General features: G+C 39.2%; 5 protein-coding genes and 3 long non-coding RNA genes across 14 annotated transcripts in view; 5 read left to right on the forward strand and 3 right to left on the reverse strand.

Annotated features, from left to right (window-relative positions):
- The first annotated feature begins 3,607 nt into the window (after nt 1-3,607).
- Nucleotides 3,608-17,974, forward strand: LOC135482153 (cornifelin homolog A-like). 3 transcript variants are annotated; one of them, XM_064762009.1, is made up of 5 exons: nt 3,608-3,708; nt 8,168-8,246; nt 10,316-10,424; nt 10,960-11,099; nt 16,796-17,974. In XM_064762009.1, exons 2-5 carry the CDS (start codon nt 8,184-8,186, stop codon nt 16,895-16,897), a joined length of 414 nt encoding a protein of 137 aa, XP_064618079.1. In that variant the 5' UTR covers nt 3,608-3,708; nt 8,168-8,183; the 3' UTR covers nt 16,898-17,974. The 3 variants fall into 3 exon arrangements, with proteins under 3 accessions (XP_064618079.1, XP_064618077.1, XP_064618078.1); XM_064762007.1 differs by lacking the exon at nt 3,608-3,708 and adding an exon at nt 6,847-6,988; XM_064762008.1 differs by lacking the exon at nt 3,608-3,708 and adding an exon at nt 7,111-7,476.
- Nucleotides 17,975-24,477: 6,503 nt separating this feature from the next.
- LOC135482097 (cornifelin homolog) lies at nt 24,478-33,607 on the forward strand. Its single transcript, XM_064761936.1, has 5 exons — nt 24,478-24,930; nt 28,996-29,113; nt 31,099-31,207; nt 31,951-32,090; nt 32,744-33,607. The coding sequence occupies exons 1-5, from the start codon at nt 24,926-24,928 to the stop codon at nt 32,843-32,845; spliced, it is 474 nt and encodes a 157-aa protein (XP_064618006.1). The 5' UTR covers nt 24,478-24,925; the 3' UTR covers nt 32,846-33,607.
- A 7,175-nt stretch (nt 33,608-40,782) lies between these two features.
- LOC135472141 (DNA excision repair protein ERCC-6-like) lies at nt 40,783-83,432 on the reverse strand. 2 transcript variants are annotated; one of them, XM_064751506.1, is made up of 21 exons: nt 83,296-83,432; nt 51,893-52,328; nt 51,457-51,556; nt 50,682-50,808; nt 50,329-50,419; nt 49,486-50,070; nt 48,660-48,843; nt 48,333-48,464; nt 47,825-47,977; nt 47,484-47,619; nt 47,055-47,225; nt 46,548-46,724; nt 46,184-46,300; nt 45,889-45,984; nt 45,380-45,595; nt 45,005-45,115; nt 43,842-44,511; nt 43,456-43,590; nt 43,016-43,211; nt 42,349-42,421; nt 40,783-41,823 (listed from the first exon to the last, which is right to left on the reverse strand). In XM_064751506.1, the coding sequence occupies exons 2-21, from the start codon at nt 52,296-52,298 to the stop codon at nt 41,401-41,403; spliced, it is 4,299 nt and encodes a 1,432-aa protein (XP_064607576.1). In that variant the 5' UTR covers nt 52,299-52,328; nt 83,296-83,432; the 3' UTR covers nt 40,783-41,400. The 2 variants fall into 2 exon arrangements, with proteins under 2 accessions (XP_064607576.1, XP_064607583.1); XM_064751513.1 differs by lacking the exon at nt 83,296-83,432 and adding an exon at nt 53,486-53,564.
- Nucleotides 59,795-61,339, forward strand: LOC135461835 (uncharacterized). 2 transcript variants are annotated; one of them, XR_010443401.1, is made up of 2 exons: nt 59,795-59,813; nt 61,031-61,339. It is a non-coding gene; the product is annotated as an uncharacterized LOC135461835 (long non-coding RNA). The 2 variants fall into 2 exon arrangements; XR_010443400.1 differs by having other exon boundaries at nt 59,795-59,809.
- LOC135461532 (uncharacterized) lies at nt 72,054-74,072 on the reverse strand. Its single transcript, XR_010443367.1, has 3 exons — nt 74,049-74,072; nt 73,618-73,680; nt 72,054-72,600 (listed from the first exon to the last, which is right to left on the reverse strand). It is a non-coding gene; the product is annotated as an uncharacterized LOC135461532 (long non-coding RNA).
- LOC135482210 (uncharacterized) lies at nt 79,027-82,741 on the reverse strand. Its single transcript, XR_010446209.1, has 5 exons — nt 82,459-82,741; nt 81,561-81,798; nt 81,050-81,157; nt 80,449-80,571; nt 79,027-79,213 (listed from the first exon to the last, which is right to left on the reverse strand). It is a non-coding gene; the product is annotated as an uncharacterized LOC135482210 (long non-coding RNA).
- Nucleotides 83,433-87,002: 3,570 nt separating the features above from the next.
- Nucleotides 87,003-94,707, forward strand: LOC135471918 (PDZ and LIM domain protein 7-like). The gene is made up of 4 exons (XM_064751361.1): nt 87,003-87,225; nt 90,677-90,828; nt 92,446-92,605; nt 93,454-94,707. Exons 1-4 carry the CDS (start codon nt 87,118-87,120, stop codon nt 93,454-93,456), a joined length of 423 nt encoding a protein of 140 aa, XP_064607431.1. The 5' UTR covers nt 87,003-87,117; the 3' UTR covers nt 93,457-94,707.
- An 8,836-nt stretch (nt 94,708-103,543) lies between these two features.
- LOC135480907 (PDZ and LIM domain protein 1-like) overlaps nt 103,544-109,741 on the forward strand; it is a 16,180-nt gene continuing 9,982 nt past the window's right edge. For all 3 annotated transcript variants that reach the window (XM_064760839.1, XM_064760855.1, XM_064760848.1), the window contains exons 1-2: nt 103,544-103,832; nt 108,119-108,270. In XM_064760839.1, coding sequence (XP_064616909.1) covers nt 103,707-103,832; nt 108,119-108,270 — 278 coding nt within the window. In that variant the 5' untranslated portion in view covers nt 103,544-103,706. The remainder of the gene's footprint in view (nt 103,833-108,118; nt 108,271-109,741) is intronic.

The raw sequence follows: 109,741 nt of genomic DNA on the forward strand, positions 1-109,741 counted from the left end.
GTTGTCCTTTATTTATTAAGCATTTTATTTAAACCCCGCTTGCGCCGCCTATGAGTTAATCGTGGGTTGTTTTTTTTACAGCAATAGGCCTATACATATATATCAACAACAACAATACAAATAACAGCTACTTCTCTATATAATCTGCTTTACCACTGGATATGATAAAGCGTATACAGAAATTCTGCATGCTGGCCGATGCTGGTTCATTTTTCCTAAAAATGTGCAACAGTTTTTCACTGTCTACACTGGTGCCGTTCAACGTATCAAACAAAAAAATTGAAGGATATCTTTCAAATAAGCTGAAATAACGAAAACCTTGGTAAAATTCGAAAATCAAATTTATATCTTTGAAATATGTAATAGCTTCAACTTATCAACATGCTGGCAAAAAAGACACCAGAACTAGTCATGACTTTCAATACGAGAATGATAGCATGTAAAACCAGAACAATTTAAAGGAAAACATATGCTTTTGTAAGACGTTTAACAAAACAGAACACATTTATACATGTTATTCGTAAATCACAAAGTATACAATATCCTAATGTGTTTAAGAATCTATTTCAAATCAGCCTATAGCATCGCTAGCGAAGCTAAAGGGCATATTCTGTTCACTGGGACCCAACGGGAGGGCTATAGGTTATTCATCTTTTACGTCGATCAATATTACCTGTCAACCCGAACCTGGCTACAAGCGCTTGTTAAACCATCCCGATGCAGAGCTTGCAATGGCTTAAAAGTAGTTGAAAGTTTCAGCACAAGTCTACTAAATCCTAAATGTTGAAGGGCTGAAGACAAAGGGATCGTTTCCATGAATGTAAATGTTCGTGTGTTGCCTGACCCAACAATCTGTAACGCACGCATCACCAATTTTCTTTCGTATTTGATAGATTCAGTCTTCAGTGAATCTCTTTTTCCCCACTCAACTTTGTTTTAATTCATGGTCAATGGTTTAAGCATAAAAAATAAATCTCAAATGACATCCATGTAATCATTATATTTAAGGTATGAATTGCGACCAACTTCACGAAACTTGGCTATTAATTCGGTTAGAAGTTTCCAGAGAAAGGAGCACATGCTTGGATATTGCTATATGGACTTACATAATGACAAGCACTTTACCCTTTGCACCTAAGCCTTTTTTGTTACTTTTTCCATAAGCATGCTTAACACACACTTTCGTTTCCTTCCCCATTTTCTATGAAATAAGTTTCTCTTGATATCCCCTAAGTGTTTACCAGCAACCTTATTTAATTGCACACGCTACTGCTTGTATAGTTACACCCTTATTAGACTTCATATTGATATACATTAGTACATTTTCATGTAACTCAAAGCATTTTGAAAACCATGTGTCATAAAGACGCAGACCTGGGGTAATATTGCGCGCAAAGCATGTAGTATGATCCGCATATAAAGAAACTTTCGAATATAAAGAAAGTCAAGATCACCGTTTTTGATAGGAGAAAAGACTGGGTTAAAACCATTGTTGATAACACAGGAAAGTGTGTCTTTCTGGATAATCTGTACCCAATCAACAAAAACTTCTCTAAAACCAACCTACACGGATAATTTCGGTTAGTTTGCCAAATGCCCTCTAACAATTAACCACCGACCACTATGGCTTAGTTGGTAGAGCGTCCGCTCCAAGGGGCGGTAGATCCAGGATCAATCCTGGTCGGGTCACACCTATAAGACCTTAAAAGAAGAAATTGTAAGGGGATAGTGCAACGACTGGTTGACCCGTATCAGTACAATGGCTCGGATGGGGCGCCTTACTTGCCTTAGGTAAGTCGTCTCAGCAGGACTAGATAAAAGAGTTGTGGAAATCCGTCCTGCAACGAGGCACATTACATATATATGCACTTCAATGGCCTCTTCGTCATCATATGACTGAAAAATCGCTAAGTACGACGTTAAACCCTATAAGCACTCACTCACTCTAACAATTACCCCACCCCCATGCGCCCCCACCCATTCCACCCACGTCCAAAGGATATAAGACCTTTGATTTCTTTGGTTGGCAATGTTCAAGAATGTCATAATTCAATCTAATGTTCTCTCCAATGTTCAGTTGAAGTGCCAGGAAGAGCTTCTTTGAAATCTTTCCGACTGATTTTGTAGAGCTCAACGTGGAGATCACACGCGCAGCACTTGTTATGTATCAGCTGTTTTATAGCATTTTGCATTCTCAGAATATGAGAATTCATACAATTTCAATTTCCAATCTCAGAGCACATCGTGTGTGTGTGACAAAGGCGTGCATCATCTGATAATTTGTAGGCCTATGTATGCATGCTTGAGGTTTATGTGGTACGTAACATTTTTTCATATGGCGATCAGGAATCAATTAAACAGCAGGGGAGTCCATGCTGCCAAAGTGCTGCCACCAGTGAACTATCATGCCGAAGACACCAGACACTCCATGCACTCAATCACATTATACACATGCCCACCCAGTCCGGTTTCCTTGCTCCAAGCTCTCAGTGCTGAGCCGGTCACCAGATAATTTGTTATAAAAGTTTTATTTGCAAAACATCTAGAGCATTTTTCTCTTTTCATATCACCAAGCTGTACTTCCAAATAATACTTTTCCTTTTCATCATTATCTAGGTTTTATAACCAAGCCCTTAACTGTATCTTTTTTCTCTTAGTTTTGTTTCTGTACTTTTAAGTCTTCTCAATAATTTCTTCGAATTATTCTGTTGCTGATTATTTCCCTTTCGGAAAATGTTGCAGTGAAATATCCTATTTCACATTTTATTAATTCCCATCCCAATTAATTCCCATTAATTCCGATAATAAATGATCATATACTATCCATCAACCAAGACGATATACGTGCTGCCTACCAAAGGTCTCATCTGTCTCCATGTAATCCAATGGAAATGAGATATCGAATAAAAAATGTCTCCATGCATCCACATTCCACATAGATCTGTTTTTCGGATTTTCCTCCTCACAGACTCAAGGGAGTCTAGCGAATCTTTTGTACACAATCTTCAACAAGTTGAGAATTTTAGAACTGTAATGAAGTCTCCACAACGACAATGATGTTTATCGTACTTTGGCTTTGTCCTTCCATGGCTTCTATATAGTCGATGTAAGTAACAGCATGGAAGACGACCACATGTAGGCCTAATCGCGTGAGTGGCATAGTTGTTAGGCTACAGGGTCCGCCTCGAAGTCGGGTTATATACCAAAGACTTTAAAAATGGTACTTGTTGCTGCCTTGCTAGGCGCTCAGCATTGAGAACTTAGAGCAAGGAAACATGACTGGCTGACCCGGTGTCAATATAATGTGACTGGGTGGGGTGTCATGTCAGGTGTCTTCGGCATGATACTTCAGTGACGGCAGCACTTTGGCGGCATGGGCTCGCCCTGTCACAAGAAGACACAGTATATGTACACACACGCCTAATGACTCCTCGTTGTTATATGACTGAAAAATTGTTAACTACAACGTTAAACCTCAGGCATACATATATACATACAGACGATCACATGTGCGTCTTGGGCATCGTCAAAGTGTTTTTGCACTGGAAGGGGCATAACTCTCAAAGGCAAATGCTGCACAGGGGCGTACTGTCTGCAAAATCTATATTATTGACCGTGTCCTGGCTTGGGTCTTAAGATGTCTTGATAGATGAATCGTCCATGAAAACTTGAAAACCTCTGGCTTTAACTAGACGAAAAATCTTCACAGTAAGTGCAAATAGCATAAGTGATGGCACTGTGGTGCATTTAATAAGAGCCATATGTTGTTAAGAGCCAAAGATGTGGTGGTCCAGTTTTTTGTTGAAGAATTGAATACTTATCTATACTTATGTTGACGTTCGTTTAGTTTTCATTTACAAATTATCATCTGAAACTTCAGAAAAATAACATGATCCCAGCGTCGAAAATGGTACCCAAAGGTCGATTCTCTTGTTGCCTTCAGTTTATGGTTTTAGCTGGGCTTTTGAACAAAGTTAGATAGGCTCCGTTCACGTCATCATGATGGTGTTGTTAAGATTTGAACAGTAAGAATTAATATTGGACTTCCATGCAGTATGTCCGACCAGGTTTATATGGTATTAGGTATGAAAAGTCATAGTGACGCTTACAAACCATAGCGTCACTTGTTTATAATTATATTTATTCTGTAGCGTCATTTTCTATTCAGACACATGTCTAGTAGAAAATGTACTACAGCGTCATGTACATAATAATCAAGAAACGTTCTAATCAGTTTGTATTCAATATGGTTTGCTGTAATGGCCGTGGTTGTGACGTGACAACTGGGTTCAAGCTTGTTAGGGCAGTAACCTGTTCTCAGTGTGGATGGGTAATGGGGGTCGTAGTAGGTGATTGGAGTTACTTTCTCAGTCAGTTATATAGGTTACGATCCAGGGACCGCCTTAGACCAGGAAGCTCTGAGGTTTCAAACGTTATAAACCCTTAAAAACAATATGTAAACATATGTGAACGCAATCTAATAATTGAAAACTTGTGTGAGCGAGGGCGAATCTCAAGCCCCTTTCGTCTGTTAATAAATAAATAAGTAAAAATAAACTTGAGATTATACTGGAAATTCTACTGCCGCGTCAAGTACACAATAATCAAGGAACGTTCTACCGGTAATAAGTTGGCATTGCATGTGGTTTACTGTAATGGCCATGGTTGTCAAGTCAAATTATGATGGCGATTTTTTACCGCGAACATGCATCGCGGCTTTAACAAAACCGCGACCTTCGTGTCTCCACGGAAGACACAGAGGGCGAGGAACGCTCAAAGGTCGCGGAAAGAGCAGTTCTGTGACCTTCACGTCAGCTGTGATGGCACGAAGGTCGCGGTTTTGTTTAAGGTCGCGATCTAGGTGGCCGCTATTAGCCACCATATCAAGTAGAAATTGTGTTCAAACATTAGATTGTCACGCCAATAGACATTCTTCAGAGTGTGTGTGCTTAAGAGATGGTGGGGAGAGAGGCAGGCGAAGGACTATCCCAGCCTATTACAAATAGCCCAGAATACAGGGGTTGCCTTGGGCCAGGAAGTTCTGAAATTACAGACGCCCAGGGGCTCGTTCTAAAAACGTTTTCACCACAAAAAATATATACATACAGATGTGAAGGGAATCAGATATCTGAAAATCAATGTTAAGTATGGTGAAACTCAAACCGTTTTCGTCTGAATGGGAGGGAGCTTTCCCACGACCGCCCTCCCCCCCCCCCCCCACTTTATCCAGTCTATATGGCAAAGGTGTCTTCTTAGCTCATGTGTTTATAAATTACTTCAGTACTAAATGTCGTCCGTGTTCTTTGTATAATTGGCGAATAAAGCTAAACTTTGTCGTAAATCATACTGCCGTATAGAATAATTTAGGGCTAACATTAGGAGTCTGACTAGACTGTTAAGGTTAGCCCTCGAATTGTGCTGTCCGCCTTCGGGCTTTATTAGTTTCCTCCCACCACAATGCTGGTCGCCATCCTATGGTTCATGTAGATTAAACTCTTGACTAATTGTCTGATGACAAAAGTTTGAAGAATGATGACAAATTTTACTTGTGATCAGATTTAAGCCTTGAGTTTCTGTGTTACGCGAACAGACGTTATTAATAGATAGACATTAGAGGGTATACGTCCAATTGCCTCTGTACATAAAAATTCAACTATATCCTTGGCTAACTGTCGATCGCATGCAGCATGATACAGTGGCCCGTTAGTGCCATGCGGAATTTTTAACAGTTTCTATTGATTTACAGGGATCAAGTGATCAAGGATCAAATGATCTAGTAAAAACTTAGCATTTGCAGCAAAGAACTTAAAATATGTGCAAAGGAAAATAAACGCAAAAACAAAAACATTTTACACACAATTGTTAATTTAGCAATAAACTGCGAAATACAGCGAAAAATGTTTTCTCCACAGTAGTAAAGGTTAAACATTTCGAAAATATAAGAGTATGCAAAAATGAACTGATCCTGAACGTAAATGTTTTCTCTGCTGTGTGAAGGTTTTGTCCACGAGTAAAGGTTTTCTCCAAGTTAACGTTTGGCACGCGGTGTAAAGTGGTTTTCACCTTTTCACCGCGGAGAAAACTTTTTGTGCTGTTTTTCGAAGTTTATTGCTTGAATTTATTAATTTTGTTTGAAATGTTTTTGCTTCTGTATTAATTTCCTTTTGCATATAGTTTGATCATGATTCTTTGTTTATAAATAATGATAAGTTTCATAACAAAATCATCTGAATCATTGTAGATCAGTAGAAAATTTCAAAAATTTCGAATGGCACTAACAGTCCACCGTAGCATGCATAGCGACTTTCTCGCAGAAAACTTTCTGGGTCGCTGAGTACCTTACTTTCAGCACTGTATTGCTCTGACCTTTGAAGGGCAAGCTGCACAAGAACTATAACCTTTGTGTGGACCTTAGTTATACCTGTTTCACATTAGGTATGGAGCTTTCGTAAACACTGCCGTCACTGTAGTTCACAGACTGTATATAGCAGATAACCGATATGACATATTGCTGACTGATGGGAAGGCTGATACCGCGACTTTCGTCACCCCGCGGAAGGTGCTGCTTTAACAAAACCCCGACCGTCGTGCCCCCACGGAACAAGGATAACGCGGTTCCTCTCCCTCCGCGTCTTTGGCGCGGCCACGAAGGTCGCCGACTTTTTTGTGTGTAATTAGAATATTGAGGAGTGAGGAATCAGAATGAAAACCTTTGAAGCATGGCCTGTACACATGCTTACTTTTTCTAGCACTCACTCATTCACAATAGGGCGTTGCCTATAATAAATGGCTTGTATTATCCCTCACCTAACCACCAATCAGAGGCCTCTGGTAGAAGAGCGCCGAGGTATGCAGAGGATGTGCAGACAGGCCCATCGCTGATCTCTATAGCTCGCAGATCACACTATAGATTATTACTGGATATCAAATCATTACCCACCACAAAGTCGTCAGATATTGCGTGAGAATCCTAGAGGCTAAATATCAGGTATGGTTGTTCCTGTCGTTTTTAGATTTTTATCTTGTTTATTTCACTCCCACCACCCCAGGAAAAATCATGAAAAGGTGTACTGGTGTACTCACGGGGACCATATGGTGGGAGGAAATCGGGCAGAGACCGGGGGTAATCCCACGATCGCTCTGTGTTCGCAGGTATATAGGGAAGTATTGTACAGTCCACCTCACCCCACTTAGAAAGGGTAGAGGAGCAAATCTCTGCACAAAATGCGGATAGGGTGTAATGAGCCGTTTCTCGTTATGTCGGGCCTCCGGGTACGTAAACGGAAATGTTAAGGCCTGGCAGCGACGGAAGGCGACGTTCGAGGAGTTCCAGCGTTTAGCGGCAAAATAGCTTCTAATTTCCTGTTAGAGAAACATTTATCGTTGTGTATACCCAGCGCCATAGCTGCCGTGGATGGATACCTTGGCCAATTTCTGACAAACCTTCTTGGTCTTACCGAATACAGTCAAAGGAAAGTAAGTAGATGTTATATGCTTCCGGACAAATTAAATCATGAATAAATGATGCGGTACATACATAATTTTCGATTCAGCCAGTAAGGCTTTTGAATACCCTTATATATTTCCGTGAAAGATGATTAATTCGAGGCTTTCATGGATATGTTACACCTGGATTCTTTGGCTGATGAACATCAGAAAGATATGGATACCTTTTCGCCAAGAAAGCACGGGCACTATCCCAACATGAAGCTATTGCTACGGGTAATATCCCAAGACGGAAACTTTGCCAACACTGTGCCATCGTAATACAGACGGAGACTGTCCCAAAATGTGTACTGGCTTAGAATAATATTATCCTTAGACGTGATGTGTCGAGGAGGTAGTTCTACACAGCACAGGAAATTGACAAGTTTGGGGATTGTCAAACCGTAATTCACTTGGAGTGAAGTTTTATACTCAAGGGTACAATTACATAGAAGCAAGTAAGGTAATACAAACGTTCCTGTCATCAACAGCTGAGACGTGTTACAGACCTGTCAACGTTATGGCGCACTATAGGAAAACTAGAGCCATTAGTGTTGGAGCCTTATTTTTGGCAACATTATGGCAAGGCCTGGAGTTAAAAACATCTGATATGTACACCTGTGTATAGAAACCATAAAAATGTGACACATTTTAATTTTAAGTTATATTCCTGTTTGTTCAGCATCGCCCCATTAGCAATGGAACAGACACCGCAATACGGTCAGCAGGCACAGCCCTATCAACAGGGCTACAACCATACCGTAAGTACACGCATAATACATACGGCTACATTTGGTCATTGGATGAACACGTATAACAACTTTGAGAATATAGTCTGTGTTCCACGTTAATATCGGATCGCTTACTCATTCGTGGGGTTATTCATGGAGGAATACATTGGTCTTTTTAAACCTGCATGATGTTTGAGTGAAAAAAAGACTTTCATTCATTTTGGTTCTATTTTGAACCATCTAGCATCAACGTACAGGGTAAAAAGGAGAACAGAGATGCGCAAATATCTCCGAGCAAAAGCATTTAGTCTTGTTGAAGAGGGTGTGGCAGTGTGTTATTTGATCTCGATAGGCCAATAGTACATTAGCTTCTTTCAGTGGGACACATCAGAACACGCAGAAGTATGTACGAATGACATACTTTCTACGTTTATATGAATAAAGAGGGCTAGAGTGTAATTCATGTATTCCTCTATTATTCTGATATAGCCCATCGACTGAAAAGGCGACCCTATCGAATCATCAGGTTTTTAGAGGTTTTACCAGTCGTCTTAAGTGTAAACGTATTAGCTATAGTTTGGCACGCTGCGTTCCGAAATTCTTTTCTTTCAATACATGCATGTGCATGAGTCATATGTTGTCAAGGAAATGAATGACATTTAACCGTTACAAACTTAAAATGCAAACAAGTTTCTTAACGGAAAGTAATCTATATCAATAGCTTTCTGACATTCGTTTCTTTTTGACGGCGACAAATGGTGAAGTCACTTGAGGAAGACAAGTTTGAGTACATAACTTAACCACACCTCTTACTGACTTGACTACGGTTCGTGCTTTAGCCTTTCACATCTCCATTGCTTTGGTCACTTACGTCAGAAATCCACAGGGAAACGACCTTATCTAATGTAAATAAAAACCACTTTCGTAACACGCTGTACTGATAATTATTCTACCCGCATTATTCTCTATAAATTTTATTGTTTACACTACTTTTTTTATGGAATTACGTTCTCTACTGACTATAATATGAATCTTACTTACAAAGTAAGAAAATAAATAACCAAGACAGAGTGGAAATACTTTCGTCCCTGTAAGCAGTACTTTAGGTTTAAAACCTCCGATATTGAATGCATCTGCCATGTTCTCCCAGGAAAAGGCGTTCAGTTTCCAACAGTCACTGCGCGCATAACATCTTCCGTTAAAATAGCTCTTTTAAATCTAGCGAATATAGCACAACTATAGGGCTCGTCTTAACAGTCCAGCCTTACCAACTCGATATGCTTGCACCAAGCGGGAAGGCGAGACCGCACCGAAGGGCTCGCAGCGTTCCATTAAAGTTATACTCTACATTATTGTTCCTACATGTATTTTTAGTAAAGCCCATATATTGTTTGGTCGTTGGCCTACCTTGTTAGAAAGAAACCCGAAAACAAACGAAAACTACTACTCGACGTTTTCCTCCGATCTTCGCGAGTTTAAAGGATAGCGAGTTGATAAGGCTAGACTGTTATGGCCAGTCCTAGAACTGTGCTCTGCATACTGAGAGGTAGTCTGCCTTGATAGGTTTTCTTCTCTCAGTTATTGACTATCTTTTTTCTGATTTGTGGACAGATTTGTAAGTATCAATGATCACTTGATGTATGATTGTCTCTCCAGCTCCTACCTGTATTCCGAATGAAATGCAATGTCTTTCAACGTTTCCGGGGCAAAATGTATGAAGGAAGCCTTATTCTGTGTAAGAGTAAATCTTCAAAACTATTTCCCTGTGAGTTCGAGTCCAGCTCAAGCTGGTTTTCTCAACGGCCGAACGAGAGAACGTCTGACAGCAACCTGCGGATGGTGGTTGGATTCTTCCGGGGTCTGTCCGATCCCCCCCCCCCCCACCTCCCCCACACAATGCTGGCCGCCGTTGTATAAGTGAAAAAATCTTGATAAAATAAGAAATTCAAGTAAATAAATAAGTCAAAACTCTGTCTCCGATGAATACCTAATGTATTATTTAAATAGGACTTCCATGAATTTGGATGCTGTTTTGAAACGCAAAACATAAACGTTTCTGCTAAAGTTTCTTCTCTACCTATACTGTTAAATTTCTGTAGAGTCAGACGACGGTGATAGTCCAACAGCCCCAAGGCGCAGGCCCGCGTTTTAAGAATGTGCGAGCTTGGAGCTCCCCTGTGTGTGGATGTTTTGAGGACATAACAAGCTGTACGTATTATTCCATACACGTCTGCTATGTACATATAACTGTTTTGTAACCCTTAAAGGTAAGTGGGTAAAGTCTTGAGTATATCGTTAAACAACAACCAGTCAGTTCCATTTAAATATTTTCTTTCAGGGACGTAAATTACAATGTGGATGGATCATGTCACGAGAACAAGCAATAGTTGTATCAAATGTAATAGTAATTCTGGTGCCGTTAATAGGTGTCCTGTAGCCGGTCGTGTCCCAGTGGTTAAATGATGCACCAGGTGCGGCTTGACACCCATCCTTGACACTATTCGTGAGGCCCTGGTGAGAGCAATTATAAGCGGACGCAACAGTTCAGCGCCCTTTAAAAGCCTCTGGTCTTACAATGTGCAGTGATCCAGTGGTTTACCCCGGGCATTCCAATTTCCTTCACCCTTCAAACTCACTGTACCATTATATAGGTCAAAAATTCTTGAGTGTGACGTTTACTAACAACCAAAGGAAATAAGTATGTGAGCCTAGATGAAAGGAGTTTTAATTGGGTCGGCTACAGGTCTTCTCGGCTGGTTCTGCCTACCATGTTACGAGTGTCATTTGTCAATGAGGATGGGTGAGTCCTGCTGTGTCCCAGTCTGTGTCCCCGGCGCTATGATTGCACTGAGGGCCAAACTCAGAGGAGAACAAGGCATACAGGTGAGTTTTGAATTAAAACTAGATCCAGTTACTCGTGCTGATTCACTTTTCTATACAGATATAACTATACAGAAATCTGAAGTGGCATTTCTCTCATATACTTCACACACTGCCCAACTTATACACACATCTGGCGTGATATTCCTATTATGTACTTTTCATACTGTGTAACCATACTTACTGTCTAACACAGTATAGAGACGCCTGGCGTGACATATGTTATATGCTTGCCCTATTGCCTAACTAAATATACAGATATCTAACGAGAAGTTTCCGTTATATACTTCTGTTATATCCTGCCTAACATATTATATACATCTGGCTGTTTGTGCTATATACTTCTCATACTTTGGAACTAAAAACACATCTGAGGTCACGTTTGTATACTTCTCATACTGCCTACCTATGCATATATCTGGCGTGACATTTTTCTGAGATGACATATGCTTGGTGAGGAGCGATAATTAGTGAACGACTGTATTAACAAAAAAACAAATTTACTTGGAAAAAAACACACAGAAGTGTAACACTATGAACACGTAAGTTAACTATACAATGGTGTGAATAATATTTCGTGTGACACCTTCTGTCTCGTAGATTGTATGACTAATGTGGATTAAATATTAATAATTAAGAAATCTTATAACCTGGATTTGAATAAAGACGTGATATTGATTACTTTGGAGCTTGGGGGAAGTCTATTCCACTCCCTTGGGGATGATGATCTAATTGAATGTGTTGATAGATTTTAAGTTAGGAAAGGCACATGGAGATTAAAGAATAGGATCTGGCTGGGTAATTGTGAACATCAGATTGTCTTTTGAACAGCTGTATAAATTTGTGAGAAAGAGAGAGTGATTGGTGAATGAATTTATGTGCCAGTAGCAAGGATCCAGTTTTTGTTAGAAAGTGATGAGGCGGATGATGCGTTTCGGAGGAATTACTCAGAGATGGAGATTACCCCATAAAACATTTGCATAAGAAAGATAAGAGAATATTAAAGAGAAATACAAAATACGTAGTGTTTTGTTGTTGTTGTTAACATTCGCTCGAATGTCTTTGATGCTGCCAATATTTCTAGATACTTTCTTACTAATAAAGTTAATGTGAGATGTCCAAGATAACACTGAATTAAAATAAACTCACACGAACATATGTTCTTGCAGGCTGGCTATTTCAACGCCATGCAAATATAACGGTGGCGGAAGTGCCTTATTTTTGGATACATTTATATGCATGCATTTTGTTTCATTAATATTAGGGACACGCGGTTAGCTGTCATCCAATCGAATATTTTTTTATGCAACTCTACAGATATAGTGGATACAGCCTCGGCGGTTGTAGGCGCATAAGTGCAGACACTGGTATCATCAGCAAATAATGTAAAGTCCAGAATATCTGATGATGGTGTGATATCATTAATGTACAATAAAAATAATATAGGACCGAGAATGGAGCCCTGGGGAACATCACAATCTACCTTACGGTCTTTTGACATATTTTCTTCAAAGTGAACTGACTGGGATCGCCCAGATTGTCAGGTCTCGAACCATTGAGCCCTGCTAGCTCGAAACCCAAAGTGTTTGAGTTTTTGTAGAGAGATTTTGTGGTTGACAGTGTCAAAAGCTTTTGACAGGTCAAGGAAAGACACGACAGAATGTTGTTTTGGCGTCTTTGGCAGGTACGAGGTAGTTGTATGGAGTAGGTAGTAGAGTGCCCAGTTCTAAAACCAAATTGGTTGGGCGAAATGATGTCAATGGCTGTCGAAAATCATTTGTCATGTTTACAACTATTTTTTTTCCATTATTTTGCTCAGACTAGTAAAGTTTGTTCTTCTCGAATATAGACTGTAAAATACCTCGTGTGACCCAAGGTTTGCGAGTATGTTTCAATTGGCTGTCTCTGGTCACAAGAGAAAAGCATGTCTTAAACTATTGATAACTTCCGAGTAAAACAGGATAAAGCATCATTAACACTATCCGATGATACAACGTCATGCCAGTCTATATTCTGAACATTTTCTTTAAACAGATTGACTTGTTCTGGAGTCTTTTTTCGAAAAGAGTAAGTTGATGTTTCTTTCGAAAAATCATTAGTCGAGAAGATATTGAATATAGGGAAGTGGTCAGATATATCTGTTAAAAATTATACCGGAGAAATTGCGTTGAGCACGCAAGTTTGTGAAGATGTTATCTATAAGGGTAGCAGAGCGAGAATACACTCGAGTAGGTTTTGTAATGGAAGGGAAAAGGTAATCATACTTCATTGGTTCAAAAAAATCTTTTGATGGTAAATGGCTATCACACTTGAATAAGTCTATATAGAAGTCACCTAAGATGATACATTTTTTGTTTGCGGGTATATTACGAAGGGATGTAGCTTTGTTTTCATTAAAAAGACACACGTTTTTGCCTGGAGGGCGATCAATAATTCCAACAACACAGACATCTGATGGAGTAGCGATCTCCACAAATAAAGACTCATATCCACAATCTTCATCGAAAAAAGAAAGATCATCGCGTATCTTGCAAGACTAAAAAGAGCTATTAACATAGAGTGTAACACCTCCTCCCTTCCGTTTATCTCTGGAGGCAGAATATAAAGTGTAGCCTGGCATGGAATATAAGCGTTCGGTTAACGGGCTGAGCCACCTTTCCGAAAATCCAAGGGAAATGAAATGTTGAAAACTGATTTTGATTGTCATAATCGAGGGTTTCTAGGTGTTGAATGAAACTTTTAGGGCTGTAGTAGTTGGACAGGTGAGAGTCTAAATTACCCCAGTAGGCAATTTCATGCTCATTGTCATCAGTATGTGTTTTAGATACCTCAAAGTCATTCAGTTCAATTAGACTGAAGCACATGTGGTCAATAATATCAAGATTATATGTTGGGACGGTGGACGAGGTAATGGTAGGTGGGAGAATGTATTTTGAGGTGGAACAGATATAGAAGAGTCTGTGTCATTATCCATGTGTAGATGAGTAATATGTGAATGATTCTGTAGAATTATTCCACATAAAAAAGCCAGGGTGAGGATTAATTATGGGTGTAAGGTACACACACAAAATTAATACATTTGAAAAAATACATAACGAATACAAAGAAAGTGAGAAGCCGATTTTTAAAAGAGAACAATATTTACACAAAAAACTAAAATTAACCATACGGTTGTGTAGTATTTTCTAAAAGTCACACGACAAGGTAAGTAGATGTAATTAGCATGATATGTCGACATAGAATCGAATGCATATAGTCTGTGCACTGTGGGTGGATATAATGATAAGCGTGCACGCACCGTGGCTACGACGCGGGGGTCACGAGCAGTGTCATGACACAATTCCTAAAGGGTCACGCCGTTTTTCACTGTACAGAGTCTTTCAGTAAGAACTTGTGGAATAACTACGAAAGCAGCGTGCATGCAAACTAGTTTTAGGAAAGTATGGTGTGCTGTACTGAGGGAGCTACCGACAGCTACCCTATACCACCAGGCAATGCAACAGACTTTCATGGGTACTCATACACTTGCTTACATCAGAGTAGTTCTGAATGTATGTACATCTATTACATAAACATATACAGTGTATATACAGTTAAGATAAAATATACAGAGAAAATATAGCGTTTGAGGCAAGTGTTAAAATTAAAACATGGTATATACATGTAAGATGCAGCTGTGCGTTATCCAATATATGCTGATTAACATGCAGCTGCACATTGACCAAAGTTACCAACTGGGAAACGTGGGGAGGGGCCATATGTTTGGATACTCATGTCACCATTCTTTTATATACTTCTCTTACTTCTAACCTATACAGACATCTGGCTCGATGTTCCTGTTTTATACACTTCTCCCATATTCTAACTATACACGTGCACATCCAAGGTGTCGTTTCTATTATATATTCTTCCCACACACTGTCTAAGTATACAGACATGTTTTTTGAGGTTTTTGTTATGTATACTTTTTTACAGTGTAATTATAAGGACGTATATGATGCTTATTCTATGTACTTCTCACACTGTTTAACTACCTCCACAGATATCTGATGTGACGTCTGTGTTATAAACTCTGTCAAAAAAGAAACGCAACCCCTGTCCTCGGATAACAAAAATTCGTTCGAATAAAGTTATTGCTTCCAAACTAAATTTTAGCCAAATGTAATGAAATTATACACGTTTTTAATGAAGATTACCATCCAAACAACTGCCTTTTCTCTCCTAAGTGTATTTTATTGCTTATTACGTCACAACGCATGGACTGACCCTGTTGACGTCGCACACAGAACCATTCACATGCAAATCATCTCAGTGGCAGTTATAGTGTGGGGGTGTATAAAAGCCCATGTGCTTTCGTATTTTATTCATTCATTCGTCGACGAAAGGCAGTCGGTAAAATGCCGCGACTGAGTGCTGCCGACCGAAATATCGCCATTGGTTGTCTTCAAGCCGGAGAAAGTTTTGGTACTATTGCACGACACCTAAATGTTCACAAAACAACGATATCCCGACTTTGGAGCAGTTACAACAACTTTAATTCGACCAACGATCGCCCGAGAAGTGGAAGGCCAAGAATCACGACCCCGCTTCAAGATCGGTACATCCGGGTCCTTCACCTGCGTAATCGGCATGCCCTACCAACGGTGACTGCCACATAAATACCAGGTTTGAGGAGAGTGTCGGCTCAAACGGTTAGGAACTGCCTGAAAGAAACGGGTTTACGTGCCTGTAGACCCGATTATTGACCGACAGACACAGCTTTTTCAACAGGACAACGCCAGGCCTCATACTGCACATGCAACAATGAATTTTCTGCAGGATTCCAACGTCAATGTCTTGCCGTGACCCTCTAAATCACCAGACCTCAACCCTATTGAACACCTGTGGGATACTCTGGATCGACACGTGCGTCAACGTCAGCCACCGCCACAGACGCTTCAACAGCTCGCCGTTGCGTTACAGGAGGAGTGGAGGGCCATTCCCCAGGAGAGAATTTGGCGTCTTATCCGTTCTTGTCCAAGGAGATGCCGTGCAGTGATTGCAGCTCGTGGTGGTCATACGAGATACTGAGAAAGAGGCCCCCTGGTGAGCAACTGGTGTCTGTGAGATGACTTTTGAAAAGACAGTTTTAAACATGACCATCTTGATTTATTATTCTGCCAAATTTCTGACTTCTGTCTTCAATAAGAAAAAAGTTGTGCCGTCCTAAAACTAAATATTAAAATCTCTAAAATACGGGGGTTGCGTTTCTTTTTTGACAGAGTTTATATTTCTGATATCGCCTTGCTATACAGATGTGCGACGAATCGTTTCTGTAATATTCTGTTACATGCTTCTCATCCTGTCTATCTATCTCTACATACATCTGGTGTGACGTCTCTGTTATATACTTCCCATAACGCCCAGCTTTACAGACATCTAACGTTATGTTTCTGTACTATACTTTTCATACTGCCTGCCAACAAGCCCAAGACAGCTTTGTTATCTACTTAACTGACTATATACAACTATATATTCTTCTCATACAGTTTTGTTACAGTAACTATACGTGGATTCGGCATGACGTTTCTGTTAAGTGCTTCTCACACTGTACAAACATCTGACGTGACACGTAAGTTCTGACGACGAAAAATACATCGTAAAACACAAATCGAATATGTAAGAAGTTTTGTTTTATTGCGGGTTTCTATAATTTACAGGGCTCTGTGTGTGACGACTGTATCACCATGTCCTGTTGCGGACCGTGTGCCACATGTCAACTGGCCAGAGAGCTTAACTACATAGAACAGGCAGGCCTCTAAACTAACGCATCTCTTCCCAGATGCATTTTCAGAATGGATCAAGGAAAATGCTGTCAAAGTTTGGCTTAAAGATTCCTACACAATTATTTACGCATTAGCTGCTTTGAATATTATTCCCTCCTGTAACAAGTTCAAGAGGCCGAATATTACGGAATAGTTAAAGTGACATGGTTACAAAAAAAAATGTAAACAGAAAAAAAAAAAATAACAACACAACTTTTAAAGTTTCAGTTTTTTTTAAATAAGTCGTTCGCTTATAAAAATCTGGTGCGCACGACTTAATAAATCAAGATATCAAGATAGAACGAGATAAATGACCGACAAAAATGCACAATTATGTCGTCCTCACGAGATCTTTGTTGTTGATCTTTGGTAAGTCGTGCGCACATAATTGCGCATTTTTGTTGGTCAATTAAAAAAAACAACATAACTGACACTTTGAATGTTGTGTGTGTGTTTTTTTTCTATTTTTTTCCCCAACCATTTCACATTTAGGGCTCAGTACAATATATTGTTATATAGCAACTCTTAATTAAATATATTACCTCTGTTGACATAAGAACAGTATACCTAAATGTAAATGTTTCTGACGACGTCAAACAATTCATTAGTCACCAGTCCAAACCTGTGTATGACTATAGTTCTTGCACTGTACTGTTATTGCTGAGCGTCATATCGAGAAGTCACAGTCAGTGTTTTGTAAATCTTGACTATACCGCGGACAAGGGATAGATTGTGTGCTGTATATTTCTATGGACGTGTTCAACAATTATGGCTTCCCTGCTGGTGCCTCTTTGAAATACTTTCGTTGAAGTTCTAGGTTGTATTTTCATCCAACGGTTATCACAGGTTGTCATGGATATCAACAATGGAAATAACACAGATTTGTTGGGATGTTGTGTGAATAATAAACTTTCAAACAGTTGTTAATATGTGCTGCAGCATGCAGTCAGAAGTCTATTTTTACATATACCGAAACTCCATATTTTGAAATGCTAAATAAACGCATGCCATATACTGCATGCTTTAAAATCTTTTGCATGCGTTCGTTTTCATTCTTTACAGAACTATCATGTAAATGAGTATGGATATTGTGACGAATCTACTGCCAAAAATTGAACTGTTTCATTTGCCATTTCCTTTTTCCTTTTTTGTAGTTTAATGTAATACCGAACGAAGAGAGGCCTATAGATATAGTGTAAGTTAAATCCATTTACCCGTAGTATTCGTGAGAAACGGTGAATATGGCCGCCGAACTTCGGGTTTTTTATGATAGCCGCCATGTTGAATGCATTATGGAAAAAATATCAGGAATTCCACCGACCCAGCATTAGATTTTCACTGTCTTATGACACACAATCATGAATATTTTGAAAAGCGTTTTTTCTTCTCTGTAACTCTAACCGTGAGAAGACGTGACGGCGTTAAGCGCCGACGTGTCCTAGCAATCACTCGCAAATCCGCGATCGGCTCATAATGCTGATTGCTATAGCTTCAACAGACTTTCAGTTTCACATGACTTAGGCCTAGTTCAAAGTAATTTCATGTTTTTTTTTTTTTTGGGGCATGAAACTTGACACTTGCCAGATAACTATTAGTCAAAAACATTGTTTTTTGATTTGCTAAGGTAAAAACAGCACACACCATAAATAGGCTGTTCATCTCATAGCCATGTATATTTTATTTAGGTGCATGCAAGTAAAGGACACCAATCTATCGCACCCACCGCACCGCGACCACATGTCCCTACTCGATTTAGAATCGATTTATTATAGCCATGAAGGCTTCCATGGAATATACTCTTCGGTGAGCGGATTGGGAAGATGGCGGTAAGTTACGGAAGAGTGTGTGCCATGGAAGCCTTCATAGATGTGACAAATGGACATAATAAATATATTTTAAAGCGAGTACGGACATATATTGGCGGAGCGGTGGTCGAGGAAAGCAGGTCTTTTGGTTAGTGTCTTTTTATTTCCACGAGTTCGATAACAGACAATCGACCTGAACCTTCGCTGAGTACGAAATTAACACTGTTAGCGTCGAGACTCCAACGACGCTAGGCCAATATAGTAAAACGAGTTGGAGCCTTTCGGGGCTAGGGACTGGTTGGCCGGGTGTCAGTATACGCTCTAATGTTACTTGGTGGGGTGTCACGTCTGGTGTCTTCAGTATGATACTTCAGTGTCGACAGCACTTTGTATATCTACACACATTTAATGACTCCTCGTCGTCATGTGATTAAAAATTGTTATGTACGACTTAAAGCCGCAAGCATACACACATACATATACGTCAGAATATCCTATATCCACTGTCAGCCAGTCCTTGCTGCTTCTGCATTCCATAAATGAGGAACCTGAGAGCAAATCGACATCCACTTTCAGCGAAATGTAACAGAGTAGTGAATTCAGGGGTTTTTTTTCTTTCTTCTTTTCCCTGAGACAGAAAGATTTCCTTATTCACTCATCCTCTATGACCAGGTATTTAAATACTTTCTACAACCGCTTCAGCTTTCACAAATATTGATGTTCTGGATAAACGTGATCTTGAAAAACCTAATTTACCAGTTTCTATTTCATGGTCATGGTTCATAGAGGTTAACTCCATTAAGTGTTCATATACTGCACTAGCAACGCCCTTAAGTGTTTTCTGTCGGACAATATTGACATACAGTTACAGTAAAGCTCTCTCCCCGGCACTAACAGTAATTTCAAAACACACATTTAAATAAATGATTTACAGAAACTTTACATTTTGAACCGGAAGCAATCGTTCAAACCTTGTGAAAAATTAACTTACAATGAGAAGAAAATGGAAGTTAAACATCAGACAAAGTGTCCATCGCTCAAAAATCTAAAATTTATCAGCACCGAACGCTTTTGAGTTTGACTCCCTTATGACACACATTCATCGTTAATCATTTGAGGAGCGTTTTCTTTCACTACCTAGCCGTAGCTGGTGTAGGCTAAGAAGCGACGTTATTCATTATAGAGGTATCCTGGCGATCACACGTATATCAGCGGTCGGCTCCGTCTGTATGGCATCTTCAACGGGCTTTCAGTCTCACGTGACTTTGTCGAAAGTAAATTGCTGTTTTCAGAATGGAAAGTTTTACTTGATTCATGCCAAATACTTTTTACGGGAAAACAGCACACATTATATGGTACTTTTGGAAACGTCTGATCTCGGGACTTGGCGGCCCTGTTAGAATTTATGCAAAACGGAAAAAATCTTGTTCTCCAAAAAGGCTGATACTATTGAGTTGACATTGAAACAGCAGTTGCACAAAGCCTAACCATGTTCGATTTGTTCATGAGGACTCCCTCGGTTGAGAATTGTCAAAAATCGCCATTGGGTAAAGGTGTCATGTGACCAAAATGAAAAACTTGTTTCTTGCCAGTAATTTCTACACTGTTTAAAATCTTACAGTGGTAAAAAGTCCATCGGATGCAGATTTTTTGCGAATATGCAGTTTTTGCAAAACCAAAAGTGACATCCTCGAAAACGGAAGTGGACATTTCTTCTTAAGAAATGAAGTAAGTGTGTAAGCAAATCAGGTTTTAGCTGATACAGCAGAAGCGATGTTACAAATTTATTTGGACATATTGTAACGAAGTTTTTAATAAATAGTGTAGAGAATGAAAATGACTTAAGTCTGCAGATTTTTCCTTTTTTTTACAAATCTTTGAAACTTAAATGGTTACAAAGAGACATTTCAAGAAAAGTAGTTTTTTGATATTTATCCCTACCTACATTTGTAATAAATTATACTTTGCTCTGTAAAAACTGAGAATACGTATACCAGATTGTTACAAAGATATACTAAAGTACTGGAAAGAAATCTTCGAAGAAAGAGCAAGCTTTTCGCAACAAATAATTTGGAATAATGGCTTTATTTTTTCTACAGACAAATCAACACATTTCCCATACTGGCATCGCACTGGAATGCTATTTGTTAAAGATATAATTGACGTTAACAATATTATTATGGAGTTGAATTCTGTTTGTTACAAGTTTGGCGTTCCACTTGACGATGACAACTATATACCTATATATATGAAAAGTATTGAAAACGGCTTTGTTGAGATCAAAGACACTCAAAACTTCCACTAACTTGGGAACAACGACAACTGCACGTACAACACACACATAAGATCTCCCAGAGGTTCAAGGAGTATCAATATCCAGCCCCTAGATTCAATATTTTATAATACCTTTATTAAAAAAATGCCATTGAACCTGCCATTAATAATCACCTAGAATCCTTAACTTCTAGAACTGCCAAGCACGTTTGGATGTACCATATTTTTTGAAAGCGATAATAAATTGATATTTTTACAGTTTAGAATAGTGCATTCGATATTGCCATGTAATAAGTACTTATGCCAAATTAGAGTACTGGACAATCCAGTGTATAATCTATATGATGCAATAGATACTATATGTCACAATATCTGTGAATGCCCAGGCAAATCAGATTCTTTTCAGTAAATGAGTTGGGAGATGTGAATTTAAATAATTTTCATATAATATATGCATATTTTGGTGATTGTAAAAACATAACTCGACGAGTGAGTAAGTCAGTGAATTTGAATATTTGTCGTTTTCCAAGCCAAAACACGGATGATGCACGCCACACTGTAAAATGACAAAAGAAACTACTTTATATAGCTATAACAAATAAAATCAAAATCTTCTCCAGATCACTAAGAACTTTGCAGAAACTTCTGTCGGGGACAAAATATAGTTTTTAAAGTGTACTGAAAATGCCGAAAAGACTAAGTTTTACATACATTTGAGTCCTAGCAACGTGATACCGTGCGCATCTTAAAACAAAACACTGTTCAGTTTAATCCACATCACTGACATCACATCTTTTAGTAGGATATTTATTGATTCTGCAAAGGTGGCAGTCTAACGGTAAAACACCCGACATCAATCTAACAAACAAAACATCACATCGTTGTGGATCTAAACACTACCCATTTAATTTATACTCCAGTTCACTTTGTCAATTTCAGATCCTATTTCCAAAATGTTGCCACAATGTAACAACACAGCCGAAAAAAGTTTGAATTTGGATTTGTGACTAATAAGCTATGATATATTCTTTGTCGGATACATGTTGTTGCCTCCTCTGGTTAATGCCGGATACATGCTGTTGCCTCCTCTGGTTAATGCCGGATACATGCTGTTGTCTCCTCTGGTAAATGCCGGATACATGCTGTTGCCTCCTCTGGTAAAAGTCGGATACATGCTGTTTCCTCCTCTGGTAAATGCCGGATACATGCTGTTTCCTTCTCTGGTAAATGCCGGATACATGCTGTTGTCTCCTCTGGTAAATGCCGGATACATGCTGTTGCCTCCTCTGGTAAAAGTCGGATACATGCTGTTTCCTCCTCTGGTAAATGCCGGATACATGCTGTTTCCTTCTCTGATAAATGTCGGATACATGCTGTTGCCTCCTCTGATAAATGTCGGATACATGCTGTTGCCTCCTCTGATAAATGTCGGATACATGCTGTTGCCTCCTCTGATAAATGTCGGATACATGCTGTTGCCTCCTCTGATAAATGTTGGATACATGCTGTTGCCTCCTCTGATAAATGGGCTTTTCAATATAGCATTCAGAAATTTTCGTGTGTGGAATTTCTGTCCACAAATTCAAGTATAAAATATTCTCATGGGCCACAAATTATATCGCCTGGACTTCATGTTGTAACCGCTTTTGTACTTTGGATCATAATGAGGACTTAATGGCTATATGTATATTGCTCCTAAAACCCTGTAGCTATGTATATTGTTTTGTGTTCCATCACTTGGCACTTCATTACTAAGTCATTCTTAATTCACAAAGCAGAAATGTATAACACTCAACATTTAGAGATATATTCTTCTGTATGTGTGTAGAAGTGCAATTTGGTGCACGAGTTATTTGTAAATTTACGATTCTAAATTTTGCCCTGGAGTTAACATTACCGATACATTATTACGTCAAGCTGATTTGAAGGGAATTGTTTTCTCAGCAGATGATACATATATGACAGCCTCTCCATTGGCCATTTCCAAGTGGCATTATAAGGGGTCTTAAAAAAAGCAAAAAAAAAACAAAAAAAAAAAACACGTCAACAACAGAACAAAAAATCATTGCAATAAAATTCAGATTGTGGCTGTCCTGTGTTTTGTTGGAGAAATGAAAAGGCGGACCAGTCTACACTTTTACAGACGTGGTTATAGTTTTTCGTTTATAAATAATCATCTGGGGCCTCCGCGGCTCAGTTGGTTAGCGCGCTAGCGCAGCGTAGTGACCCGTAATACTAATCAAGGAATGCTCTAATAAGCTGGGATCGAATGTGTTTTGTTTCGTTGCGAATTCGCTAGACTACAGACCTTCAACATTCCCCTTGAAGGCTATCGATGAAGGGTTGTCGTCGTGTGAATCACGATACCGGTTTATTATGTAACCGCGGATACAGCACGCCTGTCATTGTGTGCCCTGAACATGTCTGGTTTAGAATGCCTCGTGATATTTCACAAATTTCATGGATCTTGGGCCTGCGATATTGGCCTAATTTGATAGTTTCAGTTTCAGCATGTAAACGCGAAGTTCATCAAGGCAAAGGCGATACGTGAATTACTCGCCTGTGCGGATTAGTATATGTTGGTATTGGTATATAGTAAATTGGTATGTAGCAAATATAGCAATTCATCCAAAGTTCTATCACATTCAGATTCTTTTCTGAGTTTGTGGAACGTTTTATATTCGTTTTTGTTTTATGGCCTTCTTGGTTTTGTCCATCGTTATACGTTATACTAGTACACAACGAAGGTGTCTTCTTATAGCTCATGTGTTTATCTTTTTCAGTTTACAGCACTTTTATTACATGCTATATAAATGAAATAGTCCCGCAACATAAAGAAGAATGGAAATAAATTAATTAAGTACTTGTTTCGTCTTGTCGTCCATGTTCTTATATAATTTTTGATTCTTAACTTTGTTGTAGATCATGCCGCCTTCTAGCAGAATTCTAGAGCTAACCTTAACAGTGTAGCTGGAGCTAGAATTGTGCTATCCACCTTTGGGCATTGTTACATGGTCAGTCAAAAGTAACGGAAAGATGGATATACAAAGGATTGGGAAAATGGTTCATGTAGATTAAACTCTGGACTTCAGTTCTGATGACAGATTTGACGAATGATGACGAATTTAACTGAGTCAAGCCTGGAGTTTCTGCATGTGTTACGCGAACATATGTAGTTAATAGAAAGACATCCCAGGGAATATCAGTTCAATTGCCTCTATGCATAAAAAATCAATAATATTTTCATGGCTGACGATCGACCACATTGTATACATACATCTGCGTGTAGAATGCAGAGCTACATTTCCCGTAAGTTACCTTTTCGAGGCACTGAGTACCCTACTTTTCAGCACCATATGGCTCTGACCTACGAAGGGAAAACTGCGTTCGCAGCACTAAAATCTTTGTATTGACCTTAGTTATAGGCCCACCCCTTTAACATTAGCTATTGTGGTTCGTAAACACTGCCGTCGCTATAGGTAACATACTATGTAGCAGATAATCCATACGGCTAAACGTTGACTGATGAGAAGAACTCGACAGTGCGATTGGTGGCTCAAATATCGAAACCAAGCACGGTTTAAACGGACGATAGACTTCGCAAACTTTGGAGGCTGATAGCGTCCATTTTTATATTGATCTTTGCGTCCCCACGCAGGGCGCGGTTTTAACAAAACAGCGTCACAGTGTAGAGTAGCCTGTATATGTATTATGTATATATGACCTGTTTAAACATCCGTCACGTGACCACCAATCGAAGAGCTCTGGCAAAAGAGTTGTGAGGTGTGCATACATGTCTAACATCGTATGTAACAGCATACGTTAACATAGCGAATTTTTGCGGATACACCCACCGTTTAATATTGTAGGTGCGGGAGACACAACCATTACCCAGCCACTCAGCCGAAAATCTTCTTGTATTGCGCGAGGATTTCAAACGATAAATATGAGGTAAGGTTGTTTCTATCCTTTTAGATTTTTATCACTCAATCTCCGATTGAGTTCAAGCTGAACTCAAATTGTTGACGCTTTTGCCTGGAGAACCACGGGTCAACAAAGAACATTGTAACAATTTATCTAGAATTCAACATTAAATTCATGCATGTCGGAGAAAGGTTGGTGTAGATTGACTAATGCAAGCATTTAACTTGTATGGGGGAGAATCGGTGGAAAGAAACATCCATGTTTTTACTGGACCATGGTGGTAAACTTGCCGGCCTATTCGCGCTGGCTTGCTTTCGATTGAAATCAATGTCATTCACATGCATACATACACTTTTTGATAAGGTCTTTGGCTCAGAAAAAAAGCGTGGGTCTGATTTAGGGGAATCGTCAGTAACGCGCCAAAGTCGGTGGTTACAACGGTTACTTATCTTTCCTTCACTGATGAATCTTGCAACCCGTCCTAAGTGAAATGATCTTGGAAACGAACGATAAACCATAATGAAATAAAACTCAACACCGATGAGTGCTGTTACGACCCAAACTGTCTGTATTATAAAGAGATGGCTTGTTCGAAATACACGACAGTTTAGCCGCACAAAAAAGTAACCAAAACCAGCAGATTTTATTTTACAACAATTTATTAGCTTAACAAGAACAGATAATAAGACTTAAACAAATACTAAAGTACTTAAGTTTAACAAGAAGGGATAGCAGTATCTATACAAATACTAAAGTACTTACGGTGTCAAGTCCAAACGGACGCATATATTCCACAATATATACCACACAGGCATAAATGCTCAGAGGCAAATTCACAAGAGGGAAAATCCACAGTATAACTGAGTGTATGACGAAATATACAAAATTCCACAGACAGGGTCCGTGTACTAATAGGCACTGTGTATACAGGAGCACAAATTAAACATACAAGTTCAGACTGAACAAGTGCTCGGTGGAGATAGGATATAACAAAGCCAGAGGCAATAGAGACACCAAACTTCAGCACAAAAGGCCTACTAAAGTAATACACAGCGAAAGCACCCAAAACTCTCAATAATTCTACGTTCTCTCCGTTCTATGTTCTCTCCCGTCTTATATAGCCTGGTGGAATTGTCCAGAATAAGAAAATTCCTGAGCACTTGATGTAAACAAACAGGCACCGAACTGAGCGTATTCTGGAACATTCTAAGGTAGAGGCAGACATCACTCCCTGAACTTAGCATGTGTAAACAGTGGCAAGCTATATTTAGAAACCGACGGCAGTCGTGCACATAACAGTGCATATACTGTACAGATATATTAATTATTCTGCTTTTTGGGCTGAATAGAACTGCAACGTCATCGCATTGAAACACAGTCACTAAATTAGAAAAAAGATTGTGTTTGGAGATAAATGAGTCTCAAATTACACTTTAGATGATTTGCCCTTAAAAAAACAAGCAAACCTACAAAAACCTATGTAATTTTGGCACATTATCAGTTCACTGCCACATGGTATTGGTGCCTGACTTTGTTCGCCTGTGGAGGGGCTTGTATTGCTAGGGGACGAAGTTCGATTTGTAGATTAGCCCCCCCCCCTCTCCACTTCATACGCACCTGGTAAAAACATGCCGTCAAACTCAATGCAGCTCAGTTAAGTTATACAATGTCCTGCGAATGTTAATTTTATCGATGCTGATAGAGCTAAGTATCCGCATTGCATGGCAACTGTCGTCATAATAAACAGGAGTTTACAATAGAATATCTTGTGAACGAATACGTCCATAAATTATTATAGGCCTACTGACAGTATCATTTTTTACTCATGACCGACATAACCCATATTTCATTGTTAATGTGGTAGTTCCATGAAGACACATATTTTCAGCGAAACCCAAAATAGTTTGACAAATATTCAAGCGATATTTTTATGACTACTTTTTTCTTCACAACTCTACCACCTACAACATATTTTCCTAAATAAAGTAAATAAATTTCTTAAATAGTTCAATCGGCCGTAATGATGGTGCGCTAGACTCTCTGCTGAAGTGTATAAAATTACATTACGTTTCTGTTCATGCATACAGAAGGTGAGACAGAAAATCATGGTTTGGGTGTATTTTTTTCCCAAACCTTGCTTGGATCTAGCTTTACTCGACTTTGACAAAACAACCCAATAGCGATTGACTTTTATTCATGTCTTACTTTTATTCATGTCTTACTTTTATTCACGTCTTACTTTTATTCATGTCTTACTTTTATTCATGTCTTACTCAGTGAGGTAATAACAAAATGAAGTTTAGTTACTAATAAAATATTATTCATTTATTGGATTGGTCATTCACACCGTAGAATATTTCACATATATACGGCGGCGGTCTGCTTTATGAGGGGAGGAAACCGAGCAGACCCCGGGGGAAACCCACGACAGGTTGTTAGCTGATCTTCTCACGAACGACCGAAGAGAAAGCCACCATGAGCTAGACGAACTCACAACGATCGCATTGGTCAGAGGCTTCTGTAATTGCGCTGCGTTAGCACTCTAACGACTAGGCCACGGAGACCCTCATAAAACACTACTGGAGTGAGAGATGAAGGATAACCCTCGAGGAGAGCAGCGTGGAATGGTTTATCCTTTTCAATCGTCACGAGAACAACATTTTTGTAATTCAGTACTTTCTGCGCATTATTCTGGTTACGTGACAGAATACGTAAAATGAATGATGACAATGGAGACAGAACAACGGCGACATATGTAAAATTACCTTTATATAGAGGACGATATAGAATGAAGCGTGTTATAAAACTGGCCCATCGTGTATATAAGTGAATACTTCTTGAATATATCATTAAAAAACAATCAAACAAATAATTAGGAAACTAACGAATAGGGTCACGGTTGACTTGAGTTGTATAAACCTCTGCCTCCTATGAGTTTAGGAAAAGAAGCCAGTATCAAACACAATCACATCTGTAGGCTGAGAGGATACAGCATTACGAAATGGTTTCTGACTTTGCGAAGACGGTCCTTGTCAGAAAGTAAGTAGATGTTATATGCTTTCGAAAAAATTAAATCATAAACACGTAAAGCGCTGCATGCATAATTTTAGATACAGCCAGTAAGACACCAGAGGAAAACATGGTGTCATTTCTTCATTGTGAAATTATCGGCAATCTTTTGAATACCTTATATATTTCATTTAAGGATGATTAATTCGAGGCTGTCATGGATATGTTACACGTGACTTCTTTGATTAATAAACATTTAGAAAGGCATGGTTACCTCTTAGCCAACAATGCACAGACTATCCCAACATGAAGGCTATTCCAACATGGGTAATAACCCAAGACGGATGCTGTGCCAGTTCTTTGGCATCGTAACACAGATAACATCATAATATGGAGATTGTCCCAAAACGCTTACTTTCTTACACTAATATCATCCATAGCCGTGTTTTGTCGAGTGGGAAGTTATATAGAAATTGACCAAATCGCAATGTCCTCGGAGTGAAATTTCATATTCAAACTACAATTATATAAAAAAGCGAGTAAGGAAATAAAAACACCCCTGTCGTCAACATTTCGGACGTGTTACAGATGCGTCAATGTTAAGCAGCACTATGATAAAAGTAAACCATTAGTGTTGGAGCTTTGTTTTGGGGTTTGTTATGGAATTAGAAATATCTGATACTTACAGGCGTATATTCTCATTATTCAGAAGTCCATGACTATAGGTCTTGTATTGTCTGTCGTGGAAAGAGTAACCTGTGTAGAAAGTCATATATGAAAACACAGAGGTAACTGTGTCGCCACGGATTGACTTGGGAAGCGAAATATGTATTTTAAACATGGACGTCTTACACCTAGATTGTACGTGATACATCCATGGTGGAGCATAATCTTTCCTACCATATTGGCTGCCGTAGTATACCTGTAGATGAAATATTTTCTTGAATACATGGTACACCAAGCGAATAAATAAATAATTATTATTGATAAATAAATCGAAAACAATTGCTGCAAAACGAAAATTTCTCGTAAGAACCAGTGTAATGCATTTTGACTGTTAAATTTATATTCATGTCCGTCTAGTGTCGCACCAGTAATGGACCTAAAAGAGCAGCCACCGCAATACAATCAACAGCCACACCCCATTCAACAGGGCTACGACCAGCCTATGCAACCACAGTTCCAGCCAGTACAACATACCGTAAGTTTCCGCTACTCTACTACTCCAGTTCATGTTAGAAGATTGTGTGTCAGTGTGTTATTTAATCTCAATAAGCAAATAGCGTATTAACTTTTTTCAGTGGCATTTGGATCAAGCCGGATAACGCAGAAATATATGAATGACATACTTTTTTTTAGTTTATATGAACTAAGGTGGATAGTGTGCAATTCATATATTTCCTCGAATACAGAAACAGCACATCGACTATAAAGAAACTTTATCAAATCATCAGGTGTTAACAGAATAAAACCAATGGTCTTCATGATAACGAGGACAGCTGTGTGTCAAGAAAATGAGTGACATTTTTCTTTCATAAAATTAACCTGCAAGCAGACGGAAAGTCGTCTGTGTCAATAGCTTATTGACATTCGGAGAGTTTGACCAGCCCCGATAGTTCAGTTGGAAGAGCGTCCTCTTCAGGACCGGTAGATCTAGGGTCAGTCCTGGGTCGGATCTCACACCCAAGATATTAAAAGAGGAAGTTGTAACTTACGTCGAAAGTCCACTGGGGAAGGGCCCTTTCTATTTTCTCCCCCCCCCCCCCTCTCTCTCTCTCTCTAACATCCATAATATGCTGACTTGCTGTACTTATTCTTTCAGCATTACTCTCTGTAAATTTATTTTGTTCTGTTACTTTTTATACAGAATTACGTCCTCTACTCACTACACTATGGATCTTACTTAAAAAATAAGTGGGCCTGTATACCAAGACTGACTGGATATACTTTCGTGTCTCTGGACAGTTTTTCAACTTTAAGATCTATATAGATTTATATTTTCGTTGTTTACACGTCCGATTTTCTTGGGATCTCTATCTTCTCCGTAGGCTTTTAATTTCCAATAGTGACTGCATGTGTAAACTATGTTCAGTTAACACAGATTTTTGTCCAGTGCCGACTGAGATTGAGATCGTCTGTCGTGTATGTTAAATGCGATGCAAAGCCAGCAGTTAAAACGAATGAATGAATGTTTGGGATTTAACGTCGTAGTTAACAATTTTTCAGTCATATGAAGTCGAGGCGTCACACGGTGTGTGTAGACATACTTTGTCGTCTTGTGGTAGGGCGAGTTCATGTCGCCAAAGTACTGCCGCCACTGAAGTATCATGCTGAAGGCAACATACATGACACCCCACCCAGTCACATTATAATGACACTGGGATAACCAGACCTGTTTCCTTGCTCTAACCTCTCAGTGCTGAGCGTCATGCAAGCGAGGCAGCAACAAGTAACATTTTTAGTCTTTGGTATCACCCGACCCGGGTTTGATCCCTCCCGACTTCGAGGCGGGCGTTCTAATTTTATAGAGTAATTCTTGACCAGTGACGTCTAATAAATTGCAATTAAGATCACTGCATGTTTTCTTTTACGTATAATTCTACTAAAGCTATGGAGTTATGGTGCGTGTAAATTGCTACTGTTTATGCATTTACATAAATAGTTAGAGTAAAATTATGAAAAAATCTGTAAACTGACGAGAGGCCGTATTTCACCAGTTACGTGTGACCATTTGCCAGCAATCACTGTCATCGCTGCTCTGTATTTACCCTTTACTCTGTACGTCATTAATTATATTGATAGGTTTTCTTCTCTCAGTTATTGACTGCATTTATATAAGATCTATATTATTCTATGTAAGAGTAAATCTTCAAAATTATTTCTCTGTGAGTTCGAGTCCAGCTCATGCTGGTTTCGTCTCGTATGAAGATCTGACAGACACCTACGGATGGTCGTTGGTTTCCTCCGGGGTCTGTCCGATTTCCTCCCACCATAAAGCTAGCCGCCGCTGTATAAGTGAAAAATTCTTGAGAAAATAAGAAATTCAAGTAAATAAATAAGTCAAAACTATTTGGGACTTCCATAAATTTGGATGCTGTTTTGAAACACAAAACATAAAAGAAACATCCGGTAACTTGCTTACGCTTCTGCTAAGTTTCTTCTCTACCTACTGTTAAATTTCTGTAGAGTCAGACGACGGTGATAGTCCAACAGCCCCAGAGCACTGGTCCGCGTTTTAAGAATGTGCGAACTTGGAGTTCCCCTCTGTGTGGATGTTTTGAGGACATCACAAGCTGTATGTATTACTCTGTGCCATACACGTCTGCTATGTACATATAACTGTTTTGTAACGCTTTATCTGGGTTAAGGGTAAGTGGACAAAATTTTGAGTATGAATAAGTTAAACAATCGATCAGTTTCATGGAAATATTTCCTGTCAGGAGCGTAAATCAGCGATTTCAGCTAACTGAAATCGTTTTTGTGTTACAGCGTAAAATTTTTCTACTGTCGGGAATAAGTTCCCTTGTTCTGATAGGACGGTTATGAATGGTTGTGATCTATTCACCACTGAAATTGGAATATTTTGATATTTTGTCAGGAACGTAAAGTACACTGTAGGATCATGCCACAAGAACAGGCTATAGATGTAGCAACTGTACCAGTAACTCCGGTGCCGTTAATAGGTGTTCGGTAACCGGTCGTGGCTCAATGGTTAAAATTATTGTTTTCATTCGCAATAAGACACTAAATGAGGATTGAAACCCATTCTTGACAGTGTTCGTGGGGCCTTGGTGACTGTAAGCGGCCGACGAAGCTCATGTGACTGTTTGCGCAGTCCTCTGCGCAGTCTATTGAAGGCCACTTGTATCATAGTATGAGTGTCCACTGGCTTACCCCGGGCATTGTGATTTCTTTCAACCTTGAAACACACTACCGTTATAAAATGGAAAAAAATTCTTCAGTATGACCTTAGATAACAAACAAAGAAAATAAACATGTGGGTGTAGATGAAGGGTTTCTTCCTTGGGCTTGCTGCAGGCCTGCTTGGTTGGTGTTGCCTGCCATGTTACGAGTGTCATTTGTCAATGAGGATGGGTGAGTCCTGCTGTGTCCCAATCTGTGTCCCCGGCGCTATGATTGCACTGAGGGCCAAACTCAGAGGAGAACAAGGCATACAGGTGAGCTTTGAATTAAAAAGACACCAGTGCTAACCCACCAGTTACTCATATTGTTTACTTTTCGTGCCACTCACAAGGCTAACACTACAAACATCTGATATGAAGGTTCTCTTATATTCTTCTCATAATGTTGAACTGTATATACAAATATCTGACGTGACGTTTTTGTTATATATGCTTTTCATACTGTCTAAATATATATACAGACACATGATGTGACATTTCTGTTATATACTTCTCATACAGCATGCCTTTTCAGTCTGGTCTTTCTGTCATGTACTTTTCATGCTGCGTATAGTGCATATACATGTATACATACGTATCAGCAATAGACGTGACTCGACTTGACGTTTCTGTTAACTGCTTGTCACAATAACATCTTATTAACCATACATACATTTGACGTAACATTTTAGTTATGCTAGTTATATATACTTCTCATAAAGTCTTCCTATGCCTATAGAGAGATTTGGCGTGACACTTCTCTTATCCTCTTCTCATACAATCATCTTACTAACTGCATATTCCATTCGTCATATGCAGGATATAAGTAATCGAAAAATACCTCGTAAAACACAAATCGAGGAAATAAAGAAATGGAGGTATGATTGGTTGAAATGTTTTGTTTTATTGCGGGTTTCAATAATTTACAGGGCTCTGTGTGTGACGACTGTGTCACCCAAAGCTGCTGCGGACCATGTGCTACATGTCAGCTGGCGAGAGAGCTCAACTACATACAATACAACGGCCTCTAATTTGACGCACCTCTTCCCTGCTCCAGGAAAATGCTGTCAAAGTTTGGCTTCAAGATTCCTACATGATAATCATCAATTGCTTGTTTGAATGTTTGTGTTTACATTATACACGCATGCTTTTATTGTTATTTCTTTCACATTTCACGCTAGCTGCTTCGAAAAATAGTCAGTCATATTCAGGTAAGAGGTTGAGTATAGTGCTGTGTTGAAACTTTTAATGAAATAAATTACCTCTGTTGCCATAACAAGTGCATGCGAAAAATATTTCTGAAAACGTTAAATGATTCGATTAGTTACTAACACGTACCTATGTTTGTTCTTGTGCTCTACTGTTATTGCTGAGCGTTGTATCGAAAAGTCATGAGTACAGTCAGTGTTTCGTAAATCTTGACTATACGGCTGAGATGGGATAGATTGTGTGCTATACTCTTGTGTTTACGTCATAATAAACCTACGGAAATATGCCATTTTTAAAGGCTAACTGCACCTGTGCCATATGTTGTGTGCTTTAAAGTCTTTTGAGTTTTTTATTTTCAATTCTTTTGAATAATATAACATGCAAATAAGTATTGATATGTTCTTTGGCTATGTACTGCATATAAAATTATCTTCGTGATGCATTAGTTACTTCTTCAGTTTTCTATGTACCTGTAAGTAAAATAATGATGTTGAAGATATCCAAAGCTGACTTGTGATACAATGAGACGTTCTAGCTATATTTTATTTTCCTTTTTTTTTGGAATAAAAAATATTTAAGTTACATATTGCAGAATTTAGTTGGTTTACTTGATTAAATAATACTCAACAGACACAGCGCCATTCCTTCCACTAGTAAACCCTGATGATTGCAGTAGGTATCTCTAAACTCTTTTGAAATAAATTTGTCTCTAAAAATAAAGAAACGACCACGCCAGAAGTTATTTATGAAATATCATAAATATCGTTCTCGTGCAAGGTTAAAAGAGTAACCAAATTTATGCGTAATATTTATTGAGCTAATTCTTCACAGGAACAAGTATGGATCTCTGTCCATGGCCTATCATAGGCTTTTCTGAGAGGTTCTATAGCTCAGATATCGCGTGTTCAAAGCCCTACCTCTGATTCCATATTACTGATTAAAAAACGGTCAATGTTGATGTTTTACCACAACAAAGTTTTAACGGTTTTTGTGTTGTCTAAAAAGTTGTATGTTTCGTTGAAAACAACAGGCTCTTGTTTCATACAGTTGCATGCTCAAGAGCCTTTCGTAAATACGCACCGTCGTGGTCAAGGTTTACTTGTGGGTAGAATAGAGCTTCGCGTGTTTATAAACCTTTTGTCATACGCAATGCAGTCATCAGGATATACCGTTCGAAGGAATGTCACTGTGTCTACTCAGGAGCCTTTCGTCAATATACGTACTGCGGTGATCAGGGTATAGCGACAGAAGGAATGGCGTTGTGTCTGCTGAGGAACCTTTTGTCAATACGTATTGCTGTGATCAGGGTATATTGCCAGAGGGAATGCCATTTTGTCTGCTGAGGAACCTTTCGTCAATACGTACTGCTTTGGTCGGGGTATACTGCCAGAGGGAATGGCGCTGTGTGGGCTGAGGAGCCTGTCGTCAATATACGTATTGCGATGGTCAGGGCATACTGTCAGAGGGAATGGCGCTGTGTTTGCTTAGGAAACATTCGTCAATACGTCCTACAGTGGTCAGGGTATACTGCCAGAGGGAATGGCGCTGTGTTTGCTTAGGAAACATTCGTCAATACGTCCTACAGTGGTCAGGGTATACTGCCAGAGGGAATGGCGCTGTGTTTGCTTAGGAAACATTCGTCAATACGTCCTACAGTGGTCAGGGTATACTGCCAGAGGGAATGGCGCTGTGTTTGCTTAGGAAACATTCGTCAATACGTCCTACAGTGGTCAGGGTATACTGCCAGAGGGAATGGCGCTGTGTCTGCTGAGGAACCAAAGCGCCATTCTACCCACCTGTAAACCTTGACCCCCGCAATACGTATTTGCGAACGGTTCTTGAACATGCAACTGTACTAGTCAAGAACCCATTTTTTTTTTTCAACGAGACAAATAAAACACCATTAGACCTTGAATGTGGTCAAACATACCTATTTGCTCTTATCCATACCCTTATTTTTATTCTATAATCCACAATCTTAAATAAGTAGCAGCAAGTACTAAATATTTTTGTATAATAGAAAGGGAAGGTTATCTCCAAATTATGAATGAATAATATTTCGGATCAATATAAATATATATTTATTTGATTGGTGTTTTACGCCGTATTTAAGGACATTTCACTTCAGTATGAATATTTCGACATCTTATTAATGCCATCGTCAGGAATGGTACCACAGGTACAACTAGTGATATTGAGGTTATATACCTCATGACCGTATTTCAGTCACATCATCTGAACAATGTCAATTCACCAGAAGCCTCGATACTACACTATACAGTTTAGGACTTCCCCCACCTAATGGCTAAAGCTTTGACTTGTTACTAGTGTGTTGCCGTGGTACACTTTGTCTATAACTTTCTTATTACTCACGCTGATGTGGAAACGAAAGTCGCTTTTTGGAAAGCCCTCCAACCACTGGACGAGTTGAGCAAGTATTGATGACTGAAGCAATTCGCAGTTGTGTAAGTGATCGAGGCTCTCACTACTACCTGTTGGGTGTTCACTTTAGCCGACTAAATAGCTATCTTTGAGTTTTGTTAATGTGCAAGTTACTTTAAGCACGACTTTATCACCGACAATGGCGAATGGTAGCCATTCATATGACACTAGTAAACCATGAAGGGTGTTCTAAGTCGAGCATAGCAAAACAACCAATAACACCAGTCCCCAAAGGAATATATAAGAAATAAAATATATTAATTGTACGCGAAGCTGGTAATAATTACGAGAAAAGCGGTCATCAGTGTTCAGTGATGCAGTAAAAACAGTCCAGTTTCTAGGCATTATATTTTAGTCAAATTTTAAAAGCAAAGTGAATAATTTCCACGTCAAAATACAAACATATGTATTTTACAGACGCACTTTGCTTCATGAAAGCATCATGTCGACATAATAAACAGACCAAGCTGATTGTTCTGCCTACATTTGCTAACAAGAGTGTTGAACCGACTGTAAGATTTTATAAACTTACGGTGAAGGCTTTTGATGAGATCCTTGACATACGAGGTTTTGAAACAAAATACTTGTGACCTAGACGGAAATAATCAGAGTTTACATCTGTTCATCTTTATACAGAAATAGGCCCAAATAAGATGTAGGCCTACTTACTGTCTCTTTCAAATCCAACGAAGTTGGACAGATTTTTTCACCGCCTCGGTAATATGGGGATCATTAATTGATAAAAGGTCAATAATACGTCTGGAAAATGAAAGTGATCGAGAGTTTGGGGCCAACTACCTACGTTGGCCCCAAATAACCGAGTCTTCAATTAACCGTAAAGTACGCCCTGAACAGTAATCGAGGTCATTGATTACGAAAAAAGATCGGTTTTGACTTGGAAGTCTACCTAAACCCTATCAGCTCGAAGTGAACAATCAGCTAAACATGTCAACGTTATCAAATATCAAAAGGACAAGATCAAGACTTGAACAGGGATTTTAAAAAAAAAATAGCTGACATGAACACCATTACTCAATCTACGTTTCTAATTAAATTACACGATTGGGTTGGCTTTTTTACTGTAGGGATGCACACTGGATGCTTTCATAGGCACTTTCTTGGTAGATTTTGGAGACGGCCGTCAAAGGTCTCTTGTTGTTAAAGCGCTTGCTTTTCATCTTTTAGGACACACGACAGGCAGATTCAAACCAGTGAGTTTGTAGATTCCACCGGTGTCGCTGTTCACGTGGCCTTTGATACAATAAGTACAATAATGACGCTCCTTTGGATATTAGCACAGTTTATCATTCGTTAAAGTCCAACTGATATTGTACTCATATCTACGTCACATATGGGAATGTTCGTCAGTAACTGGCCAAAGATCAGTGGCGTACCCAGGGCAGTACGGAAAATAATCCAGTCAGAGGCGTTAAACAACACTTAAATACTAAAAAATAAACTTTTAGTCGTGAAGTAATTGACCATGGTTAGAGGACTAGGGGAAATCGCTGCTTCTACTAGGGGTCAGGGTAGTAGCATGGCCCTAAGAAACTGTTTGTGAAAATGGAATGAGTGAGTGGAAGAATTCCTAACCAATAATGTTTTTTTCTTCTCACCATATCTTGACATCTGTATGTTCTCATAATCGAATATGTTTACTCAGGATTGCATAATATAGGGTTACGCTAACAATGTCTTTCGTCAACGAAACACACGTCCCTATTACTACTACTTTGGTAATTATTAGCCCTACATGGCTCCGCCTCTGCTGACACACCAGAGTATTAGCAGATGTGGAGCCATATATAAGTCTAAGTTATACCAAAATGCAATATATCAAGGACTGGTACATGTTTACCGATGAAATAAATAAATGTGGTTTAAAGGAAGAGAGCATTAGGTACGTTATACTTTTTATTTCCTTAATTCCTTAAGATTTGAATAATCTAACAATGTAGTATATTAATACCATAATCAGGTAGCAGTATAAAAAAATAATTTGTATGGGTCGAGCGTTTTCCCGGTTATCCAAAGTTAACAGTACCGTTATTATTTTATCTCATGATTATTGTCCTCGGTAAAGATGTGGCACACTAACACAAGATTAGTGTGCCGTGTGTGGGGAAACAGACCTCCTTACCGTCCTGACAATATATGTGTACACGGACTTATCAAATTGATAATGCTCTAATCGACACTATCAGAGTCGCCTTCAGATAACTCGTACAATTTATGAACAGCGATTGAAGTCATATTACAACAGTTCAGAAACAAATCAGAGTACCATTTGGTGATATATGACCATCTCTGGACTGAGAGGTTGGCTAGGTCTAGGCAGTGTTAATGGTGGATTTGTTCCAGCTCACACTATTAAGGGCTTTTCTAGTTGGACAGTATTGCTATCACCAGAAGTCATTTAACAGATTAAAAGACTTGTGATATATCACATGCTAGGTATAATGGGGTTGTCATAGTGTGATACATTTCTCTGTTCAGTTAATAGGACAGCAGCTTTAGACTCACGTGAGTCACTCAGGCTCAGTTAAAGCTAGGGTTGTTTGCAATGATAAAATACCGAATTTTGATTTTCTCTTATCTGACAGCCAATCAAATCCATAGCTAGACGCAACACTACGCTGCACCGCACCTTCATACCCGAAGCCCCAAAAACAGCATGCAGCAAATCACCAGAAAGCCCGAAATTCTGCTGTAAACCCTCAGAACTCAACCTCCATACTGTAAACTCTCCGAAAGCCACACTCACATCAACATCAACAACCTCCATGCTGTACAACAACGGAAATCTACCAAACCCTCATGCTATAACTTACAGAATTCCGACAAACCCTTATGCTGTAAACTTCCCACATCCCACATGCTATAAACCATAAAAACCCAACAACCCTCACGCTGCAAAGCTTGAGAAACCCAACAATTCTCACGCTGCAAAGCTTGAGAAACCCAACAACCCTCACGAAAATCTAACAACCCTCATGCTGCAAAGCCTGAGAAACCCAAAAATCCTCATGAAAGCCTAACATCCCTCATGCTGTAAACTTAAAAAAACCCAACAACCCTCATGCTATTAACCTAGACAATCCCTTATGCTGTAAACCCAGAGAAACCCACCAATCTTCATGCTGTAAACCCAGAGAAACCCACCAACACTCATGCTGTAAACTCAGAGAAACCTGACAATCCCTTATGCAATAAACCCAGAGAAACCCAACAACCCTCATGTTGTAAACCCAGAGAAACCCACAAACGCTCATGCTGTAAACGCAGAGAAACCCACCACCCCTCATGCTGTAAACCCAGAGAAACCTGACAAATCTTCATGCTGTAAATCCAGAGAAACCCATCAACACTCATGCTGTAAACCCAGAGAAACCTGACAGCCCCTCATGCTGTAAACCAAGAGAAACCAACCAGCCCTCATGCTGTAAACCAAGAGAAACCTGACAAATCTTCATGCTGTAAACCCAGAGAAACCCACCAACACTCATGCTGTGAACTCAGAGAAACCTGACAATCCCTTATGCAATAAACCCAGAGAAACCCACAAACGCTCATGCCGTAAACTCACAGAAACCTGACAACCCTCACGCTGAAAACCCAGAGAAACCCACCCACATTCATGCTGTAAACCCATAGAAACCTGACAATCCCTTATGCAATAAACCCAGAGAAACCCACAAACGCTCATGCCGTAAACTCACAGAAACCTGACAACCCTCATGCTGAAAACCCAGAGAAACCCACCAACACTCATGCTGTAAACCCAGAGAAACCTGACAACCCCTCACGCTGTAAACCCAGAGAAACCCACCAGCCCTCATGCTGTAAACCCTGAGAAACCTGACAAATCTTCATGCTGTAAATCCAAAAAAACCTGACAACCCCTCATGCTATAAACCAAGAGAAACCCACCGACACCCTTGCTGTAAACCCAGAAAAACCTGACAGCCCCTCATGCTGTAAACCCAAAGAAACCCACCAATCTTCATGCTGTAAGCCCAGAGAAACCCACCAACCCTCATGCTGTAAACCCAGAGAAACCCAACAACCTTCATGCTGTAAACCCAGAGAAACCTACCAATCCTCATGCTGTAAACCCAGAGAAACCTGACAACCCTCAAGCTGTAAACAAAGAGAAGCCCACCAACCCTCATGCTGTAAACCCAGTGAAACCCACCAACTCTCATGCTGTAAACCAAGAGAAAGCCACCAACCCTCATGCTGTAAACCAAGAGAAACCCACCAACCCTCCGGCTTTAAACCCCTCAGAGAAACCTGATAAATCTGTATGCTGTAAACCAACAGAAATCTGACAACCCCTCATGCTGTAAACCCAAAGAAACCTGACAACCCTCATGCTGTAAACCCAGAAAAAACCTGATAAATCTTCATGCTCTAAACCCAGAGAGCCTGATAAATCTTCATGCTGTAAACCCAGAGAAACCTGACAACCCCTCATGCTGTAAACCCAGAGAAACCCACCAACACTCATGCTGTAAACCCAGAGAAACCAACCAACCCTCGTGCTGTAAACCAAGAGAAACCCACCAACTCTCATGCTGTAAAACCTGAGACCTGATAAATCTGTATGCTGTAACCCAGAGAAACCCACCAATCCTCATGCTGTAAACCCAAAGAAACCTGACAACCCTCATGCTGTAAACCCAGAAAAAACCTAATAAATCTTCATGCTGTAAACCCAGAGAAACCTGACAACCCCTCATGCTGTAAACCCAGAGAAACCCACCAACACTCATGCTGTAAACCCAGAGAAACCCACCAACCCTCATGCTGTAAACCAAGAGAAACCCACCAACACTAATGCTGAAAACCCAGAGAAACCCACCAACTCTCATGCTGTAAAACCAGAGAAACCTGACAACCCTATGCTGTAACCCAGAGAAACCCACCAATCCTCATGCTGTAAACCCAGTGAAACCCACCAACCCTCATGCTGTAAACCAAGAGAAACCTGACAACCCTCATGCTGTAACCCAGAGAAACCTACCCACGTTCATGCTGTAAACCCAGTGAAACCCACCAACCCTCAGGCTGTAAACCAAGAGAAACCTGACAAACCTTCATGCTGTAAACCCAGAGAAACCTGACAAACCTTCATGCTGTAAACCCAGAGTAACCTGACAACCCCTTATGCCACAATTTCATGGCTATGTCATGGATTTGACGCTCTTTGATATAAAATTATCTATAAAATTTATTTTAAATTATGTTTTGTTACTTCAGTTCTGTGTTTCCAGTACAAAACTTTTGGAGAAGTAAATCATCGCCTTCGCCTGGTACCTGACAAACCTCAAGCAGAGCTAGATTTAAATACAAGACATTGGGAGTAAAGGGTCAGACAGTGGCAGAGCACTGCAATGCATTATCTACACCTATCTGATGCGACAAATCAAACTGTGTAAGGGTTGCTTCTTTACATGGGGAAACAAACTGTGCAAGGGTTGTCAAATTCTTTGTCACAGGGTTATGTCAATATAACACACAAACTTTTTAGACACGTTTTCCATTCATCAGGTACTAACATGTCTATTTCTAAGGCAGAAAAAGTGTACATGACATACAAATTGTTTGGAAAATTTTCTTTATTCGATCAGTTGTGCCATACTGCAGACATGCAAATGAACCCTCTGTGATACCTGTCAATGAACTTTAAGATTTGGCAGTGAAAGCTGGATTGCTGGAATGTATGCACTGACCCCAAAGTCACTCTGAGATTCACTAACAAATCTGAAGAGCTTGTGTATATTCAGAAAATGAGATGGGTGCCACTCATTATACACTGACCCGCAGTGTCTTACTCATGTTGATACTCTCCACAACGCAACACTAAGCCGCCAGTAATAACTTACTTGACGTTCACTAGATACTTCAAAAGCTAAATCTGTATTACACAGTATTATCTATATGCTGCTTTGAGGCGCCAAATTCCAACATCACTTGAGCGATCAAAGTCACAGATCTGTCTAAGCATGGCCTTGAACTTGGCTGAATCACCAGGTGGGAGTTTCACACCGAATTCATCCAGCAGTTCCTGAGTGGAAGCCTGCCCATCTATGTGACACTGAAATGCTATAAAGTTTCTGATATCTGTGATGAGTTCCATGTGTTTATCATCTGCAGCATCACTGGGTGGGGCTGTTCTGTCCTCCTCCCCATCATCTTGACAGCTACTGACATTCCGCGCCCTCATACGTGACAGCAGCTCCCCTGACGACATCACATTCTGTTTGGAAGAACTGAACAAACCCGTGCTCTTCTTATTCCCAGCAAAAGTTCCATCAAAGGCCTTGGAAGCTTCTGACTTGTCCTTATGCCCATTCTGAAAAAAAAAAAATGTCAACATGTTAACAATCAGCATTAATACAAGAGAGCACACTGTTAATATGCATGACAATAAAGTCTGAGTCAAATCACTCACTTTCATGATTATGCTTGCCATATAGTACAAGAATCTTTGAATACATACTTGTTAAGGCTAGCTTGCACTGGTCATACAGCGTTTCTTATCAACCTATGAGATCAAAAACATTATACTGCTTAATACAGAGCATCTCAGGGAAGGGCTTTAAACCACTGGGACATCCCATAAACACTGTGAGCCAATCAATGGCCAGCTCTGCTCTACAATGACTTATATCTAAACCAGTTTCAATATTAACCTGGTCACACAACAGTTGACTGATATCAGTTTCATGGTAAACTTACATGAACATGGTTTAAGCTTTTCACATCAGTACCCGATTGACTGAAGATGACACGTATGTTTTGCATTCAAACTGTAAAGTTAATTCACCTTACAATTACAAGCACACCGAAACCAGCATAAAACTGACATCATGATTACCTGAAATTCTGAAGATGAGGGTTTTGGGCTAGGCTCAGCAATCAAGCTGTTTTTCTTCCGGCCAAATCTTGGTCTACATGCAAAACAGAACAGATATTGTTCAGCCAAAGTACACACAAACAATGGACATGGAAAACATTGTGTAAATACACATACAGAAAACTGACTAAATGTTCTAACCTAATGTCTTTATCAATGAATATCGAATATATAATATTAATCTGGGATAACATACATTGATCTACATTGGGAAGGAAACTCTTGTACATGAATAAAGCCTCCCAGTGACTTTCTCCACAACCACCTCATCTACTTGACACTTGCGAAGTATAATGCTCATGACTCACGATTAAAGGAAGTTCAGTGCTGAGTACTGAAAAATTAAGTGTGCAAAATCGACAATGACAAACATTTTTTTCAACTGGCATTACCTTCAACATGCTGGGTCAAAAAGCTATATGTGCTTTCTTGCGAATTTCAAAGGGTTTTATGACTGTAAAGCAAGGTCTTTAACAGACATGATTCTTTTCAATGGGCACTGCAATAATTCTATCAAATAAGAATATGGACTGTACTATGGTACCTACACAATAAAAGTATATAACACAAAACATTTATATGACAACCACCCAAATGTAAGCATCAAGCAACAGGTAAGTGTACTGACCGTGAGTTGGTCATCCCACCTCCTTGCTGGCCAGTCCAATTAGGAACTCCACTGAGTGCATTCATACAATGTCGGCGGGACTTCTTTAAAGCAGCTGCGGCTTCCCGAGCAACTTTTTCCGCTTCCCCCTCCACTAAGGCATAGTCCATCTTACTAGCCTCCTCAATCACATCGTGCTTTAAGGCACCTTGAATACCTGGAATCAGAAACATACCCCGTATACTGACAGTACGTCCCACACTTGATATTATAATACCACAGGTAAAGCTTTCAAGATTCAAAACGGCCAGCCAGCATGATTTTCTTCATTAGAATATTCACATATGTCAGAGGGATAACATTATACTATAACTGCAAGCAAAAATTATACTTACATAAAACATGAAATAAACGAGGAACATCTGACAAAATTCTTTATATCTGTCTGATAACACACTTACCCGTTTTCTTGAAGAGTTTTTTCAGCACATAATCATCTTGATGTGAGGAGATATTTTCTGTTGTGTCCTCAGCTTTCTTATTGGGCTGATATTCACTAAGTTTAGACAGGTGAGAAATCCTTTCACCCTCAAACTCTATAACAACAATGGAAACAGACATTTTAAAGCCAAGTCTATTGTTTAATATATGTCGTTGCAAACAGGAATCTATAATATACATAGACAGCCAACACACTAGCTAAATTGTGGTCCTGGACTCCTGGTGGTTTATTTTAGGAAATTAGCCAACGGCCTTATAATATGTTAATCCTTAATAATACATGTTTCAGCACAAACAAGTCTCATATATACTGTTTCATATTTGTATCCAAAACCAAAACACAAACCTGCATCTTTGTTCCTCTTTGATTTCTTCTTTTTCTTTCTCCTCTGACTGCAGCTGTCTGATGATGTCAGCTCAGCATTGTCCTTCGTCACCCCATTGGAGGGTGAATGAGAGCCCAGACTTCCTTGCCCAATCTTTAGGCTCAATTTTCTTGCTAGAGCTCGCAGTTTATCTGTCTTGTCATTGGAAGTTTCTGTGTCTGCATCATTTACTTTGTTCTTGGTCTCCTTTCTTTTGACAGGTAGAGCTTCATTCTTCATTGCATCAAAACGATTTACCTTTTGGCTCACTGTGATCTCTGACCCAGTCCCAGCGAATATAGCACTGGTTTCTGTGCCCTCCTTGTTGTCATTTGTTCCCAGGGTAAACAGTTCATACAAGTCATTGGTTTTGAAAAAGCGTCTTTGCTTCGGATCTTTCAATACTCTGTTTGTCAGGAACTGTTTAAATATTTGTCTGTGGTATATTTTCTCCTCTATTGTACCTGTGGTGAGTAACCTGTAGATGGTGACTTGTCTGCTCTGACCAATTCTCCAAGCCCTCTCACGAGCCTGCATATCTGTACTGGGGTTCCAATCAGGGTCAAAAATAACAACACGATTTGCCCCAGTTAGATTTACACCCAGCCCTCCAACACGGGTCGTCAGTAGAAACACAAAGATGTCAGGGTTCTGAAATTAAAGTAGAAATCTATTTCATCTTGTATATACACATAAGATCTATGGCAGGGAAATAACTCTGTTCAAATCAAAAATTCAGGAAACTATTCAAAACAGGTAATTTCCAGAAGCAATTCAATAATGGAAGTTTATGACTATAAACAGAGATGTTAAAACAATTTGCCAGGAATACAGTGAATATCTTGGTCTGGAAAGGGGGAGCCTTTTGCACTTGTAAGGCAGTAAATCACCTGTGTTTAGTTAAAGTCAAAACCTGAATTACTGTACTAATGATAATGAGGTTTGTTTGCTGATTTACATTTTCTGGGTTCTACCTTCCACTTCTGCTCTCAGAAAATAGTGCTCCCCTTGTTTTGTCCACTTCATGAGGTATGAATAAAAAAGGTTAACCAATTGGATTACACTTTCTTACACCTGGATGATCACAATAAAATTAAATACCACATGTTAAACAACTGTAGCTTTGAAAGGGTACGATACATACACTATTATATTTATTAATGAGTGGTTGGCGGGCTGATATACTTGTTCCCCCATCCATTCTTAAGTAACTGTAACCAACGTCCTTAACAAAACTTTCCAAGATATCCAACATCTGAAATCAGAGAACAAACATAAAAAAATCAAGTGGGCAGGTCCATTATCATGAGGATGTAAATTGAACTAAGGCTTTACACATCAAGTGTTTTAAAAGCATAACCTATATGCCCAGAAATGGTTAACAATGCTTCTTGTGGAATGAGTGTGCAACCACTATTCTTGCATAAAAGCTAGGTAATGCATGTGCCGTACGTCTAATGATTCAAGGAAGACAACTCTGATGACAGTTTGTCATTCTCACTGCAGAATCCTCTTTCACCTGTTTACTCTGAGTGAAGAGCAACACCTTCTGGCTCTGTTTATGCCACAATTTTAACAGTGACTCCACCACAATTAGCTTTCCGGAGCGTCGCCAGTAGCCATACTCCAGACTTTCATCCCCCTCTGTGGACTGGCCGACGAGAACCCGAGGGCCTCCTGTGGAGATGTCTGGGTGGTTACAGATCTTCCTCAGTGTAATCAAACCTGCAAACACCTGCAAGCAGACATAGAAATGACTCCATTAACCTCAAAGGAATGATACCGCACTTCATAAAACCAAAGATTTATTTTCAAATTTGTGTATTTACAACATGCACCTGAGCTTGCCCTGCATCTGTAAGGATACACAGCATGTAATCATCAATTACAATACAACCACAATCAAGAGTTCAGTAAAGGTGAACACATACAAGAGGTGAGAAATCTGTAATTTATTTGACAGAAATCTCAACTCACTCAATGAGACAAAATACGAGTAAGATCAGAACAGAGCCTAACATGCCTCACCTTATATCGACCAGCCAGAATTGCACTGCACTCCTTGGAATCTAAATATTCCTGATAAATGTCTCTCTGCTCATCAGTCAGCCGGCAAAACAGAACCTGTCGATCACACAACATATTTTTATATACCATTATTATTATCGTTATTAAAAATGGTGACAAACCAGCTGAAAATATAGCCATTTGTACATTCATAGTGAGAAAATTGTTCACATTTTACACATAGGATAAAAACATTACGGTTTGTCAAATCAACACAACACTGGTAAGGAGAATCAAGGGAGACACCCTTGCCTACCTGTTCACTTTTGCCTGGCAGCTGCACAGATGATTTTACGTCTGCCTTCATTCTGCGCAACAAGTATGGAGCAATTGTATCCCTTAGGATGCAGGCACACTTGTATGCTGTCTGAACCTGTCACAAATAAGTCACATGTGCTTACTAACAGACAGTCCTGTTGTCAGACAAAAAGCAGTGAAAGTCTTTTGCTTCATAACTGTTTTAGCAACAATACACAGCATTTACAATAGACACATTTTACTCCAATTTTAAACACAGTTAAAAACATATTCTAACTCATACAGTTGACCCCCAAACTGCTCGAATTTTACCTTTTCATCCAATAAACTGATATTTATTTCTTCAAAACTGATCCACATACCTGGACTTGTGAAGCATTTGCATATCCTCCCTGGACAATGGGCACTGAGAAGTGGGTCATAAAGTCGGGTAATGTGCCCAATTTACCTGGGAAGACAAAGTCAAAGAGCGACCACAACTCCTTCAGGTTGTTCTGTATGGGTGACCCAGACAGGATGATGCGGTGGGGAGTGCGGAACTGAAGATAGAATGTCATACTTGTCCCAAACAGAGTCCACAGCTCAACATTTATATCATAGTTTGAACTTGGAAAACAGAAAAATATCAAAGATGATGTATATATATACATACATGTATCCAACACAGCAATGGTTCTAATATTTAGTACTCTACCAACTTTATTTAGAGTTGAAAGAAATATAGGGTGAAGTTTCTTGTTTGGGTTGTTCTCACCCTAAGACAGGAAATTTACAAGCTTTTCCTCTTCTCAGTTTATTTTGATAGTCTTGGTCCAAACGTAGACATGACATTACAAAGAGGTACTTGGAAGTTTGTTCTAAGGCCTCACTTGTTTACAGGCCAGAGTGACCTGAGCATCGGGATTTCTGATCTTGTGACCCTCATCCAGGATGATGTAGTGCCAGTCATGCTGGATTAACGCATCCTGCTTGTGAACCAGGCTGGTGTAAGACGTTATCAAAATGCCATGCTGATTCACGATGTTATGGATAAGAGCGTCCTAGATAATACAATATAACACAAATATCAAAAAATATATTTAACATTTACAAAATGATCATAAAATCTGTTTTTTCCTATCGATAAAATTACAGAAATTCAAACCTTTACGTTACCTATGGAACAAGGATGGCTTCCTTTCATACACGTATAATATGCGTATGTGAAATGGAAATAATCTGACCATTAAAATTAGAAAAGAAATAGTATTAGATGCGTTATGTATTAACATGATCCCAGTCCTAACTAGACATCATACCTCTGTGCCAGTGAAAGAGCCTGAAGAGTGGAGGATTGCCACCCTAAATTCCGGCCACCACTTGTGGAATTCCCGAACCCACTGGTGAAGGACGGTAGCTGGACACACAATGATACAAGGCCCCAGTCCCACATATCTGTTCACACAGAGGCAAAAGCATTGGGCAGTCACAAAAATGATACCACTTAACTAATTACCACTGAAGAAAACCTGTGAGTAGCTTCCATATCTCTCGTATCTTGACAGGGTTTGCTAATCAGGAAACTCTTACCCTCTGTTAACCTGTTTAGTTTCACATCTATCGTCAAAGTTGCTGAAAGGTAAATGTACATTCAGCTCACCTAAATGGCCTCTGTTTAATCTTGCTAGTTTTGATTGATGCTAGGAAGCTGATAGTTTGTATGGTTTTGCCTAGTCCCATCTCATCACCTACAATGCCCCCAGCCTGCTGGCAGTGTAGCTCCCAGAGCCACTTGACACCTGTTCTCTGATAGCTGCAATACAAAACAGGAGAGATGCAGGCCTGAATAGGTGTATGTTTGTTGAAACAAATTAGGTTTGCTAGGTTTTAAACCACTAGCCATGGGCAGAGTATGTATCACGTTGGCACCGGAATCATGCTGAAATAGGATGTTGATAATACATTACACAGAAGAACATTAGGTCATACTGAAGGCATATATTTGTATCTCATAAAACCAAATCATTTGGGGGCATACACCACTTAAAATTCTTACATTTGTTCATTTTTAGAAAGGGCATGAACCAGAAATTTAAAACTTATGTCTGATTATTTCAATATATGTATGTACTTTAGCTTTGACAGGCATGCTCACAGTTCTATCTCACCCAAACAGTTTGCTCCAGAGCTTCCCAGGGACTTTCAGGCCTCCCTCAAACTCTGTCTCTTCATCATCAGAATCTGACAAACCTTCCTCTTGTTGTTTCCTTTTCCGAGCAGCCTCTGTCTTTTTGTACGTCCTGAAAATAGGGAAAACAGGCAGTCATCAAACAGTACATGTTAGATATTACTTGCTTTTCTTTATGCGTGCATTTTTGTCCAAATGTTTCCAAAACCTTCTAAAATTGTGTGAAATGTTGGATGAGATATGATTCATGGGAGACACATAAGAGTCAGAAAACTTACACAAAACATCTTTCCTATTTTTATCTTACTTTAATCTCTTCTGGTAATAGTTATAGTTCCCATCATCCCTTGTCCTTGACAGGTAGTTGTCCTTCTCCGTCTTGCATTTTCCCTTTATAACACCTAGTCCACTGTCTTCATCTGAACAGCTCTGGCCTAATGGTTTCTTTCTCTTTAGACCTGCCTTTATCTTCTTCCTAGGAGAGGGCTGACCTTCCAATGTAAGGTGTACAATGCAGACATGTCAACATGGGGGAAGTAATCACTGAACATTCAATTACACTTCAATGAAACTAACACTCATACAGTGATAATGAATGTACACAATACTAAGTAATGATTGTGTAACACCAAATTTCAAAAGGGTTTAACCCATTTGATCAAATAATTCCCAAACATTAAGTTGAGATAATAAAAATCTGAAAAGTTATATGAGCACATCACACAACTGATGTGTTACCTAAAATGCTTTGAATGAGTAAATGACGACTGAAGTTTAATTTATTTATTTACTGGATGTTTTATGCCATACTCCAGAATATTTCACTTATACGACAGCTAGATACACAGCGACTGCATTGGTTAGAACCTCCTAGCTCATTGTGACGTGCTGGCACGCTAACCACTTAGGCCGCAATGCCCCCAACTGAGGTTTAACGCCACATCAGCAATTTGCAGACACATACCATGTTCAAATAAATCTCATACCTACTAGAACTTACATGATATGCAGATTCTTGCTATCATTTTTTCTTTTTAGCTTGACATGCTTTTGTTTGTAGATTATTATAAAGTAAAATGTGCTCCCCTGGAGGCGTAGTGTATATGCTATAGCTATTATATTATCTGTAATACCTTCATAGTCACTATCCTCCTCCCCCCAGTCCCTGTCTGGACGATATTCTTCTTCACTGTCATCCTCCTGATCTTCCCAATCCTCCTCACCATCACTGGGAGGATCACTTAACTCAGGGTCACCACTAAAGTTATGCTTCAGTTTTGGTAACTTCCTCTTAATACCAGCACTTGAGAAGTCCCTGTCAGTCCTGTACACTTTTTTATCGTGCTCATCAAACCAGTTGGATTTGTTAGATTTTGAAGTACTGGCCATGGGCTGACCATAAGTCACTTTGGCACCTGAATCGTGGGGTTTACGATGACTTGATTTGGAACAACCCAGAGGTTTGTGTTTCAACGCCTTTCCTTTTTTACTCGAGTATGTGTCATCTTTCTTCTGTAGGAACACCTCAAAGTCAGACACAACCGGGGCTTTATTCTTCACTGCTACCTTTACTACAGCAGCACTCTGCTTCTTGGCATCAGTTGTTTTCATTACAGTTCCAAAAGGTGTCATCTCACCTAACTTGATCATGCGTTCTTCTTCTGTTTCCACATTGCCTCCCTTAGTAAGGGCTTGGTCAAAGAACTGAAGATCTTCATCTAAGAAAAACATCAAATGGAAAAGTGAAAATATACATGTAAATGATTGGATATACCCAACCAAAAAGGCATTAAGAAGAAAAGCATATAAAGTTATAAACCAGAGCTGAAAGACAGGAGGAATTCAACTGTCAAAGTTGAGCAGACAAAATTAAGCACAGTCAGAAAGAAACAAACAGTTTATACAGTGAATATCTCTACTGCATTATAAGCACTTTTCTGTTTCCACCAGGCTTTAGTTTGTTCTGTAAGACTTACCATTATCCATAAGACTAGCATCCATTTCTTTGCCATCCAACTTAGACAAAAGAGCTCTCTTCTTTGCTTTAAGTTTTTTCATCTGGCTTAGCTGTGAACAGTATAAAGAGATAGTGTTTCCAATGGACATTTCAATTTTTTTAAGCTTTTTATTTTTTTCTTTCAACGTAAGGCATACTAAGTTGCCTAATTTAATCGAAATTTCACATTTGTAAGCTTGACTTGTCACAAACAAACAAGACTTATGATATATAAATGCATTACACACACTCATATACATGTAATCATTTAAAAATATTTATCTTCATTATCCCTTAAATTTGTGTAGATTATTAGTTGCAATAATGAAGAACCTTGTTTTCTCTCTGCCTTTTAGCAGCCTCCAAGTGTTTTTTTGCCTCTTTGTTGGTCTCTGCCTGTTTTGAGCTGGTTACAGTCCGAATTACTCTGCCAATCCTCCCTAACTCCTCACAAGTGGCTCTGAAAATTTTTAAATTATTTATTTATATGATGGGGGTTTAATGCCATATTTGAGAATATTTCACTTTAATATACACTGACAGTCAGGTTTTTGCAGGCTTTGCAAACTGGACTTAGTCGAAAGAAAACCACTGCACTTCATCAGGTGTGCAAGAAAAATCCTGACTTCGGATACAGAATCGATTCCAATCGGTTGGTGTGAGATATTGGTATGTAAACGCTATCCCTAGCTTAAGAGGATTTTTAGGTATGGAAGACCACGGCTTTAGAGATTAACCCATGAAACCCTTTCTCCACAGTCAGCCAATCAGCTTTGATTATGTATCGATTTAAAGCCAAAGCCAAACCAGTGAGAGCCATCAACAGGGTTGAGTTGATAAGAACAGCGAGAGCTGGATTAAACAATACAATCTTGTTGGGCAGGGGCTGATTGATCATTCAGTCATTTGAGCCCGGAGTTGCCATGTTTTGTGATATTGTGAACTCCAATTTAGTAAAATGGCATTCAAGTGGATCTTTTACCATCTGCATTAAAGATCACATTGTTCACCAACCACATGCTGTAGCATGTGTAATGAAGTATAAGAGAATTCAGAGTAATGTACAGTAGCCATACCACTATAGAGACAAAAGGTGAATCCTCAGTACCTTAGATCCTCCTGTACACTGGTTAACTGTCTCTCAATCAACTTCTTAAGCCTCTCTTCTTCTTCCTTAGCCATTGCTTGATCTACCTGGGCCATTATACCTGGGAGAAAATGATAATACACGCTGTACGGTTCCAATTTTCAGATATTATCAAAAAACTAATCATTAGAATCTACTAATCCATCATTATAAATCAGTCAGAATGTAAATTTTGTTCAGCGTACAGGGAAAAGCTACAACTGGTGAAATCAACTTCATATCTTATTACCTTGTTCCTTTAACCTCAGAAAAAAATGTCTCACATATACAATGCTACACCTCTTATGTTACTACAAAATCAATCTGAAATTTGAATAAATGGTTATGCTTTGAATGAATAAATGTACAAACAAACAAACAAATAGTGAAATTGCATAAAATCACAGCACCATCTTACCCTGTTCTAAATCATCCTGATTGTAGACTTCCAACCCCAGCCCTACCAACTCTGAATTCTGTTCCTCCACTGACGCCTTGGGTATAAGGTTAGTCTGAATGTGGAACTGATTCTGGATCTTGGGTGTGCTGTGGTTGTCATTTAGAAGAACACTGGCACTGGGTGCAGGCTGAGTTGCACCGTCACTCCCCAGTCCTTCCTCAACAAGGTGGTCATGTTCACTGTCATGACCATCTGGCACCTCAGACGACTGGCTGGTTTCCTCATTTACTAACAAACTTTCTTCCCTCTCCATCATTCCATCCATGGACTCTGCACTTATTCCACTCTCTTTCGATACTAGCTGAATACATGTAGGTTCCATTGCTTTCTTGCTCTTTACCAGTATACCAGTATCATCAGGCATATACAGATATGATCTACAGAGTATTCATACCTGTAAAAAAAAATGTGAAAATTAAGAAGTAGCACAAATGCAAATCAACATCCCTGAAATGAATGAATCGATGATGCTTATGATTATATCAGAGATGTAATCTCAATAAAGGCAGTAGGTCAATTTCTATTTTAGAATGGTAAAACCACTTCTACAGCCAATTTATACACTGGAGGCGATTATGCTTTCTTCCAACAATTTATAAACTACTACGTCATTAGCTTGTTTGAGCATCACAATATATTCAATAGGATATAGGCGATATTGTACAGTGTAGGTTGAATACCATAAACACCTGTGCAATATTCTATTCACTTTTTACAGCTAAACAATAGCATGATTTTGAGTTTAAAACAAGTTTAAGCAATGTTTATAGCGGTAGACCTTCACAGACCTGTACATATACACTGACACAGTACATGACATCCTCAACAACCCTGTGTCTTGATGCGTGACGTATACAGAAATGTTAAAGTTGACTAAACTTGTATTATAATGCGGTCCCACTGAGCTCGGATTGGACGTCATGGCATTTTCGTTTGAAATATCAAAATTTAATAAAAAAAGTGATACTTAACCGAGTGAAATATCACTTTTATCAGTTAAGGAAATCATGCCATTTCACCAGTATATAAATATTAAATAGCACGTACATTATACTCGGCTGAAAAACACAAAATAAGTTAGTACTCTTTACCAACCTTAATCCTTTGTAAAAAGAGAGCTCAATGTTTTATTTAACATAACTTATAATAAATAAAAATCGACGTAAGATGCCTTAAGACAACATGACGTGAATAACTGGACTAGAGTAGTCTCCCTTTGTTAGATTGCACTTTCCAACGCAAGAATTGGTCTCTTGATTCCGCTGGAATTTGCTGTCATCAACAATAATTTGATGACCACCACTGAATTATCACAGTCACAAATGTTCATATAAATTTCAGATACCATTTATTTGTGCCAACTGTGAAACAAAGGATTCTACACCGACACATTCGATCTTCTTCACACGTTGTTGTTGTAACAAAGCCAATGCTTTTACCTTGCGTGACTTCAATTTAAGTACAATCTACTCAAAACAGGGCACCTTTCCCAATTACGCAAGTCATAGAAATGTAAAAGCACATGTGGATTCAAAATTAAACAAAACTCACGTTCAAACTTGTGCCATTTTGGTCTGTATTTAATTTTATCAAGCCGCTCTGATCAAACTCGTGTGATCTCACGTCAAGTCGGCCATCTTTGTGTTTCACAACAACACCATGGCTTGACCGCAAATTGTTGGACTCAATCAGATCGTATCTTACAAACCTGGCTGTTTCGTCCAATCACAGCAGTTCTTACTCAGGCACTCGGGTCGATCATTGGCACATGTAACTTCAGTTCAATGGAAGGTGTTGCTACCTCAGCTGATGTAAGCTCACTTATTTTTACTATTTTTTAGGTAAAATTTTATACGCATCATAATTAATCCAAACAGTGCTCGCCAATCTATGAATTACGCTTGCCATTCTGTGCCATTTGAGTTCATCAGTGTACAATGTAGGCTAGTTACAACAGCGCAAACTGTCAAAGTTGTTGTGCTCTTTATTTTAGCATTGTTAGTGCATGACGTACTCATCCTCAGTATTTAATAAGTCCAACTTAGTAGTTGCAAACGTAAAGTTGGTGGTAGCTCTATGTGGCTAGGTTTGTGCAGAAATATATGTAAGCATTTACTTTCCCAGCACTCTTTGGTTCTCAGTGTGCTATCCTCAACACACTGGTGTTGTCCACAGTTAGCCCGAGACCTCGGTCTAAGAGTGGCTTATATATACTGGACCGCTAGCCATCCTTAGCCCGAGAGTTGTCTGCACCCGATTTCGGAATATTGCTTACAAAGAGCTACAACCTCATTCAATTCAAATGCATGCGTTTTAGATTCGTCCTGAATACACATAAAGCACGGCTATTCTGAAAGCTAAAATATTTACGCACATCTTGCCACAGCCGCTACTCGCCTTTACATCCCCACTCTCCTGTAAATCTTAGCTGAAGTCAAAAATATGGTTATATTTGGCAGGTCGCCATGTGCTGGCATGTTTTTAAAATCTGGGTTAGCGAGGCATGCTTGCACAGCAGTGGATAACCTTTCCGGAAAATTTCCGGAAATTGAAATTCTGACGACTTGCCAGCTGTTGCTGTCAACAGCAAATGGTAACAGTCAGGGAGCGTTTTGTCTTTTCTGACGTACCTGCCACATCCTTTGGCAAAAAACTATCAAGGCCTTCACGCACCGTAATGCCTATGGTACCCAATTTTGAATGGAGCGGATGTCGAAGGTAACCCACGTTTTTCATTTGCTAAAAAAATAATTTTAATCTGATAGTTTGCACAAACTGTGAGGTCTGTCATTTTGTGCCATAGGCTTCTGTCAAATTTGAATCTCCTCAGTCACATGGCTTTGTGCCTGTCAGAACTGACAGCCAGCTCAAAACATAGTGACGTAATGAAAGGTCAACCATGAATGCACATGGGCGGGTAGCAGTAACATGGTTTTGTAGGTCAAAATGTCAACACGGCATGTGAGCGTAAGTCACAACTGTGAATTATCTTAGATTTACTGGCCGTAAAGGGTATAGAATGTTGGAAAACTTGGCAGAGGATGACTCGGTGAACATAATTCATTGGAGTTTTGTCCTGTTAATGCATGTACTGGTACATTTTGCACAGATTTTTGTTGCGCGTAGTTTCTCCGCGCTTGGCTATTTTTACATACCACTGTTTTAACCTGGATGACTCCTCGGCTGTGATCTATGCCTAACCCCATATTAAAAGATCACAGCCGAGATCCTTGCCTAGTTCACAGTAGGCCCAGTGTATGATGTGGTTGCTCGTAATGCCTGTCCTTTTCTGCGACCGATGTATGTCAGTTTAGTGATATGCTACGTTTTGGAAGTATGCACTGCACCCTTACTTCTATGTGTACATCACCTACTGGCATCATCTGCCATTCATGCACCATGTTTCAAATTTCAGTATAATCACTCGGAAGTACTTCTTTACATGCATGTTAAATTTCTGTTTGTGCAACCCATCAAACCTACAGCCATTGCATATGTCACATATCCTTTTTTTAATACCATTGAAACAAGATTGGCCTTCTTGTCTGAGGGAGTTAGGGAGTTAGCACGCCAGTGCTGCCATGTGACCCAGTCGCTAAGAGATCAACTCTAGTTCATGCTGGCTTCCTCTCTGGCCGTACATGAGCAGGTCTTCCAGCAACCTGCGCATGGTTGTGGGTTTCCTCCTCACTCTGCCCAGTTTCCTCCCACCATAATGCTGTACTGGAATGCTCTTGAGCGTCAAACACCAATGAAATAAATAAATTTATCATTTATACAGTATGCCAACAACATGCACCATTTCCAGCATGCACTTGTTCCCTTCTTTAAATGTTGCGTGCATCAAGTTCCCATAACATTCCCCTAATGCATGTTTATGTTATGCCATTCTCGGCTTCACACTGTCTCAAAAATGCATTTGTGTAAAACCTCTAATTGTGTTTTTGTGTATGGTTAGCAAAAACAGAATGCTGTGAAGTACTTAATTTTTGCATAGAACTAATTTTCGTATCAATAATTTACCGCAAAAAATAATTTCAGCGAAAAATATCCAATATTGAATGATGTGCTACAGGTCGAAGGTAAATTATGGTTTAAATATGTACAAACTCTGATGCTAAGGCTTTGTTGGTATAAAACAAAGTGGGAGTTCATTCGTCTGTAGTTAGATTAGTCTTCACTGTGCCAGTAAAGTGAAAGAAAAGTACATTCTAGCATGTGCTGGCTTCTAATGAATGTCGCTGTGATAAGCGCTATGTCATTAGCTGTGTCCTCCCTTGTGATCCAATAAGTTCTAACAAACTGTGAAGTGTGTATAACACAATGGCCGTTTTGACAGCTACAGCAATGTTTGCGGTTTCTAACCTGCTACAGAGGACGATTTAAAACTGAAAACAGTGCAAAACTTACCGTGTTGCTTGATAAAGAATGAGTGATTGGCGCCGATAATGTGAATTCACATGTTTTGAAGTAAACTGCTCAAAAGGTGACAGGTCACTTTGCCAGAAGTTGATGAGTACTTTAAAAGTACTCATCAGTGAATCAAAAAGGAAGTGACACCTGTTTGAGTACTGCTCACAGTAGGTGCGAAGATAATCTTCTTACGTAGTGTTAAAGCATCCCCCATTGTTTTAATCTATGATCCAGATCACAAGGATAGTGACACTGCAGGAAACAAAGGAGAATTAAAGCCACCCATGATGATTCAGGTTTTGACGTGCTTGAATAATTTGGGCCATATCTTGGAAAATTTAAGATTTTAAGATTTGTCTTTCAGTATTCTCTTAAATACACAAAAATTAATTCCAGCAAAACATAGTTTTGGAGAAAACCCACAAAAATAAATTCCAGAGAATAATAAGGACTTTACAGTAATCCCTTGTGTTCCAAGTTCAACTGCTTGAACATTCCGTCTTATTCCTCAATATTTTAATCTCAGATGTGTTTGTGTTTCCATCACACTTGTATATTCCTTTAGATCATGTTACATGAATGTCTATTTTACGCCTGTGTCCACTTTTGTGTTTAAGTTTTATACATGTAAACTATGTCCAGAAAATCTATGCTAATCTTAACTCTTTGTACAGAAACTATATTATTCAGGTTCCCAAAACCATTAACTAGGCCATCATATGGCTATAAACTTGTCATGTGTTACCAATGCAGATTCTAATCAACATACTTGCTTCAGTTGTTTTTTCCTCAGTTCTGTTAGTATTTGTGTATTATTTCAATCTCATGGCTGTATTAAAATCATACAAAATTTCCAGGTCTAAACATATTTTGTTTTCATGTTCACACATCTGTGGCTTGTGCATAGCTGTATATATGTACATCTTTTACATGTTGAATTTTTGTTATTTTTTCCCCCCTAAAATGGCTTTGTTGCTCTCTGGCATCAGTATGCTCATGTATTGCAGCTTCTGTTATCAGCAGCCTCTATGGTTAAAACTTTGTAGCTTATGTCGTACCCCGGGCGTCAGCATCTGCATCTGATAATGGAGAAAACGATGTTAAACAAAATGTTAGGAGGTGGTAACTTAAAAAGTACTGCGGGTATTGAGCTCAGGGTTTGCCCACTTGTAGAGCACAGTATAGGGTTGGTATCTTACAAAGTATGTCATGTATTGACCTGAAGTTTTACATACATATAAATCTCCTTGAGCATATTAATTACTGTAAATTACCAAATTCACGATTTCAGTTCTTTATGCATTGGCCGAAGTTTTGCTTTCATGTGTCTCATACAGCGAGCCCTTTGGTAGCAATTATAAGTTTAGCATAACATGTTGTTGTCATTTGTTTTTATTGCATTCTTACACCATTACACTTTTTCTGTAAGCCTCATACTGTTGTGTTGCTCATACATGCTCTTGATTAAAGCCTTCTCTCATAATATATCGATAGTGTGCCAATTGTTTTATGACCAGAGGCTTGGTCATTTTCCTAACTAATCTAAAGTATGCAACTAATCGTTGCATACTTCATTGTTATCACATTGATTAAATGATGTAAAGTTTATCTTAAAACACAAATCTCTTATAACATTACTTGAGTTTCCTTTTATCATACATGTAGTATGTGTTCAGTGAAAAAAAAGCATAATTTACCATGTACCTTTTTTAAATTTCAGGTTTACTTATCCTCAGCATTCTTGTCAATATGGGGGTAGGCCAATCTTTTCACCTTTTATGCAACATTGGTAAGGACACATCATCTTTCAAGTTTATCAACAGCCACCTATTTTGCCATTTCAACCTTAAACTCCTGTTACATTATCTGTTTATGTTCTTCCGTTATGCTGTTGCAAATCATTGTAAAATAACATAGCAACATGTGCCACAGTCAACAAGTGTGCTACAATGTCTGTATATGCTACTAGTTTTGCAAACAAAGGCACTTCCCAATTGCACTCAAAGTTGCAACAAGTGGTCTACACCACTCCTGGTGCTGAGGTAATACCTAAGGTTGGTTTCAAAACATTTGCCTTCATCCAGTATATTGTAGTTTGCAGGCAGTGGCCCAGTGGTTAAGATACACAAGATACATATAGCCACCCCAGTTTGGAAGGCAATTGTACACATCCCGCTCTTAATTTTTATGGCTCTTTAAGCATGACAATAATCCGTCGACCATGCTTGTGTGGTCGTCATCAAAGAAGTTGGTTTCAGAAGTAAAATTCACACAACACAGAATGCACTTGTCTAGCACTGCCAGTCAAAACCTGTGTGTTGCATGTGGCAAAGCTCACAGCTGCTGACCAAAGGCCTATGTTTTTTTGTTTTTTTTTTGGGCACAGCCATGGTCTCAGTGAAATGCACAAATAATCAAATATTATGAAGTATCAAGGCCATATGTAGAGCCATTTAATGTCCACAAAACAGTTTGTCTCTGAAACTGTTGCACACCCAAACTAATCAAACTGTTATTAAAACTAGCTGACATACTGAGCAAAAATATCACAGTTTACCAATAAAAAGCTTTTGTTTTCATACCAATTTCTCTCATTAACACACTCCAAAACTCCCAAGCATGAATTTTAGTTGCATTTCATAAAATGTTATTTTTAATGTTTGGCATCACAACCTTCTAGTTTTTTCTACACATGGCCTTCGGTATTGCTTCAAACCAAAATCAAATAAGGTCACTTTCATATGTATATCATTGTTTCACTGTTTATCATATTGCCTCTCCATCAGTGCAACTTCGTCATGGTTCTTCTTATCAATCATAAAATTGAGTCAATTTGGTTAAATGTGTATATGTAGATCAAAGAAACTGTGTATTAGTAACCCATTTTGTTAACGTGTCTCTTTGCACTGATTTCCTCCTCACAATTTTATGTTCCTTGTTGCTACATGTACATGCACTGTGTAGCTGCAGGTGTTTCAGTTAATTAGTAACAATAGTTCTTGTTTACTGCCAATTCTCAAACCAAACCAGTTAATTTAAATAAAATCCTTTCAAAATATGTGGTTAACTGTGCATGTAGTTACATTTTTGTAACGGTAACACATTAAATATTATTCAAGGCACAACCATTTGCAGCATCAGCGGTCAATCTCATGCCCTCCCTTAGCATAATGTATGTAAATCATGTAGGCAACACTTTTACAAAATATATGTGTAATCAAGCTAACAAATACATAAATACACCAAAGCGATCTTTTGACTTAAGCTTATCATGTCTTTTCTGATGTATATATATATGCACTACATAATATTATTCCATTTGCCCAAAAAATTGTTGTACATAGTTATCTTACCTCCAACTTTATTATATTCCAGATTCATTCAAAGGCATCTTCAAGATCCTTGTCAACCATGATGCAAGCCAAGTGCTGACATTCACCTTTCGTAAAAACACAAGTACATGTGAGTGAGTTATGTAAATAAATTCTCCACCACCCGTACTTCCAAATGTCATTTTGTAATAAAAGTGTGACACAGTTGCTTTAATCTGTTACAGTTTAGCATTTAACCCATTATTGCAAGCCCTAGAGTATAAAGTGTAATGGTTGCCAATGCATTTACAGTATAGACAGTAAAACCACAGCAGCCATCAGTGTTATTGTTTGCAGATGCGAACAAAATTGGTGTCTTTAAATTGCACTTGCAGATGGTGCGTATATTTGGTCTGTGAAACAGTTTGTTCATCTGTGTGTCTGTTCAGTCAAAACTTTTCATCAATAATTGGCTTATATTTTGTGAACTAAGTTCCCTTTGTACTCTCACTGGTTTCCACCATAATGCTTTCTGCTGTTAAATACGTAAAATATTCCTCAGTCCATTGCAAAACACCAATCAAATAAGTAAATAAACTAGCAGCATCATAATACTCACCCATCTCGATCTCCTCTCAGCTACAATATACACAACACAATATCTGTACTGTAATACTGTACATTACTGTACAAAGTATATGTACACAGAGGTATAACAGAGTTCATGTATGGCCCTAGTCGGCTGCCTGTATTCAGAGCTATTCGCCTGTCACCAATGCAGTCGCAGTCAGTTCATGCCCTCTGCGGTCCTAGGTGGCAAGGTTTGGTAACAACTGGCAGATGGTTGTGGGTTTTGAGCCCAGTTTTCCTTCCACCATAATGCTGACCGCTGTCGTATAAGTGAAATATTCTTCAGTATGGCGTAAAACACCAAATAAATAAATTGTGGTTTTCCATGGGCACTCCCATTTCATTAACCATAATACTCATGAACATTATACGAGTCAACAAGTCTTCGGTACAGCATTAACAAACTATCAGATAAATAAATTAGAAGCATTCTGCCAAATTCAACAAAACATGCAATTTACTTGCAAATCCTAAAAGCCAAATTAAATTATGTACTGCACAACTGACTCTTCATCTCCTGGGTCAGTGCTCATGATTGCCTCATTAGCTTCAGTTAAGTGCATTCCTCTAGAGCTAGTTGTTTTTATGTAGTGCACACACTACCCACATTATGTGTTCTTATTTATTTTTGATACCTGTTCACATCAGCCCAATGCCAGATGGTTTTAGATATAAATGCTGTTCATGCAACAAATTCTGCTTGGTTATTATGCTTTAAAGCACCATCTATTCTTCTTTTCAGATCCTCTCCATTCCTCCCATGAGTACAACAGAAGACAACATTTTGGGGTGACTAGAGACAGATAAATCCATCATCTGCAATTAATCCTGCCATCTTTGATGAACACTTCACACTTCATTTTATATTTTCACCATTTGTGACGCAAACCTTGTTTCTGCACAGGTAGTCTAAATCACCTCTGTTGAGGCTTGTTGTCTCAATTGGTTTTAATCTTGGTGCATGCAATACAATCCATCAGTTTTCTTGTAAATCATCACTTCATTCGAATAAAGTTTGTCATTTTATTTAAAATAATAATCGAATATAATATTCAATTTTGTTGTCTTGAGTGAACAAATCATTACTCAGTTCTTCATCAGGTTGCATGGTCATTAACTTACTGGTATTCTTTTATATTATCAAATTAGAAATACAACAGTTAACTATTTCTGCCGTCTGTTTCTCCTGTACATCTTTGGAGCAACTTGGAGGTCTCTGAACTGTATCCAGATGTACAATACTTTTGAGTCTTTAGGCCTCATCAATTAATATTTCTGTTTTACGGGCAAAATCTTCTTTTTTTTCTAATGTTTTAAGGCAGTGCAAATATAAAACTCAAAAATCATCTAATTTGTGGCACATGTGGATTGTCCCAGTAATTGTTTAAGACATATTTATGTTATCCAAAAGCCTTCAAAACAGGAAAATCACAAAATAAAATGGTTAATTTTCAAGTTTATTTTTTGTTCCATCTTTCAACCTTTATTGTTGGCTCACCTGTAAAGCATAAATATAATTGCTGTATCCTTACATTCCAGGTACATGTACTAGTATACTTAATCAGGTACTCTTCATTTCTGTGGTCAACACATACCATTCAGTCATCATCCTTCATACATATGGCAAGCATCAATGGGGACAGTTGTGGGTGGTGCAACTACAACGTACCCACAGATGGATGCCTCAAGTTGTCTTGTAATAGCACACAGCTACATGAAGCATGGTTAGCAGCTTGACTCTAACTCACAGACAAACAAAGTGTAGGTTCAATCCCGGTGCTCGCAGGCAATCTCTGCTTTCCCAAACATCATAGGCACTTGGTATAGGTCACGGTATGCAGTATCTCAGGGTGCTGTTGGGCAGTCTTGCATTCATTCAATACCCTGTGCCTTGCATTCTAACATAATATAAACATGCCCAAGGCTGGTGGTTTACCCTGGACAGTTTCCTCGAACTACAAAACTCGATGCCTTTGCGTTAGTTTATTAGTCAACATGCAGGCATATGTACGGCATGTACTAAGCTCAGGTTTTGCTCACATGGGGAACACAACACAAAGACATGTTCCATAGCTCATGCTCTGTTAACATTTTAGCTACCCAAATTCTTGTAATTTTTGGGACATTTATTACAAGTGCTGAAAGCATAATATTAAATTTCTTTCTTGGCTTTTTGGAAAAGTAAAGATATGTTGTTCGTTAGATGGTATAGCCATGTGAGTGAGTGGCTTGGGGCTTAAAGTCATATTTAACAATTTTACAGTCATATGACGATGAGGGAATGCTTAGCGTGTAGGTAATGTGCCTCCTTGTTGCAGGACGGAATTCCACCGCTCTTTTATCTAGTGCTGCTTCACTGAGTCGCTTTACCGAAGGGAAGTAAGGCGCCCCGCCCGAGCCATCATACTGATACGGGTCAATCAGTAGTTGCACTATCCCCTTCATGCTAAAAGTTACAACTTCCTCTTTTAAGGAGACACTTGTTTAAGTTCATATCCTTTGTGCTTTGTAAGTGTATTAAGTACCGTAAATTACCAAATTCACGACCTCAGTACTTTACGTGTTGAGCTCAAGTTCAATAGGCAGGAAACTCTTTCATAATTTCAAATCCCAAACAAACAACTGTCACACTGTACATTTTTTTCTCATGTTACCTTTACATGTTAAATTACATGTATTATCAGGGCAAGCTTTCAAACCAGCCCCAACGGTTAACTGTTGTACCAAATGTAGGATACCCGTGGGGAGCATTCTCTCTGACCTGAGCTTGGTACTTGTAGAACAGCATTACATGACTATGTTTCCAGACAGTCCCTGGGTATCATTCTCTCAATATATTTATTAAAAAGCTTTTATTTTCTATTAATATATAAAAGAGTAAAATATAAAACATGTGTCCAGTACTGCTAAAACAAATTAACACAACTATAATTTTATGCTTATTATAAGTAGTATTAAATATAATGTGTGCATATAAACAATGGCATTGTTATTTATGTGACCAAGTGTAGTTTGCCATGTAATACTGTGCAATTGTGCAAGTCAGTTAGTGTAGAGCACTATGACGCTGTATACCAACTGTAAGTACACACTAATCGTTACATATGTTTATTGTGAAGCCATAGTCCCATTCAAAGTGTCCCACTGCACTACAGTCATGCTTACAATGGCTTTAGTCTGTGCCATCCTTACTAACAATATTCACAGGATACAAGAAGTAGTGTATTGTTCCATTTTATAGAAACTGTTTATCCCAAACAACTGGACCAAGTTGATGGAGCCATTGAGCTTGAGTGGAATGTTGAGAAGATGCTGAAGCAGTCTGCCGTGTTTTCTCATCAAAACACAGCTCTCCTCTCTATGGAGAATCATCTGCTGCCATCACATGCCATTTTACACACCGTCTACTCAATATTCTCTCTGTATAATGCACACACTACACCAGACCTTTCAAATCCCACCAGTTCTCTGTACAATCAACACACTTCACATATTAAACCCACCTTCCGTAGCTCATCCAAATATTCGCACAATGCACACTCTTTAGCCCACCCAGGTCACTACACACCTACTTCCATATCCCATTCAACAGTGTACAGACACTACAACCCACTGCCCATAACCCACCCTGGTCCCTCTATACACACTCCAACCCACCTTTCACAGCCCACCCAGGTCTGTATAATAAACACACTACAACTGCCATTCCACAGCCCACCCCAGGTCTGTATAATAAACACACTACAACTTCCCCTCACAGCCCACCCAGGTCTGTGTAACAAACACACTACAACTGCCCTTCCACAGCCCACTCAGGTCGGTATAATAAACACACTACAACCCACCTTCCACAGCCCACCCAGGTCTGTATGATAAACACTGTACAACCCACCTTTCATAATCCCACCCAGGTCTGTTTAATAAACACTCGACAACTGCCCTTCCACAGCCCACCCAGGTCTCAGTACAATAAACACACTACAACCCACCTTCCACAGCCCACTGAGGTCGTGTAATAAACACACTACAACCCACCTTCCACAGCCCACCCAGGTCTGTATGATAAAACACTGTACAACCCACCTTTCATATCCCACCCAGGTCTGTTAATAAACACTCGACAACTGCCCTTCCACAGCCCATCCAGGTCTCAGTACAATAAACACACTACAACCCACCTTTCATAGCCCACCCATGGTCTGTATAATAAACACTCAACAACCTACCTCCCACAGTCCATCTGGGTCTGTACCATAAACACACTACAACCCACCTTCCACAGCCCACCCAGGTCCATACAGTAAACACACTACAACCCACCTTTCATATCCCACCCAGGACTGTGTAACAAACACTCAACAACCTACCTTCCACAGTCCATCTGGGTCTGTACCATAAACACACTACAACCCACCTTCCACAGCCCACCCAGGTCTGTATAATAAACACTCAACAACCCACCTTTCATATCCCACCCAGGTCTGTGTAATAAACACTCAACAACCTACCTTCCACAGTCCATCTGGGTCTGTACCATAAACACACTACAACCCACCTTTCATATCCCACCCAGGTCTGTATAATAAACACTCAACAACCACCTTCCACAGCTCACCCAGTTCTGTACCATAAACACTCAACAACCTACCTTCCACAGCCCACCCAGTTCTGTATAATAAACACACTACAACCCACCTTTCATATCCCACCCAGGTCTGTGTAATAAACACTCAACAACCTACCTTCCACAGTCCATCTGGGTCTGTACCATAAACACACTACAACCCACCTTCCACAGCCCACCCAGGTCCATACAGTAAACACACTACAACCCACCTTTCATATCCCACCCAGGACTGTGTAACAAACACTCAACAACCTACCTTCCACAGTCCATCTGGGTCTATACCATAAACACACTACAACCCACCTTCCACAGCCCACCCAGGTCCATACAGTAAACACACTACAACCCACCTTTCATATCCCACCCAGGACTGTGTAACAAACACTCAACAACCTACCTTCCACAGTCCATCTGGGTCTGTACCATAAACACACTACAACCCACCTTCACAGCCCACCCAGGTCTGTATAATAAACACTCAACAACCCACCTTTCATATCCCACCCAGTCTGTGTAATAAACACTCAACAACCTACCTTCCACAGTCCATCTGGGTCTGTACCATAAACACACTACAACCCACCTTTCATATCCCACCCAGGTCTGTATAATAAACACTCAACAACCTACCTTCCACAGCCCACCCAGTTCTGTATAATAAACACACTACAACCCACCTTTCATATCCCACCCAGGTCTGTGTAATAAACACTCAACAACCTACCTTCCACAGTCCATCTGGGTCTGTACCATAAACACACTACAACCCACCTTCCACAGCCCACCCCAGGTCCATACAGTAAACACACTACAACCCACCTTTCATATCCCACCCAGGACTGTGTAACTAACACTCAACAACCTACCTTCCACAGTCCATCTGGGTCTGTACCATAAACACACTACAACCCACCTTCCACAGCCCACCCAGGTCTGTATAATAAACACTCAACAACCCACCTTTCCTATCCCACCCAGGCCTGTTTAATAAACACTCGACAACTGCCCTTCCACAGTCCATCTGGGTCTGTACCATAAACACACTACAACCCACCTTCCACAGCCCACCCAGGTCCATACAGTAAACACACTACAACCCACCTTTCATATCCCACCCAGGACTGTGTAACAAACACTCAACAACCCACCTTCCACAGCCCACCCAGTTCTGTACCATAAACACTCAACAACCTACCTTCCACAGTCCATCTGGGTCTGTACCATAAACACACTACAACCCACCTTCCATATCCCACCCAGGTCTGTATAATAAACACTCAACAACCCACCTTCCACAGCCCACCCAGTTCTGTACCATAAACACTCAACAACCTACCTTCCATAGCCCACCCAGTTCTGTATAATAAACACACTACAACCCACCTTTCATAGTCCACCCAGGTCTGTATAATAAACACTCAACAACCTACCTTCCACAGTCCATCTGGGTCTGTACCATAAACACACTACAACCCACCTTCCACAGCCCACCCAGGTCCATACAGTAAACACACTACAACCCACCTTTCATATCCCACCCAGGACTGTATAATAAACACAGTACATCCCACCTTTCATATCCCACCCAGGTCTGTGTAATAAACACTCAACAACCTACCTTCCACAGTCCATCTGGGTCTATACCATAAACATTATACAACCCACCTTCCACAGCCCACCCAGGTCCATACAGTAAACACTCTACAACCCACCTTCCACAGCCCACCCAGGTCTGTATAATAAACACAGTACATCCCACCTTTCATATCCCACCCAGGTCTGTGTAATAAACACTCAACAACCTACCTTCCACAGTCCATCTGGGTCTATATCATAAACATTATACAACCCACCTTCCACAGCCCACCCAGGTCTGTATAATAAACATAGTCTGTACAATGCTGAAGATGGAGTGGCGTATTATTTCAGCACACATGGAAATCATGTACGACAGCTGCCATCCTACACCATTGGCATGAAGCAAAACTATGACTTCTCCATCGATGAACAGAAGTGTGAGAAGCGCTGTACCAAGGTGTCTTGGGTAGGCTGGTCCCACTTGTTCCTGTGGTTTAGTCCTATGGTCATGATCTCTTTCATGAATTTTCTCACAAATTAGGAAACAATTACAGGTCATCTCACATAACCACATTGCAAGGGGTAATACTGAGAAAAGTGAACAGTTCAACTCCTTTCTCCAATGCATAAAATACATACGAGCTCACCTCAGCAGTCTCATTTCTGTTTCTTTCTGCAACTCATGATTTATATCTGGAATGAAAGGAAGACAAATATTTTTAGTTGTAGAGTCAACGTAGCCCTCAACTAGTGCGGACAGTATATAGGTTCAAATTGTCTTATCCCACAATATCACAATCCACAAATGATCATGCATGCTCAGTGACTCCTGTCTGTGCGTATAAACTGTGTACAGTGGATAGCAACAGAGATATATGCTCAGTGACTCCCTGTCTGTGCTTACCTATTTCTTTGAATCACGAAAACTTACACTTATATCTACAATTTTTGTGCACTGACCTACAAGAACGATATTGACAGCCATGATTCCCTGGCATTTTTCTGTTTTGTGGACTGTAAACAAATATTTCTATAACCATCCAAGTATGGTTACAGTTTCTCAGACAAACACCAAACTAGAGAAGCTCACTGTCTCTCTAGCAACTTTACCACATTTGTGGAGTGTCAAAGCTGTCCACACCTGTATTATTACTAGGAGCTGTTACACTAGCCCATACCTATACCTCGACCGAATATTTAAACCATTCACACAGTCAGTGACTGTTGTCATGTACAGCTAATCATAGACTTGCGGTGGCTTGTCGTTTGTTGTTGAATCAATGACAAATTCTTATTGCACTATCTAATGAGAGAATGATATCTGTGTATGATGATGTCATTCTCTTTTATTTTGGTTTAGACAGTATTTGATTGTATCACCTCACTTAAACATCATGCGTTTTACGAACTGTTCAATCACGCGAGCAGTCGGTGTTCCCTGAATGCCTTATTAAACTTGTCTGTAACTTATGCGGCTCGCAACTGAGTCGTATCCCAGACTGCAGCTGAGTTATACAGGTGAAAAAGGTTTTGTTTTAGCTTTTGTACACTTTTATGCTGTGTACAAATGTAGACGCAAAAACCTTCATATCCAATATCTTCATATTGTTTGATAAATGTTTAATAAAGGAACATGTTTGTGTCATCATGTAGGCTATACTGGATTTATGCAGATTACTTAGAATCTATTTGCTTACATCTCACGGTGCATATTACTGTGGATTATTCATTGTGCAAGACCCACACTAGCTGTGACATAGGCCTACTTGATATACACTATATTATTCTGTTGTACTTTTATCAGCATACTGAGACTGACTATATTGTAAGACTGCAGCTCTCAGTGAAATAGGACAAGAATGTTTATAAAATTTATCATGGACTTTGTATTCCTTGTTTACATATTTATTTCAGAGCTTTTTGTACAACGTGGTTAGATTAATGTTATTGATGTGTAATAAACATGCAATTACTAACTGCTCTGTGTTTTGAATGTCTGGTTTTGTTTAATATGTCATAGCAATGGATATTATAAACGAAAACACGGCGCACTGAATATCGGGGCCTCCTTGGCTCAGTTGGATAGCGCGCTAGCGCAGCGTAATGACCCAGGAGCCTCTTAAGCTGTTCAAGCACAGCTCATGCTGGCTTTCTCTCCGGACGTACATGGGATGTCTCCCAACAACCTGCGGATGGTCGTGGTTTCCCCCTGGCTTTGCCCGGTTTCCTCCCATCATAATGCTGGCCACCGTCGTATAAGTTAAATATTCTTGAGTACGGCCTAAAACACCAATCAAATAAATAAATAAATAAATGATTGAATATCTGATAAACATTGTTTGATGTTAATTTAGGGGTCTCATGGCAGGACATGCTGTAGTAAGCCGCTTTATTGACTGATTGCTATTTAGCGTCATATTTAAGCAGTTTTGCCACGTTACAAACGTTGCTTGGTGGTCTTTTTCCTTCGCGAACATCCAGAAAGGAGAATCAACATTTTACCCGTCTGAAGATGACAGTGAATGCAGTTTAGTTTGAATAGTGAATATATATATATATATATATATATATTATATATATATATATATATATATATATATATATATATATTATAATATATATATATATATATGCCTAAAACGTTAGAGTATGTAACATTGATCTGCGCATTTCAAAACAAGAGGTACCAAATATAGATACTGATTCTTTACACGTTAAAGTCGTAAATATTTGCGTCAAATTGCATATATAATATCTGTCATCAATTATTTTCTGAGGAAAACACCACGTACAACGTTCATATGTTATAGCACTTCGTTGGCAAATTTAGTTATTTATCTAAAAAATTGTGAAGTACGACGTTAAACCGCAAGCATAGATACATACATAGCTATTTATCTCTTTGGAAGTTTACATTGTACTCAAGAATATTTCACTTATACCACAGGGGCCAGGATTATGATGAGAGCCCGGGAGAAACCTACGACAGTCCTCAGGGTGGTCCCAGGTCTTCCGAATTAAAGTTGGAGAGAAAGACACCATAAGCTAGACTCGAACTCACAGCTATCAACACTGGTGAGAGGGTTCTTGGATAATAATGCTGCAATAGCTAACTTTGGAGATCTCAAGGGCATTCCGAGAGATGAGCTAGCGGTCCTCAGTGGTACTAAGCCACGTGCTGCTCTATATGGATTGTTTATCCAATTAATATATTGCATATGCCGTGTATTTCTTTAATTTCACCGGTATGTCGAATTTCAAATATAACAGGCTAACAATGACCCAACCCTAACCCATATATACGCACTGCGAACTGAGTTATAAGCTGCCACTGCTGACTCGTGCTAGTGCTGCTGAATTTATACTTTATGTAAGTAATGTGGACACAGTATGTCACACCTTTTCTTAATTTGAATAAAACATCGCATTTCAATAGGAAAAAAGGTAGCATTCACCTAACCCTAGCCTAACCCTAGCCTAACCCTGGACAGAGACACCTGCTATTTGAGTGATGAACTGGCACTTCGGGCTCCTCAGCCACTTGTTACCGAGTCCATTCTTCATATACGTAGGCAGAATAAGTTGTGTATTTTCTTGATTTTATATGAATATAGTTTTGGAAACAGGAAAAGGTAGATTTACCTAACCTAGACATATGCGCACTGCTATCTGAGTGAAAACCAGTGTATAAATATCAGCCCTACCTCACATTATAAGCAGGGCTCAAATTAAACAAATTCTGTATCACACGTACTTTCATCCATTTTCTTGCTGTAGATAACATACTATATATTCCTTTGGAAGGTCTGCAGCAACCTGCGAATGGTCGTGGTTTCGACTGGGATATGCCCCGTGTCCTCCCACCATAACACTTGCCGCCGCCCTACAAGCGAAATATTCTTGAGTGCGGCGTAAAACACAATTCAAATAAATAAATATATAATCAGGCACAGTGTCAGAGAAATAGCGCATATTGACAAATAAATTTCGATTTGGTTATGTCTTGGTTTGAAGTGAATTTGGACTCGCAACATCACCACTTCACAGAACCGTTAAGGACGAAGGAACATTAACATGAAGAATATATCAGGTAAAAGACCATTAAACACTGTAAATAAACATATGGTTGGCGTTATACTGTGTGACGGATACCCTCTGGGGTCGCTACATCCAACTTTAAAACTTGATGTTTAAAAACCCATAAAATGGTTGGAAAAATTTTTTAAAAAATCCATGGCCCTATTTTGCTGGACAGCGTTTCTTGTAAATGATTTCAGCCTTTACTTTGACATGAAAACATTTCTTCATTGAAAACACGAATATAAGCCAACAGAGTGAGCGCAGAAAATTGTATGAAACTTGACGTACTTCTTCTTGATATTCTTTATTTGTTTCGATTTCACACGGTCAAAGGTTGCATAAAACTTAGAGAGAAAAGCCTGGTTTATGGTATGCACAAATAATGGGATATAGTTCTCTTTTGCCAGATTAAAACTTTGAATTCGAAACTTTTAACAGTATTAGTTAGTAATTAATGATACAGTAATTATTTATTACACTGGAATGGCGTTGTTACACATCGGATGTACATGATGTAAATTTTAAAAGTTTGTGATTCAGGTGGCAGATTTTCTGCTAAACAGTTTCTTCACTGGGGTGACCGGCCTCTGAACACCAAATAATGGAGAAATAGTGAATACATCAGCCTTACAATTCTTTTAAATTATTTCCTAGTTTTATTTTTACAGCTTGTTACAACCACACTGAAATACAGTTAGTTTTAATGACTACTTATGCCTAAGTATATGTATGGCGTAACATTAAACACCGAAAACACAGGGAGTGGTAGGCCTTATTCAAACAGCTTCCTTTGTCTTGTTTCCATTGGTCCCATTTCCATTGACCAAGTTGAAATATTGTGAAGGCATTGAACTACAGATAAAATGACATGCATTTAATATGCTAAGTTTCAGTATATATTTGGCTGAAGTATAGACCACACATAACACCAAACAGGATACAGTAGTCACTGGGAAGAAGTGCCTGAATGAGCACAATCCTCACAAATATACATATTGTGAGGTATGATATACATATGCAGTTTATATGTATTTATTTGGTGTAGGAAAATGAGCAGAGCCTGAGCCTGGAGAAACCAACTGGCCTCTGCAAGTTGCTGGAAGATCTTCCCACATATGGTCGGACAGGAAGCCAGCATGAGCTAAACTTGAACTCACACCGACCTCATTGGTGTGAAGCTCCTGGGTCATTGTGCCGCTAACCATCTCGGCCACGGAGGCCTTATCAGTTTACCTTATCTGTTCTGACACCATTGTGAAAGGGATGAAAGGATACTGTTGTCAACTGAGCATGCACACTCATGAAGAAATAAATTAATTTGATCACAACACAAATAAACTTTGAACCCTTTATTTATACTTATTTAACCAAAAAATATTACAAATGAACATGGACAAAGACATATTATTTGAACATTTACACCGATAAGGCAGTTAAAGTACTTTGGAAATTCATGGTATATAACCTTAAATTTGGACCATCACAAAAATTGTACCTTGTGTCTTATTCTGAGAGTTCTATTAATGTTATAAAGGTGTTTTGGGGTTTGTTTGGAAAGTAGGACGATATCCTAAGGAATAGGTAAGTTATCGCACCAAAAGTATATCTGACAACATTTATTTGCCTCTAAAAATGAACTTTTGGGGTAAAATTTTAAGTCATTCACCTATATGTAATATATATTACACAATTTAAATATTATCACTTTCTACCTTCACTTTAACAAGTGGGCAAGAACTTTGCAATTTCTGCATTGATGTACTCATACTATCAGCAAGAATAATATGTAATGAGCTGATTATTACAAATATGTTATTAATGTTTACTCTTCTCCATATTTGGACGTTCCCGAGTATAGTCATTCGAGCATTACTGCACACAGTACATTTAGGTCTGTGAAAGGTGTAGGATGCATTTCTGTAGGAGGTCCTGGATTGATGGCTTGCATTTTGCTTGAAGTTCAATGAGATGAAGACAACGATGACAGTGCAAACTGTTCCACCATATCAGAAAATGGAGTTGTCAATCTGCCAATAAATATCACAGATGTTAATGAGAAAATATATATTTGGCAGAGCTGCATGAAGAAAACATTTTTCATCAGGCAAATCAAACACTAGAAGGAAAATGATACACCCATATATGTTTCATACACACTGAATGCAAATCCTTGTTTACGCAAACCAGAATGCCAGTTTGAAGACATGCTGTGCACTTGGTGTTGAAAGTGTCCACATCATGTCTACTGACAGCAGGTAATGCCTCTCACTGAATTAATACCCATAATCAGGAGAAATTAAGAAAACATGACTGCTTTGGTTCACAAAAAGTATACTTTTTGGTAACATTTATGGCATTTACAACTGGAATGTGGTATTCCTCTTAAAGTAAGAGAAGGTTGTGGTTTCCATCAGCAAACTGGGTAATGTGACTTGGTGGCCATGTTGAATTTAGTGCAAAACCTTTAATAGCATGCTAGTCTATATAAGTCACTAAAATTTGGAAATTGTGAAATCCTTTTTATGTTTTTTGCAGCCAGTTATTAGAAAACATTACATAAAAACTATGCTATCTGATGAACTTTGAGATGCTGATTGCAAGTCACCAGAAGTTAGCAATTTTATTTTACTACAAGTGGAAAAAATGCAATGAAAAATAATTGAAAATGGATCTTTTGAAACTAAGCAAACAGCAAACAAAGGGTTTATACACCGGTAGCTGACACAGACTGGAGCAAAGAAAGTATAATAAACCTTCAAATTTGTTTGTAAACTACAATTGTAAGTATTGTAGATCGAAGAAAAACAAAAGAAGAATACAATGTGAGAATAGGAAAAAAAAAGAGAAACTTGTCCCCTAAATAAATAAAGATTTCAATACAATTGCTCATCAAAGTAATTAGTGTGCATGAAATGTGGAACACTGAAGTATTTACATTATCTACACTCACAGAGCTTTGTTGAGTAAGCTTGGATGGGTGAGGTATATGTACGATAAATGTACCCTTTAGGGGTAAATTATATGAATGGAATTAATAAACAAACCTGTTAGGACAGTGGCCAAATATGATGAAATTCATGAATATTTGTTATTCAACCAGACAGCTACTACAAAAAAAAAGCAAAAAAAACGAAAAATGAATGTAAAAATGAACATGCTTTGTTATTATTTGTGTATTCTGTAGCTTTTATTATGTAACTTTCTTTTTTAACCTTGTGTATTTATTTCTTTACTAACTTAACTGTTGTTTAATGACATACTAATGTGATGGCAGTAACTTTTATGGGTGGAGGAAGCTGGAGAAAACCCATATGTTGTCAAATGCTTACTGTTACCAATGTGCCCCAAGCTGTGAGCGAGGGAAAAACCTTTTTAAAAAAGCAAGTTGTCGTGACGTTAAAGACTATTTATAACATTACCATTATTTATTTATATAACTGGAGGCTTTATACAGTATTCAAAAATATTTGACTACATGATGATAGCCAGTATTAAACCGAGCAAAGCTTGGGAAAACTCACGACCATCTTCAGCTTGCTGGCAGACCTTCAAGGATACGAATATAACATTAAGAATAAAGTTAACAGAATCAATGATATGCATGAAGTTGAAAAGTAAAGCACCCTTCAAGGTCATAATTATGGCAAATTAAGATTAATACGACACACGAAATATGCAACAATTATTCATGGAGTAAGCTGGATTTCAAACTTGATGTGAGGTTACACAAAATGAACACATGCACACAAAATTTTATGAGAATGACACAATGAGACCTGTGTGACAGATAGGTGGACAGAGTACGGGTGAGCAGACAGAATGACAAATCAAAATTAATGTCTGTTTGCTGATTTTGACGAATGTGATTAATCGCAAACAAGGCAGTCAGTGAACACCTGTAGCTCTCCTGACTGAGAAGTTCATAAAACTGTATAATGTTCAGCGAGATATGTTCAAATCCTGTCCTCTAAACCAAAATACAGCAGAATGACACAGACACATACACATGTCATTCATACATTAGATAGTACTAAGATGTCGGAATTAAATTAAAAAAAAAGGCCAAAATTATTATGTACTGTCAGAAATATGACTGTTTATTATATACATAGCAGATATAGGTTTCAGAGCAGCTTTGTGGTCAGGTCATCAAACTACATAAAGTAGAATACAGAAAATATTTAAATTCAGAAAATATTGATTCTGTGACAAATTCAGTGATCAGCGCATTTCCACAGTTTTCAAGATAAACAACTAATTTCTGCACCCTTCATTTGTTCGAACATGCTCTATCTGCATTTTAAATTTCAGCTTAATCGCATTAAACCTTGTCAAGAAAATGACACATAAACACTTCTGTCAATCGTAATATGGCAGAAACAGTACATTAATTGAATGGTGTCTATGCATTGATAGAAAGCACATATTCTTCGTAACCATCAATGCACTGTACATACCACTACATAATATGTACATATAAATGTGTCAAATGTAGTCAATCAACCTGTGGGCAATGTTTAAAGGCATGTATGTCCTCTTCTTTTCCACACAGCTCAAGGATTTCAGCATACTTACAGAACATACATAGCCCTTATTATACAGTCATTTTCAGCTTACAACTATAGCAGTTTTCTGTCTAGTGTCCAGCAAATACTGGGATAATTGCGATTTTTCACAGCTTAATCACAATTTAGGTCAAAAGTATACACATCAAGAAAAAAAATAAGACCGGTTCGAGATAAGAACATCAAACTATGTTGGGTGGCATACTTACAATATTTCTACATTCATTCTAGACACAAACAGATTGTACATGCATTATGTAACATGTCTTGTAAATGTGCCAAAAAATCGTAAATCGACCTTTTATCAAATTTTGAAGCCCTGTATATCCTGCCTTAAGACAACTCAAACATTTTCAGCATACATACAGTACATATATAGTCCCTTTCACTCAGCAATCTTGAACTCTACAGGTGTATCAGTTTTCTGTCACAAGACCTACAAATATGGGGAAATTGCAAATTTCTGATCACAATTTGCAACATAACTACAATCTTACAGGGAAAAAATAAGAACAAATTCGTGATCTGGACATCAAATTATGTCAGATAGCATATTTAGAATCTTGAAATTCCAAAAAACACCACACACACAAAAGAACGTGATATCACTTCCTCTGTATCATGTAAAACCTAATTTGCATAAACATTTGCATTCTTTCTTCCAAACAGTCTCCAGGGAACGCTTGTTACGTGTGCTAAATTTCAAGACAATCAGCCAGGGTTCTGGAGAAAATGACTCTCAAACATTTTCATGTCAAATGTATATGGCCGCCACATCACATGACTTGAGGACACCCAAATCTTTACTCGAAAGAGCACATCTCCAAGTCTGTCACCTATCTAAGTTTCACGCATTTCTGTCAAGCCTCTTTCGCTTAGAAGTTTTTCAATTTTGAGAATGAAAAAACTGCAAATTTTTTGGCATGTACTACTTTCGGGTTGTTGACGTCACTTCCGGTATGTAAAATTTGTCTGCCTGCCTTGGATGATTGCATCTCTAAGCTTCACTGGTTAAGGAGGTATACCCACTTCTGGTTTTGATAATGTCACAAAAATTGCATTTTCGGAATCAGCGTCAAAAACTGCATATGACAGGACTATTTGCAGAACATCACCTGAACAAGTGTAGACATTATTAGCAAAAAACGAAATTTGGGGTTACAAGACAATTTAACCCAATAGCAAGCTTGTACAATTTTCAACCAAGAAAGTTCTCATTCTCAAACTTAACAAGCCTAGGCTTTGTACACATTCAGTTGAAATTTCTGCTCAGTCACATCAGCCGTTCTGGAGAAGAAAATTTTTTCAGGTTTTCATCAAAATCCAAGATGGCCGCCAAGTCACGTGACAAAATCTACCTAAAAGTTAGGATGCACAACTTCAAGTCCTACAGTCCCCACAATATGCCTGAAATATTGCCAATGCAGCTTTATGCCATAATCATTCATTCGTTCAAGTCCTACAGACAAACATGTTAAATTTCATAACTTCAGAATAACCATTTTCACCAGAAAAGCGGCACAATTTTGGTGAGAATAATAATAAAGACAAATAATCTTAACGAACACAAGAGGGAATCAACCCGGAAAGAAATGCAGAGCAGTGACTTCTTATGTTATAGATTTGTAAATCGTTGTGGTTGTAAAAGATGCCACTGTGGACTGTGGTATTTGTATACACATGGTGAACTGCATTTGCAATCCTTGTACTGTTTGTGGCAATTGCAATCCTGTGATTGGTCAAGTCCATGTTACAGGCACTACATTCAGATTGGTTTTTTTTATTAATTTTTCAGTGGGAATATATGAAAAGAGCCAATGATATTAAGAGACATTGACTAATCATAATAGAGGCTAGTTTGTATAGTGTGACGGGTGGCTGCAGACAACAGTGACTACTGACGTGTCACTTTGACATCTTCCCAGATTCCTGTGATTTGTTGTAAGACTGAACCTTAATTTTATGGTTGAACTGACTGACTTGACTGAAACTTATGCTGCTTTAGCACAAGGAAGCACCAATCAAATAAAACTGTCAAAAAGGAAAACTTGAGGTTTTTAAATGTAAATGTTTAACTGTCAAGTGGTGCATAAGTGATAGGTTCTGAAGGTGTCCAATGGATGTCGGGGATACATAACAGGTAAGTGCTTTTGGTGCATTTTAACTCTGAAACTGGATATGCCTGGCAGAATAAAATTATCAGTGAGCTCAACATTAGATATGAGATTTTGTACTTTTTGAGAAACACAGTGTTTGCCATGGCAAAAGGACAGAGAAAGAGACAGGTGTCAAGGTTTAGGAAAAGAAAAAAACTATTCAATCAGAGGCAATAAAGCAACACTCAGGCTGTAGGAATGTGCCAAAAACATATGTACATATGAGCAACAGCAGCTGTGTGAGATTGCATGGATTGGACAAAAATTGAATGTGTGAACTTGTTGGACTGCGATCTACAGCCCTATGATGTTGGTGTACTGGCCCATTCGCTCCACTGTCATGGACTCTTACCAGCAGGCTGAATGCCTAGAGATCAAAAGCTGAGCAAAACACCTACAGACCTGCTGCACCTGGGAAAGACCGCCGAGCTGTAGAATACCCGCATTTGCCTACCACTGGACCACAACATCATACTGTCCTGAAGGGCTGAACTGAGATTTGAACAGCGAGGTGCCTTGGGGTGTGTGCGTCACAGAGAGGTTTGCCTGTGCTGAGTGTGGCTTCTCTTCTAAAAGTAGAAAGTTGTACCATGGAGATACTATCAGGCAAAAATTTATTATTTAATTTATCTGATTGGTGTTTTACGCAGTACTCAAGAATACATCACTTATACGATGACAGCCAGCATTATGGTGGGTGGAAACTGGGCAGAACCTTGGGGAAGACAGACAGACCTTCCCACTTTACGGCCAGAGAGGGAAGCCAGCATGAGCTGGACTTGAACTCACAGCGACCCCAAGCAGGCAAAGACAATGAAAAATGTCTGCTAGTTGGAATGAACCCACACTAGCAATGAAAATGGGTCCAGTTACTGAACATGCTGAACTTGCATGCCGTTTGTTGCACTCATTGCAATGTAGTTTGAGACAGTCTAGTCAAGCACAATGAGGCATCAATAGTACAGATAGGTGAAACACATAACAACCGATGCGGACAGTTCATTATACGCAGTAGCCATGGACCACTGAGTCAGTGCACCATCTGGACACACCACTTGGGGAAAAGCCATTGCAGCAGGGTGAAAGTGATGGCATTCTGTGACAATGTTTTCCCCACAAGGACAGCGGAGTGAAAGAAGACAGGAAACTGGCTTTGTGGACGACTTTGCATCTAGGTGAAACAGTGAGTGTACAGAGGCCTACTGACAGACTCCAAGTGACATACAGGACTTCATATGTAGAAACCTGACTTGCGTAACAGATGCCATTGTCCTGTGTTATCAGGGAGATCACTGTTTGTGCAAGCAGTATTTGGCTATGACTGAGAAGGATGGCAATTTAATAGATGATCCAGCTAAAATTTTTCCATATTTTCAATACTTTCTTCTCAACTGTCCCCATTCTTTAATAGATATTAATAATATAAACAAGGACAATTTTGTTCAAAGTCTCTGAAAAACTCAGGGAACAAGTTGAGGGAAAAGTTCTTCATGATACTTTTTACTCCATACCAAATATGTTGTATGTTTCTGTTTTACAATACCTTTAAAGGCTTGATAAAGATAGGCTAGTGATCTGGACAATGTCAATTCTAAATTTCTTTCATCATCTGCCCCTATTATTGCAAAATCTTTTACCATGCTAATAAACAAATGTGTTATGACCAGACATGGTTATCCCTCTTCACAAAAGGAGTTCAAGTTGAAAACTATCATCCAATATCTGTCCTACTCAGTTTTTCAAAAATCACTGAACGACATTTACATAACTGTTTATACGAGTATCTCTCAAATTTTAAATTATTGAGCAAAAATAAATGTGGTTTTTGCCCCTCTTACGCTCTTGTGGAACTGTATTGCTGAAAATGGTTGAACACTGGTTTACGGCGACAGATAACACTGAAGTTATTGGAACTGTACCTGTAGACTTCAAGCAGGCATTTGATACTGTTAATCACAATATATTACTTAAAAAACTTAAAGCATACAAATTCACTCAACTGCTCTTTACATTCTTTCCAGTGATACCTATCTAACACACAACAAATGGTTGTTTGTGGAGGAGAAATGTATAATGCTAAGGATATTAAAGCCAGTGGTCTTGCAAGGCTGGCTCCATATTGCAGCCTTTACTTTTTATACTATACATAAATGATCTACCATTATTTCTAAAGAACAATTTTATTATTTCTAATTATTTCTAAAGGGGCAATCTTCCACTCATTTGGCTTGTTCTCTGTATATGCATTTCAGGGTTCCAGACAGCAGAAGGGCAGAAAAGGGTCGACAATGGGGCGTCTTCCACTACCCTACTATCATATTATTAATATGTGTGGGGAGGAACCAAGGAGATAACTGCATTAAAAATAGTGTTTAGTGAGTGACAATTTTGAACTTGTTGCTAGCCCTTAGACTGACTATACAATCAGGCAACGTGTGGCTTTTAGCCTTGGACAATCTGCTCTGAGTAAAACAAGCCACTTGCTGAGTACTAACAAGGCAGAGGCTTTTAACCTGGCCATCAGTAAATGAGTTCCCAAAAACAAACTTTTCTCTCAAAATTTTGAAGAGAGAACACACAGCTGCCTGGAAGGGAGGAAAACAGACAGAGCTAAACCCTCTGCCACAAAGGCCATTGTGAAATGCTTAGGCCTGAGCAACATACACTTTTATGGGAGATTTGAGGATGAGCTACACACAAGCTCTCAATGACACTAAAATGCACTGTTTTCTTCTGTCCCTGACAACTGTGTTTTAATAAAGGAAAGAACAAAAAATAAAGGAGTTCACGTTTGGGAATGTTTTGATTCATGCGTGAACGAGTTCCCCACTGATGCAGATAAGAAAATTTTGAGGGGAGTGTATGAACAGAAAATTACATTAGCAAAAAACATTTAAATGGATTATAATACCCCAAAGAAATGTGAAGATACTAGGTATGACCCAGTTATTAATATGTATACTGAAAGCAAATACATTAAATGGCACACTTGTATGACAAATACTGATAGCCAAAAATTTTTAAACCTAAATTGTTAAGATGAGTATTGATTACAGATGTACTTACAAGACAAACAACCTTACAAACTAAGTAATATGTAAAAATGAAGCACAAACAATATGAATGAATAGGTGAAAACAAATTAAGTGACTACCCCCTGTATCAGTCAATGTTGAACTCTCCAAGAACAAGCTTGCACAGCTCCACCACTTGTGAGCACTGAGTAGTTAGACACATCAGCTTAGAGAATTGGTGGGCTCCATATGAAGGGGATAACCTGTAACAAGAGTAATTATTTTGTCACCCAAGAATTTGAAACACTGTTTAGACATTAAAATGATATTGGCAGCTGAATTACACGTGCATACAAAACAAATGATGAAATGGTAGAAAAGAAAATATGTGTGTAATAAACTGATTATTAGCGTTAGTAGTATGTAAAGTAACACTCTAGGTTATATTTATTTCTTTATTTTATTTGATTGGTGTTTTATGCCGTACCCAAGAATATTTCACTTATACGACGGCGGTCAGCATTATGGTGGGTGGAAACTGGGCCGAGCCCGGGGGAAATCCATGACAATCCGCAGGTTGCTGACAGACCTTCCCACTTACGGCTGAAGAGGAACTCTAGGTTATAGGCAGGAAAGAAAACAGCGATGGAATACACAGTATTTAAATGCTTAACATAACTAGACATAGTTCAACTACTACGTTTAAATTATACACACAAAAAAAAAATAAAGAGTACAAACAAGCCTGAGTTTTTGACAAGGTGCATCGATGTGACTTTAGAGTTGACAGCGTGAACTTCACAGCGCATTTGATGAGAGTGCACATTGTATGGTCCTACTTCATGCACACTGAAACAGAGAACAATATGAATATCAGAGAAAGCTTGAAATAAAAGAACTTGAGGGTAAATTTTAATATTTGTGAGTGAAATTTACAGCAGATAACTGCCCATGCACATAACAAAATGAGAAATGAGAAGTGATTATTGCAAAATGGCTGTCATTTCCCCTTTGACCTTTATGAAACTGAATTTGAAAGAAATGTGTAGTGGTAATTTTGTAACATAACTTCATACTTATTTGCAGAATGCTGAGGTAGTTTTCCAGCGAATTGAGATTACAGGTACAAGTGTGAAATACACAGAAAGTTTTCGTTTGGCCAGGATAAAATATGGTAGCCTGAATGTAATGTATGATAACAATACATCAAGTTAAGAATTACCAACTTGGAATGAGTGTACAATTTGCTTACATGTACTTATGTAATCGCTGAAGAATTTCCCTACGTGGGTGACACAAGGATTCGAACTTGGGTCTCCGCAGCCGACGTCCAGCGCTCTACCAACGGAGCTAAAGGGAAATTTCCACTAGCTACTGCTAGTATAAGCACTGGAAAGCTGCTCCTGTTACACTCCTCCCCACTTAAATCCTCCCCTCTCTCCCAAAACACACCCAAGATCACTGGCCCAGAGCTCCACGCTTCTTGGAACCTGTTGGGTCAAGGTACCAGTGGAATGGTTGAAAGATTTCACTACGTCGGTCACATTCGAACTCGGGTTTCTGCAGCTGATGTCCAGCGCTCTACCAACTGAGCTAACGGGCAATTCCTGCTAACTACTGCTAGTATAAGCACTGGAAAGCTGCTCCAGTTACACATATACACTGCCGTGGAACCCAGTTGTCAATGAAACATATGTTTGTTTACACAGCCACTCAGAACAACACCCGGTGACCTAAAGCCCCTGACTAATGCACCTTACCTACAAGATTTGTAAGTTACCGTGCCAACATACATGTACGCAAACATGTGTTGATTATATTATTCATTTGATTCGTGTTTTACGTTGCAAACAAGTATTGAAAGCCAAACTGAAGTTGAAGTATAGTTGTGAAGGGCAGCGATTGCAGGAATATGCTCTGTGCGTTGTACATGAATTATAACTAAGTTAAATTGTAATTATATAATTATAATTAAATCATAATTTAACTCAGCGACCCCACGGTGTCTTGCAATTACACTGTCTTGTAATACTGCACCCACTGATAAAATTGGGGGACGAACAGGAGTTACCAGATAACGCCCCCTAGTGGCAAAATGGGGAACTAAAATAATTGCTGCACCAGAAAAATCAGCATTTAGGTCCATTTACCTCTCTGTTACTTATGACGTACTGGTCACTGCCAGGATCCCGGGTGCTCGAAACTATATATGAATCCTGATCCCCAGTCGGAATTTCAAGGTTTAAAATTCACACGTTTAAAGGCGAACCAAATGCGATTAAATGATTTTTTCATGCTATAAGGTACATGCATTAATAAAAATATGTTATTATTAAACTATAAATGCTCGGTACCATACCGGTACTGCACACAGGTACCTAATCTATAGCTGTACGTATGTGTAAATAATACACACGTGGTTGTTGTTTCACCATTTTCTACTTCGCTGTGAATTTGGGCTTTGTATTGTGGCATTTGATTGGTCGAATGACGCCCTGCCATGCTTTGTTTGTAAGATGTGATCTGATTGAGTCCAACAATTTGCGGTCAATCCATACTGACAAGGAAAGGTTCCCATACAGCATATGACGTAGAGGGAATTCCCTCAAATCCTACCCCCAAGGGGGTTGCCCAGTTTGGGAAATCTCCGGGCAATCTTACTCATTAGATATTTTGCTTGGTGTACATGTATAGATGAAGGACCGTGTTAAATCACGGTTCATTAATGAATGAACTCGTGCCGTGTGCATGTGGAATTTGCAGGCGTAATAAATGAGCGCCCTCTGACTATATTAACCACATTACTTCTAGCATTAAATATGTATTGTGAGCGCAAAGGCGCCCCTGGCCAGCATGAAAATGAAATCACAAACATTTATTTTGATTTAAAACTCCAAGAACTGCAGTGTATTTGGATTTCTCAACTTACATGTAGGCCTACAATTTGTATTTATTTAGACTATTTGTTTATTTATTTATTTACTTACCGGGTGCAGGCATTTATTTATTTACTTGATAAGCTTAATGCGGTTATCAAGTACAAACTTCTATGAGAGAGGAGTTTACAGCCATCGAGTAGGAACGTCTACGAGAGAGCCGTTAGTAATTTGCCAGTCAAACGTTTACTCCGAGCACTCTGGGGGCCTCCGTGGCTCAGTCGGTTAGCGCGCCTGCGCAGCGTAATGACCCATGAGCCTCTCACCGATGCGGCCGCTGTGAGTTCAAGTCCAGCTCATGCTGGCTTCCTCTCCGGCCGTAAGTTGGAAGGTCTCCCAGCAACCTGCGGATGGTCGTGGGTTCCCCCCGGGCTGTGTCCGGTTTCCACTCACCATAATGCTGGCTGCCGTCGTATAAGTGAAATATTCCTGAGTACGGCGTATAACACCAATCAAATAAATAAATAAATAAAATAAAATATTCCGAGCACTCCGATTTTCTCCACCCGAACGCCTACAACTGAACGAAATCGTTTAAGTGTCACTCTGGCGTTAAATTAAGCAACAAATAAATAAATACATAACTAGTTCACATGTACATGTACGAAGGCGGTCATGTCTACTGGGGTATAGAGGAAACAGAATGCCCCAAGTAAACCAATGCCGGCCATCAGCTAGGCAAGCTAGGACGCACAAGGTTCGTGTTCAAATCCGGACAGGAAATCAGTACATTCTTCTTCACTCACAGTTGACAAAATTCGGCGACGCCTGTGCATGGGGGCCGTCCGGGCAGTCTAACGCCCGTGGAGGAGCACTACGACCAATATGATATGATGTGCAAATTGGCATATCTGCACGTCACAATCGGACGCACCTTGCATGGTTCACCACTGGGGCTGAGTTTTCTCCTCCCATACATTAAACTAACTACAGTTGTATAAGTGAAAAATCTTGGTTACAGCGTTAACCAAATAGATAAATGAAGTTCAAGTTAAATCAGCGGGAAGTTTATTTAGTACTTACATGTACATGAATGTAAAATTATAGGCCTGAATACATCATAAACAAACATAAACTATTATAGGCGAAATTATATTTCTCTCAGACTCTGGAGCAAATTGACAAGATTTCATTCTAAAACATTTATACAGATCACTAACACTTGACACACTTTCGATTGACTGACATGACTACATTAAAATGATGTCATTTTCTCATCTTTGGCATTGCATACAGTTAGGAAACTTCCAAAGCCATCGATTTCAGCATGCTTTTACCGGCTAGAAAATCTGTTTGCAAGCTGTATAATCTGTCTATCTTAATCCCAGGTATAATGAATTCGTGTTAATATTTTCATAGCTACGAAACCCATAAGTTGACACCGGTTTAAATTTGATGTTAAATAGTCTAAAGAAAACATAGTCGGATATACGACAGTTCACTCAACTCCCACATTGTATACGCAACGCTTCCGTCAAGATACAATTTCCTTGTGAAAGGTCCATGATTGCAGCTTTAAATGGACTTAAATGTAAAGAAAATATAGTCCTGAGATATTTGGAGGATGACCTGTGGCTGCTTGCACGAACTGATTGAAGGCTAAGTTCACTGTAACCACCATGGTGTCACATGATAAAAACATATGTTGCCAAGACAGTTAATTACAATCACCTTAGCCTACAATCGCTTTGTGCAAGAGGCATATGACCTCCAGGGCTTTGTCATCAAAGTAGAAACAATTAACCCCCTACTTAATTTCCTAAGTATATTAATTTTCGATTCTCTCTATACATTCCTAACAAAAAGTCACAGTTTACAGAGTGCTGGGTTCAGTATCGGGTGCTTACAGAAGGAATGTATCCCGTCATCTCCTCCCTTGAACGTTCATTTCTGTATCCATGAATCTACACTCTCAGGTCCCGAAGTCAAACAGGCCTTGCCGTATTTCTGTCATTCATAACGTATAAGTCAGCAACAACTGGTCTATATACATGCAAGTTTATTCCGCTGCCTCTAAGTGTCCGATGACTGGTAATGATGCTGCTTCTTTGCGTAAAAGAATTGCGATATGAAAAAGTTCTCAGATTGTCGGATAATCTCTCTGTATATTCAGCAGAACTACACGCATGCAATTCTGAATGATCTGCTCTTTCTTTCTGACTTAAGGCCGTTATCAGGTGTAGTATTCAGTCAGTGACTTCGTTTACGTTGACAAAATGCTCTCCTGTTCTATATGAAGTAGTGTCTCTGTCGTCCTAGCTCTCTATTCTTTGCTGGTCTTTGCTTTTATTTTGCATTCCTTATATCTATATATCTATATATGTGGTAATAACAGACATATATATTCTGACCAAACAAGCGCTGTGTCCATTAACCCGCGGCCCTAAACTGTAACCACCATGGTGACACATGATAAAAACTTATGTTGCCAAGACAGTTAATTACAATCACCTTAGCCTACAATCGCTTTGTGCAAGAGACATATGACCTAAATGAAGTGAAGTAATTATCATTTAAACTCTGGCAAACTGTGTTTGACACATCGGAGAAGGGCGGTTCTTATCACCCATTTAACCCTGTTGTCAAACTTCATAACAGCCCCCATTTATCCTTTTCTAGCAGAAAAACAGAAATTTTCGACCTTGGTCAGCGTATCTCCCAGCAAACAGTCACTAACAATGATTCAAGTCTTAATGACTTCCTTTAGTTATTTAGCCAATTCTTTCAGCTAATTCAGATCTATACCGGTACTCAAAGATGGGGTTTTTAAATAACTGATAACTTCATAAAATTTATTAAATAAATTCATTATTTATCATTTCTTGTATGTGTTACAGTAACAGGGGCAAACTGACCGAAGTCAGATTTGAACCCAAAATCCCACAATTAAAACGTTCAGGCCTACACACTTTACTATTGCATGTAGATGCAATAACCTATATACATATGTTCAATGTATCAACCCCACGCCTTTCCTAGAGTACCATATAAATTTCATACATTAGTAATTTAATTCACTGGTACTTTGCATCATACATATTTCAGCCACAAACATCTGTTCAGTACGTGGGTCGGAAATGACGCATTGCTTGCAGTTGACTCTAGCCCACACCTCCAATCTACCATGTATCATAAGTATTTTTAGTTATAGCACATCGATATTGAAGTTCATTGATGGATAATAAAACAGAATCTAGACGGATAAATGATATCCATCCTGATCAAAGTTTCCTATCCAGGTGCTGAGAGTCCAAAAGACAAGTGTTGGACAGAAAATTATTAAAACTTAGTAATGAGAAAATGTAATTGTAGGCCTATATATATATATATATATATATATATATATATATATATATATATATATATATATATATATATATATATACCCTTTAAAGATATAAGCATAAAAGGAAGCACAAGGCATTCGTTCGTGTAATTAGCTGTGTAATATGTTCTACTTACACTAAGCATACATTAAACGTAAGTTATAGAAATATTTGTGTTAACAAAGCCCATGGGCCATTGCATATGTTTGTATGGGGCGTGCCATGTGTGTGATATTGTTTACTTATATACATGTACATACAGGATTGCCTTGAACTCGCGGTCCACTACACACAAGTAGCGAACGCGAGTGTGACGTCACAGGCTGTTGTTAATGCCTGCCACAGTGCGTGGCAGGTTACTTTATGACAGGCTGGAATTCGTGGTTAAGGAAAATAGGCTAGGAGGACAGCGCGTTAAGAGAGCTGCAAGTCCGGAGTACTTCTGGGAACGCGACTACTGGATAAGCCTAAGCCGCAACCACTGCTCTGTTTTCACACAGCTGTCGTCGTCTTTTAGTCTTTATCCGGGTAGTTGTCAGTTCGCGAGATGGATGAGCCGATCTTGGTCCAGTTGAGGAGAAACGAGAACAGCACACCCTGGGGTTTTCGCTTGCAGGGAGGCTTTGAGTACGGGTCCTGTCTTTACATCCAAAAGGTTTGTATAAAATAACCTCTGGGTATATTGTTTTGAAATGCCAAGGTTTAACCAACTACTTAACATTTGAAGTGGTGTTAAAATCATTGAAACTTGTACATATGCCTACAGTACTTTTACAATGTGCGTAAAGGCTATAAGGGTTTGGCTGTCTTCATGGTCAGTGGTTCTCTAGTGGCCATATATATGTTATAGTGGAGGCCAGATGGACGCGTAGTGTACATAAAACTCACATATGTTTCTGCTTTACCAGTTCCATAACTCAAGCCAAACTCATACGTGAGCTTTATTCCCGGCGTGTGGCACACACATTACCAAGACGAACCGAGAAGCACACGGGCAACCTTTTAAGGTGTACACGTGAAACTCTAGACGATCTTAATAAACACGTACTGTCGACAGTTTTGCAAGTTGGTATTGGATTTTATTGGAGGCCTGAATCGAGAATAGACTGAATTTCTACGGACATCTAAATAAAGTGAACTTACAGTGTGTCGGCTGGTTGTAATAGCCCTTTCTCTTCCTCTCGGCACACATAACACTTGTATTCGTGGACAGAAAACAGAGTGAGCATGTGTTATTGAAATGACAAGCACAGTAGTGTGTTCCATATCTTACTTTCTGTATAAGCCAGAAAGGTAGCGTGGTAGTTTAGTACTGTTTAACAGCGTATATATAGATAACACAGCGTTTTTAGCTCGTTGAACCACTGAGGGTGTACTATATACTGGCCTGCATAGATCTGTTTGCAGGAGTCCGTGGCTGTCAGTTTCCCAGACTGCTACGGAATATTAAGTCATTAACGACGTTCTCTTAAGCTCTAGTGATTGCTCGCTTGGACCAACAGGTCAAGCGTGTTAAATGTCACCTGGTCCAGTGTCGCCGCCAAACCACTATAAACAGGTCACTCATGATCAGTCATATTTAAAAAAGTGGTTGGCAAGTTAAGAAAAAAGAAGTATTGCCAAAGGCTATGTGCTGACGATAAAATGCATGAATGTATATACACATATACGTGTGCCTGGACATTGTCATGCGTGTATTAGTAAGGTTTGCTAAAGATATGGCATGATACAAAAACACATAATTCTATACAATCAAAACCACAGGGTATACACAGCCATACAGGATATGGATCATCAAAAATCGTCGACAACTGTCCGGCTCGGATGTAAAGGATGACATAGCATACCGATCCACTTACTGATACACATTCGTTTTATTTAAAATATGTTGTTTTATGCCACACAGTGTTGACATTTTCACTCATATACGATATGATGGATAGTATTGTTGATGGAAGAAATCGGAGCACCCGGGCAAAATATAGGCCTTTAGCAAATTATACTGACGAACTGTGTCTGACGCACAGATGTGTACACCATAATGGTGGGAGACAAGTGGTATTTAGCGACCGTATGACTAATGATCTAAACACCAAAGCCCTTGCAAACAATTTAAGTGGGGCAATGTGCAAAGTCCCAGTCCAGGTCCGGAATTGAACCTTGGTGATCAGAGTCGAACCATTTGCGGCGTCCCTCTCCCAAGTTATGCAAGATCATATTATAAGTATACACTATAAGATTATTAAAAGCCCGGGACGGGTTATATCAAAGGCTGTATAAACCGTACTAGTCTCTGCCTCGCTTGGCGCTCAACACTGAGAGGTCAGAGCAAGGAAACATAACTGACTGGCCGGTGTCAGTATAATGTGCATAACTCGATGGGATGTAATATCTCGTTTCTCCGGCATGATACCGCTTTTCTCGCCCTGCCATCAGAAGGCACAGTATGTGTACACACACTTAATGACTCCTGACTAAAATACTATTAAGTACGACGTTAAACCTCAAGAATTTTGTCATTCATTCTTTGTTAAAAGCCCCTTTTGGGGACGTGTATATGGCGGAATGGTGAAGATGTCCTTGGGTTGCTACAGGACAGTTATTGATTGTATCACTAGTCTTTCTACAATATGATATGCTCTGCAAGCAGATGAAAATATGTGTCACTTGGGATAGTTTCTCATGTAGTTACCAAAAGTGATTTATTCCGGTTACTCAAGATTCCCAAACCCGTAATAATGGTTGCAGTCTTTTATAAATGAAATGTTCTTGAGTATGACATTAAACCACAATCGATCTAATCAGTAAATTAATTAAAAAAGAAACAGGCTCTTTCAGATATCATGGATATCCTATAAACTGACGGCCAAAAGAAAAAGTCAGTCGTCTGATGAGATGACGTGGAATTCGTTACCATTCATCTTGGAGAGCGAGCGCCAGTTCTTGTCGCTTGACTGAAAGGTGTGGCTGTTGTCTTACTCGACGACCCGTGATATCCCATAGGTGTTCTATGGGGAACGTGCAGGCCACGGCAAGACGTTGATGTCGTTGGCGTCCAGGAAGCTCTGCACATCTCGAGCTGTATGGGGTCTGGCGTTGTCATGCTGGTACAAGACACCACGTGGCTGCTGCTGAAGAATGGCAGGACAACAGGACGTAGGATTTCATCCACGTAACGTTGAGCTGTTAGGTTCCCGTAGATGATGACCAGTGGTGTTCGTCCCTCTCCACAAATCCCACCCCATACCATCACGCTGCCGCCGCCAAACGGTACCACCTCCTGCACGCATGATGCAGCCGTTCGTTCGCCTTTTCGACGGTAAACTCGCTGTCTGCCATCGGCTCGAAACAGGCAGAAGCGGCTTTATTCCGTGAATACAACACGTTGCCAATCACGTCGCTGCCAACGGCGTACAGTTTTAACTCATCGCAACCTCTGGCGACGATGTTCAGCTGTCAACAACTGCCCTCTGAATGGTCGATAGGCGTTAATTGTGTGAATGAGTCTCATGGTCACAGTCTGCCGATTGGTACCGATCTTCTCTGGGTGTAGTTACCCTAGGCCTGCCTGTTCTTGGCTTGTCCGATGTCTACCCTGTCTGTCTGCATCAAGTTTGACACAGATACACGAGAGCAGCCGAAGGTCCTTACAATGTGGGCATAGGTAGCTCCCACGGACATCATACCCACGGCCCTCTCGCGTTGTTCTGGAGTCAATCGAGGCAATGCTTTGGTGGTTTTTAGTCAGTGTGCAAGTCCAGCACATTTTGTGTAACGTTTTTATACACTTATTACATGTGCAGTTGCGGCCATGCATGGGTCACGTGATTTTTCAACTTTCTTCGTTGTCTCAAAAACAAATTCGTGTGAGCGTATATGACGCTTGTCGCACATGGGAATATGCTTCGTACAATGTTTTCCTACAATAATTTGGTATTAATTTGCTGAAAAGGCTGGTTAAATTTAACTCACGGAGTCGTTAAGTTTCTTTTGGCCGTCAGTTTATGTGACTGAGGTTCATGCTGATTTCTTATATAGCTCCGATCAATATTTTGTTGTGTGTTTATATAAAGCTGTATTCATTCACATGAGTTGATGTCTTCCAGGTGAAGCCGAAGAGTATTGCAGATAAAGCTGGTCTCAAGGTAGGGGATGGCCTGCTGAGGATAGGCCAGACGCCGGCTGTCTCTCTGAACCATGATGCTGCCAAGGTGGAGCTACTTCGAGCCGGAAACGAGTTAGATCTGCTCGTTAAAAGGTATAAAGAAATATGGGTGTAGTCTCCATTTATTTATGTCAAGCTGTGGTTATCTTGCATATACTTGGTATATGCGTGGAACCAATATGAAGCATCTGATTGGAAAAAATGGGCAAGGGGCCATGAGAAAACCAACACACCTGGGCAAGATTACATGTATACCCCACATACTGACTGACGCCAAGATGTTACCGCAGAGCTCTACATCAACACACCTGGGCAAGCATACATGTATACTTGACATACTGACTGACGCCAAGCTGCTACCGCAGAGCTCCTAATCAACACACCTGGACAGGCATACATGTATACCCCACATACTGACTGACGCCAAGCTGCTACCGCAGAGATCTACATCAACACACCTGGGCAGGCATACATGTATACCCGACATACTGACTGACGCCAAACTGCTACTGCAGAGCTCTACATCAACACACCTGGGCAAGATTACATGTATACCCCACCTACTGCCTGACACCAAGCTGCTACCGCAAAGCTCTACATCAACACACCTTGGCAGGCATACATGTATACCCGACATACTGACTGACGCCAAGCTGCTACCGCAGAGATCTACATCAACACACCTGGGCAGGCATACATGTATACCCGACATACTGACTGACGCCAAACTGCTACTGCAGAGCTCTACATCAACACACCTTGGCAGGCATGCATGTATACCCCACATACTGACTGACGCCAAGCTGCTACTGCAGAGATCTACATCAACACACCTGGGCAGGCATACATGTATACCCGACATACTGACTGATGCCAAACTGCTACTGCAGAGCTCTACATCAACACACCTGGGCAGGCATACATGTATACCCCACCTACTGCCTGACACCAAGCTGCTACCGCAAAGCTCTACATCAACACACCTTGGCAGGCATACATGTATACCCGACATACTGACTGACGCCAAGCTGCTACCGCAGAGCTCTACGTTAACACACCTGGGCAGGCATACATGTATACCCTACCTACTGCCTGGCGTTTTACGCTGTACTCAAGAATATTTCACGTATCCGACGGCGGCCAGCATTATGGTGGGAGGAAACCGGGCAGAGCCTGGGCGAAACCCACGACCATCCAGAGGTTGCTGTCAGACCTTCCCACGTCATAGCGTTTTGAATAATTCTAGACTAGCGACGTCTAATAAATTACAACCAACATCGCCTTTATCCTAGAGAACGTGTTTATTGCTAATTTTTAATCATATACATGGACAGTCAGAATGAGAATCTAACTAGAGGCAGGATTTCACAAATAATATGTGTGACGATTTGCAAACTATCACACTGTCGTCACTAGTCTGGTTTTACTTTCTATGCTGTTATCTGTTATATCCCATTGTCGCTGTGTCAAAGAGAGGTTTTGCTGATATATCAATCAAACACAATTTCCTCGTCTCTTTACACGCTTTACGCTGATTTTCATTTCCATGGCTTTTCGTAAAAAATAAAACATCTGGCCATGCACAATACCATAAACTGCTGTGCGCGTGCGAATTACAAGTAAACACGTTCTGTTATTCTATCTGGAAATACATTTGTCAGTGAAAGTTCATTTGTTTATACCATAACATTGTGTGTTGGTGATCTCCAGAGGAGCAGTTGATGTACAACAAGAAACAACAAGCGAGAACGAGTCCAAGGTTGAAGAAGAACCGACAAGGTACACCGCTTACACCAACCCTAATGTCCAGTCTCGCTCCTTCCGTATATTACAGGCCTCTCTGAACTACTCTGACCCCAATGCCTCGCAGGTAAAGTAGATCCATACATGCAGTTGATCAACATTTTGTAGACACATACCTTTTTGACGGCTAAATAGTTTTTGGTTTTCGTAATACCACTTTAAATAGTTTGTGGTAAATCCAAAATCTGTCTAGTTGTGCCTGGCTACAAGCACGCCAGCTCGATGCAATGGCGCAGGGACCTCCCATCCATGGGGTTGCTGTGAATTCAAGCCCAGGTCATGCTGGCTTTCTTTTCTGATGATCGTGGGTTTCCCTCGAGCTCTGCCCGATTTCTTCCCACCATAATGCTGGCCGTCGTCGTATAAATGAAATATTCTTGAGTGCGGTGTAAAACACCAGTCAGATAAATAAATAAATAATAGTTGCAGCCGTAATTGTAATGTGAAATTTCGTTGTGCAGTAGAAACTTTTCTGTCAAATATTTAATCGCGTAAAGCTGACACAGTTTTTCTCTTTTGTTTTAGTTTATCTGTTTAAGATTTTGTCGTGGCCGAGGGGTTTAGACGTTTGTCTTTCAATCTGATAGGCGAGACTGGTTTTTCTAGAATTCCGACCCTCATTGCTCGAGATGCCTTTAGTGGGCGTTTGTGCAGTACGTTCTTTGCAGACCATTTGTCTTCTACTATGTCTGCTGAAATCACTCCACACGTAAGAAAGTCTTGTAAATAACTAGCCAAAGGTACTCTGCTGTACACTGAGGCCACACCCGTTTCTTTCACCCTTGAAGCTGGCAGTGTTCTCATAAATGAAATATTTTGGAGTATGGCTTTAAACGGCAATCAAATGGATGTTCCAGTACAACAGTCTACAAATCATGACTTTATTTATGTTTGTTACTCTTTTCTTGCTTGCAGTGACCTTCTTGTTGCCATTCAACCGAAGTGGGGGCTATGCTTGTTCCCCGTTAAGATCATTCGAAGAAACACGATGAATCATGTAGGGAATCCTTGTTGCCCTTCTTCCGGTTTTCCACCTACCAGGGAGTCGCTGTTATGGTGGACCAAGTGCATGAGGATTTTCTACTTGACACTGCCTGATTCTTCCTAGTCCTGGAATTCTTGACTTTCAATTCAACGTAACGCACTGGTCCTTGTTAAAAAGCAACACATATTACGGGATATCTTTCACAACAGCGTTCGGTTTTATTAGGTACTGCTCCAGCGAATTGTTCAGCACTTTTCTACACCTGCATGTGTGAAACCATCTGCTGTTCTCCTTTCTTAGGTTTTAAGCAGCCAAAAATGTTCTGGTATTATCCGGAGACTTAATCAGTTCTCCTCACTCTGTATGGCAACTTAACACGTGGTCGAAAAAGTGAACATGCACATGGTCAGAGCAAGTGGAACCTCGCTCAGCTGTTTTTCTCGTGAGGCAGTCCAACTACGGTGCAAGTCCGACTGAATGTTGAGCCTCTTGTGGCGAACATAAAGGTGCTGATCTTGTCATATTGTTAGGATTGGTCGATTGGCTGGCTGACCGACTTGAGACGCTCATATAGGCGCCATTGCATATGCAAAAAGCTGGATTTTTTATGCCAAGCATTCTCATCAACACAAAACACATTATATGGTGCACTTATCAGACAATTGTTCTTCCTTACTCATTCTAACTCAGGCTCTTTTCAACCTGACGAATCACACGTGTGATGTGTTACAACTTTCTCACTGAAATATTCATATTTTCTTCATCTATAGATAAAGGATAACCATGTATTTAGCTGCATCTGTTTTTCGTTATGACTTACTAAGACAATAGACTGTTTGGTGTAGTAGTGCATGTGTGTGCAGCCGAACAATGGGTATATTCGCCATCTTGAAGGTGCCAAACCTATGCTTCAATAATATATGCCCTGTATGGTCATCATTCTTTCACTTTAAGTGGTTAGCGTGCTAGCGCAACAGGGAACCTTTCATCATTGCAGTCTCTGTGAGTTCAAGACGTGCTTAGGCTTGTCCCGCATGTAGATGCAAGTTTCCTTTTTGTATGAAACCCTGAATTTCTGCGTATGAAGGTCCGGTAGCAAACTGCGTATTGTTGTGTTTTTCCCAAGGGCACAACCCGTGTGGTCTCCTCCCACCATAATGCTGGCCATTGAAATAAATAAATAAATGAATAAATAAATAAGATTCAAATGGTCTTGGGTCAAATTTAACTCCAGAAATAGCACATGGTTTGGACATAGTTCATCCCATCTTAATCCACAAAGTTTTTAGATATCGAAGTTGTATTTAACATGTTGTTGAACCTATATGAGATCTTCCATGTCAACTTCAATTTATGAACACCTTATTATTTATATCTCCTAGAATGTTTTAACTTATGTCTTTACACATATGGTAGCAATTGATACAACTATGCAATCCTTGTTTGTGTGACATTTGTATATTTTTTCAATAGTTAGGCATTATCGATGTAAGTTTGACCTATAGTTTCATCAAATATGCTAATCTGTCATACCCTTTAAACCCACCTAAAAATACTCGTAGTCATGATAAGCATTCTTGCAAACTTGGAGTGATTCCATAAAATATTCCCTTGAGAGGCTATACCGCGTGTGACACAAAGTGAGTTACATAGATATGCTGTCTAAAAGAAGATATTCATAGCATATCTATTTTGTGCTATATGTCCCTCTACATCTCGTCTTATGTCATTTACACATAGCCTTGAAAAGCCATATGCTGAGAACAAGGCCTTTCTGATGAATATGACTACAGGCTTCAGGCAATGAAGAAAAAAATCCCATATGTTATAGATGATGTAAATATCTTTCGGACACGTTCCCTTAGAAACAGCATCATGTGTTGTTACTGCTTAAATAGGGTACATTTTTTTGGCAAAGGCTTACCACTTTTATATTCTCCAAAAATGACTACGCTAAATTTGCACATCCACCATTAAAACGTCATCCACAATGAAAACATCATAAATACACGCCATGATGGATGTGCGACATAAACTGCACAGTTTGTGTACTACTGGTACAAAAATTACATGGATGTGTATTTTTGTTGCCACGCTGTGTACCACTGCAAGCACAGCAGTGTTTAGGAAGCGCAGGGCGTGTTTTCGTGCTATAAGAAAGACCTAATTCCATCATGTATACACAAAAACGTTATGCATTCGTTACCACTTGGCTGTGGACTGTTACTGCAATTCAAAATATTTCCACACAGGTAAAAATTTTTTCTTTCAATAGTCACATTTAAGGGCAAAACATGTATATATAAACGAGCTTGAAAAATACAAGTAATTAGGAAATTTTAAATAGAAATCCGACAAACACCTACGAAATTCGTACCCATTTTCTTTTCCTATTTTTCCCCTCGACCTGCCATTGTTTCACCCAGTAAAAACGTTTCCTTTAGGATGTAAAGATGTTAAAGAAAAAACCGTGTATTTGCATTCATCTACTCTTTACCATATACAATCAAACGATTCCGGGACTGATTTTTCCTCTCTTAATTCCCCACCATCATCCTATCATTCCTTTAAATATTTCGAGCCACTGGATTCATTTCATTGTGTGGCACATGAGATATACGTATACACTTTTACTGGGCATTTATCATTTTAATATGTAATGGATTTAATTGAGGCCGTTTACATATGAAATTTATTTTTTAATGCTTGTGGCACGTTCTGCATTAGATTTCCGTATAACTCATGGAACTTAACAGAATTATAATATCCAAACGTATAGTTACTTCGAATAGACACGTGTATATGGATTCTGACACGATGGACACTTTTTGTTCCCTCGACGATGACTTACAGACCTAGACCCTATTTCTTCCAGGCAATGTTCTGCAAGTATATAAACAATGTATGTACGGGTGTCAAAATGAAACTGTATCAGCCGTTATATATGTGGTGGTTTTTTGTTTAGCGAGATTCGTAAGGCTTAAGTGCCAAATGCACAAAATCGCCCCAAGCCTTTGTGTTTGGTCTGTTACATTGGTCTGGTAAGGTATATGTTTAATGGGATGAAGGATATCCTTTCATTAGACTTCTGAATGTGTTTTGACTGCATTGTATACGTCCCACACTCACACTGGTCTTGGTGTGCACCGGCTTGCTATTTGTGCGTGTGTACACATTATGGCGGCTTATACCCGAAGCTGTATTCCACTGCATGGTCTGTTTTCTTTTTTTTAGCAAATGCCTTACCAATTTTTGTGTTATATTATATTGCTGTTACATAATAAAACTGTTGTTTAAGGTTCGAATGAATATGTTATTTCAGTGTGTCGAGGGAAAGAAAGGTGTTTAATCTCCAGCCAGGAGTTGTTAACACGCGTTAACGCAACCTGTCACTATATATTCACACCAATGATTCCACAATCAAGAGAACCGTTTAGATTGGTACAAAGCGTTTTGTCTGTCTCTATACTTGTACACAACAATGTACAGCAATTGTAATTCTCAAAGGGTTAACATCGCAGCTTCTAGTTACCATGGAGCTTAAAGAACATACCGTTGTCGGAATATTCCTTGTTGCATGTGGCTAATGCAATTTATCAGTTGAGTTTTACGGGAAGTTTGGCAACATTGTAAGTGTTGGCATCTGCACATAGCCCCTGTGAACTGCGCAGAACTGCTGGCTTTGCAGGAAAAGTTCCAGAGTGCAAAACTGCCACCAATTCATCTGTCGTCAACGTTTCATCACGATGTTCAGCTCCACACAACATTCTTCGCACTTCATGTGTGTTATGTTACACACGATAGTTATAGTACGTGTGCCAGTTGTTGAAATACGTGCTTAAATTGCAAGGTTTTGTGTATAAGCTTTACTGTTTTCCTCGATTTGATCGCGGATGATTGGGTGTAAGGTGTGTCATTGATTAACTGACTTATTGATTGATTGGGGTTTGACTTTGCTTTCAACATTTTATCTGTCGTATAGCACAACGCTGTACCTTTGCTGATCTAGACATTTTCACAATGTCACCTAGTTGTGAACAAGACTTTATGACACCAATGCTGAAACTTTTTTGTGAATTTACGGAAATGACAGTCCTGATATGTTTGCTGCTGAGTTGTCCTAAAGGTTGAATTGATATAGTCCTATTTAGAACTGTGGTAGAGAATATCCCTTGATATTCTTAAGATCTAGCAAGATATTCTGATGTTTGATGCATTTGAGCGCTGTACGCTGAAGACACCAAACACGTCGCCCATCGATACAATTAAAATACATTTCCTGACCAGAACTTGATGCCTGTCCTATTGTACTTGGTATATCTTGGGAGTACAGATCAATACTTTCATCCTTTAAATGGTTTAAAGTCGTGACCCAAATCAGGATTAAACCCAGGCCAGTACCACTTCTATACGTAGCGGATTCCCTTGCTCATTCACATAAATCGCATTTGGTTAGGATAACCGGCTACCGCAAGACAAAAGCTATAAACGAAAGGACCAACAGCACCAACACCCCAATGGCATGCAAGGTGCCCAAGCCGCATCTAAATTACAGAATCCCAAGGGGTGCAGGCTTACTATGTACGCATTTTGTGTCTTGTTCACTTTTAGAATTACAACACAATTCGGACAGTTTGCAAAACGGGATGAGGGTTGAGCTTCAAGAAGACATGAAGCCTTAACAACACCTGCTGCGGTAGTTCACACTGAAAAGGCGAAGAAAAAAAAACCCCATCCAGGTAGCAGTTGCACATGCAGTAAATAAGCACTCCTGTAAATATGCAGTTCCTGTTTCGACTTAAGCTGGGTGACCTTGACAGCGTAAAGTGCTCCTCTTTGGTGAACTGTCAGTGTGTGTATAAGCTGTGGACTCGTCATGCCGAACTGCACCTTATGCAATGTCTGTTTTTCCAGATTCGTTACCTAGGTAACGTAAAGGGCTCATCGCCGAGCAGCATGCACGAAAGATCTTCAGACTTAAGTGTTAGCCGTGCTGTGAATATATGCATACGTGCAAACACATGTTCGCAAGATCTGGAAGTTTTTTTTAGAAAAGAGTGAAAAAGTCATTGTTTTTAGTGAAACATCACATTGCACAAACTGCATATTTCGTTTTTTGGTGATATGATCTAGCATTGGAGGCGTCACCAACAATGCTGCTTCGAGAGTGACTTGACGTCACGCTTGAGGATGACTTCAGGGTAACCTGCAGAGGAGAACGATATACTATACTGAATCTACAGACAGAGATGGCTGGCTTGTTGGAACACAGTGATGCGTTAAAGAATGTTTGCTGTCAAGACGCGGACCCCACTGACAACCGTTGTCATGGAGTACATGCAAAGAATCATGGCTTTATTTAATGTGTCCATTTCATATTCGTGCTTAAAATAATATTTCATCTGTCTGATAGTGATTGTAAAAAGCATGCATTCTTCACTGAATCTCACCAATGATACTGGTTGCAGTATGAGAATGTTTGATTATTTCATTGATTGATTAAATGAGTGTACTAACGGTTTTTGCTCACTTGATAGCCATACACCGAAAACACTAGCTTTGACGCCCTAACCATGCATACCGTCAGAAAAGACTGATACCGGACTGATCTGTCCAATATACTTGGCCTGTTCTACTGTACTAGCCAGATATCATGCAAAGTAGTACCATTCTTGCAGTATTTTAAAGGCAAGCTGGATCCTATGGAGGACTGAACCGAGTTCTCCGGCTTTTTAACAGGAGTCCACCTGCGCAGTAGCCTGATTCTCTCTCTGCTTTAAGGTGTTACAACTGATGATGTTAGAGAAAGGCATTTTTACCATATACCTACTTTAATTATTACACCAGAATCACTTGAGAGTGAAAATATATACTATTTGTTGTCAAACAGGTTGATAAATACTATTTTCAAATAAATGGAAATGCAAAACAAAAACAAACTGTCGTATCGGGTCTACCAACGTTTTGGGATGACTAAAAATTCTTCATGCGCAGTCAAATTTATCACACACCAGAACTGATTTTACAGGGCAGCAGAGGTAGACAGTTTTTTTTATACAACCAAGATTGGACGAGGCACATTGTGGTGTCGCCATTTAATATGTCTGTTCGTCGATCCATATCCCTGTCCAGGCTACATCTGCAGTTGATTTTACAAGTGACATTTTAACTTTTAGTGGGTACATAGATATACAGAGAGGATGTTACCACAGTTTCCATGGTAACTAGAATGCCATTTTCCTACACAACATCTAAGTCAGTGGGGCTGTCCAGGATACAACACCAGTTTTTTTGCTGGTGCAGTTTAAGTTTTTGTGGACACATAAAAAGGACCGATGTGTCGCATGTCACATTTGTCCAGTTCCACAATTGCCATAGCTATCAGATTGCCATTTCACCTATATCTGCTATGTTCGGGCTATAACTTTATTTGCTATTTGTTATCCATGCATGTTCTGTTTTAAATTTTGGTGCATAGATGCATAAATATGTTCCGCCTCAGGGCGTGTCCCATGGTAAGCAGATTGTCAATATGTCCCCTTATCTGGACTTATACTATATAAATATAAATGTCTTATTATGTTTGATTTGCCTTTTTAACACTGTACGGTTATTCAAAAATATTTCACTAAGACGACGGCTGTGAGTTTTTTTTAGTGGAATAAACGATCGCTCTTTGGCAGGTTTCTCACAAACTACGGCCGAGCCCAGCACGGTAACTGGAGTTGGACATGCGATCTGATTGATCGAGTTGCCCGCCGCAGTCGAGGCTTCATGAGAATTAGCCTAGTATGAGAAATGACTGTTCCCTTAGGAATAAATTCAGTGAACAATCAGCGCATCATAATTCTGATTTTCGGATCAGTTCACAACCTTTCAGTTTTCTGTGGAACAAATAACTGATTTCCAGCGACCATTTCCATAGGACTTCTCTTATATTAATACCATAATGGATGACCCAATTAGACCATATCGGCCCAGTTTGTCCTCAGTATGATTTGGGTAGTTCCCTAATTATTATATCAATAATACCGATAGTAAATTACTAAAATACCTGACAATATTATTGATACGTATACAGTAACATTGATACAGAATACCAAATTGACTCATACAACTGCGGTGACTTCGTCACTGCGATAACGTAATCTGGTTAGCAGGTTTTGATGGAATTCATCGTATGTTATATTGATATATTATAAACCAGCAGTTCAATCTAAGGAAACAGTCACAAACAAAAAACATAAGAGCGCAAACGTCCATCACATCTCAGTGGAGAAGTTCACCATGCACTATAAAAAGGGACAATTCTCCACATTCTCCTATACCTCAACGGTGAAGAATAGTTTAAAAAAATTCATGGCTCTAAATCACAGTTAAAACTATAATGAATTATTGCATGGCGCGAGGCCAAGTTGTCAAGAAAATTTTGTTTAAATCGAAACCCGCACATTTCCCTAAATTGCTGACGGACAGAAAAACCGGCGCAGAATGAAACATAAAGACCTTTACCGGGATAATAATGTACACGAATCTTAATTTTCACCGGCCATTTGTTTTACTATTAAAACTGAAAGACTTCGTGTACGACTAGCCATTGGACTATCACAACATCGGCTATCACATCTATTTAAACGGAAATCACCTTGGTACACGCGATCACGTTAGCGGAGTCAAGCTCTTCAAGGGACATAACTCTAATGAGCATTCAGCTAAGCTGACAACAGTTCTGCGGTGCTGTTTGTCTTTCCGGGCCTCCTACAAGCCCGTCGAACAATTTACAAGTATTCAGTATTCACAAATATATAGCTGTCAAACAGTCTACATCTGTACAGCATAAGGGCCAATCAGATGTTGGTTTAAGTCATATGAGAGCACGGTTGTTAAGCCAGGAATGTCACCAAATCCGATGTCTCCATTATTTCTGCATGGTGATAACGGTATAATCAGAAGAGCTAATTATCAGAGAATTTATAACTGTTATTTCAGACACAACTCGCGATAAGCTGGTGGCCAATTATTCATTCTTTGTGATGAGATGTTCTGTATAAAAACAGGCAATTTTGCAGGTTCATGATATGACTGCATATAGTTTATTAAAAACAGTATCTTTGCATATACCTCTGGCATGTCGCGATGATATGGTTGTAGGCCTAAAATATCACCTCCAAAGTGCCGTATAGCCTTATCGTTCATTCTTCCGAGTGAAAGTAATGACTTCATTATGCTTAGAATTTACATGCTAATTAATAACAAGGGTCTGATTCCAGTATACGCCGTGTGAAAAAAAGCTTCGAAATACATTGTTATTATAGTTACGTAAGATTTTACCAAAACCATGCTTACAGTGATTATTTGCTTTCACACTCAGTGTTATCCCTATTTAGCGACCGAGCCATATATACAAAAGTTGTGCACGGGAACGAGTTGCACGTCAGAACAATTAGTATATAAAATTGCTTATTTCCTTCATGGGGCTTGATTATCTATATGAGTACTTAATACTTCCACAGAACTACGTTTAATGATACAACAACAGGAAAACGAAACTATATACAGATAAGGGATGACCATGTATACACAAATCTCTATAAGTTTTGTCTAGATTGATTTGTTTCGATTTAATTATTTATTTATTACATTCATGTTTTGTTAAACCTATACCATAAAAACCTTAACATATACCTTAAAGCTTCCATCTATAGCATATCTGTGCAAAGATATTTAGGAAATTCGCTGGAGATCAGTTGCCTTGCACCAGTATGATATTTGTCAGGCGTATATATAGGAAAGTTCGCCAGTAATATCCCAAAAGTCGGTGTTTTTCTCCGGGCTCTTTTTGCGGTTTCCTCCATAATCACAAACATGGTAGCCATCGTACAAGTGAAAAATTCGTGGGTGTAGGCCTATTATAAGTGTTAAACAATAACAAAATAAAATAATGTACCCACTTTATAAATTTATTCTACATTGATTTCATCCTAAAAAAACTATATACCACATTATCTTTGCCACAACAAAACATACATATATACACAGTGATCCAGAGTAATATAGATACATTCAGCCTTTCTGACTTTTTATGTCAGCTTATATAGGAGAAGTGGTTGTATATATACATTGATTTGTTTAGCGAACTGACACCTTCGTTGGTTAGTTCTTAGCATCGCCAATTCGCGTGCGTTATCAGTGCATGTGTATATATTTATAGGGTTGTGGCTTTGAAGAGGCCTTTAGGTTAACTCTGACCCCAAAACATCCGGTCTACAGATAACCCATCCTATATACATATACGTATACCTAGAAGTAACTGACCATCACCTGACATAAGACCCCATACTCTTGAAAACATCTTTATTTAATCAAGCTAGCCATGTTCAACATGAGTATCAACTTTGCTGGCAGGAATTATGTTGCGTGAAACGGGAATTTAAATGACCAGTTAAATGATAGCTCAGATGCTTTTGATGATTGTATAAGATTTTTATCTGAATAAATAGGGGGTTCCTTCTTCTTTACATAATATTTAACTGTCTAATATTCACATGGAACAGGCTGGACACCACAGAACGGTATATACGTTTAATTAAATAATAGAGTGGAAATACGTTAGGACGACGTGTATAGTTAAGACAGCCGTCTATCCTAATCTCAGGTATCGTATAATCGTGGTTTTCGTTTGCGGATCATATGTTCCCGGTTACAAGGAAGGTTTCATTTTTCTCTCTGAGGACTGCATACCTCAAAATTGTGATGTCTTTGACAAAGGATGATCACAACATTAAATGCTATCAGGGGAGCGGTCAAACAATACGTCGAAATAGGAATGCATGCTTGGAACTGATTTTGCCATAGTTTTGGTTAAAAGAGATATGATCGTCACTTCCTTCCTGCCATGAAATAATCCGTTGTGGGCGAGTCCAGCTTATCTTAGCGCGCACTGACGTCATCATGGCAGTGGAAGGGGACGTATTACAATAACAGAATAGAGTTGTGAGTGGCGAAGCCGGCCAGTCGTTGGGTGGGTAGACAAACAGCGCGTGGAGACCGAGTACGTACGTATATATATTAGCCTAGAGGCACAGACGTTAGAGCTTTTATTCGGGCGTGCGAACACAGGCTGGGGAGCTATTAAGACAGACAATTAGGTGATCAGTGTGTGTTTAAGATACGACTTTTGAAGATGTCGAACCTGGAGATGCGAGCAGCAGAACATCTATCTATCCGGCTTCTCCGGAATCCGGGAGAGTCCTGGGGGTTCCGACTTCAGGGTGGGGTGGATTTCAGTACCCCGCTCTCTATACAAGTGGTGAGTTTCTTATAACCCGCTTAGGCTTCATGTTTTCCAGCTTGTGTGTCAGACACTAATTTACTCTAAGGAGTTAGGTGAAGTATGTATTTTCTGTACTGTACAGGTAACATATTGGCAGAATTGGTGTGTTTACTATAGGCTATCACTATACCAGCTGTCAAGTGACAGTGACACCATTCTGCCAGGCGACCAATAGCGCTTCCATAAACCACAAACAGTATGAGTTGTATGCTTGTATATTTATAGCATGTTCTCCACCTCTTTTGATTACAAACATGTGTACACATTATTGATTATTTAAAATTAATTAAAAACCTGCGTGACGCTGATTATTGAAATAAAGCTGCCCATAAACTTTAGGAATTTAGTAAATTGAGTGCATGAAACCTAAATCATAATTACACTGTCATTTTAACATTACTATCACCCTGTGTTAGTATCATACATGCATTACCATAAACTTGTGTGCATGGCTTATGCTGTATGTTTACATGTGTTTAATTGCCACGTACATGTCATTTTTCGGCTGGGTATAAAATAGTAATTGTTTAACAATTAATGAATGTTCCTATAAACAAACTTGTTCTAACTGAATTGCCTGAGGTTATCAAACACCCAGAGGTCATCTCTTGATGATTTAAATAACTGTGACTTTAGTTGTTTTGAAGCTCGCATTCTTTGATAATGGCTGAAATTTGCTGCTGTTCTCTATAGCTAAGGTAACAGGAAGAAGTTCCTGTCCCAGCCTCTCTGGCTATATGTTATACCTTATCAGTGTGCAGCTGTAAGTTATATATAAGGCTGAAGTCATAAACAGCATCCCACATGCCCTGTCTCTCATTCCCTATAGTGTTTCTACAAACAAAATTATAGTGTAATTTTTAAGGTTACGTCCTACACAAATAAGAAAATTATGCCATTTTTATCGTGGTTAATTGTACTGTTATTTCTGAATCTGTCACACCATCGATAGGTTCAAACAGAACAGTGAGTATATCAGAGAGTTAAGCAGGGTGGAGTTGACGGAAGTCGGGGATTATATTGGCAAGGGGTGTAAAATTCTGGCAAAGGTTAAGATGTACCGGATATGCTAATGAATGATGTAAAGTGGGCATGATGCAGTCCCAACTTCACTTACCTCTACATTTATATTTCAAAAGCTAAATCATCATATTAACACTATAATGTATACTTACTGAGTTTCTAGAATATGGGTTTTATTTAAATTGTTTTTGACTTAAGAAAAATGACATACAGAATGGCATTGCATGATAGTGTGGAGAATGTGACACATACCTTCATTATTAGATTAACTCTGTCTTATCTGTGACAATAAACTGACACGCTTCTACACACTGTACTATTAAACTGAAGGTGTTGTCATCTTTGGTTTGTGTCTTTTGTAGTAAACCAATTCACACCTTTTTTGGGGGGTCACAGTTAATTTACTCATGATAAAACACTGTATTGTTAGCTTGTAACTTAATATGTTGTTGTATTGTGTAGTTTATAGTACCTTGATACAGATCTGTCATGACATGTCTCATTTACACCTGTCAGTTTATAGCCCACAATATACTGCATTAAATCCATCTTTCATTCATACCTATTCCTAGTGTGATTTATTTGTGTACACTTGTGTGTATGTGAAGGTTTACTTATGTGCAGACATAAATAAAAATGCAGTCAAAGCATTCGTCTGATCTCCATAGCCAAACAATTGGAATGTTTACAAGACTGGACTAGTAGCAGTGTGTAAGATCTAGTGCACACACTAGAGCTAGGGCTGTCATTTCCCCTCTGTAGACACCCCAAGCAATTTAAGAGCAAGAGGTGAGGCTTATATAGGTGGTTGAATTTGAAAAACCAAATTTTAAGAATGGAACAAAGGTTTGTGTGTGTAGGGTTTTGTGAGAGGGTGAGGGAGGTCAGATCTGAGTCATAGCCCCTCCCTCCAGCCCCCTATGTATGGTGAGGGTACATAGCTAAGATACCAGGCTCTGTATACCCCAGGCCCAGCTTTCACTCAGCCTACACATAGTAAAGGGCTCTCCCTAAGGTGTCAGATTGCACGTGAAGTAAATACCCTGGTAATCCCATCCCACCTGGTGTGGCTGGAACTGCCAGGTAACGAACATGTTACAGCATGGGTACAGATGTAAAACTAACCCAGAAACACACATTAGATTGGCTGTAAATATCAGGAAGTTCTGATCAGAGCATGCCTGAGCTATTAATCAGCTTCACCCTGGAAGTTTTATTAATATTCAGATGAATGAAACCAGTTTTTATGGCCTTCAGTGAAATATCAATACATTTATATCACCAGGAAAAGTTCATGGATCTGCTCAAGAGTAACTCAAGTAAAACTTGGAATTAGTCTTGTCAGAGATATACTCGTAAAACTGCACTACCTGATCAGAGTGGGAAATTAATGTAACAGCTCTGTTATATTAGTCCCACTCGGAACATGTGTAAAGCATTTAACATATTTTATGATCTTCCATGTGGGCTAATCTTGAACATACACATCTCTACACATACTTAAGGCGTTAAAAATTATAAGCAGAAGAAACCCCCTCTACTATGTATCTGATGATCTTGAATAAATTATTTATACCTGTATAATGTTATAACTTCTCATTACAAGTCATGTGCATGCATTCAGGCCATAGGTATACATACTCTGTCACATTGTACTGTTATACTGCTGTCAGCAGTCCAATCTCTTTCTCTGGGCATCCTGATATTTGATATATTATTAAACTTTAACTCATGTACCTAAGTTTTGAGTTCTTACAAGTAATGTACATGGTCACCCTAATTCTGAATGATGACTAACACAGAACCAGTTGTATACATGTAGATTTAGTACAGCTGACGTTGCAGCCTATCAGAATCTGTCAACACCCCATTATAACAAAGGAGCTAAATGTACATGCATTTCTTCCACTGTCCCATATCACCACTGAAAAATCGTTTGTTACCTGTTTTAGGTGTGCTCTATATGGACCATAGACACCTAAGCTTTTACTTTGTTGCTGTCATTGTTAGACACCACAATTGGCCTTCCTTCTGGTTTGACCCCTGTGCTTGGGTCAGTTAACTGTAATGAAGCCACAGTGCCTTACACTTTATGGGTTCTCACATACCTGCACAGGTAACACACAGGTTAACCATTGCTTATGGCTATGAGTGGTTCTACATGGGTGTGTAAAATGTTATCAATCATGTTCAGGTGACAACATGTCTGTCTTAAATGAGCAGATTATACATCAAGGGCACTACAAGTGCCCTTATTAAAGGATACTATTAAATTATTATTAATACTATAATAATATTAAAGAAACTTCAGCAACACCTTATCTAAGATTTTTTTGCATGTTTTATGTTTGAATATTATGTGTGCATTAACATACATGCTTGATTCTGATACATCAGTCAGTACCTACATAGATAAAATTAAATGTAACGGTTGACGAGTAGTGTGTTGTGAACAGGTACCACTGTTAGTCCCTCGTGTTGTTGCTGGAATTAGGTTTTAGTGTGGACTCTTGATAGAGCAGGGGTTTGTTTGAGCTGTCCGATGCCATTAACCTCACAGAGGGTCGTCCATAACATGGCTGACAGTCATCGCTTACCTGACCAGTCACTAACTCATTAGCATACCTGTGAACAGCTGACCTATTAACCCAAACCTGCCTTAATCGTTTTCAAGGAATGTTGAACTTTTGCAGAATGTAGCCTAAACAATATTGTAGAGCAAAAAAATAGCCAGTAAGAGCAAATGTCAATAAAAAAAGTGTTGCCAGTGAGTATTCCATTTTTTAGCACACAGGCAAGTTTTTTTTAAATCTCAGCATACAGGCTGATAGGTTGAGCAACATTTGTGAAGTTTGCCTTGTTCTTCACAACAGTAATTATATATTAATTCTAATACTGATACGTTTTATGCAATGCAATACTATATATTACTCTGTTGTATGATCAGTACCCTCAATATTTGATGTAACTTAAGGCTTCACTGTTAAAGTATATCATATTTGTGAAATTTTTGTCCATGTTTTCTTCAGTGATATGAACCTGTATAGGCCACTATTTTCTTACATTTTACATAAATGTATAGGTTCAACAAAGTTAAATTTTGATCAAGTCAAGGTGAACATTTTGTTTATAGCTGTTTTGACCTATTGACTGTGTTTTAAGAGTAAACAGTTAGTATAAATGTAAACTGTGATGTTTTGTATGAAAATGTTGCTGACTATGTTGTGTGACTGTTACAGGTCCAGCCAAACAGTGTGGCTGAGAGGTGTGGACTGCAGGCTGGGGATGCTATCCTCAAGATAAACAACATGCCTGCTGACACACTGGCTCATGATGATGCTAAGGCTGAGATCATCCGATCGGGCGATGAAATACATGTATATGTGGCACGGTAAGGAAAGCAGTGTCAGTCAGTTACTTATAATTTGATTATTATCACCTGAAACTTACAATTCAGTGTTGTTGATGACCAGTCATATTTCACTATTTACGTCATTGATGGTTTTGAATGTTTTTCAGAACCATGGTTTTTCTTGCTTCAGCAGTAAACCAACACCATGTAAGCTTTCTAAACTTGTGACATGATTTTTATAAGCTTGACCTCAGATATTTTTGCTTATTGCCAATATGGCATTAAACCCCCAAGCATACATTCATTCCAGTATTGCGGGAAAAATGGCTTTTCATACAGGTATCAGTAGCCGTAACCAAATTCCAGTGGCCAGCTGGAAAATGAAGAACATGCATTCAACAATCTGGACGATTTTCATTGTGTGTGGGACTTTGCAATGTGTTGGACTTTGTGCTAAGTGTGTTAAGTGTGCAGAAATGTTTCTTCGCCAGTGTGATACTGAATAATTGTGTTGCATAAGTGTTAATTTGACATAACTACTGCATTCCATGCTTTGCTAGACCACTTTGTAATTAGAGTGTCCGCCTCAAAGTCGGGAGACATACCAAAGACTGTTAAAATGGTATTTGTTGCTGCTTGGCTTTGCGCTCAGCACTTTTTAGGTTAGAGCAAGGAAACAGGACTGGTTGGCCCGGTGTCGGTATGATGTTACTGGTGGGGCATCATATCAGGTGTCTTCGGCATGAGACTTCAATGGCGCCATCACTTTTGCGGCGTGGATTCACCCTGCCACAAGAAAACACAGTTATGTACACACATCTCATGACTTGCAGTATTATATGACTGAAATATTGCTGAGTATGACATTTAACTTCATGCATTTATTCATTCAATCACTCCGTGCTGTACTAAGCCCTGGCTATGTATGAAGTTTTATTACTTGCTTTATCACTTTGCCACCCTGTAACTTCACTTGTTTGAGGTGAAAATTGACTTTCCAACAATGCCTATGTTTCACTACAAGTGGGTCCAGTGTCAGAGACCAAAATAGTAACGTTTGATTGACATAGGTAGTTCTTCTAGCTCCCAGGGTAAGATACATCCAGGCTGTACAGAGGTACAGCCTGTAAATGCTGCAGGGGGGCCCATATAGATAGATACAGTGTAGGTGGGATGACATTTAGGTACATTTACACTGCCAGATATATTGAGATAGACTCTATGGAAGATAAATGTTTTGTAACAAGTATCTTAATTGGCTGGTTAGTGTTCTCTTAGCTATCTTTAGGAATGTATGAAATAAAGAATTTATAGGAAAACAGCAGATGTGATGTACTGGTGTTTTGAGGTCATATTGACACTATGCTGGGACATAGGTAATACACTACACAGCTGGCTAGTATCAGGTTGGAGGCCCCAGCGGGGTGGGGTCATAAAGGGCTGTGGAGGTTTAGAGGTACATGTGTATGAAGAGTATTTGTATCAAGTAAAACTTGAGAGAAAAGAAATA

This window comes from Liolophura sinensis, chromosome 1 (assembly GCF_032854445.1).
Source record: "Liolophura sinensis isolate JHLJ2023 chromosome 1, CUHK_Ljap_v2, whole genome shotgun sequence".
Taxonomy (NCBI): domain Eukaryota; kingdom Metazoa; phylum Mollusca; class Polyplacophora; order Chitonida; family Chitonidae; genus Liolophura; species Liolophura sinensis.

Coding starts and splice junctions, on each gene's coding strand:
- LOC135482153 (XM_064762009.1), top strand. CDS start 8,184: ATGGAACAGACACCGCAATACGGTCAGCAGGCACAGCCCTATCAACAG. Junction 8,247..10,315: donor AACAGGGCTACAACCATACC/GTAAGTACACGC, acceptor AAATTTCTGTAG/AGTCAGACGACGGTGATAGT. Junction 11,100..16,795: donor GAGGAGAACAAGGCATACAG/GTGAGTTTTGAA, acceptor TATAATTTACAG/GGCTCTGTGTGTGACGACTG.
- LOC135482097 (XM_064761936.1), top strand. Junction 29,114..31,098: donor TCCAGCCAGTACAACATACC/GTAAGTTTCCGC, acceptor AAATTTCTGTAG/AGTCAGACGACGGTGATAGT. Junction 31,208..31,950: donor TTTTGAGGACATCACAAGCT/GTATGTATTACT, acceptor GGCTTGCTGCAG/GCCTGCTTGGTTGGTGTTGC.
- LOC135472141 (XM_064751506.1), bottom strand. CDS start 52,298: ATGCCTGATGATACTGGTATACTGGTAAAGAGCAAGAAAGCAATGGAA. Junction 47,226..47,483: donor GCTCTTTCACTGGCACAGAG/GTATGATGTCTA, acceptor TGTATTATCTAG/GACGCTCTTATCCATAACAT. Junction 46,301..46,547: donor CAAATGCTTCACAAGTCCAG/GTATGTGGATCA, acceptor TATTTGTGACAG/GTTCAGACAGCATACAAGTG.
- LOC135471918 (XM_064751361.1), top strand. CDS start 87,118: ATGGATGAGCCGATCTTGGTCCAGTTGAGGAGAAACGAGAACAGCACA. Junction 87,226..90,676: donor CCTGTCTTTACATCCAAAAG/GTTTGTATAAAA, acceptor GATGTCTTCCAG/GTGAAGCCGAAGAGTATTGC. Junction 90,829..92,445: donor TTAGATCTGCTCGTTAAAAG/GTATAAAGAAAT, acceptor GGTGATCTCCAG/AGGAGCAGTTGATGTACAAC.